At 43.9% G+C, this 144,179-nt stretch overlaps 1 protein-coding gene across 1 annotated transcript; it reads left to right on the forward strand.

Moving 5' to 3' along the window:
- Window positions 1-3,875: 3,875 nt before the first annotated feature.
- On the forward strand, window positions 3,876-74,039 carry OTOA (otoancorin). Its single transcript, XM_040257765.1, has 28 exons — window positions 3,876-3,974; window positions 4,308-4,336; window positions 4,429-4,459; window positions 4,575-4,602; window positions 6,566-6,653; window positions 10,364-10,495; window positions 14,143-14,378; window positions 17,671-17,774; window positions 22,037-22,137; window positions 24,414-24,598; window positions 27,016-27,139; window positions 29,482-29,697; window positions 31,451-31,618; window positions 32,601-32,741; window positions 34,362-34,420; window positions 34,597-34,714; window positions 37,845-37,918; window positions 40,595-40,730; window positions 41,951-42,141; window positions 44,209-44,302; window positions 51,450-51,579; window positions 55,203-55,390; window positions 57,238-57,393; window positions 66,533-66,675; window positions 66,910-67,046; window positions 67,544-67,641; window positions 70,892-71,087; window positions 73,468-74,039. Exons 1-28 carry the CDS (start codon window positions 3,884-3,886, stop codon window positions 73,536-73,538), a joined length of 3,465 nt encoding a protein of 1,154 aa, XP_040113699.1. The 5' UTR covers window positions 3,876-3,883; the 3' UTR covers window positions 73,539-74,039.
- Window positions 74,040-144,179: the final 70,140 nt, after the last annotated feature.

Here is a 144,179-nt window from a genome sequence, read left to right on the forward strand (position 1 = left end):
TGGACCATAAAGAAGTCCAAGTGTCAAAGAATTTATGGTTTTGAACTGTGGTGTTGGAGAAGACTCTTAAGAGTCCCTTGGACTGCAAGGAGCTTAAACCAGTCAATCCTAAAGGAAATTGATCCTGAATATTAATTGGAAGGACTGATGCAGAAGCTGAAGCTCCAGTATTTTGGCCACCTGATGCCAAGAGCTGACTCATTAGAGAAGACCCTGATGCTGGGCAAGATTGAAGGCAGGAGGAGAAGGGGACGATAGAGGACAGGATGGTTGCATGGCATCGCTGACTCAATGGACATGAGTTTGAGCAAGCTCCGGGAGATGGTGAAGGACAGGGAAAGTCTGGCGTGCTGCAGTCCATGGGGTCGCAAAGTTAGACATGACTGAGTGACTGAACAACAACAACCCTTCAAAATATCCCCAGCCACTTCTTGCCACCCTCACTGCCATCTGTGACTAAGTCATCACTGTTCATCTCTTACTGGTCTCCTTGCTTTACCTGTTGCCCTTGTTCAGAGCATTCTCAACAAGCAATTGGGGTTATGGAGCTAGTGTTTTAAAAGTCAGAGCGTGGCTTTCACACTCAGGCTGTGCTGTGCTCAGCCACTTCAGTCGTGTCTGACCCTTTATGACCCCATGGACTATAACCCACCAGGCTCGTCTGCCCATGGGATTTTCCTGGCAAGTATACTGGAGTGGGTTGCCATTTCTTTCTCCAGGGGATCTTCCCAACCCAGGGATCGAACCCAGGTCTCTTGCGTCTCCTGCATTGTAGGCGGATTCTTTACTGCTGAGCCACTGGCGAAGCCCGCTCTCATTCTAATATCCCTCAATGGCTCCTGTCTCCCTGCAAGTAGGAGTCAAGGTGCTTACGATGACCTAATCTCACCTACTGCTGTCATCTTTGTGTGATTTATTGAACATATCAGTTGCATTCCTAACGTCACAGCCTTTGCACTTCTGATTCCCTTTTTCTGGAACACTCTTTCTCCACACTTTCTCATTATTTGAATTTTGAAAACATCAGTTTGGCTTGTTTATTTCCTAAACCCATATGTGGGGCTTTCTTCATGCCAAGCATTGTTCCAAGTGATTTACTTCATTAACTAATTTTATCCTCATATGATGCTATGAGGTAGGTACCAGGGAAGCCCTTATCTTCTCTTTTTCAGATTTTTTTCCTGTATACATCATTACAGAGTATTGAGTAGAGTTCCCTGTGCTATATAGTAGGTCCTTATTAGTATCTACCTTATACACAGTAGTGTGTACATGTCAATCCCATTCTTCCAGTTTACCCCCCCATCCCATAACCATAAGTTTATTTTCTGTACCTGTAACTCTGCTTCTGTTTTCTAGATAAGTTCTTTTGTAGTCTTTTTTTAAGATTCCACATGTAAATGAAATCATGTGATATTTGTCTGTCTTACTTCACTATGACAGTCTCTAGGTCAGTCCATGTTGTTGCAAATGGCATTATTTCATTCTTTTTGTTTATGGCTGAGTAGTTTTCCGTTGTACGTATGTACCGCGTCCTCTTTATCCATTCATTTGTTGACGGAGACTTAGGCTGCTTCCATGTCCTGGAGAGAATGTAAGTAGTGCTACAGTGAACAGAGGGAGGCACGTTATCTTTTCCTGTTCTGGTTTTCCGTGGCTACGTGCCCACGAGTAGGACTGCTGCTCCCTGTGCTATACGGTAGGTCCTGACAGTCATCTATGGTAGCTCTGTTTGTTTTTAAGGACCCTCCACACTGTTCTCCAGAGTGGCTGCACCGCACCTAGTTCTACCACTTAAGCATTTGCGAGGACTTAGGAGCCCTGTATCAGGGATGGATCAAAACCCAAGTATTAGAACAAGAGATGTTCCGTGTGCTCTTATCATTTAGGAAATTACAAGGCATTTAGTGGCCCTGTTCCATGAACTGGGGGCAGAAACCAATGCATATTTTCTATTTTCTCACAGTTTCCCTTCTCTCAGGGGTCTCAGTCTTGTTGTACCTGTTGTCCGATGTCTGAAAACCTTTGTTTCATTTGTTTTCTAATTGTTTAAGGCAAGGAAATTTATCTACTGCCATTTACTCCATCATAGCTGGAAGCAGAAGTCCAACTCATTCCTTATTTATTGATGAGTGGTGTTCCATTGAGTGGATATACCATATTTGTTTAACCTTTCATCTATTGTTGAACATTTGAGTTGTTTCTAATTTTTGGAATGGAACTCTACAAATCTTTGTATGGATGTATGTTTCAATTTCTCTTGGGTAAATACCTAGGGGTATAATTCTTAGATTGTAGAGTACTGTATATTTAACTTTATAAGACACTGCCAAACAGTTCTCCAAAGTGGCTGTATCAGCAAGGTATGAATTCACACTGCTCCACATTATTGTCAGCACTTAGTATTGTTAATTTTTTCAACTTTTAGCCATTCTAGTGCATATGGAATGAAATTGTTACCACACCAAATTTGGGTCCACTTGCCTGCATATGGTAAAGCCAATCTACAGACACCAGGTTGGGGTGAAGGAAAGTGTTGTGTTTATTGCAGGGGGCAAACCAAAGAGTTCAGGGCAACTGGTGCTTAAAAGGCTCCCCCAGCTCCTCAAAGTTTTTCAGGGAAAGGTTTTTAAAGACAGGGTGAAGGAAGGGGAGGGACTTGGGGTGATCAGCTCATGGACATTCTTCTGATTGGTTGCTGGTGAGGTGATCAGGAGGGACCATCTGGTTCCAATTGGTCTGGGGTTTATGTGCTTGTGGGCAGCATACTGGCTTCCCCAGGGGTCTCAGCGGTAAACAAACTGCCTGTGATGAAGAAGACGCAGGAGACCTGGGTTCGATCCCTGGGTCGGGAAGATTCCCTGAAGGAAGGCATGGCAATCTGCTCCAATATTCTTGCCTGGGAAATCCCATGGACAAAGGAGCCTGGCCGACTACAATCCATGGGGTCACAAAGAGTCGGACATGACTGGTGACTGAGGATGCACACACGCAGCAACAGAATACAGTTAACTTCTTCCGCCTGTTGGGGGCTTTAGTATCTACAAAACAGCTCAAACGACGTGGCTCAGAATATTACCTTCAGTCCTTGAGGAGAAACTAGAAAGAAACTAAAGGTCCTTGACACTGTTTAATGGCTAAAGTATTATTATTTTGTCTTGCTTGACTGTTTCCCTTCCTTTCTGCATTTTCTCACTTCTCCGAATTTACTCTTTGGCACTTGGGGACGGCCTAGGAAGCTAAAGTCTTTCTTTACACAAGAGGCAGGCAGAGGACACGGTGTCGGCGGGGGGCGGGGGCGGGGTCCATTCTGGGAAGGCTCCACAGGGTCTGGCTCACTTACAGTGTCTCATTAGTTATCAACAGCATGTTCTTGAAAACTAATATTTGCCTGGTGTACTGCAGTCCATGGGGTTGCAAAGAGCTGGACACGACTGAGCGACTGAACTGAACTGAGCGACACTGATAGTCCTTTAGGTGCTTACTGGCCATTTGTATTTTTTTAAAATGAAGTTTAGGTTCATGTTTTTTCCCTGTTGGCTCGTTCATCATCTACCTACTGAATTGTAAGAGTTCTTTTTATTTTCTAGATGTAAGTCCCTTATCAGCTATAACAGAGTCCATGCTTTTAACCACTCCTCTTTGTTCAATTGAGGGGAATGAGAGGTGGTTTTAAGAATATAAACAGGCCATTATAACTGAGGAGAGAGACGATTGTGTTTTACACCAGCAAAGAAGTTTAGATGGAGCAAGGGGGATGGAATTAAAAACAAAATCTTGAAGGGATTCTGGGTCTGTTTTTCCCTTGTCTTCTGATTATTCTTAAATATGTCTAAAATATACAACCTTTTATCATGTCTGTGCTTGAATTAACTGCAGGAGAATGTCTCAGGAACCTTGGAGATGCTCTCTTTGGCTGTTCCTTTTCCTGAGCCTTGGAGTGGCAAGTTATAGCGTTCCAGGCTCCCGGCAGGGTAAGTCCCGAGGGAGGAGTCATCTGGCACGGTGTCCACACATCTCAGGGGATGGAGTGGGGTTAGGTCAGTTCAGGTATATGGTGCTACAGAGTGTTCTGGGATGTGTGTGTGCCTGTGTGCCCTGTATGCGCCTGTAGGTGTAGAATTTTCAGGGTTATTCTAAAAGGGTTTCTCAAACCAAGATTTCCTCACACTGGCACAAGTATAAAAAAATTCACTAAAAATTTCCGTCATGAGTAACCTTTTCTGGGGGCTCTTTTCTTAACACATCTGTATTTTTGAAGGTCATCCCATTCAATTCTGTTTATACATTCAATGGCTTCGTTGCAGATTTGCACCCATTGTTGCAAAAGATGGCGGTGAGTATTCCATTTTCTTCTAAACAGCATCCCCTCTGCTAAAACCGCCAACTCGTGGATGTTATGCTTGATGTTATCTGTTTGCCTTTTAGGAAGAAATAATTGATGGAAGCTACCTGAATGGTAACATTCCCACTGTCCCCGCTTGTTGCGTCTAAGAATTTCAAACAGGAGGTGCCTGTGATCTCTCTGGAATGATTCCTTTTTAAGTTGTCTTTTCATTTTATTTCCATTGTAGCATTGCTGGATCTCATAAAGTTTCAAAGGTAACTCATCCTAAAGGGGAGGGGGAGGGATGGAATAGATTTTCTTAATGGAAGTCCCTTAACTATAAAAAGTACTATATACTCGTTTATCCAGTTTATCCAAAATTTAGCCAATTCACAAGTGTTTTAGAATAGATACATTTGTTCCATACAGTTTTGGCCCCCTCTGCTGTAACACAAGAGCTAACATTTATTGAGTGCTTACTATGTAGCAGGTACTATTCTAAGTGCTTTATGCATAGAATACACATATAATCCTCACAAACCTCAGCCTCCTCCCACCCAGGTATGTCCTTTTGTTATCTCATTGGATAGAATAATGAAACTGAGGCCCAAGGAGGTGATTTAAGGTTGATTCCCTCAACTGGGAAGTGATGAAGCTCGTGTGTGTATCTAGTAGCCTGGCCCCAGGGCGCACTGTCACTTTATTTTTTTAGAATGCTCTATCATTTTATTTTATTTGGCCACACCATGTGGCATGTGGGATCTTAGTTCCCTGACCAGGAGTTGAACTGGTGCCACTTGTGATGGGAGTCTTAACCATTGGACCACCAGGAAAGTCCCTCACTGTCCCTTTATGTGCTGTTAGATGGCACCCTGTGGAGCAGGGCACTACATAGTAAATATTAACAGATAATTCTAATATAACAAGTACTATGAAGGACAGATGGGAGACTTGGGGCCCCATGACAGGAGCGCTCAATCATATTAGAGTGAAAGATCCCCATAAACATTCTTCTCCCTAAGGTAACTCCAGTTGACAGTATTGAATATATTCTTGCAGGCTAAAATTTTTTATCTGTCTCTAACTATCCATCTATCTAGCAGCACCTATCTATCTATCTATAACGAGAATGTGATTATAAAAGGCCTTCTAATTGTTTAAGGCAGGAGAATTTATCCATTGCCAGCTACTCCATAACAGCTGGAAGCAAAAGTCCCACTCATTCCCCTTTTCTGAGTGAGTGGCATTCCACTGAATGGGTATTACCACCTGTTGAACATTTTACCTGTTGTTGGACATCTGAGTTGTTTTCAATTTTTGGCTGTTATGAATGAAGGTGTGCGTTTTCTGTGTGTTTGGCAATGTTTTAGCACTTTACATGTGTGGACAGATTTAATTCTCACAGTTAGCTATATTACATCGGAGAAGGCAACGGCACCCCACTTCTGGTAGACTACAGTCCATGGGGTCGCTAAGAGTCGGACATGGCTGAGCGAGTTCACTTTCACTTTTCACTTTCATGCATTGGAGAAGGAAATGGCAACCCACTCCAGTGTTCTTGCCTGGAGAATCCCAGGGACGGGAGAGGCTGGTTGGCTTCCATCTATGGGATCGCACAGAGTTGAACACGACTGAACCGACTTAGCAGCAGCTATGTTACATAGAAGGGAAACTGGGGCACAGGAAAACTCAGTAAATGGCCTGAGTCCACACAGTTGAGTGGTAGAGCCAGGATTCAAACCCAGGTTTTGAGCCAACAGGCTTAACTATGCTATTCCAGCCTCTCATGGTATACACAGCATTTGTTTTGTAAATTTGATATAGTCAGGGGGCTTCCCTGGTGGCTCAGCTGGTAAAGAATCCACCCGAAGTGAGGAAGACCTGGGTTTGATCCCTGGATTGGGAAGACCCCCTGGAGGAGGGGCACCTGTCCAAGTCTGTCTGTTTGGATTGTTAATCTGAGTGGATTGTTACAGGATTTAGAATATAGCACACAGCTCTGAAACTGATTATTGTCTTTGAGAGACTGGTGTTTGGGTGGGTTCCTAATACTGGAAACTCCCCTACACTGTGCCAAGGCAACACATCGCCTTCCTCCAAGCACAGAGTTCTTAGCATCCTGGCCCACTCCCACTGTCCTCTCTGAACTTTGGTCCCCTGAACTCTCAGCTAGCAGGGGGACTACCCATCCTAGCAGAACCTGTCATCATGACCTTCTCTGTCTGTCTTTGACTGAAGCTCCCACGTGTGGACGGCAGACCTGTCCCACAGAGTCCTGGCCTATCTGAACTCACGGCACGTTGCCTTCACCATCCCCAGCCTGAAGGTGTGTATCTGAGACCCACCCCTGTGTTCCCCTCTCAGTGCACAGGGATTGCAAACTCAGGAGCCAGGTGAGTTGGAGAACTGGCGGAGAGCTAGTCTTCACTTCTGCAAAGAAACGTGTTCTGTCCAGTTTTTTTGGAAACGTGCTATAAGCTCTTTTGTCTTTCGTTTTTCTACTTGTGATGGAGATATGGTGTCTGTATAGGGTATAGGCTGAGCTGCTATCTCTCAGCAAAGCACCCTCAAATTACAGCAGCTCAGCCATGAAATTAAAAGACGCTTACTCCTTGGAAGGAAAGTTATGGCCAACCTAGATAGCATATTAAAAAGCAGAGACATTACTTTGCCAACAAAGGTCTGTCTAGTCAAGGCTATGGTTTTTCCAGTAGTCATATATGGATGTGAGAGTTGGACTGTGAAGAAAGCTGAGCGCCGAAGAATTGATGCTTTTGAACTGTGGTGTTGGAGAAGACTCTTGAGAGTCCCTTGGACTGCAAGGAGGTCCAACCAGTCCATCCTAAAGGAAATCAGTCCTGGGTGTTCATTGGAAGCAGTCATACTGAAGCTGAAACTCCAATACTTTGGCCACCTCATGCGAAGAGTTGACTCATTGGAAAAGACCCTGATGCTGGGAGGGATTGGGGGCCGGAGGAGAAGGGGACGACAGAGGATGAGATGGCTGGATGGCATCACCGACTCAATGGACATGAGTTTGAGTGAATTTCGGGAGTTGTTGATGGACAGGGAGGCCTGGCGTGCTGTGATTCATGGGGTCGCAAAGAGTTGGACACGACTGAGTGACTAAACTAAACTGAACTGAAACAATTTAGCTTATTTATATTATGTGTAATAGTCCACACCACCCTTATGGCAGAAAGTGAAGAGGAACTAAAAAGCCTCTTGATGAAAGTGAAAGAGGAGAGTGAAAAAGTTGGCTTCAAGCTCAACATTCAGAAAACAAAGATCATGGCATCCGGTCCCATCACTTCATGGGAAATAGATGGGGAAACAGTGGAAACAGTATCAGACTATTTTGGGGGGCTCCAAAATCACTGCAGATGGTGACTGCAGCCATGAAATTAAAAGACGCTTACTCCTTGGAAGAAAAGTTATGACCAACCTAGACAGCATATTCAAAAGCAGAGACATTACTTTGCCGACTAAGGTCCGTCTAGTCAAGGCTATGGTTTTTCCAGTGGTCATGTATGGATGTGAGAGTTGGACTGTGAAGAAGGCTGAGCACCAAAGAATTGATGCTTTTGAACTGTGGTGGTGGAGTTGGTGATGGACAGGGAGGCCTGGCGTGCTGCAATTCATGGGGTCGCAAAGAGTCGGACACGACTGAGCGACTGAACTGAACTGAACTGAGGTGGGAAGTCCAGAGAGGAGAGGCAACTCTACCGCAAAAGGCCACTGGGGAGGCCAGGTTCCTTCTGTCTTGTTGCTTCATCATCATCTAGGCAGTTGCTGCTTGTGTGGTTGAAATAACGTATCCATTCTCCAACCCAGAGAGGGCGCTGTGGGAAAGAGGAAGTGAAGGGTCAACAGCCTCTCTTTAAGGATGTGACCCACAAGTTGCATACTTCCCTCCTGCTCACATTTCATTGGCTTACAGTCCACAGTCACATCTTACTGCAGAGGAATAAGATGAGAGGCCATGTACCCAGATAAAACTTGTGGGCTTCTGTTGCTAAAAGGAATTACAAGAGAGAGGATCTTTGGGTATAATTATCAGTCTCTCAATCGCAGGTCCAGGAAATATTTTTCTTCCCTTTAAATTCGACCATAAGAAAAACAGTAGCGCAAGTGTGTAAATAGATGGCAATGGATATTTACATTAGGGAACAATAGGGCATGGTAGGAACTGCAGTGAGCTGGCCAGTGTCTACCTCATTAGGGTAATTAGTAGACGGGGTGCAATGTTGTGCTCTGTAAAGAGCACAGAAAACTGAAAGAACATTCTTTCAGAATTCAAAGACTGTTACCTGATTCAGCGAAGAGGTCATATCACTTATGAATGAAGTTCCGACATACGTCTCTGTTGTTTCAACTTTTACTGACTTTATGGTGAAGATGAGCATTCGTGTGAGAGCTACGCTGAGATTGCTGGTTGTTAACCACTTACAGCCACTAGACGGAGGTGGCTGGTGGCCTCACGGCATCTGCTTTCTTCATCTTGTTCATCAGTCTGTGTAATCTATAAAGAAGTTGTGCTTGCCCTTTTCTCTTTAGCAGTGGGGCTCTTCATGAAATGTGTATATTTTAACCTGATTTGAGCTATACTCCCTCTCTTCCTGTTTGTATATTCATTTATTCGTTCAGTACCTACTCATCTAGCCTCTAGTCTCTGCCAGGCACAGTTGTAGACACTGGAGACTCAGAACAGGTAGTCACCTTACCACCCATGTGGGCCTTTCAGTCTAGAGGGAGAGAGATTGAGTAAACAATTCTTCAACTCATTCAAGACATAGGATAATGGCTGGCACTGATTGAGAACACTTTACGTACTCATTTACTCCTTGTGATATAGGATTAATCCTTACTTACATAGTAAGTTTGACTCTTGTCCCTACTTTTCAGCTGAGAAAACTGAGACCTGGAGATACTGTTGCCCATTTGTCAAAACCCAGGAATCTCAGTTAAATTTGACTTGCAGATTAATAACAAATACATTTTTTAGTATAAGTGCGTCTCATGCAATATTTGGGATATACTTATGCTAAAAATTATTAGTTGTTTATATTTAATTCAAATGTAGGCAGGCATCCTGTATTTTATCTAGCAATCCTAGTTAAGGAACTTGCGTGAGGCTGCACAACTAGTAAGTGCCAAGGTGGGGATTTGCACATGGGTTGTCTGGTTCTGCCATAAGGGTGGTGTCATCTGCATATCTGAGGTTATTGGTATTTCTCCTGGCAATCTTGATTCCAGCTTGTGCTTCTTCCAGCTCAGCATTTCTCATGATGTACTCTGCATATAAGTTAAATAAGCAGGGTAACGATATACAGCCTTGACGTACTCCTTTTCCTATTTGGAACCAGTCTGTTGTTCCATGTCCTGAACTGTCTGGTTCTAGAGCTTATCTTTTGTCCATGATGCTTTGCTGCCTTTCTAGAGCATTTTTATTTAAGGAAGATTTAGAAAATAGCTCCCCAGATAGCAGAGGAAATCTCCTTTAGGAGAAACTGCTGGCCTGTGCTCCTTACCCTGGAGGGGATGCCATAGCCAGTTCATGCTGCCTGAATGTTGCTTCTGTGCAGAGGGTTTGGAGCATGGCAGAGGGTTTGGAGCATGGCAGAGGGTTTGGAGCATGGCAGAGGGTTTGAGCAGTGACCATCTGGGCATAGTAAAATATCTGAGTAGAGGTCAGCTGCTCTGGACTTGAAACCTCAATTGCCTGCAGGGACCAGGCAGCTATGGCTGGAGGGTGGTGATCAGGAAGAGTAATTACAGTGAGCGACTGCCCCTTGGCCTGTTGATTATTATACAGAAGGGGATATGTGTCCAGCACTGCCACATCTTTGTGGATTTTTGTGAGGAATTTCCTGAATTTTAAATGTTGGCAGCTCATTAAAAATTTTGGAGTCAACTCAGCCAAATGCGTGCAGGCTGCCAGCTTGCAGTCCCTGCAGGGAATTAGGTGGCTTGGCTGGGTGCTGGCTGTGTGCTCCTGTCCTGTCCTCACTGACTCGCCCAACATTCCATGTCCAGGCAGCCATGGAAAACCTCCTGGAGCAGCGTTTGTACCAGCCCCAGAAGCTGCTGGAGGACCTGAGGGGGACAGATACTCAGCAGTTCCACACCGCCATGAAATGCCTCTTAGAAGACAAGAAGGACCGCCTGGTGAGGCTTTGTTGGCATCCTGGGAGTGGGGGAAGTCCAGGGCATTCAACTTGGTGCTTGTCAAGTTGAATGGAATTGAGCCTCATTCTGCCTTTCTTCATTTCCTCCCTGAGAACTCCTTGGGACCTAGATTTTCTGTCTTACTTCCTCCAGAGTTCAAAGGAAGTGCCTTATAATTCATATTCTTATGGTAACTCAGATAGTAAAGAATCCACCTGCTATGCAGGAGACCTGGGTTTGATCCCTGGGTTGGGCAGATCCCTTGGAGAAGGGAAAGGTAACCCAATCCAGTATTCTTGTCTGGAGAAGCCTGTGGACAGAGGAGCCTGGTGGGCTACAGTCCATGGGGTCATAAAGAGTTGGACCTGACTGAGAAACTAACACTTTATAAGTACTAAGAAATGAAGGATGCCCAGACCAGCCAGTGTAGAAACTGGCAAGACAGTTCATTGGGCTGTGCAGCTGGAGCTCTCCCAGCTCAATGCAGCTCTGAACCCTCAGGAATGCCACCTGCACACACTCGCACTCTGTCCAGGGTCCTGGCCTAAGCCTTACCAAGATACCGGTCCTGGTTTGAGGGGATTCTGAAACCTCAAACGAACAGAAATTTCTTCTTTTCTAGTAGGTATAATCCTTCCTCAATTTCAACTCTGTAAAAAAATGCTTTGTAGTTAAAAGCAGTCTGAGGAAGGCTGGTATAAAAATATTTTGATCAAAAAAAAAAAAAGGTATTGTAAAGGCACAGTTGTGGCAGTCAGCTTTTTGAAAGTTACTTGTGAAGCATTTATCATACCCTAAATTTGCGCTCTTTGCAGACTTGTGCACATATGCTCTGCTTTCAGAATAAATCTGCAAATTATACACAAAAGGAGGAAGCTTTTAATATAGATATTGCATTTATAAATGATCTGTATTAGAATATAAAAATCTCCAGTTATATTCAATTACTACCCATGTTGTACAACAGGTACCTTTTATTTTAGTTGCTAACAAAAGGCTACACAACACACACACACACACAAAGAAATGAGGGGTACTGAGGAGTCCCAATAGTCTGGCTTCATAAACACCCATGAATGATTACTGTGTACCAGGAGACACTGGGTTCTAGATGAAAGACTGTCTCTGCCCTCAAGGAGCTTATGGTCCAGAGGAGACAGAAACAGGTAATTTCCACAAAATAAGGTTGGCTATGTAAGAGCAAAGCAAGGCCTCTGAGACACAGAGAATCACTGGGAATCAGAAAGGTGAGGTTTAGAGTTTCTCAGAGACAGTTGAAAGTGGAGCAGCATTTTCCTAAAGGAATTGAAGCATTTAAACATTTTAATAATCATAAATTAATTTCAATGTCTGTTATTAAAATACACATCAAAACTGTGAGTTTGATGGAGATGTAATTTTTCCTTTTGAAATGAATTTAAGTTTTAAGAAGGGTCAGTTTAAAGTAAAATATAAACTAAATAATTGTAAAGGTGATGAAAGATATGGCAAAAATGAGGATGGTGGCCTATGAAAATGATCTGGATTAAGGTTTATTGAGGGTTTACCATGTGTCAGGTATTATCTTGAAGGAATGATTAGTGAGCTGTTTCTGTAGAGGGCCTGATAAGAAATATATCAGGCTTTGTAGGCCATACAGTCTCTGTCACAGCTACTAAACTCTGTGGTTGTAGTGTTAAAGTAGATGACAGGTAAATGAATGGAATCTGGATGTGTGCCTATAAAACTTTATTTACAGGAACAGGCGGTAGGCTGAATTGGGCCCGTGGGCTGTATTTGCCAACACTCTTCTAAAGGTTTAACAAGCCAGGACCTTCTGAAATAAGGATAACTAGAATCTTACCATTTCAGTATTCAGATGAGGAAACAGGCTTGGGGAGGTTGAGCAAGTAACTTCAGGTTACAAGCTTGAAAGTGGCAAATCTGAGGTAAGAACCTGGGTTCCTGACTCTCAGCTGTGAGCCCGTGGCAAGGCCCGCAGGCTCCTTCTCAGAATAAAGTGTTAACATCTATACAATGAAATGCAAAGGATGATAACGGAAGTTGATTCTATTGAAAGACAGTTATCAAAATACGTAAGACAAAGTTGGGGGTCAGTAATTCTTGAATACTTTCAATAGTAAGGTTTAGTGGTTGGTCTAACAGCTTCTGTAATTTTGGGGAAATGTTGAGTGTAAGCGAGATTTCAAGTCATTTACAATAACAGTAGTGAGTTATGAAAGTGTTTGTGATTTTTAGTGATGACACATCAAAGCTTCTTGCTGGGTCAAAGCCACCTTGCTGGCTCGCTGCCTGTGTTCATCCTTGAAGGAGATTCTGGGGGTCAGTTCCACAGCTGTGAAACAGAGGATGCAATTCCCTCCACTCCCCACCCCTAATACTATCCACAGACCCCTGCCTCAGAACCCCCAAGTTACACTCTTAACCATTGCACTGCTTGGCCCCAACTGGCAATGACGGAAGTTAGGAAACTTGTAGACGTGGTTAGATGAGCGGGCTTGGATTCAGTACCCTTGTTTCAGATCCCAGCTTTGTGCGCCTTTGGGCAGGTTGTCTAATCTCGCTTTTGCTTCTTATCACCTGTGATAGTGAGTTAATTATAGCATGTAATGTTTGCTGAGCGTTCACTAGGTACCAAGCACTCTCCATTCATTAAATCTCATTCGGTTTTTATAAATCTAGGAGGTAGGCACTGATTTTTATCTTCATGCAAGAGGAAGACACTGAGACTTCAAAAGGATAAGTGACTTTACGCAGGGACACACACATATAAGTCAAGGGCCTGGGCTTTGAACCTAGGAATATCTGACCCTCAGACCTGTGGGTCTCAACCTATAGGACTGTTGTGAGAATAACAGGAGAGTATGCATGGTTGCTCCATGCTTGGCACAGTGCCTGGCGTGTAGTGCATACTCAGTAAATTGTGGTGGTTATTTTTGGAAGGCATGTTGGTGAAGGACAGAGTTGTGAACAGTCAAATTTTGCCTAAACTCTGCAGCATTCCTGGGGTCTGTGGTCCAAAGGATGTATTCAGTCATCCTAACAGGCTATTTCTCAACATCTTCTGTGTACCAGGAATCCCACTGGGCACATGGCATGGGCCTCAGCACTTTCCTGGCTCAGCCTCATCTATACACTGAAATCAGATGCCAGGGCTCCACCAGAGGCCGGTGAAAGCAGGTTCTATGGTGGTGCTGGGGATCATCTCCCTAGTCATCCTTATGTACAGCCAGGGTTGAGGTCCACTGGCTTGGAGGAAAGACAGGTTTGTAAGCATTTCTAATCACAGAGTTTGGTTCAGGATGTTCTTGGAAGCCCAGAGTGGAGGGAGGTTTGATTTGACCAGAGTAGGACATCAGAGAAGACTTTTCTGTTTCAATGATGACTGACCTTGACCTGAAAGAATCAGCTGGAATTTGCTGAGACAAGGAGGTGGGGATTCCAGCTAGAACAAAGGCCTGAGGTGTGACAGTCATGATGTATCTGGAGAAGGACAAGGCATTCTGTAGGTGACAGAAAAGTCTAGAATATTTGACATAGCAGCATAGCGTTTAATAGTGGTCCTGAATTTCACCTCTGCTGCTAAGCGTGGTCCCGCCCAGTGTTTCCAGATTGTGAGGCAGCCCTGACTCCTGCCTCTCCTTTAGGAGCTGGATGACATCGTTATTGACTTGGGAGAGATTCGGAAACAAGCCTTGCAGAGCCCGGGTGTGAACCGCAGCCTGTTTCTCGTTGCGCTGGAGAGGTGTTTCCAGGTGCTGAACCCCCTGGAGTGTGTGGAGATCCTGGGCATGGTGCTGAGGGGATCTTCAGGCCACTTGCTCCAGCCGGACATCGCGGAGAGGCTCCCGCATGACCTGCGCGAAGACGCCTTCAAGAACCTGTGAGTGTCCTCCCCTCAACCGGCTGACTCCACTCGCTGCCCCTCAGAGTCTGTCCTGAGGTCAAGGAGATAACACATGAGGGAGGGGAGAAGGCAGGTGAGGAAGGGTTAATATTCGAGGTCAGTTTAGAGATGGCTTGATTAAAACAGTCTCCCGCATTTTAGTCATTCTGGAATCATCCTCATAATTTTTGCCATATTTGTATACTGCCTGTATTATTTATTTTGTGTATTTAAAAAATAGTGATTCATTCTATTTGCTTAAAATATCTATATTAAAAATAAAAAATGATACATGCTACTGTATATAAAAGAGATAACCAACAAGGACCTACTGTATAGCACAGAGAACTAGATTCAAATTTGGTAACAATCCATAAGGGGAATGAATCTGAAAAAAATAGATATATGTATGTATAACTGAATCACTTTGCTGTACACTTGAAACTAAGGTAACATTTTAAATCAACTATACTTGAATAAAATTAAGTAAATAAATTTAAAAAAAGTAAATATGGTATAGTTACTATAAATGGGAAACCAGTATCATTTGTCTTTGTTGTTGTTTAATTGCTGTCATGTAAGGAATCATAAAAATAAATACAACAGCAATTTAAAAGTGTCATTAAATCCTAGCCAGATATATTGCTCTGAGCTTGGGACCTGTTCTCGGGTAAAAAGGAGCTGAGTGTGTGTTGAAGACTCCCTAGCGCTAAATTGAGACTTTCTCCTTGAGAGGAAGCAGGACTGACAGACCACTGTTGGATCCAGGAGCTCAAATGACACCATCAGCAACATCTGTTTCTTTATCTCTCAGCTCTGCCCTCCTCTGCATTGGCCTTGCTCCCAGGCAAGCTCTCTCCACAACGGAACATGGGCAGTTCCAGGCCCCTCCTCAGAGTGCCTGGTCCAGAGGACTTTCCCAGCGGTTCCAAGCAGAGTCCTAGACCTGATTCTCATTGGTCCAGACTAGGTCATGTGCCCAATCTTGAGCTGATGACTGTGGCCAGTGGGATCTGGTGAGATGAATGGCTTGCATGTGGGTCACAGATCCACCCAAACCACATGGATGTGGGAGAAATGTCATTTTCCCAAGAAAAACTGAGGTGCTGTTAATGCAAGAGAGGGGGTGGATGCTTGACAGTCAAAACTCAGATGTCCAGCACAAAAGCTTTATCGCTGAATAAGAGCCCAGGAAGAGATTTTGGGCCCTACAGAGAGAAAGACAGCAGAACAATACAGGTTTAACCCTGCATGACTCCAGGTTCTCCTCATCACTGGGGAGTCCAGAATATGCCCCCACTTCCTGGTTCCCGATGAGCCTCATTTAATCCAACCTCTTCTTTCACAGATGAAGAAACTGAGGCCCAACAAGGGGACGATATACCTGAAGAGACCCCATAGGGCTTGACTTAATCTGAACTCAAGCCAGTTCTCCTGAACCTCAGTTTTGCCTACTTCTTACTCTACCTTTCTGCTTGTGAGGATGTTGTCATTAACCCCATTCCCATTTTTTCAAATGGGAAAGTTGAGGCAGTGAGATTGAATAACTTGACCTAGGTCATGATAGAAAGTGAAAGTGAAGTCTCTCAGTCGTGTCTGACTCTTTGCGACCCCATGGACTGTAGCCCACCAGGCTCCTCCGTCCATGGGATTCTCCAGGCAAGAATACTGGAGTGGGGTGCCATTTCCTTCTCCAGGGGATCTTCAGGGCCCAGGGATTGAACTCAGGTCTCCCACATTGCAGGCAGACCCTTTAACCTCTGAGCCTTAAGTCCAAATCCCTAGGTCATGATAGAGCATTGTTACAAATGGGCAAGCTTTCCCTTAAATGATGTTTACCGTCTTTTCAGAATTACTGAATATAGCTATCTCCTGTCCCTTTCACCCCCTCTGCTGTTATGAAAAACAAAACAACAACTGAAAGAGAGAGAGAGAAAGAAGAGGAAGAGGAAGAAGAAGAACCAGAATAAGAGGAGAAAGAGGAAAAAAAACAAGAAGGAGGAGGATGAGGAAGGGTGAGGAAGAAAAAGAAAAGAAAGATACAGAGAGAAGACCCTACAATGGATTGAAAGTTTGTCTCTTCACATATAAAATGACTGGCGAATGGCTATTTGGTGAATTGATTTTCAGTGGTAGGTGGAATTGAGCGAAGTCTTCCGAGATGAAGAGACTCAACTGTTTTGCCAGGATGAGCCAGAGGGGTGATCAGTGCCAAATGCTGAAAGGTCAACTCATATTGGACCAAATGGAACTGCTGGGTGTGGTGACAAGGAGGTCATTTGGGATTTGGGCCACAGGGAGTAGCGTGGCAGTGGGGAAACCAGATGACCCTGACTTAAAAAGTGACCAAGACACTTTATACCCACAGGCTGTCTGAAATTGAAATGTCAGATACTAACAAGTGTTGACAAGGAGGTGGAGAAATCAGAACCTTCAGACACTGTTGGTGAGAAAGTAAAATGGTGTAGCTACTTTGGAAAGTAGTCTGGCAGTTCCTCAAAAGACTAAGTATAGAATTGTCATTTAACCCAGAAATTCCACTTCTGGGTCTACATCCAAGGAAAATGAAGCATGTTACACAAACACTTGTACGTGAATAATTATAGCAGCATTATTCGTAATAGGCGAAAGGTGGAAATAGCCCAACTGATGAGCAGATGAAGAAAATTTGGTATATTTGTACAACAGAATAGAATTTGACCATAAAACAAAGTACTGATGCATGTCCCAACATGCATGAACCTTGAAAACATCATGCCATGTGAAAGAGGCCAGATACAAATGTGACATATTATAGGATTGCATTTATCTGGAATATTCAGAAGAGGAAAATCTGCAGAGACAGAAACTACATTAGTGATTTCTAAGAGATGGGGTGACTAGAGGTTCAGGGGTGATAGATAAGAGTACAGGGCTCCTTTCTGAGGCACGAAATGGGTTCTAAAATGGCTTGTAGTGATGGTTGGAAAAGTCCATGAATATACTGAAAATCATTGAGTTGTGTACTTTAAATGGACAAATTATATGGTACACAAGTTACAGCTTAATGAAACTGTTATTAAAAAAAAAAATGACCAGGTGGTTGGGAAATGAAGATCAGTCCTTGGCAGATATTTAAATGTGATGCAAAGAGGAAAAATGGGGAAATAGCTACATATAGCAAGGGGAGTGGGAAAGGCTTAATGACAGCTTAACCAATGACGGCTTTGTGTGCGTTTGCTCTTTGGACCCTGCCTGCAGGCCTGTGTCTGTTTGTTTCTTAACTGATACCTACGTTTGCGTCGTTTAGGTCTGCGTTGTTCAAAGATCTCTATGACCAGACCTCGGCCCACGCCCAGAGGGCTGTCTACTGCTGGATGACTGGGGTTCTGAAGACATCCTCCAATGTGACTGGTGAGCCCAGGCCTTGAGGTGGGAACACTTTTTAGGCAGAGTCCATCCTTAAACATGGTGATGCTTCATCTCTATAAATAGGGATTTGATTTCATTGTCACTTAAGACTTCTACCTCTCTCAGCTTCCAAAAAGGACGTGATGTGGCTTGTGGGAAAACACACACACCCCATTTCATCAGTGCATTTCTCACATGTTGAAGTCTCTGCAGTAACAATCCTCTGCATCATAGGATCAAAGGTGTGTCCTCGTTTCTTAGGAAATAATAACAAGTTTACAAGTTCAGAATCTGTGTTAAAAATCTATATCAAAATGGGACAATATAGTTCTATTAAAGAAAATCTAGACAGTAAAGCCCAGAAATTCAGCACTAAGCTTCCTGGCAACCAAAGCAGAAATAGGCCAGGATTTATTTGACCGATGTTTATTTTTTTGTAAATTAATTAATTAATTTTAATTGGAGGCTAATTACTTTACAATATTGTAGTGGTTTTTGCTATACATTGACATGAATCAGCCATGGGGCTACTGATAGATGTTTATTAAAAACCTACTATTTCCTAGAATAGTCAAATTCATAGAGATGGAAAGTAGAGTGGTGGTTGCCAGGGGTAGGGAGAGGAAGGAAAGGAGAGTATGGAGAGTTACTATTTATTTATTTCATTTTGTTTATTGGCTGTGTTGAGTGGCTTGTGGGATCTTCGTTCCCTGACCAGGGATTGAACCCCAGGCCCATGGCTGTCAAAGTGCTGAGCCGTAGCCACTGGACCACCAGGGAATTCCCAGAGTTGCTGTTTAATGGGTACAGAGTTTCAGTTTTGCAAGATGAAAAAGTTCTGGAAAGGGATGGTGGTGCTGGTTGCCCAGCAAAGTGAATGTATTTAATGCCACTGAACTGTGTACTTAAAAGTGATTAAGATGGAAAATTTCATGTTATGTTTATTTTACTACAATTGAAAAAAAAAAGAAGAAAAGAATAGCAATGCAGATTAGTAATGCAAACAATTTCACAGGTAATGTCAACTTGTTGAATCTTTAATGTTAGTAATGTAAACAGAATAAACTCAACACCTAAAAAGAACCCACTGGACTTACCTGGTGGTCCGGTGGTTGGGACTCCAACATCCAGTGCAGGAGGCACAGGTTCATTTCTTGTCGGGGAACTAAGATTGCACATGCCCTAGGGTGTGACCAAAACTTTTTTTAAAAATCACATTTATTAAAAAGAAGCCTACTATGTGTCAGCCACTGGAGATACAGAGGAACAGAGGACAAGTCTTTGCTTTACAGAGCTATAGTTTTATTGTGGGTGAGAAGGTGGAGAAAACTTTTAGGCAAGTAAATAAAAAGAAGAGAGAGAGAGAGGATATAGATATGAGTAGGGCTCTGCAGAAAATCAAATTGGTTGATGCCGTGGAGAGGGTTACTGCTTTAGACTAGAGCAGGGCTTGGCCATGGTTTTCTGTAAAGGGCTAGAGTAAATGTTTTAGGCTTTGTGAATGTAACAGAAAAGCAGCCGTAGACAGCAAATAAGTAGGTGTAGCTGCAGCCCAAGAAAGCCTTATTTACAGACACTGATGTGTGAATTTCATGTAATTTTCAAGTGTCACAAAATATTCTTCTTTTGATTTTCCCTCAACCATTAAAAAATGTAAAAACCAAGCTGAAGTCTGTGCAAAAAGAGATGCTGGGTGGGTTTGGCCCACAGGCTGTAGTTTCTGACCCCCAGATTAAGGAGTCAGAGAAGAGCTCTCTGGGCAGGCGACATTTGGTTTGAAACCAAAATGAGAAATGGAATAAGACGCGTGAGGCTCTGGAGGAAAAGTATTCCAGGCAGGGGAAGCAGCAGATAAAAGGCCTTGAGGTGGAAGTGAGCCTATGTGTGTGGGGGAGACAGAGAAAGCCAGTGGGTGGAAGTGGAGGGAGTGCCAGCCAGTCCTTTTCCTGGAATTCAGCTCTGAGATTTTTGTATAAAGAAACATTAAAGAGTGGAATAATAAATGTCTTCCATGCGCAGCAGAATTCCCTCTGCCTGGTGCATAATTGTGACCTCTGGGAAACTGAATCTCACACTATGTAACCTGGGAAATTCACTCAACTCACTCACTAGATTCTTGTTGTTTGGTGGCTAGGTCGTGTTCAACTCTTTGCGACCCCATGGTCTGCAGCATGCCAGGCTTCCCTGTCCTTCACTATCTCCTGGAGTTTGCTCAAATTCATGTCCATCGAGTTGGTGATGCCATCCAATGACATTATCCTTTGTCATCCCCTTCTCCTCCTGCCCTCAATCTTTCCCAGCATCAGGGTCTTTTCCAGTGAGTTGGCTCTTCACACCAGGTGGCCGTAGTATTGGAGTTTCAGCTTCAGTATCAGTCCTTTCAGTGAATATTCAGGGTTGATTTCCTTTAGGATTGACTGGTTTGATCTCCTTGTTGTCCAGTGAGACTCTCAAGAGTCTTCTCCAGCACCACAGTTCTAGACTGTAGACTTCCCTTAAGTCCTTGTTGCCAGAATGTGATTAGAGACAGACTCTCCTAAAATCCCTATGTGGTATATTTCATTATTAAACTAAAGTGAATTAAAATGAATTCTATTTGGACTTTAAACTTTTTTTTTCATGAAGTTCCTTGAGGTAACTCGAAATACTTTGGGTGTCAAAAATATCCTGAATTTGGGGATCATTGATCTTCAGAAATATAGTTCATGCTTAATAATTAATTAAAAATGGACATCTCAACTTAGTTCTTGGTGAATTTAATGGCTCCCCCCCAGAATTATCTAGCCTTCGGGGCCACCCTTTCTTCTAATAACCAAGTCAGGTGTTCAGAGTTCCCATCTAGAGGCTGTTTACCTGTGCTTACAGCAACAGCTGTGATTCCTGGGTTGGGGAGGCACCCTCTTGTTCTTGTGATGTGGTCCACAGATCAGCTGACCCCACCATCTCCTTTGGGCATCAGCCGTTGTCCAAGGCTTCTTGCAATAGCTTTTGGTGACTGATTCATGGCACCCTAAAAATGCTCCCTGCTTTTTTCATTTCCGTCAAATGCTGCCAACGCAATGTTGTACTTTGTAAATCTTTTACTGGAGGTGGAGGATTAGGGGTAATGGCAGCCAATTCTAGTTCACTGAAACTTAAAAAAAATTTTTTTATTTTGGCCTCACCCCACAGTTGGGAAGATCTCTTGGAGAAGGGAATGGCTACCTACTCCAGTATTCTTGCCTGGAGAATTCCGGGGACAGAGGAGCCTGGTGGGCTATAGTCCGTGGGGTCACAAAGAGTCAGACAAGACTAAATGACTTAACACTTTCACTTTTACTTTTTCACAGCCTGTGGGGGCCTTAGTTCCCCAACCAGCGATTGAACCCTTGCCCTTTGCATTAAAAAGTGAATTCTTAACCACTGGACCACCAGAGAAGTTCCAGTTTACTGAAATTTGAATTTGGATCCTGGCCATGATTGTTCCTAAAATCCCACTGACATTCGCTGATGGGGAATTTCAAATGTCTGAACAGATGATCAAGTTCTCTGGGAATTCAGAGAAGAGAGAAATTATATTGCTGGCTGAGGAGATGAGAGAGGGCTTCAAGGAAGAGAAAATATTTGAGCTCAGTTTTTAAGGTTGGGTTTGGAGAAGGCAATGGCACCCCACTCCAGTACTCTTGCCTGGAAAATCCCAAGGATGAGGGAGCCTGGTAGGCTGCCATCTATGGGGGTCGCACAGAGTCGGACACGAATGAAGTGACTTAGCAGTTGGAAGCAGAAGGGTTAGGAGAAAGGCAGTCTAGCTGTTGGGAAAGTCCCAAGAGAGGAAAGATTTGGAGACCATTAAGGGTGCATACAAGAAAGGGCAAATGGTTTGGGTTGGCTCATGTATGCAGTGATAATCAATAAGGAAGATAAGGATTGTTACTGGCCGTAATAAAAGAATCAAATATATTTCAAGTTAGTAACTAAACCAAAAATGAAACTATATTTTGTGGTCTTAGTATTAAGAAATAATCTGCATTTCTGACTAGTTCCCAAGTGGTGCTGAGGCTGCTGGTCCAAGGAGCCGCACGATGAGTAACGAAGTGGTGGACATCCGCCATTGCCTATGTAGAGTGTAGCATCTCGTAAGCAGAGGGCTCTCAAAAAATGGCTGTTGAATGAATTCATGGATGCAAAAAGAGGTCCTGATAGCAAAGATATTTTTGACAGTCATTTACCAGTGCATAGGCTTTTATTTATTTACTTTTTAACCTCTGTTTTGTCTTTTTTTGCAGATGACTCTGTTTCATGGGTCAGTGCAGAAAACTTATGGATTTTGGGCAGATACATGGTTCACTTATCCTTTGAAGAAATTATGAGAATTAGTCCCATAGAAGTAAGTTTGAAAAATACATTTACATGTCTCCATCACCAATACATCTGAAGTAAGGTGTGTTCTGGACTTCCCAGGTGGCGCTAGTGGTAAAGAACCTGCCTACCAATGCAGGAGAACTAAGAGACGCGGGTTTAATCCCTGGGTTGGGAAGATTCCCTGGAGGGGAGGGCACCGCAACCCACTCCAGTATTCTTGCCTGGAGAATCCCATGGACAGAGGAGCCTGGCGGGCTACAGTCCATTAAATCACAAAGAGTCAGACACGACTGAGTCGACTTAGCATGTACACAAGGTGTGTTCTAAACCTCTCATGTTCAGCCAGCCAGTTGAGGTGCCCTGGAAATTGAACACTCACCTTAGCTCAATATAACTTGAGCATCTAAAGAAAACTCCTGAATAAGGCCTCAAGCAGTCAGTTGCTGGATTGTGTTCTAGTGTAGAAGAGCTAAGAAAACAAAAAGAATTGTGGACAACTAAGGCAGTTCTGATGTCAACAACATGATCTAAAGGGAAGGTTGGCTATGAACCAAAGGTCATTTAAGGGTATTTTTGAACTCAAGAAATGCCAAGGATCGTAGCTATAGAGTTTACGGTCACTAGAAGCACAAACCCAAGTCAAAAGCAACATGGATCGATTGCTACTTCTAATTTATGGCTACTTCTATTGATAGCTACTTCAGCATGAGCGATGATTGGACTTTAAAGTTTACAGTGGAGAAGTGTACATATTCATGGTGCTTAACTCACTGCTCAGGAATTACTCTCCTTTTCCTAATGTTGTTCTGATGATACTAAAATCCCTTGGGAGGCATGATTCTAGAACTCAGACTCCAAGGAATGCTGCCAACAGGGAGGCTTTCATAAAGAGTTTGGGGCTTGCCACCAGTTTGTACCCTGTGTGCCCTAACTTTCTCCTGGCCAGTGAAAGAAGTGTCTGCATCAAATGACTGGCCCGTTCAGGGACTGACTGACCCAACCACGTCTGGTTATTATGAAATCAGAGGCAGAAGTAGGTTCCTCTTTCTTTAAAACAAATATTTCCTTACTTGGCTCTGCCAGGTCTTGGTTGCAGTATGCAGGATCCTTAGTTGTGGCACGTGGGTCTAGTTCCCTGACCAGGTTTAGAACCTGAGCCCCCTGCACTGGGATCATGGAGTCTTAGCCACTGGACCACGAGGGGAGTCCCTAGGTTCCTCTTTTTACCTGACAAGCTGGGAATATTTCAGATGTCTCTCAGTTTCATAACCCTCAGTTATAAAATGGATTAGACCTCCATTTTACTTTTTCAAAGTTAAGTGAATTTCAGAAAGTCGAAAGAGGTTAAATTCTCAGCAAACTGGGCCCCTAGCAGGGACTTCTTGAGATCCAGGGGCTGTTCACAACATTTCTTCATCTTCTAAACATGTACAGAAGGGGGGTGAAGCCACAGGGTACCAACACTCAGAGGGAATTTCTTATGGAAGAAGAGCACAATCCATGAGGGAGAGACAGCTTTATGAAATCTTTAAGTGAAGAATAACAGTGCCTCAAAATATAGGAGACCTCAGTGTGACCCTCTTGGACACACAGGCAAAAAGTGAACAATAATAGAAAGAACCTGAAGAGTATAGTTAATAAAGTGGAATGTATTATGTATATATTTACATAATGTGTGTTAAATATTATGTAAACATGTATTTACATACATATTGTATACATATATCCAACTTTATATCTTACAGAGAGAACACATATTCTTTTTTTAATCACCTGTGGGTCATTTACAAACTGATTTATCTATTAAAAAATTCTGATTCCCCAAAGCAAACAATTTGTGGACCACATTCTCTGACCTCAATAAAACAAATCTAGAAATAAATATGCAAATATTAGCTTGAAAAAAGTTCAACAGCGCATATATTAAAAAAGAAAAACTTTCCTAAATAACAGGTGGATTGTAGAAGAAACAAGCAACGGTTACAGACCATTAGGAAATCAACGTCACTTACAGTAACCAAAGAGGAAATGGGATGAGGATCGATCGATTAGGAGTTTGGGATTAGCAGATCCATGCCTCTATATATAAAAAAGATAAACCACAAGATCCTATTGTATAGCATAGGGAATTATATTCAATATCTTGTAATAAACTATTACAGAAAAAAAAAAAAGAAATCAATGAAAACGAGGAATGGGCATCTCCAGGTGTCTGGGGGTGGGGCGCAGCACAGGCCACCGGGGCGGGGCTTCACAGGGCTCCTGTAGCCCCTCACTGATCTTCCCGGCCTCCTCCACCAGATTGGGCTGTTTATCAGCTATGACAACGCCACCAAGCAGCTGGACACGGTTTATGACATCACACCTGAACTGGCCCAGGCGTTTCTGGAGAGGATCAGCTCCTCCAACTTTGACATGAGGAATACCTCTACCATCCACAGGCAAGGGGTGTGGGCACTGGGCCCCCGCAGCTGTTTCCCACCTAGGCATCAGCTTCCTCTGAGCAGCAAAAGAGCTGGGGAGGAGAGGGAGGTGGCTGATCCATCTCTTTGAATTGTCCCACGTCTCTGTGCATGTGAGGGAGGTGTTTCCCCAAAGAGATCCCTTTAAAGAGGTTATGAAGTGGAGAAGAAAACAAAATGCTTTTAAAGCATCTCCTATGTGCTAACATTTTATACAGCCTTATCTATCAAGTGCTAAGATTTCAGCTCTAAGCACAGAAATGGAACTTTTGACATTCTTGGTATTCCCTCCATTCCAAGTTGTAAATGTGTCATTTACAATTGGTTAGGTTGAGTATTGGAAATAGCTCACGGGCCTCATATTTGTGAACCTGTTGAATCCTGGACCCTCAGGCAGGGAGCCCTGGCGTGAGGTCAGCTCTAGAATTTAATGATTGTAACCTGATCCCCAGGAACTGGTACCATTTCCAGCAGGGAAGGGCCAGGAGCTGTGTACCTGGTGACCCCAGAAAGGGTTTGAATGTTGGGGTTAACTGTGCAGTGTGGAGGGGTGGTGGGCACCGTTCACACATCCTCTCTCCATCTCCCAGGGTCTTACTGTCACAGATCTTCCTCTGACAGCATCACATGACATTTTCCAAAGTCAACTGCAGAGAATATTCTCATATAGAACTCTTACACGCTCTTCCCCTGTCCTTAGTAATTTTCACTCAATAGCATGGGCCCTATTTTTTCTAGTCAGTTCAGTTCAGTTGCTCAGTCATGTCTGACTCTTTGCAACCCCATGGACTGCAGCAGGCCAGGCCTCCCGGAGTTTACTCAAACTTACGTCCATCGAGTCGGTGATGCCATCCAACCTTCTCATCCTCTGTTGTCCCCTTCTCTTTCCACCTTCAATCTTAGTACACAAAAAATAGTTTAGTGATTAAGAACATGGGGCCTGGAGCCAGAAGTCCTGGGTTTGATCCTGGCTCTGCCACTTAAAAGTTGTATGATCTGGACCTCCCTGTGAATCTATTTCCCCATCTGTGAAATGGGAGCTAATAAGCTGCCTGTTTCATTAAGACCCTTGTAAGGATTAAGCACATTTGCACATAGAAAGTGCTCAATAAATATTACTTATTCTTAACATGGTTATTAATGTTCGGTCTTCACTTCCTCTGAGTAATTTTTTCTCCTTAAACATACTTTAAAATTCTTTCCCTGAGCTGGTTGCTTTGCTGGGGACATGTCTGAGAGTGTCAGTGATTGATCATGGCCAACTAGGTGGTCCAACCATGCTAAGTCAAGTAGATTCCGTACTAATGCTAAGAGCATCCATTTCAGAATAAGTGCTTAGCATCTATCAGGAAGTATGCTAATCACTTGGTATGCATCTTCTCATTTAGCTCCCACAGTACTCCTTATTCCTTCATTCACCATATTTGTTATGACGTACTATGATGGGTGGAGAAGGCAATGGCACCCTACTCCAGTACTCTTGCCTGGAAAATCCCATGGATGGAGGAGCCTGAAAAGCTGCAGTCCATGGGGTCGCTGAGGGTCAGACACGACTGAGCGACTTCACTTTGACTTTTCACTTTCATGCATTGGAGAAGGAAATGGCAACCCACTCCAGTGTTCTTGCCTGGAGAATCCCAGGGACGGGGGAGCCTGGTGGGCTGCCGTCTAAGGGGTCGCACAGAGTCGGACATGACTGAAGCGACTTAGCACCAGCAGCAGCAGCTATGATGGGCAAAGGAAACCTCCCCAATAAAAGTCTAGAGAGGCAGGGTTATGGTAGAGTGTGCCCTGCACAACTGTGTGTAGCTTGCAGAGAAGTAACTTGCTGGAGGTCAGCTGTCTCACAGTTGAGCTTCAAATTCCAGTTGGGGGTGAAGTTATGTTCTTAACCAATAGATGCAGTGCTTCCAGCTAGACCAGGGTTCAGATCTCATCTCTGCTCCTACATTGTTCTGACTCCTGTCTTTTTATTTTCTTTTGAGGCATCATCATCTAGGGGTGTTGGTTGTAAAGCACCCTGGAAATAAACTTCTGCTTCAGAGAATCCCTCTGGGTGGGCAAATCCCTTATCTCTGCGTGGATAAGAAATGCTTTCCTTGTATCCCTTAATGCCCCAGGAGGAGAGACAGCATAGTTGGATGGATCTAGATTTAAGGCCCGGCACCCCTTGCCTTAATCTGTCTGAGTCTCAGTTTACCTTTCTGTGAAATGGGGCTAATGAGAGCACTCACCCTGCAGGGTTGTGATGAGATAATCCAAGTTAAAGGGCTCAACACGGTTCCTGGTGCTCAGCAGCTGCTATGATTGTGACCTCTTGGTTCTAACTGGGGTGGAGTCTTGGTTGTGACTGTGACCTCTTGGTTCTAACTGGAGTGGAGTCTTGGTTGTGGCCCCTTCCTCTCTGCCCTCCACCAGCATCCCTTTATCTTCTCACGCAGGCTGGGGCTGCTGGTTTGCTTCTACGATGACCTGGAGCTGCTGGATGCTGCTGTGGCCCAAGTCCTCCTTCACCAGATGATCAAATGCAGCCACTTGAGGGGCTTCCAGGCTGGTGTTCAGAAGGTGCAGCAGTGCTGTGAGGCCCCACACCCTTGGCCTCAGTTTCACTAGCCAGAGAAAAGGGAAGAACAGTCTTGTCTGCCCTTCACAAGAAAGGGTGAATCGAGATCTAGGTCCAGACACAGCAGAAACACTGGGATGAGCTTAAAGTAGGGAGAAACAACAAAAAACTGTAGGACAAGCTTGAATAGATCAGTTTAATCAGAGTGGCCACCTCAGACTTCAATGCGCGTGAGGTTATTTGGGGATCTTAAATGCAGATTTAAGGTCTAGGTGGGGCCCGAGACTGCATTTCTAACGAGCTTCCAGGCGACGTTGAAGCTGCTTGGCTGGTGACTGTGCTTGGAATAGAGAGGAAGTAAAAGAACTCAAATCTGGTTCTAGTAGTGTCATATCCCTTCCCCAGGCTCTATCCTGAGATTCTCAAGTTATTGGCCTGGGGTTTGGCCTGGGTATGGTAGGTCTTCAAAGCTACTCAGATGATTCTGATGTAGCCAGGGAGGTTACTGAATTCCTAGACCAAGGTTTTGGGCAAATTGGCACATGGGGACTATCTCATTTCCCTCCCGACCCCATCTCTTTCTCTCCTTTCTTCCCTTAAAGTCTTAATTCTTCTGGCTTCTCTCACTTCTTCTTCTTTTTTTTTAAAGATTTTGTTTATTTGTTTATGGCCATGCTGGGTCTTTATTGCTGAATGGGCTTTCTCTCTAGTTGTGATGTGCAGGCTTCCCATATCTGTGGGTCTCCTCTTGTGGAGGATGGGCTCTAGGCCTGTGGGCTTCAGTAGCTGCGCCATGTGGGCTCAGAAGTCGCAGCCCCCAGGCTCTAGAGCACAGGCTCAGTAGTTGTAGTACATGGGCTTTGTTGCTCTGCAGCATGTGGGATCTTCCTGGACCAGGGATTGAACCCCGGTCTCCTGCATTGATAGGAGGATTCTTTACCACTGAGCCACCAGGGAAGCGCCTCTCTCACTTCTTTTTGTTTTTCTCATTTTTCAAATGGGAAGATAACATGAGAGCAATATTCAAGAAAATTTTGGTCATCTCATCAGTTATTCCACAGCAGTGTTTCACACATCACCAAATCCTCAGGAAAAGAATCCTTCCCAAGCAAGCTCAAGCAAAAATAAAATAAATGTAGTTTAGGGCCACAGGGACAGTTGTGACCAAGAAGAAAGCTGGGTGTGATTAGATATGAGAGAACGCTTTGGCTCATTTGGGTCAATAGTTCTTACTGGGAGGGTGCATCAGAATCAGCGGGAGGGCTTGTTGGAAACAGCTTAATAAATACTCTCATCTGACTCAGGAGGGCTAGGGTGGAACCTGAGATGTTGTATTTCTAACAGCTCTCCAGGTGATGCTGAAACTACTGGTTAAGCCCCGCACTTTGGGAGCCACTGCTGTAGGCCTTTTGCAGATGTGGAAGCTGATCTCTAGGGAAGGGGAGCTGCTGAATTTGGAGAAAACCAGCTGTGATAGCTGTCTCTTTCACTTTACTCTGCTGCCCCCCAGTGGCCATCTGGAATACTTGCGCACACGCCTCTGACATGACTATATGGTTCATGCAAATTCAGGTGTTAAAACAAAAACTGTTCTGTTTTTTTTTTTTTTTTCTTGTATAGAGGTCACGTTACAACAGATAAATTGATCGCCTTCTTTACTGAAAGCAGTTGGGAAACACACTTGACTATAACTGGACAGGCATGTTATAAAAAACAAGGGAATCACAAAAATGTGAAAACTTGTAAGACATAATTTTAAATGAAAAATTTTAAATAGAGCAGAAAATTGCATTTCTGTTCATGTTACACCTATGTAAAGACTAGATACCATAGTTTATTTATATAGGCATAAGAAATTTTGGAAACATAAACGCTCAGTTACTAACCATAGTAATTTTTTTTGAGGTAGAATTTTCAGGAGACTTTTACTTTCTTGTTACTGTTGAGAATTATTTTTACACATTTATATATTATAAAGCTTCCCTGGATATTTCATAAAAGAAAAGCAGCCATATAGACAGGATGTAGAGTTCAAGGTCACAAAAAAAATAGATGCTACACGAATGTGGTGGAGTTATGAGTGAACAAAATTTCCTTCTGCCATGCTTTAAGGTTGATTTAATAATAATTAATATTTAAATGAAGCATAGAGTGAATTTGCAGCATAGGAAGGTCGAGGCCAGAAGAGGTGGCATTTTCAGCGCGGTGACTCGTGGTCTGGTCTCAGCAGGAGCCCCCTTCTTTTTGATGAGCAGGGAGGGGGAAGGTGCACGCTGGGGTATAGTCCGGAGGAGCCGCCGTCCTGCTTGCTATCAACTCTCACCCTGGCTTGCTCCCTTTCTAGCTCAAAGCTGAGCTCCTGGAAATTGCCACTGAGAACCAGACCCTCAATGAGACTCTGGGCTCTTTGTCGGATGCAGTCGTGGGCTTGACCCACAGTCAGCTGGAATCCCTCTCCCCCGAGGCTGTGCAGGGCGCCATCTCAACCCTCAACCAGGTCTCTGGCTGGGCCAGGAGCCAGGTCATCATCTTGTCTGCCAAATACCTGGCCCACCAGAAGGTCAGTTGGAGCATTGGACTCTGTTTTAATGGCCCAAGACCGAAGGGCTGGTTATAGACCTTCAGCAGGGGCAGCCAATCGGTAAGAAGATGGTGCCAAGGAAGGCTACCTGGGTGCAAATCCTTGGTCTTCCATGTGTGAAAGTGTCTGCTGCGTGACAGTGGGGAACTGACAACTTCTCCTTGCCTCAGTTTCCCTCTTTGTAAGATGGGGATAACAGTAGCTCCTATTCCATAGGTTTATGTGAGTCGGTACACAGGAAGAGGTTGGATAACACGTGACCTAGAGTCCAAGCTCAGTGAGTGTTAGCGATCACTGAGTTAATCATTTAACCTTCCCAACAGCCCTATAAGGTCAGTAATGTTATAACCTCCATTTTCCAGGTCATTCATACGAGGCACAGAGCGTATAAGGGACTTGCCAAGGCCACATGAAAGGGACACGGCTGGGATTGAACCCAGGGCCATCTGGCTTCAGAGCCCACTTGCTTCATTCCCATGCTGACTGCCTCTACCATGGCACCATGACCACTGCCCACTCATTCTTCTTTCTGACTCAAAGCTAAGGGTAGCCCATCCATCTTGTCCCTTCAAGACTTGTGGTGACTTTAGTTTGAAGGCTTTGCAGACCTTCTGTTTTGACTGGGGCCACCTAAGTCCACTCTGTGAATGTGATTTTAGAGCGCTGAGGGAGACAGTCTTGTTCCTCCCAGCCCTGGGCCGAGTGGCTTTTCCCTTTCCTGGCACCCAACTCTTCTTACAGAGGAATGAGGCGACTTTTGCTAAGAAGCCAAGTGCTCAAAAGTCTTTGCCCTCCTTAAGGACAGTAAGAGGCTGTTCATTCTACAGGGAATAGCTCAAGGAAACCACTCAACTGTTTTTTTTAAAAAAAAAAAACCAATAAATTTTTCTGATTATATTACATTTAGCCTCTTTACCCCAAAGGAGGGGTTGGGAAACAGTCATGATTTCTGTTAGGGTGTCCAGCTACATTCATATATATATATATAATATCAGACTCACATCCTAAAATGCTTCTTTATTTCACCTCAAAGCTTCCACGTGAAGATAGATGAGTGCGAGGCTTTGCTGTGTCAGTTGCTTGACAGGTGACATACGGAAGACAGCGGCTTCTCCTGGTCCCATGAGAGGGGTGTGCAGGGCAAACAGAGGTGCCATGACTCACCCCAAGGTTCTTGCTCATTGTTGCCACTGTGGGTACTGCCTGATGTTCGGGTTTTTTTTTTTTTAATAAAGCAGAAACTCTAATTTGGATTTTTATAGGATCCCCCCAATTTTTAAATCTCGTCTGCTAGGTCAGATTACACACAGAAGAGCCCGTTGCCTGGTCAGCGGTGGCATATGGGTCACTGTGCTGTGCTTAGTCACTCAGTCGTGTCCAACTCTTTGTGACCCCATGGGCTGCAGCCCACCAGGCTCCTCTGTCCATGGGGTTTCTCCAGGCAAGAATACTGCCATGGGTTGCCTTGCCCTCCTCCACTGCTTTTTATTAATTCTGCTGTGGCCTCGGACGGCATAGTGATTACCCCAGCGGCATGGTTACCTCTGTGTTGTGTTTTGATACTTAAGTCTCTTTCCTGATGGAAGGAGGAGGGTCTGGGAGGGCAGCTTGTGTCTTGCTCACAGTGGTGCCCCAGCGCCCCTCAGATGCCCAGCCTGCAGTGGGGCCTGGTACACGCCCTTGAGGTGCAGCCCCGAGGCTGGTCCTCACCCTCCCTTGCCGGCACCCCCAGGTGCTGTCCTTCTACGACGTCAGTCAGATGGGCGTGCTGCTGACTGGGGTCGGCACACAGGCCTTCCATGCCATGGACCGCAGGGACCTCATGCAGCTCCTAAGAAGCGCCACCTCCCTGCACGTGTCTGACTTGTCACCTGCCCAGCAGCACAGTGTCCTGAGCAAGGTGAGAGGAAGATGTCTGGTCTGCAGCCCCCGGGGCGCTCAGGCGTGTGGTTTCGGGACTTTGTGAGGGGGCTCTGTCTTTGGGTGGGGTTGTTCTAAGCCTGGAGAATGCCTTCTTCTGATGCCCACCTCCCCTCCTTTCCAGAAAGTGCCTCTGGGGTCGAACCTGATTCTCCCCAGACCCTGGTGCTGTCCCCAGCCAGCTGAATCCGGAACACTTTTCTTCAGCTGGATTTCTTGCTGTCATAATGTTTTAAGAGTTTGGTTTTCAAATGTGGAAATGAATCCTGAATTCCCCTGCTGCTAAGTCGCTTCAGTCGTGTCCGACTCTGTGCGACCCCATAGACGGCAGCCCACCAGGCTCCCCCGTCCCTGGGATTCTCCAGGCAAGAACACTGGAGTGGGTTGCCATTTCCTTCTCCAATGCATGAAAGTGAAAAGTCAAAGTGAAGTCGCTCAGTTGTGTCCGACTCTTAGCGACCCCATGGACTGCAGCCTACCAGGCTCCTCCGTCCATGGGATTTTCCAGGCAAGAGTATTCCCCTAGTGCTTCAGAAATGCCCCCTTTTCCTGTTCCAAAGCCATGTCCACATCTCTCGCCCTCACTTGCAGTGGGTCTTCTGGGCATCAATATCCCGTTGGACCTGCCATGTCTAATTGCAGTCTGCTAAGAAAGCAACTCAAAGTGTTGGGCCTAAAATACCAATACCTTGCAGATTGCTGTAGCTCTTATGGTTAAAGGGTGTGGGTTTTGGAATAAGACAGAGTTGGGCTTGAATCTCACGTTATCAAATTTCAGCCAATTACTCGTTAAGCTTTGGTTTTCTTACCTGTAAAATGGGGATAAGGACTGTCCCCACCTCATTGGGTTGCTGAGCAGATCTGGTGGGACTTATTGCCTGTGAAGCACCCGCCTGGCCCTCACCCAACACTCAGTCCATCCTCTTCAAAGTTGTTATTATGTTTCTTCTCACTTTTGACAGGTGATGGAAACGGGAGATACTGTCTCTGGCATTGTTGAAATACAGGGCGCTTTCTTTAAGGAAGTGTCTCTCTTTGATTTATGGAGGGAACCTGGATTCAACTCCACAGTCCTGAAGGAAAAGGAGATCCGGAGGAGTCAGGTATGACTGCAGTGCCCAGAGATGGTGCCTGGACTTCTGATTGTCTTGTGGGAAAGGTCTGTTCTAAGGTTAACTTCGTACTTGGTAAAACAAACTTATTTCTGTGTGATTAAACTCACGAACTTGGGCATACTCTGGGAGATGGTGGTAAAGGACAGGGAACCCTGGTGTGCTGTAGTCCATGGGCTTGGGAAGAGTCAGGCATGACTTGGTGTCTGAACAACAGCAACAAACTCAGGAGGCAGAATAGTGTTAAGTTAGATGAAACCCAAGTGTGAATTCCAGGGCTAGTGTTGATTAACTTTGGGGTCACTGCTTCTCCTCCCATGGCCTCAGTTTTCTCATCTGCAAAATGGGGCTCATCTCTCATGAGACTCTGCTGGGCATGCACTGTACATGAGAGCAGTTACTACTGGGGCTGCCTGGGAAGAGCTGTGCTGTGGAGGCCCTTGAACTTCCTCTGACTTGCATTCATTTGTTCATTCATGGTGTTTATGGAGCCCCTGGCCACTTCTCTCCCCTCTCAGGTGCCAGGTGCTGTTCGTGGTCCTGGGGACACAGAAGTGAAGAGAGCTTCTTTCCTAATAAGGGAGATATACAAAAGATCAGTAGTTAAATGTATGCCCTGCTACCTTTTTTTTTTTTTTGATCTCTCTGCAGGGCTTGTGGGATGTAAGTTCCCCAACCAGGGATTGAACCTGGGTCTTTGGCAATGAGAGCATGGCATCCTAACCGCTGGTACTCCAGGGAATAAATGTGTGCCCTGTTAGATGATAGATGCTGATGAGTGCTAAGGAGACAGTAAGCCAGGGGAGGAGGCAGAGGTTCCAGGGGGTGGGGAGTGAGCTGCTTAGACAGGCGACTTGCTGAGCTCAGAGAGGTTGAAGGGGCCACGAACTCTTAGCTGCAGCATGTGGGATCTAGTTCCCTGATCAGGGATTGAACCCAGGCACCCTGCACTGGGAGCGTGGAGTCTTGACCCCTGGACCACCAGGGAAGACCCAGGAGATTCTTTATCTATGGAACTTTCTAGCCCATCCTGGTCTAGTCATCATCAGTTTTACTTCCTGGAATGCTGTGTTCAGGAACCAGCAGGTGGGCATGAAATAGGGGCGGCAGGGGCTCCTCAACTGGGTAGCAGCTTCTCTGAGCACAGCAAGTAAACCTCCCGCCTCACTGTCTTGACTTTGCTTGTCATTCACCTCCTGGACCACCTGGGGTGTGAGAGCGTGGGCTCTGCAATCACTGGACACCAGCTCAAATCCCAGCCTGGCTGCTTAATGACTGTGTAAAAGTGAAAGTGAAGTCGCTCAGTCGTGTCTGACTCTTTGGAACGCTGTGGACTGTAGCCCTCCAGGCTCCTCCATTCATGCGATTTTCCAGGCGAGACTACTGGAGTGGGTTGCCATTTCCTTCTCCAGGGGGTCTTCCTGAACCAGGGATGGAACTCAGGCCTCCCGCATTGCAGGCAGACTCTGAGCCATCGGGGGATTCCTGCAATTGTGTGGTTCTAGGTAAATAACAAAGCTTCCATTTTCCCATCTGTGAAATGGGAGCATAGGACTCATGATGATGGCCCATGAGTGCTCCATCAACGTGGCAATCATTCTCTCCCCTCAGGCCTTGTTCCTGTTTGAGCTTCTGTCAAAAACGACCAGGAGACCTGAGGAGCTCCTGAGGTGAGCCTGGGACTGATGAATCCACTGCAGTCTCCCTCTCCAGGAGCCTAATTCCCCAGGAGGGAGAGTCAGAAGTCCTGCCTGCAGTGGGTGTCGGATCAGATCTGCCTGCTCTTGCTCCTTCTTTCCTCTTCCCTGCCGCCCCTTTCTCCTGGGCCCCTTGTCTCATTTTGTAGTGCAGGGCAGCTGCTCAAAGGTGTGACGTGCCCCTACATTGACGCCATGAGTGCCGACCCCTTTCTGGCTCACTTCCAGTATTTCGAGAACAACTTCTCTCTGCTTTCACCGTATCAGGTACCATCAAAGCCCTTCCCTGCTTCTCATTCTCTCTCCCTACCCTGGTCACCGGGTGGATTAACTGTGGTGTCTTAAGATACTCGTACCAGGATTACTGATGCAGGTGATGATATGGGGCCAGGCATTGAGCCAACTTTTCTCTAATTTCTGTTTTAAAAGCTCCACATACCCATGCCTCTGCAGCCAGAGTCTCAGCAGACAGGCTATTCTATACCCAGATGTGAACCTAAGATTTCAGCTGGCAAGTAGATCATTTTTGCACGTTCACAGTTATGCTCCTGGGAGTGCTCCTCACACCCTCATCTGCCTTCCTACCCTTTCCAGGGGTAGCCTCTTTAACTCTTTGGGGAGACCAGAAGCAGTGCCTGATTTTCACTGTATCTAAGTAAGTGAAAGCAGGCCTGGGAAACAGTGTTTGGACTTGGAGTATAAGAGCGAGCTTTATAGTGTCTGAGAGGGGGAGCACGTGGCCTGTGCATTTCAGATCTGAATGAAATGTTTCCAAGCAATAACATTTTCTTTTTTTTCCCCTTCCATATATTTTTATTTTTTATTATTTTTTAAAATCTTATTTGTTTTCTTTTTCTTTTTTAAATTATGGAAGTATGATAACACATTTCCAAGGAGACTTGGAAAATACAGAACAAAGTCACACACAGTTCCACTATATATTACAATTATTTTTTTAAGTAGATAATTTCAGATTGGAGTTTCTATATCAAACTCTCAAAAATTAATAGAATGAGTAGGCAGTAAGTTTATAGTAGACCTGAAAAGCATTATGAATCAATTCAACATAATTAAGATTTATACAATTTTCATACAACAGCAGGATATAGATTCTATTCAAGTTCTCGTAGACTATAAACCAGGAGACACTGGAACATATCCAGGGACATAAAACAAAGTTCAAACATTTCCTGGTCTAAAGGCATTGAAGCCATACAGGATCTGTTCTCTTATTACTGTGGAATTGTGTTAGAGATCAACATTAGAAGATATTTGAAAATAACCCACATATTTTCACATGCAATGTAACATTTACTGAGAGAGCTCTTTGACTTAGCCATTGAAAACCTCAATAAAATTAAAAGACTGAAAAAACAAAGAGGGTGACTGCAGAGAAGAAAGCATTTAAATGAGAAAATTAATATCAAAGATACTTAAAAACACCCATGAATTTGGAAGTTAAATGTCCCACTTTTAAATGATGGGTGTATCTAAGTACCCGTAACAAGGAAAATTAGAAAATATTTGCAACAGAACAAAAATGAAAAGAGAATTTTCTCCCCAAGAACCAGGAAGGGTAAAGCCAACTATATAATCCTTTGAAATCATTAGAATAATGTTCAGATTTTAAATGAAGCCTGTCATTCCCTTAGATTGTTTGTTCTGTCAGTGGTTCTCAAAGCCAAGTTTGCATCAGCACTGCCTAGAAGGCTTGTTTGCTGTGCAGCACGTTTCAGTTCTGCTGGATGAGCGAGTTGTGATGCGCTGTACCACACAGCGGAGAAGGCGATGGCACCCCACTTCAGTGCTCTTGCCTGGAGAATCCCATGGGCGGAGGAGCCTGGTGGGCTGCAGTCCATGGGGTCGCTAAGAGTCGGACATGACTGAGCAACTTCACTTTGACTTTTCACTTTCATGCATTGGAGAAGGAAATGGCAACCCACTCCAGTGTTCTTGCCTGGAGAATCCCAGGGACGGGGGAGCCTGGTGGGCTGCCGTCTATGGGGTTGCACAGAGCCAGACATGACTGGAGCTACTTAGCAGCAGCTGTTAGCAGTACCACACAGCATCTGCAGTTCACAATATGGTATCTGTACTTCACAATTTGCTAAGAGGGTTGCTCTCAAGTTATGTGCTCTTTCTAAAGAACCAAAGCAAAGGGACAGAAGGACACTTTGGGAGATGCTGGGCACGCCTATTACCCTGACTGTGTGCCTGCCATCACAGGTGTTTGCCTGTGCTCATCTCATCAAAGAGTATGCATTAAATATGTGTAATTCTCTGCATATCAATTAGACCTCAGCAAAACTTGAAGAATACTCCCCACTTGTGGAGTTTCCCTGGGGCTCCTGGTATGAAGCCTGATACTTTTCATTTTAACAGTTCCCTGGTGAGAACCACTGAAATCTACAAAAAGCCTTGCCCAGGTAGGGCGGGAAGCAGGTAATTTCTGTAACCTGGACCTTGGCGTGGCTGTCTCCTTCCACTCATCCAACTGATGCAATGGATGGAGTTCAGGCCCACTTTGAGGAAGACCTGCACCTTCAAATAGGAAGAGATGTCTCCATAAACCTCCTTTCCTGACTCTGCACAGTTCTAAGAACCTTCAGATACCAGTAATTAGAAAATTTGCCTTTATTGTTTATCTTTTTGCTGAAAAAACATAATTATTATAAAACAAAACAATAGAGAGAAAGTAAAATTTCTCCTAGAGCATAGTTCTCAACAGGGAACCATTTGGACATATCTGGAAACACTTTTTTTCATGACACCTGGGGGAGATGCTACTGGCATCTAGTAGCTAGAGGCCAGGGATGCTATGTAACCATCCCATGATCCTGAGGACAGCTCCTGCAATGTGGATTTATCCTGCCTCAAATGTCAGTCATGCGGCTTCAGAGGTATAACTACAGAGGAAGTTTGCTATTGACTTGGAGAATTTTTGGTATATCTAAAGCATATCTACATGTAATTTAAAAAACACAAATAAGCTCATACCATACACAACGTTCTGTTAAGTTTATATGATATACACACACATAAATCTACCATATGGAAGCAAAATAGTTGTGTAATATTCCACCATATGACTAAACCATAATTTACTTAGTCCCCTAGTGATGTATCTTAAGGTCACATCTTGTTTGTAGTTATAAAAGAAACTGTGGTGAGCATTCTCAGACTTAAATTTTTGTGGGCATCTTGTTCTTGCCCCAGTTTCCTCATCCATAAACTTGGTGTAATAGTGTTACGTACATCTTAGGGTGTTAAAGTGAACGTATAAGTTAATAAGTGAATGTATTCAAAGCACTTAGAACAGTGTCTGACCCACAGAAAGCACAATCTGTGTTTGGTCTTATTGGACTCAATTCCTAGAACTGCTTTAATCTTTAAACAGGTTAACTGTTTGGCGTGGAAATACTGGGAGGTTTCCAGGTCCTCTATGCCACCCTTCCTCTTGGCTGCACTTCCGTAAGTGAACACCAAGTCCCCCTTTTTGGCAGTACGATTGGTGGGTGTCCCCAAAGCCAAAGTGATTCTCTTTCCCTGGGTGTTGGTGATGAACTGGAGGCAAGTAGGGAGTGCCTTCGACTATTAAATCCTTGAGATCCAGCATATAAATTCTGAGCCCCACGTTGATATTTCAGGCAGACTCTCTTGCTTTTTCTTGTTATTTAAAAACCAAAGCCAAGGCAACCTGAGCTTGAATGAGTGAATGCCAGTGAAGCAGGTCACATCTGAGCTGACCTCACAGCTGGGTGTGGGCAGGGGAATCAGGACTAATGTGAACAGTGGGATTTCTCCTAAGATGAGTGGGTGTTCAGGCCTGGGGGGCAGCCTTGCTTTCTAAATATGGTCTGGACACAGTTTCTCTCTTTTTCTCTTTATTTCCCTCTTCCTTCACTTGCTGCCATTGTCTTCACTGAATTAAAAATATTTGTTGAGTACTTACTACATACTAAGTTCTAAGAGGTAAGTTAATTTCCCCCTTATAAAAGCCGACATTCTCATGGAGGAAAAACAGACAAGTGTTAAGCCAACTATAATATCAAGTTGATATTTGATTGAAAGTAACAGAACCTTAACTCAAACTGGCTTAGACAATAAAAGGTAATTTTGTGTTCAGGAAAATCCAGGGGTGGACTTCAGGCATAGCTGGATCCAGGGGCTCAAATGAGAAGGCCAGAGAGGTCAGGGAGGGCTTGTGTGACACTCTGGGATGTTTTGTATTCTGGGCACAGTTTTATGTTTCAGAGAGATCATCAGCACGGTCCATAGAGAGGATGGAGTGCAGGGAGCCTGGCTGGAAGGAGAGAGACAGTGGAGGCTTATTTCTATAAACTTGACTTTGGCATGGTTGTCTTATTCCACATATCCATGTCTCAGCTCAAACAGTACTCCCTTCAGAGGGGTTTCCCTGGCTGTCCCCACATCATCCTCCATGATAGAGCCATTTAATTTTCTTCCTTCCATTCATTACTAGCTGAAATAATCTGTTTTATTAATTGGTTTCTGTGTTTCTTCCCCCTAGAGAATCCTGACAGTAGGGACCTGCCACTTATGTCTTATTCATGCTGGTAGCTGGTGCCCAGCACAGTGTTTGACAGCATGCATGCAAGCTAAGTCACTTCAGTTGTGTCCAACTCTTTGCTACGCTATGGACTGTAGCCCACTAGGCTTCTCTGTCCATGAGATTCTCCAGGCAAGACTGGAGTGAGTTGCAATGCCCTCCTCCAGGGGATCTTCCTGATCCAGGGATTGAACCCATGTCTCTTTACATCTTCTGTGCTGGCAAGCGGGTTCTTTACCACTAGTGCCACCTGGGAAGCCCTGGCATGCCACAGATGCTCTTTATATGTTTGCTGAATGAATGAAAGTAAAGTGTGAAAGTGAAAGTGTTAGTCGCACAGTCATGACTGGCCCTCTGTGACCCTATGAACTGTAGCTGGCCAGGCTCCTCTGTCCATGGAATTATCCAGGCGAGAATACTGGAGTGGGTTGCCATTCCCTTCTCCAGGGTATCTTCCCAACCCAGGGATCGAATTCAGGTATCTCGCATTGCAAGCAGATTCTTTACTGTCTGAGCTACCAGGGAAGCCCTCTGATTGAATGAATGAAAAAATAAATAAGGCAGTGACATTAGGAATGGAGAGACAAGACCAGATTTGAGTATTATTGAGGAGCCAGCAAAGGAAGATTTAAGGATAAAGAGATGAAGGAGTCTTGGATGGCAGAGAGAAGGCACAACATGTTTGAAAGGAGAAGGTTGAATTTGGTTTTGGAATAGTGAAGTGGCAATGATGCCACATGGATCTTTCTCAACCTTTATTTCATTATTGCCTCCCAAAGGAGAAAAATTTAATTTCTCCATAATGAGAGAAATTATAAGGAGTAAGATTGTGTTGAGTAGGATTGAGCTTTGGCAGGTCACAAATCACTGTAATAACGAATATTCCCCACCCCCATTCCCTCCTTCTCCCTGAACCAGTTTCTCCCCATTGGGGGAAATATTGCTCATCTTGAGAATATAAGGTCAAGAGCTTGGAGGAGAGTTCTCAGCTCAAACAGTACTCCCTTCAGAGGGGCTTCCCTGGCTGGTCCCCACATCATCCTTCATGATAGAGCCATTTAATTTTCTTCCTTCCATCCATTACTAGATGAAATAATGTGTTTTATTAACTGGTCTCTATGTTTCTTTGCCCTAGAGAATCCTGGAGTTGACAGAATTGGGAGTCATTTCTCTCCCCATCTCTCCTCATCTTCTTCCCTCCACTTTCTATTTCATTTTTTTCTCCTCTTTGTCTCTTTCTTCTTCTGGTTTTTCATTTCCTTTCTCTTCATCTCCCCTCAACCAGTCCAGCAGGCAGCTTCTGTCTATGGAGAGCCTGTTCTCATATCTTGCTGTTGGGTCATGGAAGAGGAGCATGATGGGAAACTTATTTCCACCTGTGAGAGATGAGCATTGTGGGAAGTTTGTTTCCTGCCAGTAAAAAAGAAAAATGATGGGTGGGAGGCTTGCTCCCTGCTCAAAGGAGCCAGGACATCACTGGGGAGAACCAGCACTTAAGGATCAGCTCTGTGATAAGCTCTTGGGCAAATACAGAGCAGCCCCTGTTTTCCTGCCCTCATTCTCCCCTCTCTCTCCAGGGCTCGCTACCTGGCTTCTCTCCCAGCTTCTCAGTGTGTGCCCTTCCTGATCAGCCTGGGGAAGAGTCAGTTGGACTCCTTGGTTTTGGATTCCCACAAAAAAAATTCCATCCTCAAGAAAGTGCAGCAGTGCCTGGTAAGAAAACTCTTCCTGGGTGACACTTTGACTCGTGACCCTTCCCCTCTGGGGCCTGTGGGCATCCTGGGGAGCCCTCAGGGGAGCTGGCTGGGTCCTCAGGTCTGATGTGAGGGCTGGAAGTTTGATTTGTGGGTCTCAAAGCTGGCTCTGAAACCACTAGGTGGGACACTCTTGGCCACTGGTTCTGGGGACTTCCATTCTGGGGCCTGAATGAGGGGAGGCCGCCCTGGAGGACTGGAAAGAGCACAGTACATAGAGTCTGGGCTCTGGAAAAGTCTCTGCCAGTGGTTGGTTTTGTGGCTTTGGGCAGGTCACTTCCCGTCCTTGAACCTCAGTCTCTTTATCTGTAAAATGGGTACAGTAGCACTTTGTTCATAGAGCTCTTGAGGACATGAAATAGGTAATATATTGTTTAATGCAAAGGCTCAAAGGGCCAAGCTGGCAGTTTCTTTATCTTGAAAAAGTGGATGATATTAGTACCTGTACAGTTACTTTGAAGATGAAGATAGTAAGACCTGGAAACATTTACAACATGCTGAGCACACAGTAAGCACTGAATGAATGTTAGCTATTTTTGGCATTTTGAGAAAGAGCTTTGGAGGCTTTCAAGGGCGTATAAACTTGAAAGTACTGTTATTGCTGTACTCTCATTATAATGGGCGGAGAAGGCAACGGCACCCCACTCCAGTACTCTTGCCTGGAAAATCCCATGGATGGAGGAGCCTGCAGTCCATGGGGTCGCTAAGAGTCGGGCAGGACTGAGCGACTTCACTTTCGCTTTTCACTTTCATGCATTGGAGAAGGAAATGGCAACCGACTCCAGTGTTCTTGCCTGGAGAATCCTGGAGACAGTGGGCCCCTGTCTATGGGGTCGCACAGAGTCGGACACGACTGAAGCAACTTAGCAGCAGTATAATGGGTACTGAACAATGGGGTGTCCCCAGAGCAGTAACAGCGACAATTACCACAGCCTCAGTGAGTGAGTGAGTGCTCACGATGGACGAGTCTTCTGCCCACACCTGTCCCCACTCCGTGTGGTCACCCAGACTTCTGAGGCCTACTCCCTTGGGGTGAAATTAGGCCTTGTGTGAGGCCACGGTAGGGTAGGTGGTTCGGATCCTGGAACCTTGGTGAGGTTTGGGGTCAGGAAGTGTTTTATGGGATCACGATCTGGAACCCCACTGGGCCTTTCCACCAGCTCCACTTGTCAATTTCAGGGCCACACCATTGCTGACGAGTACACCGTGGACATCCTGGGGAACTTGCTCTGTCACCTGCCAGCAGCCGTCATCCACCGCGGGTTGTCCCCCAGAGCCTGGGCCACCGCCCTGCGTGGCCTCAGAGACTGCCTGGATCTCAGCCCCCAGCAGAAGGCGGCGGTGAGGCTGAGGCTCCTGGAACAGCATGGGTGAGGAGAGCCCCAGGCTCGGCTCCGGGACTGGGGTGGGGCTGCTGGCCAAGGGCCTCCGGCCCTGGCTCTTCCGCCTCAAAGCAGAGTCTCTAACTTGTGATGAGGTTAGACCCTGGGATTTATTCTGGAAACCTGACCTTTCTTCTTTTGGACTCAGGTGAAGGTGAAGGTAAAGTCCCTCAGTCATGTCTGACTCTTTGCGACCCCGTGGACTGTAGCCTACCAGGCTCCTCCATCCATGGGATTCTCAGATTCTCTGTAAAGTGAGAATGATAGCTTCTCTGCAGGCCTCACGTGGTTGTTACCAATACATCTTGGCTTATGGAAAGGGAAGGAGTCTCAAAAAAGATGGTACTTTATGGGATTTCTCTGGTGGTCTAGTACCATGCTCTGAAGGCAAGGGGAGTGGGTTCAATCCCTGATTGGGAAACTAAGATCCCACATGCTATGAGATGCAGCCAAAAAATAAACTTTGAAAAAAAAAGATGGCACTTTACAAATGCAAGGAGGTGTTATTATTGTTGTTAAAACAACAACAACAACAATAATACAAATAACTGAGGCACTGTCAGCTCTGGGTGAGTGGGAACTCCTTGGGGAAAACAGAGCTATCCTTTCCCATGCAAAATTTTTTGAAGTTAGGTCAGATTTGATTAGGGCCTAGACGGAGGAGCCTGGTAGGCTGCAGTCCATGGGGTCGCTAAGAGTCGGACACGACTAAGCGACTTCACTTTCACTTTTCACTTTCATGCATTGGAGAAGGAAATGGCACCCACTCCAGTGTTCTTGCCTGGAGAATCCCAGGGACGGGGGAGCCTGGTGGGCTGCCGTCTCTGGGGTCCCACAGAGTCAGACATGACTGAAGCGACTTAGCAGCAGCAGCAGCAGACATCAGTTAATGGTTAGACAACAAATGTCTTTGGAGTAGTTACTGTGGTCCAGGCACTTAATATTATATAGAGTTTAAGAGCTGGGACTTGGGAGCCTGAGTCCCTGAGTTGAATTTTTCTATCATCTACCGCCTGTGTGATCTGGGAAAAGCTACTTAGTCTTTTCACATTTTATTTTTGCATCTGCAGGATGGGGGCAGCAAGAGTCCCCACAGGGCTGTTACAATTAGCTGAGTTAATGCATGCAAAGGACTTACAACAGTGCTCGGCCCATAGACCTGAGTATCTGACAACTGTTTTATCAGAAGGAATGAAGATTCAGTTGTTATTATTACATGTGTTATTACCTGTTGTCATGGAACTTACAGTCTAATGGGATGTTATTGTTAATGAAAGAGATAAAGGGAGGTGTTTTGGCCAGGGATGGTTTGCCTTGGTCCTAGCAGAAGGATAATCACTGCTAATTAGGCAGATCTCCTTTAGAGATATCACCAGACATCCTTTAGAGATAGTGTGGGGTACGTCCCTGTAGACATTTGTGTCTCCATAAGAACAACAGTGGATTCTGGGTCAGTGCCAGGATTCTGGCAAGTTATTATTCTGCCAAGTTTGAGAGGAAATTTTATCTTGCTATAGGACGAGACTTATAATGGTAATTATAAAAGGAACAAATATAGCATTACTTTTCTGTGGAGGAAAGAGAGGAAGGAAACACTCTGAGGCAAATGAAAGAAATTCAGGAGCTCAATTCACACTAAAAAATGGGAGTTGATCGAGCTTAGAAGTGAATGTGACTTCAGGCATGGCTGGATCCAGGGGCTCAAATGATGTCATCAGGAAAATGTTCCTCCCACCTCTCAGCTCTGTGTTCTTGGGTGTGGCCTTTATTTTCTCCATTTGGTAATAGTATTCGCCTGCAGTATCCTTTTTATTGCTAGAGATACCAGAAGAAAGAGAACTCCTTTTGAACTTCTCTCATACTTCCATCAAAAATCCCCAGGATGATTCTCATTGGTCAGCCTACATCACAGGTCTGTTTTCTTGGTTAGGGATGTGGACCACATGATTGACAGCTTCTCCAGGTATATAGATAACCTTGTCCTAAAAGAAAAAGATGCTGCAGGACAAGGGCAACAGCACGACCTTTCCATTTACTGCTTATTCTCTCTCCTAGACTCCCCCAGAACTGGACAGCCGAGACAGTGAAGGATTTGGGACCCTTTCTAGTGCTTTTCTCAGGAGATGAATTAAGCTCTGTTGCCACAAAGGTACCTCAATGTTCTATCTTAGAGAAGGCTGAAGGAGTTTGAAGAAGAGAAAAATGTGGTTAGTTATATTCCCTTGGGTTTCCTGTCAGTTTGTCTTTCTGGAAACCTCCTCCCTGCCTCAGAGAGCTCAGATGTTTCCAGTTATACTTCAGGATGCCCAAGGTTCGGGGAAAGGCAGTGAGGCAGCAGCTAAAGGAACTCTAGGCCTTTCATGTGGCTTCTAGGCAGATGTGTGTGACCTGGGAGCTGTCATTTGGCTGCCACTCTGCTATCCGTGTGCTTCCCACATGCATGGCTGTTGGAGGGCTTACACGCATCAGCACAATATGTACACAACATGTGTGCCCAGTGTGTGCAGTCACATGGGCAAACATATTTGATCCAAAACCAAATCTTAATTGAGCATTGCCTTGGGGTGTAACACTCTCCTTGGAGCAACTCCCCAAGAGTTCGACAAGGCCAAGAGGTGTGCCAAATGGTCATGTACTAGTCATCTCTTGCTGTGTAACAAAGCTGCACACTCTCAATGGCATGCAACAGAAAACATTTATATTTTGCTGACTGCTCTGTGGGTCTGGGACTATAAGTCTGCCTCTGGGGCTAGGCTACCTGGAACCTGTTTTTCTTGCTGTGGAAATTTGAAACTCTATAAGAGGGAGGGCAAAGTGCAGTTCTCTTTAAAGCCTGGGCTGGGAAACTACTAACCATTACATTTCACTAGCCAAAGTAAGTTATATGATTAAGCCCACCTTAGTGGGGCAGGAAATTTCCTCCATGCAGGTGGAGGGTGGGTAGGAGGCGATGTGCTGAACAAGAGGCAGATAGACTGCAAAGCACCCACACACTTTCATTCTCTGTACGCACACACGTAAGATGTACGTTGTCATACTCGCTCAGGGTACCTGAATACCTGGCATGTCACCCAGATTCACATAAGAATAGCAACATCCTGGTGTCCGGTCATGGTAACATCTTCTCTTGGGGTGTCCAAACCTAGAGTCATAAGCAGCAGATGCATGTGTCTTGTAGGTTTATCTAACTTTTTTAAAAATCAATTTTTAAAATTGAAAAAGTTTTGTATCGACATAGTTAAAATCTCAGAAACACAATGTGTGATTAAAAAAACAAGAGTTGCAAAAAATACATACAGTAGGATACTAAGTAAATAAATACTAGTTAGATTAATTTTAAGCACATTCAAAACAATTCCATATGTAAGAGAAGTTTAAAAGTGCATGAGAATGGTTAAGTATCAAATACTGAATTTGCAGTGAGAATTACTTCCGGGGAAGGAGGGTGGCCTAGGATGAGCTATCGGTTATATTTGTGATGTTTTACTTTTTAATCTGGGTTGTGGGCATGTGGATGTTTTGTTGTATTATTCTTTTTTGTTTTTGTTCTGTCACTCAGTCATGTCTGACTCTTTGTGACTCCGTGAACTGCAGCATGCCAGGCTTCCCTGTCCTTTACTGTCTCCTGGAGTTTGCTCAAACTCAGGCCCATTGAGTCGATGATGCCATCCAACCATCTCATCCTCTGTTGCCCCCTTCTCCTCCTGCCTTCAATCTTTCCCAGCATCAGGGTCTTTTCCAGTGAGCTGGCTCTTCACATCAGATGATCAAGGTATTGGAGCTTCAGCTTCAGCATCAGTCCTTCCGGTGAATATTCAAGGTTGGATTCCTTTAGGATTGACTGGTTTGATCTCCTTGCTGTCCAAAGGACTTGTGAGTCTTTTCCAACACCATAGTTCAAAAGCATCAATTTTTTGGTGCTTGGCCTTCTTAATGGTCCAACTCTCACATCCATACATGACTACTGAAAAAACCATAGCTTTGAGTATATGGACCTTTGTCGGCAAAGTAATGTCTCTGCTTTTTAATATGCTGTCTAGGTTTGTCATAGCTTTTCTTCCAATCAGCAAGTGCCTTTTAATTTCATGGCTGCAGTCACTGTCTGCAGTGATTTTGAAGCCCAAGAAAATAAAGTCTGTCACTGTTTCCATTTTTTCCCCCATGTATTTGCCATGAAGTGATGGGACTGGATGTCATGATCTTCGGTTTTTGAGTGTTGAGTTTTAAGCCAGCTTTTTCACTCTCTTTCACCTTCATCAAGAGGCTCTTTAGTTCCTCTTTGCTTTCTGCTGTTAGTGTGGTATAATCTGCATATCTGAGGTTGTTGATATTTCTTCCAGCAGTCTTATTCTACTTTTAGTTTTAATGACTGAACTGTTAATAGAACAAGAAATACATACTTGGGTTAGAAAAATCCCAAATACATCAAAGGCTACAGGATGTGAAGTTTCTAGCTCTGTATTTCTGGGTCCCCAGCCTCTCCCATCAATGGTAGTTGCTCTTCCTAGATTCTTCTGCATCCTTTATGAAAAATCCTCCTCCTCCCTTTAAAAATACAAAATGGAAAATACTCTGCTGTGTAATCTCCTCTTAAAAGTTAACTGTTTATCTTAGAGCAGCTGCTCGTGACCTTAGCTGCATATGGGGACTAAAATGGACAGATACATGGCCCCACCCCAGACCAGTGGTCTCAGAATCTCTAGGGTAGGGCCCGAGTGTCTGTGAATTTCCCAGGTGCTTCTAACCTACAGCCTGGACTGGGAACTCCTAGCTTAGACTGTGACTCTGATTCTGAAAATTAGAATAGAAGGAGGAAATACATATAACCTGGGTGACTTTTGGGACACATGCAACTTCAGGGGAGAGTTTAATGAATTCTCTGGACTCTTGGACAGATTTACCAATAATATTCTGAGTCTTGAAAAAGTGTATCAGCTCTGGATAAGAAGTGGCACCTTTCTTAGGGCAACTAGAAGCCCCCTCATTGCTAGTCTTTACCTCAAACTCAGAAATAACTCCTTTCTCCTCATTTTATACATATATATTTCAATGAAAATTGAAAAACAGTACAACCCCCAAAGAGACAAGCATACATACATTTTTATAGATATTATCAGGTGGTAATGATGCACCATCTAATAGTCCCATAGAGAAATAAGTATACATAATTCCTACATCTTGGCTAGCATTAGGTATTGTCACTTTATTTTATTTCTTACAATCTGATGGGTGAAAGCAATATATACTTGAACATGTATTGGATTAGCACTAAGGTTGGATATCATTTTATATGATTCTTTGTAGAGACTAGGTTAGTTGGGCTAGGAATTAAATTTATATGAGATGCTGCTACAAGCACACCTCAGAGATATTGTGGGTTGGGTTACTGACCACCACAATATGGTGAGTATTGCAATAAATCGAGTCACATGAATTTTTCTTTTTTTTTTGGTTTCCAAGTGCATACGAAAGTTATGTTTACACCATACTATAGTCTATTAGTGTGCAATAGTATTATGCCTAAAAAACAATGTAAATACATTAAATAAAAAATACTTTATTGCTAAAAATGCTAACTATCATCTAAGTGTTCGGTGAGTTGTTAATGTTTTGTAGATAGAGACTCTTGTCTCAGTGTTGATGGCTGCTGACTGATCAGGGTGGTGGTTGCTGAAGACTGGGGTGACTGTTTTAATTTCCTAAGATAAGACAGCAACAAAGTTTGATGTGTTAATTGACTCTTCATTTCACCAATGGTTTCTCTGTAGCATTCAATGCTATTTGATAGGATTTTACCCACAGTAAAACTGCTTTCAAAATTGAAATTAATCCTATCAAACCTTGCTGTTGCTTTATCAACTAAGCTGTGATTCTGTAATATTCTTAATCCTTTGTTGTCATTTCAGTAATCTTCATTGGGAGTAGATTCCATCTCAAGAAACCACTTTTTTGCTCATCCATAAGAAGCAACTCCTTATCCATTAATGTTTCATCATGAGATTACAGCAATTCAGCCACATCTTTAGGCTTCACTTCTATTTCTGGTTCTCTTGCTATTTTCACCACATCTGCAGTTACTTCCTCCACTGATGTCTTGAATGCCTCAAAGTCATCCACAAGGGTTGGAATCAACTTCTTCCAAATCCCTGTTCAGTTCAATTCAGTTCAGTTGCTCAGTCGTGTCCAACTCTTTGTGACCCCATTAATCGCAGCACACCAGGCCTCCCTGTCCATCACCAACTCCCAGAGTTCACTCAAACTCACGTCCATTGAGTCAATGATGCCATCCAGCCATCTCACCCTCTGTTGTCCCCTTCTCCTCCTGCCCCCAATCCCTCCAGCATCAGAGTCTTTTCCAATGAGTCAACTCTTCGCATGAGGTGGCCAAAGTACTGGAGTTTCAGCTTTAGCATCATTCCTTCCAAAGAAATCCCAGGGCTGATCTCCTTCAGAATGGACTGGTTGGATCTCCTTGCAGTCCAAGGGACTCTCAAGAGTCTTCTCCAACACCGCAGTTCAAATGCATCAATTCTTTGGTTAGTATTGATGTTTTGACCACTTTGCTTGAATCACAAGTGTTCTTAATGGCATCAAGAATAACCATCCTTTCCAGGAGGTGTTCAATTTATTTTCCCCAGATCCATCAGAGGAGTTATTATCTGTGGCAATCACAGTCTTAGGAAATGTATTTTTAAATGATAAGGCTTTTAAAATAATAATAATTTAATTGAATAATAAACATTTAAATAATAAGCCAAAAGTATTCCTTGATCTATGGGCTACAGAGTGGATGTTTTGTTAAGTATGAAAACAACATCAATCTCATTGCACATCTCCATCAGAACTCTTGAGTGCATTGTCAATGAACAGTAATATTTTGAAAGGAATCTCTTTTTCTGGGTAGTGGGTCTCAACAGTGGGCTTGAAATACTTAATAAACCATAAGGCACTCAGATGTGCTATCATCTAGGCTTTATTGTTCCATTTATAGAGCGCAGAGGGAGTATATTTAGCATAATACTTAAGGACCCTAGGATTTTTGAAATGGTAAATGAGAACTGGCTTCAACTTAAAGTCACCAGCTGAATTAGCTGCTAAAAAGGGAATCAGCTGGTCCTTTCAAGCTTTGAAGTCAGGCATTGACTTCTCTTCTCTAGCTATGTGCATCCTAGATGGTATCTTTTTCCAATATAAGGCTGTTCAGTGTAGCCATCTTTGTTAATTAGCTTAACTAGATCTTCTGGATAACTTATTGTAGCTTCTACATCAGCACTTGCTACTTCTCTTGAAATTTTATGTTATAGATGAGAGAGTCATTTCCTAGGCAGGTTGATAAGAAGTCTAGGGGACCCCAAGGAGAGAGGGGTCTAGAATTCTCAAGGAGGAAGAAAGGACAAACTTTTTTTTCCCCTTCTACATTCCTTAGGATTATATAACAATAATGTATCCTGCTTGAGGACAGTCTCTGGAAAAAACCTTCTGGCTAACCGTGTTATCTTAAAATGTAAATTATAGGAGTAGGTCTAGTGAGGTCTTGACAACCTCCAGATATTCTTTTGATTCACTGTAATAACTAATTATGAGTTTGAGTGAACTCTGGGAGTTGGTGATGGACAGGGAGGCCTGGTGTGCTGCGATTCATGGGGTTGCAAAGAGTTGGACACGATTGAGCGACTGAACTGAACGGAACTGAATATTAGAGAGTATATAACTACTGAATATTAGAGAGCATATAACTCCATTGCTAACACCAGCAAGGGGGTACTCTTCTGCCCTCTTCTGATGCCTATGTCAGAAGCTTTCTCTATCTCCTTTATACTTTAATAAAACTTTATTACACAAAAGCTCTGAGCGATCACGCCTCGCCTCTGGCCCCAGATTGAATTCTTCTCCTCTGGAGGCCAAGAATCCTGGCGTTTTTGCATGGTTCAGCAACACCTTTCATAGAGAAGACTTCTTTTCTTAAATCTCATGGACCAACTTCTGCTAGCTTCAATCTTTTCCCCTGCAGCTTCTTCACCTCTCTCAGCCTCTCAGTTCTTCATATTTCAGTATTGTTGTGTCTCAGAGAATAGGGAGGTGTAAGGAGAGGGAGAGAGATGGGAACAGCTCATTGGTAGAGCAGTCAGAACACACACTACATTTATCAATCAAGGTCACTGTCTGATAAGGGTGTGGTTTGTGGTGCCCCAGTTATAATCAAGGGTCATGGATCACAGATCACCAATTCTTCATAGAATTGAAGGTTGGACTTTGCTCTGGATTAGGCTTTGGCTTAAAAGAATGTTGTGGTTGGTTTGATCTTCTATCCCGATCACTAAAGGGCTTTCCAGGTGGCACTAGTGGTAAAGAACCCACCTTCCACTGCAGGAGACGTAAGAGAAGCAGGTTTGATCCTTGGGTCAGGAAGATTCTCTGAAGGATGGCACGGTGACCCACTCCAGCATTCTTGCCTGGAGAATCCCCATGGACAGAGGAGTCTGGTGGACTATAGTCCATAGGGTTGCAAAGAGTCGGACACGACTGAATTGACTTCATGTACACACCAGACCACTAAAACTGTTGTGGTTTCTTATCATCTGTGTGTTCACTAAGTAAGATTTTTTATTTGCTTCAAGAACTTTTCATGTGCATGCACGATTTCATTTAACTGGTGCAAGAGGCCTAGCTTTCAGCTTGTCTCAGCTTTTGACATGCTTTCCTCACTAAGCTTAATCATTTCTAGGTTTTAAAGTGAGACTTATGACTCTTCTGTTCACTCTGACACTTAAAGGCCATCGTCAGGTTACTAACTGACCTGATTTCAGTATTGTTGTGTCTCAGAGAATAGGGAGGTGTGAGGAGAGGGAGAGAGATGGGAACAGCTCATTGGTAGAGCAGTCAGAACACACACTACATTTATCAATCAAGGTCACTGTCTGATAAGGGTGTGGTTTGTGGTGCCCTAGTTATAATCAAGGGTCATGGATCACAGATCACCATAACAAATATAGTAATGATGAAAAAGAGAAATATTGTGAAAATTACCAAAATGTGACACAGAGACTTGAAATGAACAAATGCTGTTGGCAAAATGGTGCTGATTGATTTGCTCATCACCACAAACCTTCAACATGTAAAAGTGCAGTACTGCAGTGCAATAAAATGCAATGAAACGATGCATGCCTGAATAAAGAAAAAAGAAAACAATGGAGGCCATGCAGCAGTGTTCCACTTTAAACTCTGATTTAAGTCTCTGTTTAATGTGCTTTAATTATTATTCGTTCCTCGTCAGTCATCTTTTCTGCCCCATATAGTTTCCTGACATCCTGCAACAAACAGCTTCCAAGATGGCCGGGACTTTGCCCCCCAAAGAATTCCTCCAGATTATCTTTGAATCTGTTCGGAACATCAGTGCGGAGAACCCCAGCTCTGACCCCAGTCCTGGTGAGTGTTTCTGGAGTATCTGAGTCTGTGTCTGGCAGCGGTGTTTTGACTGAGTTCCTGGCATCAAGCGGACTTCTTGTCCCAGGGACTGGATGCCATGTCTGCAAAACAATGAGTAGCAAAAATCCACAGGGCAAATATTACATCTTTGTAAAGTGATTTGAAATCATATATTGTTCTCCTCGGTTAGGCCAGTAGGTTTAATGGGTGAACATGTGAAACAAACATTTCAGAACAATTGATTTAAGGGCCAAAATGTCTGTGTGACTGTGAATTGCTGTGCTGGGACCAGGCTGACTGAATTTGAATCCTGGGGCTGCTACTTGTGGACTGTGTGACTTTGGGTAAACTCCCTAATCTCTCTGTGCCTCAGGTTTCATCCTCTGTAAAATGAGGATAATGAAAGTCCCTCCCTCACTAGATTATTGTGAAGACTGGTGGGTTTAAACCTAGGAAAGTGAAAGTTGCTCAGTCGGGTCCGACTGTTTGCGAACCCATGGACTATACAGTCCATGGAATTCTCCAGGCCAGAATACTGAAGTGGCTATCCGTTCCCTTCTCCAGGGGATCTTCCCAGATCCCAGGGATCAAACCCAGATCTCCCACATTGCAGGTGGATTCTTTACCAGCTGAGCTACCAGGGAAGCCCCTTAAACATCCTATAAACCTATAAACATGTCCACAACAGTGCCTGGCACGTAGGAAATGCTCAGTAAGTATTAGATATTAGTAAGTGTTATTGTACACCTATTAAGTGTAGACTTGTGCCCAGCAGGAGGAGACAAAGTTAACCAGACCCAAGAATAATTGTAATAATGATAGTTGACAATCCATGCTTACTTTGTTTCCTGCAACAGATAATTTTTGAGCACCAACTATGTGAACAAAATAGAAGTCCCTGCCCTCATAGAGCTTATTTTCAAATGGTGGCAGGGGCAGGGTGGGGGTGGGGTCGCCAGATGATAAATTGAAGACATAGGTGAAATACGAAGTGTGTTGTGTGATAACTATCAAGAAGGAAAATTTGTTTGTTCTCTATGTCTATGTCTCTATTCCCGCTTGCAAATAGGTTCTTCTGTACCATTTTTCTAGATCCCACACATGTGTGTTAACACATGATATTTGTTTTTCTCTTTTTCTCTCTACATGACAGTCTCTGGGTCCATCTGTGTCTTTGCAAATGGCTCAATGTCATTCCTTTTTTATGGCTAATATTCCATTGTATATATGTGCCACATCTTCTTATCCATTCCTCTGCTGATGGACATTTAGGTTGCTTTCAAGAGGAAAAAGGGGCTAGGAAGAATTGAGCGATTGGGCTTGACATATATACACTACTATGTGTAAAATAGATAACTAATAAGAACCTACTGTGTAGCTCAGGGAACTCTGCTTGGTGCTCTGGGGTGACCTGAATGGGAAGGAAATCAAAAAAAGAGGGGAGATAAATATATATAGCAGATATACATCTCAGATTCATTTTGCTGTATAGCAGAAACTAACACAACATTGTAAAGCAACTATCTCCAATAAAATGTTTTTAAGAAGAAGGAAATTAAAGCAAGGGCAGGAGTCAGAGAGTGTGGGGTACAGGGTTGTAATTTGAAAGGAGATTGGTTAAGGAAGGTTTCACTATGGTGACATTTGAGGAAAGACTCAAGGGAGTTGGGAGCCAGTGGACAGGTGAAGCTAGCGTCTGCAGACAGAGGAGTGGGCAGGAGTGGGGGAGGAAGGAGAAATGAAGGGCGGTGTGGCTGCGGTGGGGCCTTGTCTCCCTGTAAAGGAAATCTTAAGGCGAGGGTTTCATGCGGCAGCAAGCCCGGCAGCGTCACAGTCGGACTGATGCTCATCTTAGGTCCCCACCTCTGTCCTGTGGGGTGGGTGGTATGTTCCTCCCACTTTCTTGACAAAGGAAATGGAGTTTCAAGAGACTCAGAGATTTGGCCAAAGTCTCAGAGCTAGTAAATGGCAGCTCTTGGAACTGAACCCAAAGCAGGTGACGATCACCACTAGCCCCCACGGCCCTCACGGCCCAACAGTCCAGTTGTCATAAGCTCCTCCTGTGCCTGTGGCGATGAGAAAGTAAGACTTTTCTCACCCGGGGAGGAGGCCCTTACCTCCAGTGCTGAGTTGGCATTCTCTTTGGTTGGTTCTGGGTATTAATTGCTGCTGTGATTGTAGTAACTAATGGATTAGCAGAACTACTACTTGGTTTCACTTTGGTAAATTTTGTGTGTGTGTGTTGATTCATTCAACAAATATTTGCTGGATACCTACTATGTGTCAGGCCCTATTCTAAGCCCTGGAAACACAGCAGTGATAAGCCCAAATCCCTGCTCTACTTTAAAACCATTCTTTTCTCCTCAATTCTATACTTTTACTGGATCCTGCTTTCATTGGAAAGTGGGGCCAAGGGGGTCTGGGAGAGACGGGTCTTTTATCTTCTACAAGTGGGCTGTGATAAAGATGTTTGAGCACCAGACATGTACCTTTGACCTGGTCCAGTTTTGCCTCTTGATTGATGTCCAGTGAATTTCCATCAAAGATGCAGTGAGGGGGGTGTGGCCACAGGGCTCGGGGAAATGCCCAGCCCTGGGTGGTGCTGGTGAGCCTGTCAGCATCAGGGGTTGTCAGCTACTAAGACGGGAAATCCAGGACTCCTCTTAAGACCTTAAGGGGCCTGGTTTCCTCTCAGACTGTGCACATCTGGGCCAGCTGAGACAGCATCTCATTTGTGTATTGGTGAGTAAATGGTTTGACTAGGTAAGGTTAAGTTTATTCAAAGACTGACGCAGATGGGTTTCTCCTGTTGCCAAGGAAAATGTAACAGACCCATTTCTCTTCTCTCCTGGGATGGGAGGGCCACAGCCTCCACCAAGACTTTTATGGCAGGCAGGTCATCTTCCCTTTCCACACTTAGATGGGAGCACATCTTCCTCATAATTCTGGAAGCCCTAACTCTAACTCTGGATTGCAAACTCAAATGCCTGGGGTGGCTATGACAGATAGTGTAAGTAATAAAAATGGCTAACATATACTGAGTGCTTACTGTATACTTGGCTTTATATGTAATGATATGTTTAGTCCTCACAAAAATTCTGTGAGGTATTCAGAATTTTAATCCTCATTTTATAGACTGGGAGTATGAGGCACAGAGGGGTTAAATAGCTTTGGATTTGAATCTAAAGCCAGAGTGAACAGCTCCTACTGCCCCGTCAGAGTGATGCAAAGCTACTGTGTGCATGCGGCTTTGTACAGAGTTAGTAAAACATAGCAGAAGTTTAATTCAAACTGGTCCCTGGGTGCCTGAGCTCAGCTTCTATCCTACACTGCTTTTCTTGGGTAAATCTGCTTGGAGAAGAACATTACTCACTTCAATAAAGAAGCAGACTCAGGGAATTCCCTGGCAGTCCAGTGGTTGGGACTGTGCACTTTCATTGCAGGGGGCCTGGGTTCGATCCCTAGTTGGGGAATGAAGATCCCACAGGCCTCACAGCCAAAAATAAACAAATAAAAACAATGTTACTGCAACCAGTGATCACTGGGGGCGGGGGAGGAGGAAAGACTCACGTTTCCTGAAATTCCCTTTCGTCTGTTCCTTCCCCACGTCACCTATTCCTCAGGTTGCCATGGCATCGTGGCTCCCTCTTCTGATGACATCATCAAGCTGGCCGAAGCCAATGCCTGCTGGGCCCCCGAGGACCTGCTCTGCCTGGAGGAGGACACGTTCCTCAGGAGCGTGGAGCTGCTGGGGGCCGTCAGGAGCTTCAGCCTGGCTCAGCTGAGGAAGCTGAAGGAGAAGGCAGTACAGGTGAAGCCCGCATCAGGGAGGAAGCCCTCACAGAGGGAGACCCAGCCCAGGGTCCCAGCCCTGCTGGGCATAGACCCATCTCATGGAGTTTGCACTCGGGTCATCTTGTTGGAATCTCACTGCGTCTGCTCCAAGCCAGAGCTGTGATCTGTGTGAGCCTGAGAGAGTTCCAGCTCCTCCCTCTCAAGGCTCTGTCGAGGATGGGATGAGATGTCTTGGCATCTGAAGGATGCTTTGTAAATCAGATTTTGGGGATACCCTGGCGCCTCTGACGGAGGTGGTTTCCAGGAAGCATGCCTTTTCTTTCTCCACTTGGAGAACCCCACTGCTGCTTGCAGGAGGTTTTCTCAGAATCTGTTGCAAAGTCACCTGAGAACAGAGCAGAAAGGAATAAAAAGAGAACTGGAAGTAATTTGCCATCTTTATGAAGGTTCCCTTGAGTGGCTTGTTTCAGCTGTTAAGATTGTCATGCACTATGTAGTTATGGTTGTGGGGTTAAGACATTAAATTCCTTAAAATGATAAGTCTGTCTTGCATATAAGTAATCCAAGTTTATTGTAGACAAGTCAGAAAATAATAAAGAAGAAAATCAGTCAACCTTTTACCTGGAGATAACCGGGTGGCTCAGCTGGTAAAGAATCCACCTGCAAAGAGAGAGTTCGATCCCAGGTTTGATCCCTGGGTTGGGAAGATCCCATGGAGAAGGGCATGGCAACCCACTCCAGTATTCTTGCCTGGAGAATTCCATGGACAGAGGAGCCTGGCAGGTTCCAGTCCATGGGGTTGTAAAGAGTCAGACACGACTGAGAGACTATTGCTTTCACTTTCAAACACTCTTAATATTTTGGTATGTTCACCCGAAGCTTCCCAGACTTCTGTGGCATGTAAAATATATTTATATATTTCATACATGTATTTCATATATTTCACATATATATGTTACAAAAAATAGTATACTCACTAACTCTTCAATAGCTTCCTCTCCACACTAACACTGTAGAGCACATATTATTATATATCAGAAATACAAATCTATATCAGCATTTTAAAGATCTACATAATATCCTACTTTATGGTTGATCTTTATTTATTTAACTAGTTGGTATACTTTAAGACTGTTTATTTTTTTTAATGCCTCAATGTACATATTTATACATATTTCTTTGGGCACTTGTCTTATTATTTACTTAGGCTAAATTCTCAGAGATGGAATTTCTGAATCAAAGAGTATAAATGTTTTAAAAGCTTTTGATGCATGTAGCCAAATTTCCCTCTAAAAAGCCTGTACCAATTTACATTCTTAACATCAACAAATGAGGGCATCCTCTATCCCATATCTTTCCAAAACCATAAGTGATCATTCTTTTTACTCTTTGTCAATTCGATCAGCCTACTTACTATTCTTTGATTGTTGTTAATGTACATTTCTTTAATATGACTGAGACAACTTTTCTCATATGTTTGTTTCTTCTTTTGTGAATTTCCTATTCATGTTTTTTGTCTGTTTAAAAAAACATATTCATCATTTTCTTATTGATTTGTTTGAGAACTTTATATATTAAAGAAATTTACCCCATGTCAGTTTCAAATACATTCAGTAAAAGTGAATGTGAAAGTTGCTCAGTCGTGTCTGACTCTTTGTGACCCCAGGGACTATACAGTCCACAGAATTCTCCAGGCCAGAATACTAGAGTGGGTAGCCTTTCCCTTCTCCAGGGGATCTTCCCCACCCAGGAATTGAACCAGGGTCTCTTGCATTGCAGGTGGATTCTTTACCAACTGAGCTATCAGGGAAACCACTGTCAGTAGAGTTCAGTCTAATCTGGCTTTTTTTTTTCCACCTGAAGGTTTGGGACATGCCTTCTTACTGGAGAGAATACCATATTGTGTCCCTGGGGCGCATTGCTCTGGCTCTTAATGAGAGTGAGCTGGAGCAGCTGGATCTCAGCTCCATCGATACCGTGGCTTCCCTCAGCCAGCAGACAGAGTGGACCCCAGGGCAGGTAAGTAGACATGCTGGATTTCTTAAATATTCGATTTTTGTCTTAATGGTGTGTATATTTTCCTTTACGTCCTAGAGCATACTTACCGAAGTCATTATAGCACCTTTAAAAGTCTTTGCTGCTGGGGACTTCCCTGGTGGTCCAGTGGTTAAGACTTCACTTTCAATGCATGAAATGTGGGTTCAATCCCTGGTCAGGGAGCTAAGATCCTGTATGCCTAACAGCAAAAAACAAAACATGAAACAGAAACAATATTATAACAAATTCAATTAAGACTTAAAAAATAACTGTAAAAAAATGAAAATCTTTGCTTCTAATTTCATCATCGTCATTCCTATTTATTTATTTTAGCTGCACTGGATCTTCACTGCTGCTCATGGGCTTTCTCTAGTTGTGGTGAGTGGGGCTACTCTTTCCAGTGGCTTCTCTTGTTGTGGAACATGGGCTCTTAGCTCTTGGACTTAAGTAGTTGGGGTGCATGGGCTTAGTTGCTTCTAGGCATATGGGGATCTTGCCAAAGCAGGGCTCAAACCCATGTCCCCTGCATTGGCAGGTAGATTCTTAACCATTGGACCACCAGGGAAGTTCATCATTGTCTTTTTTGTTAGCTAATTTTCCCCCTAATTATGGTCATATTTTCTTATTTGTAAGTCTAAACATTTTAATGGGCTAATGGGCATTGTGAATTTTACATCTTTGAGCACTCAGTTTAGTTGTTCTCCTTTGAAGAGTACTAGGCTTTGTTCTGGCACACACTTCAATTACTTTTAGAGCAGTTTGATGATTTTGAGGCTTCCCTTTGAGCATTATAAGGGTGAATCTAGAGTGAGCGTCCAGCGCAGCGTTTCTCATGATGTACTCTGCATGTAAGTTAAATAAGCAGGGTGACAATATACAGCCTTGATGTACTCCTTTTCCTATTTGGAACCAGTCTGTTGTTCCATGTCCAGTTCTAACTGTTGCTTCCTGACCTGCATACAGGTTTCTCAAGAGGCAGGTCAAGTGGTCTGGTATTCCCATCTCTTTCAGAATTTTCCACAGTTTATTGTGATCCACACAGTCAAAGGCTTTGGCATAGTCAATAAAGCAGAAAGAGATGTTTTTCTGGAACTCTCTTGCTTTTTTGATGATCCAGCAGATGTTGGCAATTTGATCTCTGGTTCCTCTGCCTTTTCTAAAACCGGCTTGAACATCTGGAAGTTCACAGTTCACATATTGCTGAAGCCTGGCTTGGAGAATTTTGAGCATTACTTTACTAGCATGTGAGATGAGTGCAATTGTGCGGTAGTCTGAGCATTCTTTGGCATTGCCGTTCTTTGGGATTGGAATGAAAACTGACCTTTTCCAGTCCTGTGACCACTGCTGAGTTTTCCAAATTTGCTGGCATATTGAGTGCAGCACTTTTGGCCACAGCAATCAGAGCAGAAAAAGAAATAAAAGGAATCCAAATTGGAAAAGAAGAAGTAAAACTCACTGTTTGCAGATGACATGATCCTCTACATAGAAAACCCTAAAGACTCCACCAGAAAATTACTAGAGCTAATCAGTGAATATAGTAAAGTTGCAGGATATAAAATCAACACACAGAAATCCCTTGCATTCTTATACACTAATAATGAGAAAATAGAAAGAGAAATTACGGAAACAATTCCATTCACCATTGCAACAAAAAGAATAAAATACTTAGGAATATATCTACCTAAAGAAACTAAAGACCTATATATAGAAAACTATAAAACACTGGTGAAAGAAATAAAGAAAAAAAGGATTTGAAATAGCTCAACTGGAATTCCATCACCTCCACTAGCTTTGTTCATAGTGATGCTTTCTAAGGCCTACTTGATTTCATAGAAACACAAGCTGGAATCAAGATTGCCGGGAGAAATATCACTAACCTCAGATATGCAGACGACACCACCCTTGTGGCAGAAAGTGAAGAGGAACTAAAAAGCCTCTTGATGAAAGTGAAGAAAGAGAGTGAAAAAGTTGGCTTAAAGCTCAACATTCAGAAAACTAAGATCATGGCAATTGGTCCCATCACTTCATGGGAAGTAGATGGGGAAACAGTGGAAACACTGTCAGACTTTATTTTGGGGGGCTCCCAAATCACTGCAGATGGTGATTGCAGCCATGAAATTAAAAGACGCTTACTCCTTAGAAGGAAAGTTATGACCAACCTAGACAGTATATTTAAAAGCAGAGACATTACTTTGCCAACAAAGGTCGGTCTAGTCAAGGCTATGGTTTTTCCAGTGGTCATGTATGGATATGAGAGTTGGATGGTGAAGAAAGCTGAGTGCCAAAGAATTGATGCTTTTGAACTGTGGTGTTGGAGAAGACCACAGGAGATCCAACCAGTCCGTCCTAAAGGAGATCAGTCCTGGGTGTTCATTGGAAGGATTGATGTTGAAGCTGAAACTCCAATACTTTGGCCACCTCATGAGAAGAGTTGACTCATTAGAAAAGACCCTGATGCTGGGAGGGATTGAGGGCAGGAGGAGAAGGGGACAACAGAGGATGAGATGGCTTGATGGCATCACTGACTTGTTGGACATGGGTTTGAGTAAACTCCAGGAGTTGGTGATGGACAGGGAGGCTTGGCGTGCTACAGTTCATGGGGTCGCAAAGAGTCGGACATGACTGAGCGACTGAACTGAACTGAGAGTGAGCTTTATTCAGTGGTTAATTTATCCCCATCACTGAGACGTGATTCTTCTGAGGACTCCATCCGATGCTCCGTGTAGTTCAAGATCTCCTCTCTAGGGCTGGTGGGAATATGAACTCTTCCCAGCTCTGTGTGAGCTCAGAGAATTGCTTGGCCTCCTGCTTTCTGATGCCTTTTTGATATTTATGTGGACTTCCATTCCTTGCATGTGATCAGTGCTCAGCCTGACTTGATAAAACCTCTCTGTAGATGTCTGGACCCCTTCCCCTTTCTGTGCAATTTCTTCCTCTCCAGTACTTCGCCTGACATATTATAGGATCTCTGGCCTCTCTGGACTTGAATCTCTGTATCCTCAATGCAGCCTGACCACTGGGCTTTTTTGGGTTCCCTTTCCTGCTCCATAGCCTAGAACCTGCCTCTGGGCAGACAGTAAGGGCAATTGTGGGGTTCACCTGATTTGTTTTCCTTCTTTCAGCATTATAGGCTTGTGCTTTCTGTTGTCCAGTGTCTAAATAGAGTCATTTCATTGACTTTTTTCAGTTTATGGTGAGAGGGCGATTCCTGTGTCAGTGAATCCTTCATGGGCGAAAGAAGAACTTCTGCCCAGAAAATGTTTCTGTTGGGTAGGAAGTTAATCCACTGTATTGCTGAACAGGGGTGTCTTAGCTGCTCTGTGTTCACTTGGTTCTCAGGCGGCCCTCCCCTCAGCTGTCATTTTCAGCACTAGGCTTGCGTATCATGTAATTAGCAACCCCAGAAAAAAGTGCTTCTTTCTCATTAATTTTTGAAACAGCCTCACCATTGACTCCAATCATGTAATTGCCCAGTCCTAAACAATCTGGTCAGAAGTAGAATATGTGGGTTGGCCTGACACACATCAGAGAGTAGAATCCATCTCATCAAGACCATCTGAACTGAGAATGGGGAACGTGTGTGTGATAGGCTATGTAATGACCCCCAAAGATGTCTACTTCCTCATCGCTGGAACCCATGAATAGGTTCCTTCATGTGGCAAAAGGAACTTTGCTGATGTGATTAGGTTAAGAATCTTGTAGTGGGAGATTATCCTGGTGGGCCCAACATAATCACAAGGGTCCCTAGTGATGGAGGTGGGGGCAGGAGGGCCCCAGATACAGAGGGCAATGTGACAGTGGAGGCAGGGGGACACACAGAGATTTGAAGGTGCGGTGCTTTTGGGTTTGAAGATTGAAGACGGGGCTCTGAGTCAAGGACTTCAGGCAGCCTCCAGAAGCTAAAACAGACAAGGAAATGAATGCAATCTAGAGTCTCAAAAGGAACACATCCTGATGACCCATTTTAGGACTTCAGATTCCCAGAACTATAATAGAATATATCCGTGTCATTTCAGGCCACGGAGTTTGTGGTAATCTGTTACAGCAGCAAAAGGAAACGAATACAGGTGGTTCACAAAGGGAAAAGCATGGTGTTATCAAGGGGAGCGTGGATACTAGGCAGGCAAAACCAAGGCATGTCCCCTACTCTCATGAGCTTCTTGCAATCAGGATTGCCGTGTCACATGACTGAGTGGCAACATTCAAGTAGAACATGGGGTGAATTGTGCCCCGCTGGAGCTGGGCAACATGGAGGTCCTGGCCCTAAGGGTGAAGTAAGTTAATACATGTTAAATATGTGAACAATGGGCTTGCCTGCTGGCTCAGACATTAAGAATCCACCTGCAATGTGGGAGACCTGGGTTTGATCCTTGGGTTGGGAAGATCCGCTGGAGAAGGGAACAGCTATCCACTCCAGTATTCTGGCCTGGAGAATTCCATGGACAGAGGAGCCTGGTGGGCTACAGTCCCTGGGGTCGCAAAGAGTCGGACACGACTGAGCACCTTTCACTTTCGCTGTGAACAATGCCTGGCACCTAGTAGTCAAAAAAATTAGCTGTTTTCATTGTTGTCATCAGTATATTGTCATCATCACACCCCCTCTTTCTGGCAGTTTAACACTTGCCTCGTTTGCAAGAGGAGAGGGTTGGCCCTCCCCCTGGCCCACCAGTCTGCACTTCTTCCACTCCGACATTCTATAATCCTGGGGTTCTGTGACTCTAAAACTGGTTTTGACTGGCTTAAGAAGTGCCGCATCACACTTCCAATATTAAAATCATTCTATTTGCAGTGGGAGAAAACAGGAAAATATCTCCAACTTAGAAACTACAGTATCTCTTTCCCTTTGTACCAATTTTCAATTCCCATGGATGGCAGTGAGATTTATCAATATGTTTGAAGGGGATATGAAAACCTAACATTTGCATATATCATTTGCAGTCAGTTCCTCAACTTTAGCTCCCAATCAAACTCTTAAATGCATGTTTCTAGATTAATAGTCAGACCTGGCGGAACTGCATTAACAGAGAGTTCAGCTTAAAAACCAATATAAAGGAAAAAAACTATTATAGAAGCCAGAGGGATGAACAGAGAGATTGAAATCTTACAGCTATTCACTTTCAGTGGTTAATATTGCCTAAAAGTGTTGGTATTAATTGTCTTGGAATCATTACAGATACACTGGCCCAGTCATTCAAGGAAATATATTTTGGCTTATCATCTTGCAGGCTGAGCTTGCATTTTCCAGGTTCCAGTGGCAAAACAATTTAATATCGCATCTTCAAAGTAATTTTATTTGAATTGTATTTTTGCACTTTCATTTTAAAATGGGCATGCCTGATAGTTGGGGAGCACAGATTGCTATGAGTCAACAAGTGAAACCTGATTATGAAGACTTAATAAGAAAAGTTCAAAAGCCAACTTGAATCTCTACCTCTCCTTCATCCCCAAACATCTTCACTGGCTTAGAGTAGAGGCTTTGGATTCAGACTGCCTGGGTTGTAATCCTAGAACCAGTCATTCAAGTCATCTTGGCATACTTGGCATTACCTTGGCATCTTGGCATAACCTTGGCATAGTTACTTAACCTCTCTGTGCCTCAGTTTCTGCATCTGTGAAACAGAGATAATATTAATATTTACTTCCTAGGGTTGTGGGGATTAGGAAAGATAGTATGTGTAAATGGTCAAAAGAGTGTTGGCATACAGTAAGCATTCAATAAATATTACCTGTTATTATTTGGGATGCACATTTCCATTCAGTCAAGGACATTTAAATCTAAGCACAGTATTAACTGAAATTCCCTTATAGCACCTGTGAGCTTTGTAATCATTGAGGGAAACTTCATGAAGACATTGATCAATCTGATTTGCAGAAATGTAGGAAATCTCTCTGAAGCCAATCCATCATGTGATTGGATTAGAGAAGCAGTAATTCGATGTCATTTCAAAGGAATATATATTGCCTATGCTGCTAAGTCGCTTCAGTCGTGTCAGACTCTGTGCGACCCCATGGACTGCAGCCTACCAGGTTCCTCCGTCCATGGGATTTTCCAGGCAAGAGTACTGGAGTGGGGTGCCATTGCCTTCTCCTATATATTGCCTATGGCTTCTGTAAATCACTTACTTAGATGTTCATCCATCCATTCATTCAAAAAGTACTTATTATTCAGAATGTACCTTACTGTGGGCTACGCATTGTGCCAGGTACTGGGAATATGGTAGTGAACTAGCTGGGTAGGGTCTTCATCTTTGGAGATTCTGCTTTGGTGATACAGACAAAAAGTTGAGCAATCAAGAGGAAACATTTAACAAATTTTGATAAGGGATAAGCAGAAGATGGACAAGGTTCTCATGGAAACAGTAGGGAGGGAAGCTCCTTGGGATGGGAGAATCCAGAAAGTCTTCCCTGAGCAGGTAGCATTTAAACAGACCCGAGGGATAGAAAGGCAACAGCTGCGTTAAAAAGTGGAATCCCATTGCAATGTTTCCCCATGTTTGCCAACGCTTTCTCTTAACACTAGAGTGATCCATATTGTGTGACAGAATGGACTGACATTAAAGGGAGATGGGAAGATTCACTGTGACTCTTCCACTTCCACTCAGGAGATGTTCATCCTTGGATGTCCCCTCCCTACCTTTGCCTTGTGAGCTCTGGTCCTTCTGTAATCTTTATAATCTGTCTCCATGATCCCTGACAATCCACATTATTATGCAGCTCAGCTTGAGGGGATTGACTTGGGTCCTGCCTCAAGTCCAACGTAGGCAGATGAAATTAACCAGGATACATCCAGTTACAAGTGACAGAAAACCCAACTCAAAGAGACTTGAGCAAGAATGGAGTTTGTTCGCCCAATAAAAAATGAATGGAAGATCTAAATAGACGGTGCTTCAAAGAAGACATACACAAGGCCAAAAAGCACATGAAAAGATGCTCAACATCACTAATTATTAGAGCAATGCAAATCAAAGCTACAATGAGATATCACCCGACATTGGTCAAAAAGTCTACAAACAATAAATGCTGGAGAGGGTGTGGAGAAAAGGGGGCTCTCCTGCCCTGGTGGTGGAAGTGTAAATTGGTGCATTATAGAGAACAGTATGGAGAGTCCTTAAAAAACGAAATATGAATTTCCATATGATCCAGCAATCCCACTCCTGGGCATATGTCCAGAGAAAACCATAATTCAAAAAGATACACGCACCCCAGTGTTTGTTGCAGCACTGTTTACAGTAGCTAAGACAAGGAAGCAACCTAAATGTCCATGGACAGAGGAATGGATAAAGACGATGTGGTACACATATAATGGAATACTCAGCCAGAAAAGAGTGAAGTAATGCCATCTGCAGCACCATGGATGGACCTAGAGATTGTTATACTGAGTGCAATAAGTCAGACAGAGGAGGAAAAAATATCATATATAGCTTATATGTGGAATCTAAAAAAATGGTGTAAATGAAAGCACATTTACAAAATAGAGTCACAGATGTAGAAAACAACAATGGTTACCAGGCGGAAAGAGGAGGAGGGATCAATTGCGAGACTGGGCTTGACATATACACACTACCATATATAAAATTGATAACTGGAAGGAATTACTATAGGGCTTCCCTCAGGGCTCAGATGGTAGAGAATCTGTCTGCAATGCAGGAGACCTGTGTTCAATCCTTGAGTGGGGAAGATCTGCTTAAGAAGGGAATGGCCCATCCCAGTATCTTGCTTGGAGATTCCCATGGACAGAGGAGCCTGGTGGGCTATAGTCCATGGGGTCACAAAGAATCTGACATGGCAGAGCGACTAATATTCACTTTTCACTAAGGACTTACTGTGTAGAACAGGGAACTCTGCTCAGTGCTCTGTAAAGACCTATATGGAAAAAGAATCTAAAAAAGAGTGGCAATATGTGTATATGTGTGTATATATGTCTATGTGTGTGTGTGTGTGTGTGTGTGTGTATAACTGATTCACTTTGCTGTGCACCTGAAACTAACACAGTGTTGTAAATCCACTATACTCCAATACAAATTTTTTAAAAAGAATGGAGTTTATTGACTCCTATCACAGAGGATGTCAAGAGTGGAATCAAAGTATTGCTGGATCCAGGGGCTTCAACACTGTTGTCAGGACTGTCTCTCACCATTTTTGACCCTGCTTTCTTCTGCATTGGCTTTGTTCAGAGGCAGTTTCTTTCCATGTGGTGAGTTCTAGCAGATTCAATTGTTTGTCTTCCAAGGTCCAGTCCAGAGTAAAGAAAGCTCAGCTCTTCTAATTGCTCCAGCCAAAGTCCTGGTTGGTTTTGACTGGATCACGTGCCCAATCTAGAACCAATCACTACAGTCAGGCTAAGAGGCATTCTGACCGGCCAGGAACACTCCTGGAACTCAATGCAGTTAGCTCCAATTGGACCACATGAAGTAAGAGTGTGAGAAGGCTGGCTTACCAGGGAAAGTCATGAACAACGAGTAGTCACTATGTTAAATTAAGGGGACCCCACACTACACATCAGCCCCCCAAAGCAAAGCTAATTGGAAAGATCCCCGTGTGGTTTTAAATGCCAGAGCATTTAATGTTCTACCCTCTGGAGCTGAAGAGTGACAGGCAAACATATTTCAGGGTAGATTTCACGAAGGTAACATCTGACTTGAACTCCCAAATAAAAGGATGGATTTTAACAGTTGGGAATGTAGGAAGGGCATTTCAGATTGAGGCGCTGACTTGAGTAAAGGTGTAAAGGCAGAAAATTACAAGGTTTTATTGGAAAATTGTGAAAACATACACTGAAAAAGTTTGGATCCTAATGCAGAAGAACTTAAATGACCAAACTATCTGAAAGTCATGAATGATGAGGGGAATAAGCCAGCAGACCAGACCCAAGGTAGCGGTATCTTTAATGTTGAAGGATACAAGAACGTCATGGCCTTTATAGATCAGGGGACACACTCAGTAGAGGAGGCACCATCGGGAGGTTAAACTGGACGAGCGGCTAGGATGGTTTGGAATGGGTAATGTGTCCAGAGGAGAAGTGTGAGCAGTCAGTCAGGAGGCTGGCTCCATTATCTCCTTGGATCTTGGGGTCTTGATCATCCCTGGATGGTTCATTTGTTGTCCTTCCACATTTTTATAGGCTAAATCCATTCTGCAAGGGTTTCTGGAGGATTCAGGCTATAGGGTCCAGGATCTGAAGAGCTTCCACTTGGTAGGACTTGGTGCAGCCCTGTGTGCCATGAACATCACCGAAATCTCACTTATAAAGATCTTGGAATTCAGGTAACCCAAATACTAGTGCACAGAGTGGCAAATGATTGATTTGTTGGTTCTTTCATTCATTAATTTAGTCATCAAGGTTCTCTCTGCTTCCTGCTGCTTTGCAACCTTTCTGGGATGAAATAGGGAGTGAGATTAGCTGGATCCTTTCTTGGTGCTGAGCCTACCTACCTTCTGCATATCTATTTTGGCTGGAGAGTCTCCTAGGCTCACACTATATCCCTCCCTTGTAACCAGGGTGGTGGTGGCCAGAATTGGGACCCTGCTCTGCAGTACCCAGGTCTTGGCAGAGTTTAAGAGGAAGGCGGAAGTTGTGTTTGGGGAGCCCACCAAGTGGTCCAGCTTTGTCTTGCAGGAGCTTGGGACCATTGCAGGTAAGAGGCACCTTGAGCATGCCTTTCTCCCCCTTTCCAACCTTAAATCTGGGGACACAAACAAACAAAATCCTTGGCCACGTATAGTGAACATCCAGAGTTAACCTAGATTTCATGACTTTAAGTTGCAGAAGGTGAGGATCTGCAAGTCTGCTTTTTAAACAAGCTCTCTTGGTAATTCTGTGTAGCTAAAGTGGTTTAGAATGTTATTTAATTGGCTCCAAAATAGATTTATACACAATTTAAAATTTGTGTAAAGTGAAGCTCCTTCTGGGCATAAATTTCCTTGTAGGAGACCAATCAGGGCTAATGTGACCCACATATTTTTTTCCTGAGTTGATTAAGGAACCTAATTCCCCAGTGTGACTTTCAGGGCCTTTTGTAAGGAATGATGTTTGCCTGGAACATGCAGATCTGTACATTACGCAGTGCCATTAATAAAACAAACGGAGTTCTGATGGCTTGAATTAAACCCTCTGATTCCTTTTTCTCCCCAGCTGGATTAACTAAGGAAGAGCTCCAAATGCTTGATAAGGATTTGATGCCATATTTCCAGCCATCAGCAATCAAATGCCTTCCTGATGAGATATTCAAAGTAAGTACTCAGTTCCTCAAGGAGAATGGGAGCTGACCCCATTTCAAATCACACAGGGAAGCAGATGGTGGGTGTTGGATTCTAGGGACCTGCAACCTGTTTCTGCTAATAGGTCCAGAGGAGAGCTATGTGCCAACAATGGATGGATCACAACATAATTTTAGCTGCTTTTGTTTTTAAAGTTTTTCTTCTGTTTTTCATTTATCTTTTAATTGTGTCTATTTTTATGGTTTTCTTCTCTTCACAGCCATTGGCACTAATTTTCTATTTATGATGGTATGACAGGTATATATTCCCTTATCCCAAACCCTTGGGATATTTCAGAATTTGGAATTTTCCAGAGTTTAGAAAGATCACTCTGCGAATCTACAGTATTGTAACAGAACACCTTTAGCAGTGTCTGGGGGAAGCACCTTGTAAGCAAGTACCTTAATATTTGTGTGAAGAAATCTGTGACAAATCACACTAATTGGAATAAATAGAGGCTATTAATGGTTTCACATCAATTCAGGTCAGATTTTGCTGGCAAATGAGTTTGTCTTAAACTTTGCAAAAAGCTTACAGGTTTCAGACATTTTTTGGACTTCAGAATTGTAGATGAGGGATGACATTTCCGTTAACATTTCCTTTTAAAATAAATTTAAGTGAAACATTTAAATTGATTTAAAGAAAAGTATTAAGAAAGCCACAGTGGGATAGGTGGTAAACAGCTATGGAAAAAATTGAGAGGGTTTGAAGGGGATCTGCTGAGGATAGGGAAGCAGATGGATAAGATTAGGAGAGAGTTTGGTGGGTGAGTCTGCTCTGATGAAGAGTGACTCTGGTGTTCTTGTTTGCTGGGTAACTTGGAAACATATTCTGTCCACCAAAACTGGATAAGGCATACCAGGCTAGACAAGCTCCCATGGTGCCACGTCATTGGTTCTTTTTAAGACGAGAGAACAGATCTTGAACCACTTCAGGACCAAGAACAGTTCCCAGCACAGACCAGGTGTGAGCGCTGTTTGAGAAGTGAAAGTCGCTCAGTCCTCTCTCGCTCTTTGCGACCCCATGGACTAAACAGTCCATGGAATTCTCCAGGCCAGAACACTGGAGTGGGTAGCCGTTCCTTTCTCCAGGGGATCTTCCCAACCCAGGGATTGAACCCAGGTCTCACACTGCAGGTGGACTCTTTACCATCTGAGCCTCCAGGGAAGCCCAAGAATACTGGAGTGGGTAGCCTATATCCCATCTCCAGAAGATCTTCCTGACCCAGTAATCAAACTGGGGTCTCCTGCACTGCAGGTGGATTCTTTACCAGCTGAGCTACCAGGAAAGCTGTTTAGGGGAGATAAACAAGTAGCTGTCCTTAAAGCCCATTCAGCTTCTCTTTTGGGGGCTCTGCCTGGGGTAGGCAGCTTGGTCCTTGAAGTTGGCATGTTGCTGAGCATGCTCTCCTGGTCTTGTTTGGAATGTACTTTGCAGCTTACCTTTTCTGGAAATTCCTAGCGGCCACTTACATTGTGGTAGGCTTCAGCCTAGCTGCTAGGGTGTAGGTACCAGACTAGGTTTACATGGCATGTACCAGTAAAGGCATATAATGCAGTGCCTTCAGGGGCCTGAAAAAGTAACAAAAGAATGTAGTGGCCTGGGTAGGGACTAAGGTGAACTGGAGAGCCAGTCTAAAGCTGGGAAAGCTACTTCTCATCTCTAGCACAGGATGTGATGTGGTGTGACAATGTGGGCCTAGCATTGCTGCCAGATCTTCCTTTTTTTTTTTTGTTAAGAATCCTGAAGTCTCATTTTCATGTAACATCTCCTGATAATTAAATGTTGGAACTGCTTTAAATTCATTCATGTCAATGTATGCCAAAACCAATACAGAATTGTAAAGTAAAAAAAATAAATTATATAATAATAAAAAAAAGAAAAAACAGTTTAATAGACCCAATGTTGCAAGAAGCAACATTGAAAGAATAGATAATTTTTCTAATGCAGACTCTGTGTTAATGGTAGATATAAGGTATAAGACAGAACTGCATGTCTGCTGTGTGTGTGTATTTGGTGAGAGGGAGGAGGTGATGCTGAATTTTGCAGGATGGGTTAGCTAGGTGAAAGGGAGGAACAGTGTTCCAGGTAGAAGGATGTATTGCCTCCCGGGGGCTGTACATATGACTGTCCATTCTCCAGGAGTGAAGTGTGCCAACAAGGAGTGAGGGATGGGGTGCTGGAGAGGTGGGGAGGACTCAGAGCTTGAAGGCCTTATTACCATGTAAAGAGCTTGAACTGCATCCTGGAGAGGGGGCAGAAACGGTTCTAAGCAGGGGAATGACCTGATTCCAGAGAAGCACCAATCTGGACAAGAAAGAGTAATGTGAAGGAGCAAAGACAGCGTGAGAGAGCAGAACCCCGTTTCTCAGACTCTTTGGGGCCCTTAGAAAATGAGCAGGATGACTTTAGAGGCACCGGACATCCCATCTCATTTCACACCCACTGGAACTGATCACCGAGTCCTCTAAGCCAGAAGTGATTGCAGAAAACATCTTGTTCAGGGCCCTTGAGCAGAATTCCCACTGCTGTGTGTCTATGGCACACATCACTAATAGATTACTGCACTTACCCTTTGTAGAACCCTTACCGGACTCACCTGCGATGAGTTGAGAATCCACGTGGGAGATAAGTTCTCTGTCCGATCCCACATCTAGTCCAAAAGCACAGAGAGGCTGTGAAACTTGCCCAAGGTCACACAGCTAGTGTGTGGCAGAGCTGGGACACAGATTAAAAGCTCTGCCCTTTAGGTGTGTGTTTTCTCTACCACATCAGAGTTTCTCTGGTGGGGGACTTGAAGCATTGTGGGCAGGGTAACTTGCACTGCATTAAACAACATTAAATCACTTTATCAACTGTCTTTTACTACTGATTACTTCAAGGAGGAAATCTCAATTTGGAGAGGCCCCAGGATCAGACATTGTTGGCCAACAGATCTAGCTAGAGTTGTTTTGCTTCTTCTGGCATATTTTACACGAGTACTTATTGCAAGTCATCCTAAGTTTCCATTTTTGGAAATTGCCGTTAATTTTTTTTTTTCATTTTTTAATACATCTATATTAGTCGTGAAAGAGTGGTCTGATTTTAAGGAAAAATCCTAAAGAGGAGCACAGATGAGAGATACATGGTACCGCAAAGTTGTGCGGGCCCAGGGCGGATGCCCGAGCTTTGGGAAAGTCTCGGAGGGGCGCCTCTGAGGGCGCTGTCCCCTTGCCCCCTGCAGGAGCTGTCGGCCGAGCAGATCGCCTCCCTGGGCCCTGAAAACGCGGCGGCGGTGACCCCAGCCCAGCGCCGGCAGCTCAGCATGTTGCAGCTGCAGAGCCTCCAGCGGGCGGTAGATGGCGCCAAGGCTCGCTCCTGGCTGGACGCGCCTCCGAGCGCCAGCCCCGCCCGGACCCCCTCCTCTCTTTCTCCTCCAGGTAAATCGGCCGGACCCAGCCGCACCTCCCACTCCCAACCCCCCTTCCTCGTCTCTCGGTCCGCCCCGCCTGACATGGGACGGCGAGAAGGCTCCTAAAATTCAGGGTGGGGTCTCTGACGGTCCTTGAAGATTCTGCATTCAGAGAAAAACCCACAGTCCGTACCAAGCCTATGTAAAGAATGGTCAACTCCGGAGCCCTTGCAAGCCTTGGGATGGGGGGAGCTCTTAAAAATTGCCAGCCCCACGGACCCCACCCAGAACCCACTGAATCAGAATTTCTCAGGACTTAAGCCCTTTCAGTGGTTCCTTTGCTCCTCCGTCCTTCTCACCGTCCAGGATTAATAAATTCAGTCGATATATTTTGGGTACCTACTGTGTGCTAAGCCAGCTGTAGGAGCTGGTGAGTAAGGCAGGTGAGGCTCTCTCGTAATAAACAAGGAGATTTCAAATCTGATTAAGACCAGGGAAGGAAAGCAGCAGAAGGAAGTGGTGGTGACGAAGAAATGAGCTGAGCTGAGGAGTCGGGGGTGGCGGTGGCTTTCTTTCCCGTTTTTTTTTTTTTCCCCCTGTCTGTCTGTCTCCCCTCCCCTCCCTTCACCCTCACACTTCTTATGACTCCTGTCTTTAGTGAGCACGGTCTTTGGACCAAATATGGTGCTCGGCTCTGGGGAGGCAGCTGTGAACAAGCCAGGTGTGTCCTCTGTCCTTGTGGAGCACTCAGTCCAGGGTGGGGGTGACGGAAGCCCCAGCACCCAGGCGACCATGAGGCAGTACGAGCGGTGCTGTTAGCGGAGGACACAGGGAACGCTGGGGAGAGGCAGCTTCCTGGGCTTTGGGGAGGGGAAGCGGCTGTGGAAACCTCCTGAAGACTGATTAAGCTGCAAACCCAGCTGGAGAGATACCCCGGCCACGTGGGGAGTAGCCCAGGTAGAGGCAAGAGCGGATGCAAATACCTAGAGTTCAAAGAGAGCTGGGGCCTCACCATCTCCAGGTACCCCTCCCCCCTCCCCCCTTGGGGATGGGAGGATGCCCAATTTTTGCAGATGGGAGCCATGCCCTTTGATTTATTACTATCTTTAAACTTTTTCATTGAAATATAATCTGCATACATGTAAAAGTTATTTGAAAATGTTGCAGTGTTTTGGATCTTATATAATGCACACAGTAGACCATGCACATGGTTTAAAATACAAAAAGTCTGAAAAGCTGTGAAGTGAAACATCCACCCTCCACCCCCTGTTCCGTAGTCCCCCAGTTCCCCTCCTCAGAGCAGCCAGTGTTACCAGCTTGTGTATCTGTCCAGAGATATGCTATGCATTTATTTAAGTCACTTCAGTCATGTCTGACTCTGTGCGACCCCACAGACGGCAGCCCACTGGGCTCCCCCATCCCTGGGATTCTCCAGGCAAGAACGCTGGAGTGGGTTGCCATTTCCTTCTCCAATGCATGAAAGTGAAAAGTGAAAGTAAAGTCGCTCAGTCGTGTCCAACTCTTAGCGACCCCATGGACTGCACCCTACCAGGCTCCTCCATCCATGGGATTTTCCAGGCAAGAGTACTGGAGTGGGGTGCCATTGCCTTCTCCATATCCATAGATTATTCCTGCACTTTTACAAAAGCTTATTATATACTTTGTTCTGTGACTTGCATTTTTCACCTGAAAATTTACCTTAGAGACAGTTCCATGTCCATATCTAGGAGCCGTGCAGTTCTTGGTTTTCTGGCTATGCTGTAACTGTCTCTAATTAGATCTCTATAGATGATAATTCAGTTGTTTCTATTTTTATACTGTTACAATCAATGCTGCAGCAAGTGACGTTATATACTTTGCATCTGTTCAAGTTTATCTGCAGGGTAAACTCTTCCAAGTGAGACTTGAGTGGGGGGCGGGTCAGAGGGTCGGTGCATCTGGAAATTCTGATGCAGGAGAAGCCTAGATCCTCTTTCCTTCCATTCACCCCACCGGGCTGAGCTGGTCCTGGCAGCCGGGTGAACCGTTCCTGGGGGCCAGGCATTTAATCTTGTTTCCTAAACTTGCTTTGTTATCTGAACTATCTGGGTGTGATACTTAAAATCCAGACCCCCTGTCCTGGTACCTGACTTGCTGAATCAGAATTTGCAGGGGAAGATCCCCGAATTTGCATTTTTAGCCATCTCCCTAGGTGACTCCTGTGATTAAAGGCAGTTCTGGTACTTGATAATTCAGGCAGTCTCATGCACTTTGCCCTCCCACCCTTTGCTATTTGGGGTCATTATTCTTGTTTAGGGTTGAGCAAGCCAAGACCTAGTGGGGCGTGCGGTGCAGGGAGCTGGTGCGATGTGCCCGCCCTCTGTGGGCTGCTGAGACCTCCTGTGAACTCTTGTTTTGTTTCCTTGTAGGAGCCTGGGTCTCCGGGGGTCTTGGGCTGGGCTACCCTCTCCTGGTCCTGATGCCCAAGCTTGTGTGGTGAGTGGTGTTTGCACATCGCCCTGGGGCCCAGGCAGCTGGCCAAGGCGCTTGCAGACCCCGAGGACGCTGCAGAAGTTGGGAGTCCCCCACCCCGACTCAGAGCCTCAATGAGGGCAAGGAGACCCTGGGACTTTGGAACTGAAGAGGCACTAAAGGAAGAATAATTATTAAAATATGGTCTTGCACCTTCTTAAACTGGCTTGTATCCTCAGCAGGGAGACCTCATCTCGGCCTCCCTAGTTTTCCAGCTTGGAGACAGAGAAGCTGGGGAGGGGAGACCATTTCCTGTCAACAGCATGAAGACATTAATACAAGTTAACACCCTCCCTCTCGAGGGAGATGCCAGCCAGCGATGGGTGCAGGCCAAGGCCCCCGGTCTCACCAAGGCCTGCTCTGGCTTCTTTTCTGGTTTTAATTTCCCTTCCTCAGAGATATAGGCCATATTGGATTTCTCCTTCTTAGATATTTAGCAGAGCTGAAATAAATGAATTCCGTAACAGACGCCGATATTCCTGCCTGATTGTTGGGACTAATTGATGTTTTGGTGGGCATTGCATTGCTTGGAAATTAAAACATTTAACATGGCTCAACATTAAATCAATTTAAAACTACATTTTCCAGATACCTTCCACTTCCTTGGGAGTCAGCTGAATGAATGGCTGTTAAACTTTCAAAAATATACCTTTCTTGGTGGAAGTGGTGGCTCTTCCAGGTTTTAAGTGCTCTGGGCTTTGGGGATGGGTTGAAATAAAAGAAAATACACTGTGTAAGTCAGTCACTCTTGCGATTATGGTGCAGCAGAGCAAATGCACCCAGTGGCCCAGTCCTTTTGGAGGCTGGGATGGAGTTACCTCTGGAAATTTGCAAGATGCTCGTGACCTTTGGCTCAGGAAGGCAGAGCTTAGGAAGGGGTGCTTTGCTACCTCCCAGATGTTATGCCTTCTCAAATTCAGCCATCAAAGTTGTTTCTCACGACATAGCTTAAGGTGGCAAGTTTTGTTTTTTTTTTTTTGGCGGGGGTTGGATTTCCCAGCTTCCACCTTCTGCAACTCCCCCAGCTGTTTACAGAGATCATGGTTACTGGCGTGTGGGTGAGTGTGCTGGCTATGGCTCTGATCGGTCAGGATCTGTGCTGTACTGGCTATTAATTCAGGTAGATATTGTGGCGGCTGGCGGGTCTTCAGAAGTCATGTGTGGTTATTACAGAAAATTAAAAGACTGGGGTGTGGAGGGTGTGGCCCTGTGGGTAATACTTGGGGTCTGATCTGATTTTCTTTCATCCTGGTGGGGAAGTGGTCGCTAGTGCTGCTTCCGGAGCCCAGATCATTTATCTCATTACAAACTCCAGCCCCAGTTTAGCTGGGCGGGACTGGCTGCTTCGAGCGGGATGCTGAGTGAGAATGTGTCTGCCCAGATTCCCATCAGAGAGGCCTTAGACCTTGCTCAGTAGTCCCACTTTCTTCCAGCCTTGAATTATCCTGGGCAACCACAACTTCCTATGAGTCAGACTTCATGCTGCCAACGCCAAGTAGCTTTGCGTCTCACTTTCGCTTCTGATCATTTGTTTTGGGGTTAGTTTCTGGGTTGCTCCTCCCATCGTGGATGACAGTAATGGCTCCTGTTCTGCAGGTCCAGTCTGCATCAGGCGCTGCTCTGAGGTCTTCACCTGTGTCATTAGCTCACGTCATCATCATCATGACCCCGCCAGGTGGATGCTGTTGGTTCCCATTTTCCAGATGAGGCGACGGAACCTGAGAAAGATGAAGGAACTCTTGTCTAAGGCCTCTCAGATAGCGAGGATTTGGATTCTGACTTTTTGTCTCACCCTCTGCTGCCTCCTGGATGGATATTCTTGAACTTCTCTAATGAGTTAGATCAGAGAGAGGTTCTGTAGATCCCTTCCTCTCATCCTCTGGCGGGAGGCCAGCTTGCCTCACAGCTCATATAATTGGTGATTGCCTCAGGCAGGAAGACAAATCCAGCTTATGCCCTGCAGGACCCCCGGGGTCTTGGGTTGAAGCGTGCAGCCTTCTGCACGCAGAAAAGCAGCAGTCACACCGCAGGTACAGCTCCCACTCACCTTTTCAATGTCAGCGGTGCTGTTGGGTTCCCACCCTCCACCTTATGCAACTCCCCCCAGCTGTTTGCAGAGATCACACTCCCTGGCGTGCGGGTCATGGTGTGCTGGTTATGGCTCTGATCGGTCTGGGCCTGTGCCATACGGTTATTCAAATTTTTGAACATTGCTCGGCTAGATCCTTTTACAGATCCCCTACCATCAAGCTTGATGGGGGCTGGGAGTCTTCCTGCACCTTCAGTCTGTCATCCAGTGGGACTTAGACTTAAGCTATTCCCTCTAGTCCTGGTACCCAGGGGTTCAGCCACAGTGGCTGGGATGGGCTCCACTGCCAATGAAAGGGGGCTGTGAGTTGGTGTGTGTGTGAACATGTGTGAGTGTGTGTTTACCTGGCTTTACTGAAGAAATGCTCTCATGGAAGAGGCAGTAAACAACTTAATATTAAATATTAGGTATTTTCTTTGTTCTTAAAAGTTATTTGTCCATCCTTGCCTCCTTTAAACACATCCATATTGCCTCCCTATAAAGCATATATGTAATAAACAGGGAGGCCTGGCAGAACTCCAGCCCACACGGTGTCTAAGTGGCACGTCTTCAAAGTGCAAATCTTGAAACCTTCTTAAAGTGAGTGTCCTTGCTACAAATCCATCCAGGACATCCAGTGATTCCTGGGATTCTCAACCACTGCAGGAGGGTCGTTGTCCACTTCTCTGCCTTTCCTGCCCCAGAAACTGATTACTTCAGAAAGGGACATAGCTTGTCTGATCCTTGAAATGTTGGCAACTCACTGGCGGGTGAAGACCTTATTTGCTTTCACCTTCATCCTGACCTTTTACGAGCCTAACAAAATGCCTGCTTATGAAATGTGGGGGAAGGAGCTGTCCTTTCCCAGGAGAACTCTGGCCCTGAGAAGTTCCTTCTAGTTTCCGAGACCCTCTGGAACACCCCTGTGTTGGGGGCAACTAGACAGTGGTTCCCAACTCTTCTGCTCACTCCCTTTATTAGGATGGAACAGCCAAGCTCTTGCCATGTGGCTTCATTGTGCATCTCACTGGGTAGAGTCTGCTTCCCCACCTTCTAACTTTGGCTTTGGCCGCTGAGCAGACAGGACACCATCCCTCCAGCAGAAGTCTTACACATACTCGTGTGATTTGACCGCTTGGTAATCGCTTCCGCGTGTGAGGAGCCCTGTGCATGAGGAGACATGGAGCAGACATGAGCCCAATGCACAGCTCGGAGCTAAGATGAGATCAGCAGGGCCCAGCTGAGCTCAGCCAAGCCCAGGAGAGCCCCAGCCAACCTGAATACTCATACGTGAGAAGTATGTATTTGTTAAGGGAAGCCATTGAGATTTAGGGTTATTTGTTGCTGTAGCCAAAGCTGACTTGTACTCCATGACTTCCACATGCCTCCCTGGCACGGGCTGGTCACATGCCGGGGACAGGAAGGTGGTGCACTCTGTCCCTTTCATCACATTCCCACATTTGCCCTGTAGATTGTGCCCATTAGGGAAGCTCCTTGTCTAATGCTGTGCTTCTTGATACAACACCTTGGCCCCTAACTGCCGCTTACTTCCCATTTCCAAGACCAGGGGCTGTAGAAATCCGGTAACTGCTCCTCTGGGGTCAGAGCTTCTGCCCGTAACATGGTTGTTCCATCTGCTCTGCCATGGCAGCCTTCATATCTAATGGCTCATCAAACTATTTCACCTGGAGCACTCACCCATCCAACATCACTGCCTCCATCTCTGCAGCTTAGCTCTACCCCCTGGTACCATCAAGGCTCTGTTAGCTGAAGTTTCCCAGAGGGATTTTCAGGTCAGGTAATAGCACGTAGAATAGGTGCACTGGCCCATCCTCAGGCGAGAGCATCCCAGCTGGAGAAGCCATCTGGCTATCCTCCAGGTGTGTGTCATCCCCACTCACACTGGAAGCTGGAAGCCCCACTGAAGTGGCTGAGGTCCACAAGTCTGACCTTGAGCTACTCTCCCTTGGGGGTCTGCTGCATCCGTCTTCTTCTGTTCCTTGCCATGTCAGGCCCACTGAGACCCCACTCTCTGCCATGATATCTTGGGTCAGGGATCCTGAGACTGATGGGCAGGCTGGTGGTTTTCCACTGGTGTCCAGTCAGCTTCAGGACCTCTCACACCAGGAAGGATTTGGGAGAAGTGGACATGACCGGCATGTGGCCCCACTGGAATGTAAGTTCCCGTGGGCAGAAACCCTGACCGTCCTGTTCAATGCTGTGTTCTTCCTGCTCAGCAGTCCCCAGTGGGCTGGGTCGTGGTTGGTGTTCACTGCATATTTGTTGAATATGTAAATGAAACTACTTTCCCCTCTCACATCAGACTGAGCTCAGCAGGACCTCTGGTCAGGCAAGTGTTGGTAAACTTCAGCTGCAAGGGAGCTGGGGAGATGTGATAAGAATCTACTCCTTTAACAAAAAAGCATATTGAGAACTCACTTTTTGCCAGCCCCTGTGCTGGTCACAATGGAGGCAGAACACACCCAGCCCTGTCCTCATGCAGGCCACGTTGTGCTGGGAGCTAGGGGAGGCACATGAGAGACACACGCAGACGGTGATCCGATGGTGATCGATACGATGGAGAGAAGTCACTCCGGTGGGGGTGGGGGTGAGCGCAGAGAACAAGCTTTAGGTGAAAATCAAGCGGGCTTGGAAAAGATAGTGATTGAGCAGAGACTGGAAGGCGATATGGGGCGGCATGCGTATACCTGAACTTATACCTATATTTCCATCTACATTCACATCGGCATCCATATCTACATTGACGTCATCACCTCTGTCTGTATCCGGTCCGGGTAGCAAGGAGGAGCAAGTGTGAAGTCCCAGAGGCAGGACTGAAGCGCCGGCTCTCTGAGGACCAGCAGGTGGCATGGTGGGTGGGGAGAGGCAGCCGATGAGGCTGGAGAGATGACGGGCCAGATCAGGCAAGGCCTCTGGGGCATCACCGGGCTTAGTCTCCTGGTTCTGAATGAATGGAAAGTGGAAGGAGGTGGAACCCCATGGGATCTTTGCTCTCTTGCCATGACACAAGGGGAGCTCAGAAAAGGCGGCTGTGGCTCCAGAGCCCCTCTGGGTTCTGTCTTGCCTCTCCTACTTATTGTCAGGCTCCCTGTAGTTCTTATCCTGTCGCTTCCTTGTAAAGGAGTCTTTGCATCAGTTCAGTTTGGTGAGCGTTACCTTAATCTTAGAAGATTTAACTCAGGACTTTGTTTCTAGGCCCCTTGCTGTGTCCTCGGTGTGGGGAGAGACCTGACCCTTCCCTCCCACCCCATGCTGATGACCCCTGAGAGCACATCTTCTCCCCACACAGCCAGGCGATCGCTCAGCCGCAGGAGTCTCTCCGCATCACTGTAGGTGAGGTATCAGGACCCCCTTGTCTTATATCCCTTCTGAGAGCTGGGAAAGGTTCTGGATTCAGGCCTGGCTGGATCCAGGAGCTGTGACAACATCCGCGGGAGTGGGCTTCCCTTTTGCTATCTTCTGAGTCTGCCTTTAAGCCTGGCTTCTTTCCTAGGCAGGCTCTCCTTTCACAGTGGCCACCATCAGCATTAGACTCATAGCCTAACATGTTAGCATTATTGAGAGAGACCTTAGTCTTTCCTGGTCACGCCAGTGGAAGTCCCTGGATTCACTTTGATCGAGCTTGCCTGAGGCAGGCGGCATGGCTGAGCTGACCCCTATGGCTGAGATGGTGAAGTACACCAATTGGCCAAGGCTAGGTCAGGAGGTGACCCCAAATCCTACCCCAGATCACAGTGACCAAACAGCAAAGGGCAGATTCCAAGACAGTTCAGTTACCAAACCGTGGTAGGCAGAATTCTAAGGTGGCCCCAAACTCCCTGGAGTGCACACCCCATGCAACCTCCTCCCTCTAAGTGCAGGCGTGCGTGTGGGTGGATGTCACTTCCATGAATGGGATGCTGATCAGCTGACTTTGAGTTCCTCAAAAGGGAGGTCATCTGGGTGGAACCGACTTGATCAGGTGTGCCCTTGAAAGGAACCAGGCCCTTCCTGATGACAGAGCTGTTCAGAATGTGAGAACCTGTGGGGAGACCACAAGGCAAGAGCCCAGGGTGCACTTAGGAAGGTGAGAGAGGCCCTGGCTGATGCTCAGCAGGAAAGCAGAGACCTCGATCGCACGATCAGAAGGAACAAAGTCTGCGAAAACCAGCTATTCTGGAGGAGGACCTCAGCCCCAGACAAGACCCCAGCCCCAGCCGCACCATGATTTCAGCCCAGTGAGATTCTGAGCAAAGAATTCAGCTGTGCCTTCTGACCTATAGAACTGCAAGATAATAAATGTGTGTCATTTAAGCCACTCCATTTCTGTCAATTTGTTCTGTAGCAATGGAACACCAAGACACAGAATAAGGGGAAATGAACGCAGGGGAGGCAAAGTGACTGAGGTGTCTGAGGAGCTGAAAGCCGAGTTGTCAGCTCTGGTTGAAATAGACCAGCTCTGGAATTTAAGCTTAGCCTGGAAACATCCTTGAGCATGAACACCCTCTACCACCCTCCCCCCGCCATTCTACCTCTTTTGCTTCTTGGCAGGAGGGAGGCCTGGTGTGTTTATTTATTTTCTGCATTTGTCATTGATAGTGACTGAGCATCGTTTGGGCTTCCTCGGTGGCTCAGCTGATAAAGAATCCTGCTGCAGTGTGGGAGACCTGGGTTTGATTCCTGGGCTGGGAAGATCCCCTGGAGAAGGGAAAGACTACCCACTCCAGTATTCTGGCCTGGAGAATTCCATGGCCTGTATAGTCCATGAGGTTGCAAAGAGTCAGACACGACTGAGCGACTTTCACTTAGCATCACTTCCTCCTTTTCCGCAATACTATGAATTTCCTTTGAGAACATTCCTTTAGGACTTTCACTCACGTGGATTAGGTGGGATCAATAACGCCTTCACTTCCAGTGCTGGGCTCTGATGCACTGAAACCAATAAGCATATCCCATTCCCCAGGTCATAGTAATTGATTCAGGGATGGGCCAGTGAGAGCCAGGTCTGGGATTTTTATTCAGCTCTTAGAAGAGAGAGGGAGAAGGAGAGGGAGAAAGCAAGGGGGATGTTCTTTTGTTCTGGACTCAAGCTGTTCAGCCATCTTGAAACTGTGAGAAGAGAGGTTGTATGAAGGAATGGAATTGGGAAGTGGAATAAGGATGGAGTTAAGAGAGAATGTGAGAAACAACAGACAAAAACTTTTTTAAAAAAGAGAGTGATAATGTAACCTTCTACGAGGTTCTGGTAGAAGTTTCTGGAGCCTGGATCAAACCATACCTGCACATCTGTCTTTGGACCATTCAGTTGCAAGAACAAAATTGGGTTAGATTTTTTGATGCTTCCAATTGGTTTGAATAGCTTCTCTGTTCTTTCTTTTTCTTGATTTCCAAATGTCTGAAAATTGTTTTTTATTATGGGTGTAGCAGATCACAAGGTGTCATTTCCTCTATAACAAATTGTTCATGGGTATCCTGGCTTCACAGGGCCCCTAACAGCTTTGTTTTACTCTGAATTTGGCTCAGATGCACCTGAGTGTCTGTTGGGTTTATAGGGGCCCTGTTTTTGAAAACTATTCTTTGCATAGATGACAAAGTAATGATTTAATGTTCAAGGCTTTTGTCTTGAGCCCTGTTCTTGTTCTGGAGGTGACACTCATCTGAGGTGGGATGAGTCTCACCCTCCAGGGACCTTCCTTGTTGGGAATTTGGCCTCAGGTGGCTGAGTCATATCCGGCTGACTCCAAATACCAGTCTGAATCGTCTTGTCCAATGGGGCAGTGCCTCCAGTCCCCCGAGGGCAGCCAGTACCACCTCCTGATTTTCTTCCTCCTGATTTAGCATCATGCATGGCACAAATTCTGGGTACAGCAGAGGGGTTTTTAGTTCTCCCATGCAGCCTGGGTTTGCTGGCACAGTCTGCTCTTAGCAAGTCTGATTTTCTCACTGGCATCCAGCTGCATCTTGTAGGATTTCCTGTAAAGGCCTCTCTGGTCTTTACACAGGGGGCTTTTCTCTTTGTTTGTATAGTCCATGACTGTCTCCATAGTCAAACTCCCACGCCAGTCTTGTCAAGTACTGGGCTATAGCAAGGAAAGAACGGAGCTTAAGATGCAAGGCTGCTCGTTGGATCCCTGGGAACATGATACTTTGGTTCTTCACTCCCCACTTCTCCCCAAGGACTGACACTCTTACAGCATCCAGAAGCAGGCTCAAAGCCCTGCTCTTGGTGCCTGTACTACACTTACCAATAAGGCCTCCAGTTCAGCTGTGGCTTTATTTTAAAAGCTACTTTGTGTTTCTCCATGTTGGTTGGAATACTGGCTGCGGAGAGCCTTCTGATGTCTGCTCCTTCCCAGGAGAATTGCTTTGACTTCTGTACTTTTTAGAAGCTAAGAACAAGCTGCCTGGTGTTTTGTTTGGATATTTTTCTCTCATACCTCCAGATCCACCTTCCACTCTTATCAGTTCCCCTCTGTCCCAGATCCTGGGTAGGCTCCACTGTCTCTGGTTTCCAGCTGGGTTGGGCAGTGGGGCGTGGCAGACGATTGGAGGGTCCTGACTCTCATTCTGTCAGCCTGAGGGTCCCGTCCTCCTTGAAGGCCATGGTTCCTTTGGGGGACTCTTTCTTACAGCTGCAGCTCTCTCTGGATTCCAGAAGCCTCTCTCTCCATTTCCCATTTAGCCCGGTGGTAAGGGCTTGCCACTGTTGACAATTCCAGGGTAATTTACATCCCGTATTTTCTCTTAACCCTGCCTGCAACTCTGCAACCTTCCCTTCATTGAACGCTCTTCAAATACCCAATTTGAGTGTGCCATGCCTTTCCTTCCAGGACCAGAGTGATCCGTGTAGAATATCCAGTGTCAAAAAATGCACTCTCCAAAGGCTGCAAAGGGAGTCCCAAAGAAGTTTCTCCAATGTCCCTCTGATTGGGGTGGCTGTCCACCTCCAGTAGGGATGAATCAGGTCAGTTAATGCTGCCCTACTTTATCTGATCAAATTTGTTACTGATGTCATGAAGATGCATTCTTCTTACATTTGACTCAGGAATTGCTAGCTGGGCACTGCACCTGTTGTCAATGACCCTGAATAGAAGTCTCAAATTAATCTGGGGTCCGCCGAATCTATCCAGTCTGTGAGAAGCACTCCCAATTTCACGACCAGGGAAAAAACCAAAGCCCTATCTGGGTTTCTGTGAATTCCTGGTGAAGCAATGCCTCTGGGGTCCTCCTAAAAAGACTAAAATGTGCTCAGTGGTGTCCGATTCTTTGAGACCCCAAGGACTGTAGCCCACCAGGCTCCTCTGTCCATGGGATTTCCTAGCAAGAATACCAGAGTGGGTTGCCATTTCCTCCTCCAAGGATCTTTCTGACCCAGGGATTGAACCTGTGTCTCTTGTGTCTCCTGCATTGGCAAGCAGATTCTTTACGACTGCACCACCTGGGAAGCCCAGGATCCTCCTACATGTATACTATTGAGGCGTTCATTGCCTCGGTCATTGCCTCGGGTGTGAAACATCTCAAATAACCCATTCACATAAGGCGCTAGTGGGTAATTGTGGTGGGCGGCTTCTAAGATAGCCCCCAATGACCCCTGCCTCTTGGTATTCACATCTCTGCATCATCCCCTTCCCTGAGTGTGGGTTGGGTCCATTGACATGTTTTAATCAGTAGAATGTAGCGATATATTGCCCTTGAGATAAAGTTACAAAAAACTGGGACTTCCTTCTTTCTGACATGCTCCCTCTTGCTCACTCTGATAAATCGAGCCACCATGTTGTAAGCTGCCCTAGGGAGAGGACCGCATGGCAGGGATCTGAGGCAGCCTCTGCCAACAGCTCACGAGGAATTGAATTCTGCCAACAACCGTGTGAGTGAGTTCCCTAGTCTAGCCTTAGGATAAAACCTGGCTGAGACCTTTATTGCAACATGTGAGAGGCCCTGAAGTAGAGGGCCCCATTAATCCAGGTTCAAATTCCTGACCCACATAAACCGTGAGATAGTAAATATGTGTTGTCTTAAGCTGCTAAGTTTTGGGGTGATTTGTTACACAGTGATATACATCTAACACAGTTGCTGTTCAATTACTCGGTTGTATCTGACTCTTTGAGACACCATGAACTGTAGCACGCCAGGCTTTCCTGTCCTTTGCTATCTCCTGGAGTTTGCAGAAACCGTGTTTACTGAGTCAGTGATACTATCTAATCATCTCGTCCTCTGCCACCCTCTTCTCCTTTTGCCTTTAATCTCTGCCAGTATCAGGGTCTTTTCTAATGGGTCAACTCTTCGCATCAGGTGGCTGAAGTATTGAAGCCTCAGCTTCAGCATCAGTCCTTGCAATGAATATTCAGGGTTGATTTCCTTTAGGATTGACTGGTTTGATCTCTTTGCAGTCCAAGGGCCTCTCAAAAGTCTTCTCCAGCCTCTAACACGGTAATCTAATCTAAACATCTGATGATTTCAGTGTGGAGAACAAAGTGGGACTTGCATAGCACAACAAATAATGGAGCAGTCCAGCAGGCATTTTTCTGCATCCTCAGCCCCCTCAGTGCTGAGGGATCCTCTGTCTTGCTCTCCCTTGATATCACTCCTCAGCTTGGCCGTGCCAGCTTGGCAGTGCCTAGCTTCATGGACTTCAGGTTTTCAATTCTTTCTCTCTTTTGCAGAGAATTTTAATGCTTACTAACTTCTACTCCCTAACTTGTTGACAAACTCCCCCAAGTTTCCAGCAGAACAATGTCCTCTCTGTCAACACAGCCCACCTTTCTTGGGGAGCAGTGCGGGTTATAGATCTAAAAGATATCTGTTACATAAGTCTCTTAGCTTTTTTTTTTTTGCATATATTGCTGTTCAAGAGCTTAAAGCTATTGAAAAATGCACAAACAATATTTCCATTTAACAGAGAAAATGCCCATATGACATTCTTTGAGTCAAGTTCTCATGTGGCATGTGAAGGAGAAGTACATGCTGCTGGAGAAAAGCCTTTTAAATCCTATGCTTTTTAACATTTCACCTTGTATGTTAGACAAGAATATTGCAAGAGAAAAATAGTTAGTAACATTGTTGGAAAAATATGAGCTAGAAAAGAATTCCAGAACACACACTCTTTGAACTTGAGATGGTTTTAGAGATTGTGTGCTACGTGGCTTCAGTTGTGTCTGACTTTGTGATCCCATAGACTGTAGCCCGCCAGGCTCCTCTGTCCATGGGATTCTCCAGGCAAGAATATTGGAGTGGATTGCTGTGCCCTCCTCCAGGGGATCTTCCCGACCCAGGGATCGAAACTGTGTCTCTTACGTCCTGCATTGGCAGGAGGGTTCTTTACTGCGAAGGCTGTGAAATTGTTACAGTGAAACTGTAGACTTCCTGTTTTGCACTGTTTGTTTTGGTTGGTTCATGTAGGCAAATCCTGGTGAGCTAAGACCTTGCTAAATACCTAACATATACTCAAGCAAGAAACATAAATGTAGGTGTTTGCATCAATGTTTTAAACATGTGATCCAATATGTTGGCAAAAATTCAGTGAAGGAATAGTAGTAATGATTAAAAAAAGAAAAAGGTACAGGGAAAACTTCAGGAGCAAACTATAAAAAAATACATCAGCACATGGCCATTTCTGACTTTTAAAAGTGTGTGAGGCACCGACAGCTCTCACCTGGATCCCTGTGAGAACTTCCTGGCTTTTCTTCTTGTCTCAGACTTGCCCCTTTGGGGTTTATTTTCAACACAAAAATCAGAATGATCCTTTGGAAAAGTAAGTCAGAGCATTGTTCATACTGGAGAAACAACCAAATGTCCATCAACTGATAAGTGGATAAACGAAGCATCATATACCCATCCAGAGGAATGGAGCACGGGTACATTCGACAGTGTGGATAAACCTTGAAAGCATTAGGTGAAGTGAAAGCCATCAGTCACAAATGGCCACCTGTTGTATAAGCCCACTTACAGCCAGCAACACATCCTAGTGTTTCCAAAGGCAGAGAGCCTGATGGGGCCAAAGAAGGATGTTGTTTCAGGGATGTAGGGGGAAAAAAAGTAAGTCAGATCATGACGTTTCTCTGCTCACAACCTTCCAATGTCTTTCCACATCAGTAAAAACCAAGTTTCTTAACTTTGTCTACAAGGCACATGCTCTCTCCACCCCTGATTTCTTAACTTTGTCTACAAGGCACACGCTGTCTCCCACCCCCGACTTGTCTGAGCTCCCCATCCTTTCTCCTGCCACTTCAGTTTCCTCCTGGTCCCTCCAGTCCCCAGACATGCGCTGGCTGTTCTGCCTGGAAGGGGCTTACACTGCTGCCTCCATGCTTGTTCACTCGCTTCTTTTAGGTCTTTGCTCAAATGTTACCACTTGGCCACCTCCCTGACCAGCTCATATAAAAGCATACTGTTGGACTTCCCTGGTGGTATAGTGGATAAGAATCTGCCTGCCAATGCATGGGACATGGGTTCGATCCCTGGTCAGGGAAGATTCCACCTGCTTTGGGGCAACTAAGCTTGTGCACCACAACTACTGAAGCCTGCATGTCCTAGAGCCCACGCTCCACAACAAGAGTGTGTGTGTGTGTGCACTCTCAGTCGTGTCCGACTCTTTGCAACTATATGGACTGTAGCCCACCAGGCTCCTCTGTGAATTTTCCAGGCAAGAATACTGGAGTGAGTTGCCATTTCCTTTTCCAGGGGATCTTCCCACCCAGGGATTGAACCTGTGTCCCTTGCGCCTTCTGCATTGGCAGGGAGATTCTTTACCAGTTGAGCCGAAGGGGAAACCCAACAAGAGAAGCCACCACAATGAGAAGTTTACTCACTGCAGCTACTGAAGCTTGTGTGCTTAGAGACTGTGCTCTACAACAAGAGAAGCTACCACAATGAGAAGGTCGAGCGCCGCAACTAGAGAGTAGCCCCACTCACTGCAACTAGAGAAAGCCTGTGCACAGCAGCAAAGACCCAGAGCAGCCAAAATAAAATAAAAAGCACACTGCTGTACACATTTCATTTCATTCATCAGGGTCTTTTCCAGTGAGTCAGTTCTTTGCATCAGGTGGCCAAAGTATTGGAGCTTCAGCTTCAGCATCAGTCCTTCCAATGAATATTCAGGATTGATTTCCTTTAGGATTGACTGATCTCCTTGGAGTCCAAGAGAGTCTCAAGAGTCTTCTCCAACACCACAGTTCAAAAGCATCAGTTCCTTGGTGCTCAACCTTCTTTATGGTCCGACTCTCACATCTATACATGACTTTTGGAAAAACCATAGCTTTGACTATACAGACCTTTGCCTGCAAAGTAATATCTCTGCTTTTTAATATGCTGTCTAGATTGATCATAGTTTTTCTTCCAAGAAGAAAGTGTCTTTTAATTTCATGATGCAGTCACCATCTGCAGTGATTTTGGAGCCCAAGAAAATAGTCTGTCACTGTTTCCACTGTTTCCCCATCTATTTGCCATGAAGTGATGGGAATGGATGCCATGATCTTCATTTTTTGAATGTTGAATTTTAAGCCAGCTTTTTCACGCTCTTCTTTCAGCTTCATCAAGAGGCTCTTTAGTTCCCCTTTGCTTTCTGCCATAAGGGTCGTGTCATCTGCTTATCTGAGGTTATTGATATTTCTCCTGGCAATCTTAATTCCAACTTGTGCTTCATCCAGCCTGGCATTTCTCATCATGTACTCTGCATATAAGTTAAATAAGCAGGATGACAATATACAGTCTTGACGCACTCTCTTCCCAATATGGAACCAGTCTATTGTTCCATATCTGGTTCTAACTGTTGCTTCTTGACTTGCATACAAGTTTCTCAGGAGACAGGTAAGGTGGTCTGGTATTTCCATCTTTTTAAGAATTTTCCATAGTTTTTTTGTGATCCACACAGTCAAAAGCTTTAGCGTAGTCAATGAAGCAGAAGTAGATGTTTTTCTGGAATTCTCTTGCTTTTTCTATGATCCAGTGGATGCTGGCAATTTGATCTCTGGTTCTTCTGCCTTTTCTAAATCCAGCTTGAACATCTGGGAGTTCTCAGTTCAGGTACTGCTGAAGCCTGGCTTGGAGAATTTTGCTTACCTTAAAGACATATGACTTTTTTATTTGTCACTTATTTGTATACCCTAATAAAGTTGGAAAAAATATTTTACAAAAAAGGAACAGAAAAAGAGTGGCTGACCAGTTGACATCCCAGGAGTTCTATTTGAACACCTGCTGGTTTTCTGTATTGACAGCATCTTAAACTTTTATTTCATATTGGAGTCTAGCTGCTTAATAATGTTGGGGTGGTTTCAGCAAAGGGACTCAGCCATACATACACATATATCCATTCTCCCCAAACTCCCTTCCCATCCAGGCTGGCACATAACATTGAGCAGAATCCCCTGTGCTGTGTAGTAGGTCCTTATTAGTTATCCATTTTAAGTATAGCAGTGTGTATTGACAGCGTCTTGATGTATATGGGCCATGTCTCCTGATCTGAAAGGCTCTTACAAAACTCTAGAACATAATGATCTATTTATCTGAGATCCTCCAGCAGCCCCTGAGGTGTATTCCCAATGTGCCCTGTTTCCTACATTTTAAACGAAAGCTATCACAAACATTCCCCCTAACTTTGTTGGCAATGTGTCCAGCCATTTTCACATGATCCTATAAGACAGAAGCTCAATCTTAAATTTCCATATACCGAGGTTCTTTGGTTTATCCATCTGGGCACCAGACTACTTTGGGCGCTCATCTGTAATGTGACATTTTCTTCATCTCTGAACTTGTATCGTGCACTTTACTCTATATGTCTGTGCATGACAAAGGCCGAGCATTCCAGGAAACACCTGTACTTGAACTTCTAGGTTAAATAAGAATCAGAAAGAATGGGTCTTGGAATATATGGAACTGTAAGCTAAAAGTTTAAAATAAAGTTGAAGGGGGACTTCCCTGGGGGGTCCAGTGGTTAGGATTTTGTGCTTCACTGCAGGGGGCGTGAGTTTGAGCCCTGGTTGGGGAACTAAAATCCTACACGCTGCACAGCCTAAATAAATAAGTAAATTGTTAAAAAGAAAAATGAAGGTGAAGTCTGAGAGAAAATAGCAGGGAAAGGTTGGATCTGGGGGGGGGGGGCTGTGGACAAAAGCCTGGTTCTCCCCACACGTGTGCATGCATAATCTGGGGCAGTGGGTGGAGTCCAGGGCCATGGCTGGCATCTGCATTTCCTTTAGATGAGTTACAAGGAGGTGCCACTTCTATACAGGTAGATTAAAAGAAGTTCCTCCGCTGGGTAGAGTGGACCAGTTACCGAAAGGCATCCCTTCCTTTGGCTGAAGCCCTTTGGACCCGGCCAGATGGCTTACCTAGTAATCCGAGGGAGGGCTTGATTTCTGACCTCTTCATTACCTCGGTCAGATGCTTTGTGAAGTGCAGCACAGTCCAACTGTGCTTGAAGGCCCTGAGGGTGCCTGCTATTCTTCCTTATTACAAAACTCAGCCACTCGGCCAGCTCAGAGAAGCATTTTAAAATCTAAATGAAGTTAAGGTAAATTTGTGTGTAAGTTATAAAGAATGCCATACAGGTGGACAAGGTTAGATGGAACCCTGTACAATCTACCTGAATCAGGGTCTAGAAGCTTTACTTGAATTTTCTTTTCTTAGAGAAAGAATTAAATTGTTTATCTGATTGAACCAGGGCTTGTGTGATATTTCAGCAGAATTTGAATGTATATGTGCATATTCTAAGGCCGATTTGGAAATTAACACTTGAATACTGTGTATGTAAGAGGGGCCCACTTGGTTTGAAATAGTCTTTTTCATTCTCTTTGGTTTATTGGTAACGATGAGTTGATTTATCCCTAAATACTTCAAAGCTTTTTCTGTTTTAGCTCTGGGAATAATGTTTTTCTTCTTTTCAAAGATGTAATATTTCTGCTAACAGTACAGAAAGATAGCAAAGATAAGAACCTTCAGGGTTCTTTGAAGACAAAAATGTTATTCTGAATTGGACATTCATTAGAGTGAAGGGATAAGTCTCTAAATCTTTATGATTTGGGGTTTGTTTGTTTAATGCATTTCTTTGCTTAAACTTCAGGTGCATGCATGATAATTTTAGAGAGCAGAGAGAGGAGCAAATGCTATTTGATTTATGAATCTTTTCAAAAGCAATCAAAATTTATCTCGAGTTTGGTTAAGCTTATTTTTCATAATCTTGGTTGAAAGCAAGAGTGATTGCTCCCCTCACTCCACATCTCAAAAGATGGGGTGTTTTTTACTTATAAGTTCTTTAACATTAGAGGAGGGGCCAGAAGTGTTAGAAATGAAGGTGGAGGTGGGGAGACACATCCTAACTACCATGGGAGCAGGAAACTGCAGGGAAAAGACACTGGTTTAGGATAAGGATTGCTGGTTTCAATTCAGTTCACTCACTCAGTCGTGTCCGACTCTGCTCACCAGGCTTCCCCGTCCATCACCAACTTCCAGAGCTTGCTCAAACTCATGTCCATCGAGTCAGTGATGCCATCCAACCATCTCATCCTCTGACTTCCCCTTCTCCTACTGCCTTCAATCTTTCCCAGCATCAGGATCTTTTCCAGTGACTCAGTTCTTCACATCAAGTGACCAAAGTATTGCAGCTTCAGCTTCAGCATCAGTCCTTCCAATGAATATTCAAGACTGATCTCCTTTAGGATGGACTGGTTTGATCTCCTTGCAGTCCAAGGGACTCTCAAGAGTCTTCTCCAACACCACAGTTCAAAAGCATCAATTCTTTGGTGCTCAGCTTTGTTTATGGTCCAACTCTCACATCCATACACGACTACTGGAAAAACCATAGCTTCGACTAGACGGACATTTGTCAGCAAAGTAATGTCTCTGCTTTTTAATATGCTGTTTAGATTGATCATAGCTTTTCTTCTAAGGAGCAAGCGTCTTTTAACTTCATGGCTTCAGTCACCATCTTCAGTGATTTTGGAGCCCAAAGAAATAAAATCTGTCACTATTTCCGTTGTTTCCCCATCTATTTGCCACAAAGTGGAGGGACCAGATGCCATGATCTTCGGTTTTTGAATGTTGAGTTTTAAGCCAGCTTTTTCACTCTTCTCTTTCACTTTCATCAAGAGGCTCTTTAGTTCCTCTTTGCTTTCTGCCATTAGGGTGGTGTCATCTGCATATCTGAGGTTACTGATATTTCTCCCAGAAATCTTGATTACAGCTTGTGCTTCATCCAGCCTGGCATTTCACAAGATGTACTCTGCATATAAGTTAAATAAGCAGGGTAACAATATACAGCCTTGATGTATTCCTTTCCCAATTTGGAACCAGTCTGTTGTTCCATGTCCATTTCTAACTGTTGCTTCTTGACCTACATACAGATTTCTGAGGAGGCAGGTAAGATGGTGTGGTATTCCCTTTTCTAAATCCAGCTTGAACATCTGGATTCTCAGTTCACACACTGCTGAAGCCTAACTTGGAGAATTTTAAGCATTACTTTGCTAGTGTGTGAGATGAGTGCAACTGTGCAGGAGTTTGAAGATTCTTTGGCATTGCCTTTCTCTGGGATTGGAATGAAAACTGGCCTTTTCCAGTCCTGTGGCCACTGCCGAGTTTTCCAAATTTGCTGGTGTATTGAGTGCAGCACTTTCACAGCATCATATTTTCGGATTTGAAATAGCTCAGCTGGAATTCCATGACCTCCACTAGCTTTGTTTGTAGTGATGCTTCCTAAGACCCACTTGACTTCACACTCCAGGATGTCTGGCTCTAGGTGAGTGATCACACCATCATGGTTATCTGGGTCATTAAGATCTTTTCAGTACTGTTCTGTTGTGTATTCTTGGCACCTCTTCTTAATATCTTGTCCTTCTATTAGGTCCATACCATTTCTGTCCTTTATTGTGCCCATTAACTGTGGGCTATTTGACTTCCCTCTTGATTGTGTTATGGGAATTAGGATACTGAATGTGCCCAGGGTGAGCTACTGTTATTCTCAGCACCTCAGGTGAGCTTACTAGACACACTTGAGGGCATTTGTACCAAGGGTTATGGGAGAACAAACTCGTGGTTGATCTTTCTACTTAGTGAGCTTTTCAGGATTTAGGCTGAAGTAGGTGGGGAGGGCCCTGGGGCTGGCTGTCTTGTGGAGGGCTCTTGTGTTGGGGTCCTGAAAGCCCCAGGATACAAGATAACCTTTGCCAGCAGACCTAGGGACAACTGCTACCACTCAGGATTTAGGATAAACTTGAGACTCAGACTCTGCCAATGAGGTATTTTTGTTGCCTTGTGTCTGTCTGACTTTTCACGTGACTTCCATCTGCTTTTGCAGCTCTGATGGTCTGTGAAGCATTTTATTCCTCCTCAGAGTGTGTGGAAGTACAATGGCAGAGTGTTTCAAAACTGGATTGCTGTATAATTTTTTAAGCTGCATTTGATCTTTAAAATTATAATCTCCTATTTTAAAACAAGGTAAGATGTACACGGGCTTCCCTGCTGGCTCAGGGGTAAAGAACTGGCCTGCCAATGCAGGCGACACAGATTCAATCCCTGGGGAAGCAAATGGCACTCCACTCCAGTATTCTTGCCTGGGAAATCCCACAGACAGAGGAGCCTGGCAGGCTAGAGTCCCTGGAGTCACGTAGAGTTGGATGTGACTGAGTGACTAAAAGAACAAAGATGTACCAGAGTTATAGATGTCCTGAATATTCATCACCCAGCTTCTCCCAGGGATATTTATATAATGCTATTACATTGTTAAAAACAAGAAATTGATGGTGGCTTAATACTATTCCAATTGATTTTTAAGCTTTATTGATTAATTACTTAATTGGGGTATTGTCCAGAAGCAGCTACCACAAACTTTGTAATTCCTGGCCCGAGAAGTTGCAACTATGCTGTAAAGAACAGCAAACAGATTATATGTTAGAAATTTCCATATGACATCCCCTTGTTGTGAGGGGCCTGATGTGATTTTCCTCATCAAAAGGAAGAGAGGACTCTTCCTTGAGTACTCTGTGTGGGCCAGGAGCATATCCAGAATACCTTGTTGGAGGATATTTTATTCTTCATTTGGTTGAGTCAATGCCCTAGCAATCATGATGGGACAAGTCTAGCTAACCTACTTGCCATCAAAAATAATAAAAGGTGCATGCATGCATGCTCAGTCATGTCCAACTCTGTAGGACTGTAGCCAGCCAGGCTCCTCCATCCATGGAATTTCTGAGGCAAGAATACTGGAATGGGTTGCCATTTCCTCCTCCAGGGATCTTCCTGACCCAGGAATCAAACTAGTGTCTCCTGTCTTCTGCATTGGCAGGTGGATTCTTTACAACTTGAGCCACTTGGGAAGCCCCTGTTAAATAGATCATAGAATCTCAAGGATGTGCTGATAATAAAGGAGAGCCCAAGTCTTTGCTCAGCATCCCAGAAAAAAATCACCTTGGACACGAATGCTGATAATGGGGGCACTTATGGATTGACATGAGTCTGAGCAAACTCTGGGAGGCAATGAAGGACAGGGAAGCCTGGTGTGCTGCAGTTCATGGGGTTGCAAAGAGTTGGACATGACTTAGTGACTGATCAACAACAATGGATTGAGAAGGGGTAACCTCAGTATTGCACAAAAGGAATAGAGAGAGGAATTTTTCTGGTTGTGCCAAGTGGGATCTTAGTTCCCCAACCAGGGATCGAACCTGTGCTTGCTGCAGTAGAAGCACAAAGTCCTAACCACTGGACTGCCAGGGAATTCCGAGAGGAAATTTGGGTGGAGGTGAGGGGATGGGCAAAGAGAAGACTAAATCAAGCCCACCTGAAGAATAGCAATATTATAGAGGGCAAAGTTGAAGTTATAGGGTAAAAAGGGGATAATCATAAGAAAGCCATTTTTTGAGCATGGTGCTCTCCATGCATTATCCCCTTCAATCAGCACAACCACGTGAAGAGGTAAATAGTGGTGTCCTCTATTCATAGAGGAGGAAATTGAGACTTGGATATGATGTTGGAGACAGTCAGGAAGACCAGTTTCTAAAAAGGGGATGTGTCAGCTGCTCTGCTGACGTTCTCAACACTCTGCCTTTCATCCTCCTCCGCCTTGGAACAGTCACTGTCTTTCCAAGTATTGTCTATTCCACTTTCAAAACATACCTTTAGTTCCCCTACTTCTTTCCACTTCCTCCAACAGCCTGTACAGTACCTGATCCCCTCACTTCCTCTTTTGCCTCCCCCATAAGACTATGTTTTCTTTCAACAAAAGCCAGAGACACCTCAAACAAATACATATCTGCTCATGGGAGTCCCTTCATTTTAACCTTCAGAGGCTCCCTTAAAGTTACTGTAAAAATCCTAGACTCTTATTGTGGCCTGCAAAGCCCAGGCAGGTCCCTCCATCATCACCTCCATCGTTGTACCCCAGCCATGCTGACCTTCCTTCATCCTCTCTTTCTTTCCCCATGGTCTTCACTTGTGTTGTTCCTTTTGCTTAAGCAATTTTCCTTCCACTTTGTACCAGTGAAATGACTTATCTTTCAGGTCTGTTATGGACTAAATGTCTGTGTCCAGGACTCATTCCTCCAGATTCATATGTATTAGGAGGTAGGGCCTTTGGGAGGTAACTAGAAATAGATGAAGGCAGGAGGGTGGAGCCCTCATGAATGGCATTAGTGCCCTTATGAGGGTCACAAAAAGCTTGCCCTCTATCCCTGCTCTCTGCCATGTGAAGATACAAGGGAAGTCAGCCATCTACAACATGGAAGAGGACCCTTATCAGAACTCACCCATGCTGGCACCCTGATCTTGGATTTCCAGCCTCCAGAACTATGAGAAACAAATTTCTATTGTTTAAAAGTCGTTGTCTGGTATTTTATTAACCCAAACAGATTAAGACATAGTCTCACCTAAAATATCACTTTTCTAACATTCCAAATTAAAACAAGCCTCCTATACTCATTTAAGAGTGGTTTATTTTTCTCTGGACACTTTCCACAATATGTAATTATTCGTTTGTGTGATGATTTATTTAACATTTGTGTCTTCCTATAAGATCATAAGCTCCAGGATCAGGGCCTTGTTCTTATTGCTCACCATTGATTGTATTTCCAGGGTCCCATACAGTGCCTGGAATGTAAAGAGGTACTTGATAAATACTTATTGAATAAATGAATGAAGAAAGATATGTAGGATTGCTGACTATTCTAGCTTTTGGTTTTCAGTATCATTTTCCACTTACTTTCTTAAACAGCAAAATGTTTAAAGCTATACTTTCACCTAGAAGGTATAAGAATTTGAAGCAATAACTCAAAATCAATGACTTGTGTTATGGATTGATGGATGTCCCTGCAACCAAAGTCTCTGATCTGGGATATGACATTGCCTCTGAGTTTGCCAGTGAACTTGACCACAAAGACGCTGAGTGCACTGCCAACCACAACCAGCAATCGAGTAACGAGTGGTGGTGTCAATCTTAAAAGCATAAGATATTCTTAGATGCTTATTTTTATAATTGGTTTTATTATGGAAATGCTAAAATGGGCCCAAACCATATGTCTCCATCGAGAAAAGTCTGAGCACTGATTGCATGAAACAAAGGGCTTACAGAGACATTGGAAAACCACTTGTGTGACTTGGGAGCCAAAGCGCTTGTGTTTTTTGCAACTCAAAAGAAGTCTTGGCTTGGAGCAGTACAATCAAACAAACAGATAAAACTTGCTTGTCTCTTCATTCAAGGTCAGTTTAGAATCACTGTAAAGGGTACATGTAATAATAGAAAACGTGGTCGAGCCTGGAGCTGTAGAAATGGTTGAAATTATTTTGGGTCAAAAAGAGGCAGCCAGGTTGAAAAAGGTGCCCTTATTGAGTGATGCCATCAAATGGGTTCAAAAGACGCACCTGGGCAATTGGTGGAGAGACCCAGGGGCTGCCAGCTCTTAATGGGCGATGAAAAGGGAAATGTCAGTGGCTTGGCCATTTTACCATTTTACGTTTTAAAATGATGAAGGCCATGCCGGTGGGCTAATTTGCTCAGTGCTGAATGGGATAGCAGCTGGTGAACAATTTTCAGCAAGATATAATTTTTCTCCTTTTCTAGCAGTATTGATATTTGCCATGCGGTTCAGAAATGTACTGTGTCTCTGTTCCTGGAGTTCTCTGACCCTGAGAGAAAGGACAACCCTGAAGCTGTGATGTTCCTGCACCTGGACAGAGGCTGCATTTTCTGAAATGGAAAGATCCATATGACGGGGTCTTGCTAATCATAATCTCATGGGGAATTATTCGTTGGTGTTTCCTGATGGCAAGTCATTTATTCATTCATGAGAACAATTAAACACCCTCTTTAATGCTGTTCTTTTTAGAAGGGGTGTAATTACATGCACATGGTAAAAATTTAAGCGGTACCAAGGGTATTCAGTGAAAATTAAGTCTCCTCAGCACCAGTATTTTGCACCTCCTTCCGGAGATTGTCCATGCCTATCTGTGCACATAAATGCATTCCCTTTATTATTAGCACAATAGTCGCACCCTGCCTTCTCTCTCTTTCTAAAAAAAAACATTGAGGTGAAATTTACATAACAAAATTCAGTGGCATTTAGTACATTCATGTTGATGTGCAACCAAGACCTCTGTCTAGTTCCAAAACATTGTGTTTTCTTTCACTCTTTATTGCTATTATTTCTCACTCAATGATATATCCTGGAGCTTGTTCCATACTAGAAGCGCAAGTTCCTCTCTTTCTTCTTTATTTTATGGGCGACTCTTGTGCCAGACCTGGAGATGAGCAGCTCAGATCAGCTTTTGAGAAAGGGCTGGCTGCTAAGTTATGAGGAGGAGGAGAGCTGACAGCCTTAAGCTGGGGCTTTTTCAGGGTCCTCCTTAGTGTCGAGTTGGGGTCACACTCTTCTTGGGGCAGCCTCCAACCTAGAACTGAGTAAGGTGGTGGTACAAGGGCCTGGGTATTTTTCTATCAGTCAGTCTTGGCTTTCCTCTGGGCTGGTGGGGAACTTCTTAGCTCTAAATTGGGCTCTAATGGCACCTCACCCTCTCAATCCTATTTCCTTTCCTTTATAACTGTTACTCCCTCATGAACCCTTCATATTCCATCTGGTATCTGCTTCTCAGAGAACCCATCTGGAACCCACTGCCACACACCCACCCACACACCACATCTCATGTATCCAGTCTTCTATTGATTGACATGGAGGCTGCTTGCGGTCATTTGCTATTACAGGTAGTGCTGAATGAAATGCTTGCACATGTCTTTGTACACATATGCAGGAATATCTGGAGAATGAGTTCCCAGGGGTTGAATTTAAATTTTGCATTTAAATTTTCGATAAATAATGTCTAACACCCCCTCCTCCCATGCAGCTGTGCCAGCCTACAGCCCCACCAGGCAGGGAGGAGAGAATTGTTTTCTCACACTCTTGTCAACAGAGTGTACAATCACATTTAATAATGTACCCAGTTTTATAGGTGAAAAATACTGTCATTGTAATGTTAATTTGTTTTTCTTCTTGTGAGTGAGGTCGAATGTATTTTCAACAGCTTTGAAATGATGGCAAGCAAAAGAAAACATTATTTCATATTAAAACAAGCAGACTATGTAAGTAATTTGCATTGCAATTTTTAAAGATAAAATATAACATTTCAAAGAAATCCCCTGTTTGTGGAGGGCTACTTTGTGCTAAATCCCTAAACATTTTTGGGTTCAAATTCTCTTCCTGGTGCAGTTTGAGGAGACTGGGATAGAAAAGTGTGCAAAATCCTGACACTGGTGTGATGAGATTTTATGAAAGTTCAGGAGACCAGTCCTCCACCTGGGTAAGGAATTTCCTGGGTACAGAATCTGTTTAGGTTAAGACTTAAGGATATTTTCATTTTAAATGTATAATGAATTAAATATTTTTTGGGGGGTGTGAGTCATCATAAGTTGATGATTAGAATGCTCTAATTCCTACCCCTGTTAAACTCCGTCAGCCTCGGCAAGATAAAGTGTTGTTTGTACCAGAAACGTTTATGTTCCCTACTTTTCTGAGTGAGTCTTAGGAGGACCCAGGCAGTGGAGGCTAAGCTCTTATTCTAAAGTAAAATCTGTGATGGAAAAAGACAGTGGGAATTTGTCCTGTCTGATGACGGGAACTAGGTGGGGAGGTGTGGAAAAGGAATACTGTGAGATGCTGAGCTCTGGTCACCCACTAGAGGCTGGTGGCATTGATGTTTTCTATCTATTTCCCTTTCCTGAGTCCCCCAGGAACAGGAGACTTGGTGAGGTGTATTGGTTAGACCACCAGTGAAGCTGCTGTAACAAAGAAGCCCTAAAATACAACAATGCCTCAAAAATATGATTAAAGCCTACAATTCTTTTCCATATTCTGGTCCAGTTTGGTCCAGGGTTGGGTAGGCAGGCTGATTCCATGAACTGAAGCTTCTTCTGTCTTATTGCTCTGTCACCCCCTGGGGTGTCACTTTTATTCATGTGATTAAAGTTGATGCACCAGCCCCACATCGTTGGTCCAGCTCAGAGGAAGCGTGAGAGGAAATTGAGGACCAGTAATTTTCTTTTGAGTAAGATGGTAAAGCTGCTGATACATCACTTATACTCACCTGTCCTTGGTGAGAATTTACTCATGTGGTCATACCTACTTGCTGAGAAGTGAGATTCCATTACAGCCCTAATACGTTGAAGGGGAGTCTGAAAACCCTTCCTCCCGTGGGCTTCTGTTCTTAGTAAGGACACAAAGAAGAATTAAGGTCATGCCTGTTGCAAGAAAGCTTATTACTAAGGAAAGAAAGAACAAGTAGAAAAGAGTTGGACAGTACTGAGAACACACAAGGAAAGAACAGGAGAGAGGTGGGTCTCACCAAGGGAGGCAAATTGCCCTGAAGGGCTGGGTTACAGAGCTGTTAAGGCAGGTCATTTGCACATTGCGGGAGGTGTCACTGATGGATAGCCTTTATTGACTGCTGCAGGTTATATACCAAGATGTTCTACTGTGCATGTCTTTCCCATAATTCAGTCTGTTATACTTAGATGTATACATTCACGAATCTTTATGAGCAGTTCATGAGTCCAGTGGCTGCCAAAGCTTACTTCAATACAGAATAGTGGGAAGTGTGCACACGTGCTAAAGTAGGCAAAGGCCCAGGTTTTTCTGGGCCCGCTGACTATTTTTGGAATACTGGTGGGCATATTAGGGGCAGGACTGGTAAGTTGCTTGTTGGATTTAGGCAGCTATTCCATGGCTAACTGAAGGGCCTGTGTCTCCTTGTTCTCAGCTAACTCCCCACCTATCAATTAAATAGGGTGGACATGCACCCTGTTAAAACCCCACAGGGGAGTATAAAAGGAAGGAGGGACAGCTGGGTTTGTGGACAGTTGGGTTCAGAGTCTGGCAGAATCATGGTCCAGTAATGGCAATAATTCTGCACCTGTGGTCCGTCACATCCATTCCAAGCAGCCTGACTTGGTGACACGAATGGGAAAAACAGTGAGGAAGAAGAGATGCCACTTTCTGTTTTAATCCTTCAAATAGGCTTCTTTTCTTTCCTTAAGAATGTGGTATGAAGGATTCTCAGTTGTTTAACTTGGAAGACATCAATGATTCATTATTGAATGAATGGAGCACCTCCTATGTGTGCCAGGCGTTGCGTAGGTGCTGGGTACAGAGAGGTCCTCATGAAGCTTCCAGGAGACTGGAGGATGTAGACATTAAACAAAGAATCCCACAGGTAGGTGTATAATTACAAATCATGATGCATCCCCTGCAGAAAAAGTAGAATATTCTGTGCAAGAGTATAAGACATGGATCTAATTTATATTAGAGGTTGAGGGAGGTCTTGGAGGGAGGAATATTTAAACTGAGATCTAAATGTGTTGGTGTTGGGTGGTGGATGAGGGAGAGGAAAGGGTGGTCTAGGTAGAGGGATTAGAATAGTGAATGAGGGGGAGAGAAATGAAATATGTGGCTGGAGAGAGTGGCAGGAAGGGTTCTTCTACCGCCTTGTAGGCCATGTTTAGCAGTTAGCTATTGCTGCCTTTAAAACTACTCCAAAATGTAGCGAGTTGACATGGCAGTCATTTACTGGTTCATGATTCAGCAGGTTGGCAGTTTAGGTTGGACTCAGCTGGTGGTTTCTGAGATCTAGGCTGAGGCCCCTTTTGCATCTGCAGTCAGCTAAGGACCTGCAGGTGCTGGGGCCTCTGGGGGTCGGTGGGCTGTTGGCTGGGACACCTGGCCTTTCCTCCATCTGGTCTCTCATCTTTCTCCTAGGCTAGCTCAGGCAGGCTTGCTCACCTGGTGGCGGGGTTCTAAGAGGAAAGTGGAAGCTTGCAAGACCTCTGTTCAGAACTGGCATTCTATCCTTTCTGCCACATTCTATTGGCCAAAGCAAGTCACACAGCCAGCCCAAACAAGGGCTGAGGAAATATGTTCCGGTTCCTGATGGGAGGAGCTGCACAGTCACATGATCGAGGGTGGGATGTAGGGAGGGGTGCACAATTAAGGGCGGTTTTGCAACCGAGTGAGGAGACTTTAAAGCGGGAACTGGCAATAAATGGGCACATGCCAAGGTGAGCTGTGCTGCACTATGGTGGAAACTTCTGAGAATTTGTCTTGTCTCACCACATGGGTGGTGGGTCAGGGCTGGACACAGCATCCATCTGCCAGCTCAACCCCTGTGGCTGGAAACAGGAACAGAAACTTCACGTTTTCAGCACCTCCGGGCTTTCCAATGAGGTGCTGCTAAGGGGCTTTCATACAGACAGCTTAGCTTGTTTGGAGTTGCGAAGCTAATATCCTCACTGCAAGCTGAGCTGCGAAGAATCCCAGACTTGTCTAAATTATAATTTGTTTGTTGGGCCTCGAGGGGGTCTGGAAAGCCTGTTCCAACTTGTCTCTCTCTCACAACACACAAGCATGTTTGCCCAAACAGGCATTTCTCTTCTGAGCACTATTTTTTTTTTTTTTTTGTATGGAAGTATTTTGCCAAGTGTGGCGTGCTGGTTGTTCAGCTATTGTCTCTCAATTAACCCATCCTTCGAGACTCCACTCTGCGATGCTGGGGTGGGGAGCTGGGAACCACATTTCTCCTTTGCCCTCCGGATGCTCTGTGAACAGGGAGACTGGAAGGAAGGAGAAGGAGAAAGGGTGCCTTCCTTCTTATTTGCTTTCTTTTCTGGCCAGTATCACTCCAGTAATGATTCTACACCTTGGCAGTGGCAGTTGATTACACTGGCAGGTGTTCCAGTTTCTGATTTCATCACCCACATTCCCAGAACCAGAATCGGGAGCCCTTTCACGGACACCAACACTGTCTGGGCATTAGCTCCTTCTCAGAGGTCTGAGTTCCAGCTTTCAGGGGCTCTGCTTCAAGCCTCTAGGTGCTAATAACCCCATATGCTCCCCTCTGTTCCTTCAGGATGGTAGCTGCTTCCAGCATTTATTATTTCTGTGTTAACTCAAGTGTTCCCTTTTTGCATTGTTAGTTCTCTGTTTCAATAATTCTGATAAAATAAACGTGTGCAGTTTCTGTCGTCCTGCCTGAATCTTGACTGTGACATATGGTAAATGAGTATGTGTTTAGTCACTAAGTCATGTCAGACTCTTTTGCGACCCCATGGATTATAACCTGCCAGGCTCCTCTGTCCATGGGATTTCCCAGGCAAGAATACTGGAGTGGGCTGTCATTTCCTTCCGCAGGGGATCTTTCCAACCCAAGGATTGAACCCACATATCCTGCATTGGCAGGTGGGTTATTTGCCACTGAGCCACCTGGGAAGCCCTACCTATAGTATATAAGATTATCTTAAATAGTACTATGTTGAACATTAAAAAAAAAATTTGAATGGGTATACAATACTTTGGCCACCTCGTGCAAAGAGTTGACTCATTGGAAAAGACCCTGATGCTGGGAGGAATTTGGGGCAGGAGGGGAAGGGGACGACAGAGGATGAGATGGCTGGATGGCATCACCTACTCAATGGACATGAGTTTGAGTGAACTCTGGGTGTTGGGAGGCCTAGCGTGCTGCAATTCATGGGGTCGCAAAGAGTCGGACACGACTGAGTGACTGAACTGAACTGAACTGAACTGTGTATTAGGAAAAGAAATATATAACACATCAAATTCATTATCCCTTAGATATTATTGCTTAAGATTAAAAAATAAGTTACAAGTGACTTAAGGAACAAGGCTAAGCAAATAATGGGACAAATGGTTGTTGTTCAGTTGCTCAGTCATGTTGCTCAGACCCTTTGTGACCCAGTGGACTGCAGGACACCAGGCTTCCCTGTCTTTCACCGTCTCCCAGAGTTTGTTCAGACTCATGTCCATTGAGTTAATGATGTCATCCAACCATCTCATCCTCTGTCATCCCCTTCTCCTGCCTTCAATCTTTATCAGCATCAGATACTTTTTCAATGAGTCAGTTCTGTGCATCAGGTGGCCAAAGTATTGGAGCTTCAGCTTCAGCATCAGTCCTTCCAATGAATATTCAGGGTTGATTTCCTTTAGGACTGACTGGTTGGATCTCCTTGTAGTCCAAGGGATGCTTAAGAGTCTTCTCCAACACCACAGTTCAAAAGCAGCAATTCTTCAGCTCTCAGCCTTCCTTATGGTCCAACTCTCATATCTGTACCTGACTACTGGAAAAACCATAACTTTGACAATACAGACCTTTGTCAACAAAGTGATGTCTCGGCTTTTTAATACACTGTCTAGGTTTGTCATAGCTTTTCTTCCAAGGAGCAAGCTTCTTTTAATTTCATCACTGCAGTTACCGCCTACAGTGATTTTGGAGCCCAAGACAGTAAAGTTTGTCACTGTTTCCATTTTTTCTCCCATCTATTTACACAGTCACAATAGTGAAGGTGGTATGTAATGGAAGTTTGAAAACACTGAGTTAAGCATGTGCACCTTGCCCATTGCCCTAAGAAAACAGCTCTTTAAGCAGGAAAATTACCTTGGTTCCAACGAAGAACCAAGACAGAGAGAAGATTAGAAAAGCCTTTAAGTCAGATTTCTTGCATCTCTTAGTCCCATGTGTGCTGGGTTCCAAAGGTAGCTGCCAAACCTGACCTTGCCCTTGAAGGACAGTCCATAGCTGACTGTTGGATCTGGAGATGAGGTTTACATATGCAGATCGACCAATGACTGAGAAAGGTGGCCACCATTAAAAACATTGTTCATATGTTATTGCGGCTGGTCTCAGTCGCATCATGTGGACCTTTTGTTGCAGCGCACAGACACTCTTGTTGCAGAGCATAGGCTGTGGAGCGTGTGGGCTCAGCAGTCGGGGCCTGTGGGCTTAGTTGCTCTGTGGCATGTGGGATCTTAGTTCCCCGACCAGGGATTGAACCCTTATCCCCCTGCATTGCAAGGTGGATTTGTAACCTCTGGACCAACAGGCAAGTCCCTTTGGCTGCCATTTTGCAAGGCCCTCTTTCGGTTATGTGGAAGCAGAGCTGCACAAAAGAAGCCAATGGAATCACTTAAGCTGGGGCCTCAGATTCCTGTGTTCTAGCCTCATGAAGTTGCTGGACTCAAAGGTGGCATTCTGGAGGTCAAATGCCAGATGTGGGCAAAGTGTGTGGCAAGGTCAGTAGAGGGAGGGCCACTCCAATGTTCTGCCTTAGCTCAGAAGGGAACGATATCCTGTTCGGAGAAGCCGGATGCCATTTCCTCTCACTTTAGTGCCGAGGTGTTGAGGTAGTTATTTTCGTTCCAAGCAACCCAGATGGGGGAAAACTCAACCTACACAGGCTGGAGAGGGGGAAACAAACCTTTAAATAAGAGACTGCTCAAAGAATTACAGAGGTGGCCAGGCCTAATGAGGTCACCCCAGTGGAAACGGTGAGTCTGAAACGTGACTTTTGAATTATGTGAAAATGAGTAGCAAAGAAGTGCAGTGGAGTCTTGCTGTGAGACAGGTGTCTCTGGAAACGCTTCAGCAAAGGTAGACTTGGGCACATGTTCCCTCATGACTGACACTCAGTGTCATGGGCTTTAATTTTATTTCACTTCTGTGAGGAAAGTTGTCATAGGTGAACTACAGACAGAAAAGGAAGGGGATATGAAGAACTATTTCACTTCTACCTGAATGTGACAGGAAAAACTTTTCAATTTAGACATTCAGTCTTTCACAGAGAATTCTTCATCTTTAGAGAGACTCTGATGTGCTGAAATTTTCTGGTTGAATGTTTTCCTTTAGGAAACAATCCTTCAGGAACAGAGGTTCAGAGGAAGAGGCAAAAGCAATTCAGAACCACAATTTTTCTAAGATAACTAACAGTTCCACTTGGAATGATCAATATGATATAGAAAAAATGGTTCCTTGGTTTCTGCACTGATTTTCATCTTTTTGGAATTATTTCTACACAGTGTCTTAAAAAGGACCAGGCTTGCTATTTATTGATAGGTTTTTCTGAATGTCTCACCACCCAAACATTGTTTTTTTTTGAAAACCATTGTTCTCTTAATCACTAAAGTGTGCCAAGTGCAGGGATGAGCACCTCAGGGCAGTTTTCTCATTCTTGATTTCTGAAATATGTTGACTTGTTCCTGTTCTCTGCCTTGTATCTAATCAGTTCTCAAATCCCACTCACTGGGCTCATCTATTCATTCAACAAATGTTTACTGAACACCCAAATGTGCAGCTTTCCCCTTCAATCTGGAGATGTTTATCCTTTAAGTTTTCATTCAGTGCATTGCATTTTGGGTTCTCAGCATCCCAGGGCATGAAGCGTCTGCCATTGGCACAGACGGTCTCTGACATCTTTGGCATCAAGGGTAACACTTAGATTCATACACTGACTCTCTTGTATCTAAGCATAAATATGGTAATGATCAGGTTTCCATATATCCATCCACTTAAATGGGGAAATGAAAATAACACTAATTTCCAATTTTGTTGTTGCTGTTGTTCAGTCACGTCTGACTCTGCGACCCCAAGGACTGGAGCACGCCAGGCTCCTCTGTCCTCCACTATCTCTTGGAGTTTGCTCAGATTCATGTCCATTGAGTCAGTGATGCTATCTAACCATCTCATCCTCTGCTGTCCCCTTCTCCTTTGGCTTTTAATCTTTCCTGTCCTCAGGGTCTTTTCCAGTGAGTCAGCTCTTTGTATCAAGTGGCCAAAGTATCGGAGCTTCAGCTTTGGCATCAGTCCTTCCAACGAATATTCAAATTTCCAATTACTAAACGTGTAATGTGGTAGGTATTATTGTGGCCATCCCGCCAAGAAAACAGGGACTCCCATTCCCCAATTTAATTCAGATATCAAGAGTGATGCAAAAGGTTTATTGCTCACACATAATGAAACTTTCTAGGGTGAGCAGGGCAGGTTCCCACGCAGGTTCAAAAATGGCTTGAGGACAGGGAGAGGTGACTGCCAGTGTTTACAATGGTTTGGGGTGGCACTGGAGTGAGGGATCTTGTGTGAGGGTTAAGGCTGTGAATTACCTACTGGCTCCAAAAAGACAGCATCAAGTCTTTCTTATCAGCCTGCTCAGATGTGGGGCAGAAGTGGAAGAGGGAGGGGTGGTTTGGAATATGTCAGAAATCGAACCTCAAAAACAGAGACAGATACTTTATTACAGTTCATCCTTGATGTTTGACTAATGACTGAAATGTGTTATATTTCATTTAATTGAGTTTGAACTTGTTTAATTAAACCATTGTGGTTGTCTGTGAGCCTGTATCTTGAGATCAGTAAGGGAGATGAAATTTCCACTGAATGACTCATTAAGGAGCCCAGCACTGTGTGTGCTAAGAAGTGAAATGAGAGTTTGGTCGAAACTCCGAAGGAGATAAGAAGTGTCTTGTGGAGGCCTTGTACTCTGGCTTTAGTTTATAAGGAGATGTGGGACATGGGCCTCCCAGGTGGCACTAGTGGTAAAGAACCCACCTACCAATGCAAGAGATGTAAGAGACCTGGATTTGATCCCTGGGTTGGGAAGATCTCCTGGAGGAGGGCATGGCAACCCACTCCAACATTCTTGCCTGGAGAATCCCATGGACAGAGGAGCCTGGTGGGCTACAATTCAGAGGGTCAGAAAGAGTCAGACATGCCTGAAATGACTTAGCCCACATGCATGTAAGACTTACATTTATATATTTTGGGGATCTGTGAGGCAAGAGATTCAGGGCAAACATACCAAGGAATCGTTTTTGCCATCAGTAAGACCAGATGGGCAGAGTGTTGGCAGTGGCCCGTGAATGTAAAACTGTGCAGATACTGCTTGCAGTGCTGGGATAAGTTCCTAAACTTGGGTACTGATCCTTGGGTACCACCCTTCTTCAGGGATATCCTGGAGTGAAGTGGAGACCAGCAGTTTTCTAGCACATTCCATCACAACATGATTATGATCTTTCTTGCAAAGACTGTGCACAAAGGCAGGGGTTTGAGATACCCATGGGTAGCCAGGTAAAGCTGTATCACATTCGTTTGATAGTGATGACAAACTGCAACTGAGAAGCTGTTAAAATAGGCACTGAATAGAAGAGATTAAGCCAAATCTATGACTGCAAAGTGTTTATGAGCTGCTGATCAGACAAAGTCAGCAATTTAAATAATACCTGCTGTGGGGGGCCTCATTGTGTGGGATCACAGAATTAAGATTGCAGTATCTCTGGTGAGGTGCCATTCATTCCTTTCTGGGCTAAGAAAAGGCCAAATTGGCCTATTCAACAGAGCAGTAGTGGGGATAATCACCCCCTTCTCTAAATAGGTCTTGCATAATGGGTTTCAATCTCAAATGCCCTGTTTTGATTTATATTGGGTCTTATTAAATATTTTATCCAGCAGCAGAGAGGTCTATGGGTTCCTATTTTTGTTAAAATGATTGTATATATTGAAGACTTAACTTTATCACAAATTGAGTCAGAACCTCCATGTCCATTATGGGATATTTTGGGGCAATGGCCCTTTGACTATTGGGAACTTAGGAAAGGCAGTATTTCTGAAGGCTAAGAAGAGGCACACTTTTTTTCTCTTCTATTTTAGGTTCAGTAACTACCCTAAGATTATAGGGAGTACCTTCTTTAAGTTAAGTGGGATCCCCAGGTACAACTATAATTTGGGTCTCAATATTGATTAATGCTGTGAAGGCTGGCCAACTAGTGCATTTCAGTAGGTGTTACAGTTAATTCAGAGCCTAGGCTATACGGCTGCAAAACCCAAACTGCACATGTTTATCTTCTTATTGTGCAAGGTTGTTTTTTTTTTTTTTAATAGTGAATTATAGGTTTCCAGTTGAGCCAGATTGTGGATCTCTGTTCCAGTTTCTTTGTCTCTTCCTCCCCAGGAGTTGTTTTTATTATTATTTGGTGGTGGTTACCAGCTCTGCTTTAGGGGAGGGGATCCTCTCTATCCTGCTCATATTTAGAAATTTCTTCCCCCAGAGAACCTCAAAATAATATCATCAGTTTTAGGGGCTTCCCCCCAAGAAAGTGGTAGCTTTATTGAGTTTTAGGGTTCACTGATTAAGTCAGGTTTGAATAAACCCTTTGGCTGTGCCATGTGGGGCCATGAGTGTTTTTTCCTATAATCATGAGGATAAAAATTTTTGTTATGATGAAGGCACAGATGGCAGCAAAGGCATTTTGAGGGTCCTAGTGGGCCATCTGCTTTTAGGAGTGTGACCATAGTCTGTTCTTCCATGTGAGTGATCACCCAAAGGGCACGCACACTACATAGGGCCTCAGTCTTTCCCCTGAGCGCTCTATTAAATGGAGACTAAAGCCTAGTGGAGACACATACAGTGGTCACAAGATGAGGGTCATTCCTTGCAACCTAGTGACAGTCATGGCTTAAGCCGGAATTGAGATGTGCAATTCAATCGGAGACATGCAGATGGGTCCAGGCCAAGATACATGTCCCAGTGTCATACTCCAGTTCCTAATGCCAGTTATTGAAATTTCTGACTTTAAATTGGTTAAATATGACCGAGGCTTGAAAGAACTCAGCAATTGCTGCACAGCTCAGTGTGAGCTAGCCAGCAGGCAGCAGCACAGCTCAGGAGCAGGCTGGCCAGGAGCGGTTCATGAAGCAACCTCTCCAGCAGGCAGTTGAGCTGGTGAGCAGGTCAGCACGGGTGAAGGCAGACCCTCAGTGGTGGTGGTTGTCTAGATATCCCGTGTCACCCTGAAGACTTGGGATGAGCTCCATCACCCCAAATTTGGCTCATACACCACATACACCCCAAGAGGGTCTGACAAGGTTTATTACCCACATGATGAGGCTTTCTGGGGAGGTGGGCAACCTTCACAAAGAGATCCTCGAGAGTAAAGAAAGGCTAGTTTGGCTTTGATGGTAGTTTGTGGGTAGGGCTGGGATGAAGGTTCCTGCCCACATGTCAGGGCTGGTGTAGTGTGAATTTCTCTTTTTATTATTATTTTTGGCTACACTGGGTCTCTGTTGCAGCACATGGCCTTCTCTAGCTGTGGGGCATGGGCTCAGTTGTCGTGCGGCAGGTGGGATCTTAGTTTCCCAGTCGGGGCTCAAACCCATGTTCCCGCGCAATGGAAGGTAGATTCTCAACCATTGGACCACCAGGGAAGTCCCAGTTTGAATCACCAAAGGAAGGAACAGTCAGGCTTTCTTAAGCGGACTGAAAGAATGGAGCTTGAAAGCTATTGACACTCAAAGTAAAAAAATGGAGTCAAACTCTTTATTACAGATACATCATCTCCTTCAATCTCATTTTACAGATGAGGTAAATAGCCTTGTTGCTGCTGCTAAGTCGCCTCAGTCGTGTCTGACTCTGTGCGACCCCAGAGACGGCAGCCCACCAGGCTCCCCCATCTCTGGGATTCTCCAGGCAAGAACACTGGAGTGGGTTGCCATTTTCTTCTCCAATGCATGAAAGTGAAAAGTGAAAGTGAAGTCGCTCAGTTGTGTCCGACTCTTAGCGACCCCATGGACTGCAGCCTACCAGGCTCCTCCCCCCATGGGATTTTCCAGGCAAGAGTACTGGAGTGGGGTGCCATCGCCTTCTCCGAAATAGCCTTAGAAGGATTAAATAGGACACATAGCTGTTAAAGAAATAAAATGAATAGTGGAAATAGGAGTCAAACTCAAGCCCATGTGACTTCCAAATCTGCTCACTTGACCACTAGGCTACAGTGACTCTTGGGAGGAAAGAATGAACTTGCAGCTGTAACAATCTGGGCTCCTCAAACATCACAAAGGGAATCTCAGTTATCAGTGGAGGGCCCTATCTATAGGGAGCTGGACAATATTAAAGCATAAACATGGTGGGAAGGTGGGAAGTATGGGCCAATTCAGGTTTGAAATATATGTCAACTATAGATCTTGGTCCCTCAGTCTGGTTGCCCAGAACAGTTCACTGCAATTCTGTTTGATTATCCCTCCTTGAAATGCATGTCCCCTTATACTGTACAAGCATCAGTGGATTAGTCAATATGAATTGCAGAGTTTCTTAACCTGGGGCAGGGGAAGGGGAGGCAGATATGAGGCCAGTGGATGAGTGTCGTGTTCACACACACACACACACACACACACACACACACACAATCACAAAGCTTCCAGCTTTGTGTCTGTTACTTTGAAGTAACAGAAGACATCTCTGAAAAAAAAATTTTTGTTGTCAATTTTAGGTGTTGTTTCATTTCAAACAATTGTGCTGTGGAATGGGATGCTTGTTCCTTAAGGCAATATACAAAGTTTGTGTTTATCACATGTCAATGCCTATATTAATTTCTCACTGATTTAAATTGAAGAAGGTATATTTTGTCATAATTTTTACAGAAATCTTAAGCTTAGCTAATTTGGGAAGTTTCAAGAAATAAAAGCATGGAGAAATTTATGTAAAATTTATGTATCCCTTGCTTTCACTTTCATTACTGAACATAATGGGTCACCAAGGCAGCAAAAGGACTTGGAATATGGATGACTTGTCAAAGGGCCCATGAAACAAGCATGCTGAAGGACATCATCCAGCCCAGCATGCCTGTGTAGCATCCGGCAGTGCAAGTGTATTTCCTGAGAAGGTGAGATTTTGAAAGGATGAAACTTCACCTGGACTTACTTGCCTTTGCCTCTTCCCAAAATCACATCTTGGAAGACCCCACAACTTCGTCTCTCATATTACCAAACAGCAGAGACTCTGCACAATAGGGGATGTCTTGGAGAAGACCCATGCCCTAGCAATAACCAGGCTGTATTATGACCTGGAGAAGAGATGTCAATCCAATGCCTTTATCAAATAACCTCACCTACTCTAAGAGATGAACATTACTTCCTGATGTTTTATAGCAAGAGGTACAATTATTCCTCTTCCCTTAGGCCTGCAATTGCTTTAAAACTGCCTATAATTTTCAGCGAGGAGCTATGACTCTTCGTTATGTGTATTCTGGTGTCATCAGAAGAAAGGCTTTCTTTTAATGGATTCTTTTGGAAACATTAATAACTGCAAGTTTTTTTGTTTTTTTTTTTAAGGCACGACTTTAACTGGCACAACCATCTGGGCATGGAAGGGAGCATCTGGCATGCTTGACAACCCATGGCTTCCTTGCTTGGGTGGAGATGCTGCACGCTTCATTGCTGTCTACGTTGGCATCAAAGATTCTGCCAAAATCTTGAAAGAAGTCTTGTCTAGTGCCATAAAAGCTAGTCGTTGGAGGAGTTTCTGTCACAAAATGGATGCATAATATTATGTTCTTATTTCAACACAAACATGTGGCCTTTCCAGAAAACAAATCCACAAGCTCTTGATTGAACACTGGACAGATTTTTTACCTCTATAAGGGAAGGAAAAGCCGCCTTGTGAAATAATTTGGCAGCAGTCTTTCACCACTGGTCTTACTTAGGGGACCTTATTAGCCATCTGAATGAATTACATGTTTCCATTTAGGGTGCTTCAGTTACCATGATGGATGTTGCAGAGAAACCCTGAACTCCTTGACCAGTTACCCTGCAGGAGGACAACTCTCCAAACTTGAGAAAGTTAAAAGAAAGAGCTTCTGAAGACTGGAGTTGAGAATGATAGAGCCTTATCGATTTCTTGGTGTGTTAAAATCTAAAGACATTGAGGAATTAGACAGACTCTGGTACCAGTTCCAATGAGGAGGGGGGTTTTCCCCACACCAGTTCTCCAGACATCTGTTGGATGTCCTACAATTAATTTAGTTCCAACACTCTCTACCTATAGACAGCGTCCGATTCCATAGGTTAAGTGTTTGGTCCTATAGGACTGCTGTCCACCCATTCAATTCAGATGCCAGTGGCAAGTCCAGGTTGTTACCTGGCTCCCGACTGACTGGCTATATATCAGAGGTTCCTATGACCCTCTCCTTGGGTTCCATTTATTTGCTAGAGTGGCTCACAGAACTCAGAGAAACATTTGGGAATGTTAATCTTTTCTTTTCCAATGCATTTTTGGGGTCCAGGATTTTTGATCATTCAGGTTCCATTTAAATTCAAATTTAAAATTGATTTTGTATTGATATCAAAGACCACTCCACAATTCCAACTTTTTATTCAAGCCAAGAAATCACAGCAATCTCATTAACATGTGATTTGAAGAAGAATTGAAAATTTTTGTTTTATGTGCAATTTTAGATCTATTCCCTCTACCACTCAAATAGACCTTGAATCTTAAAATAAGTTATAAAAAATGAGACCAAGGCTTTTTTTTTTTTAAAAAAAGATTACTTTTAACTTCTCTTCATGTGAAGGAAATACATTTCCAATGTAGAAAAATCTAAATGCAAAAGTTTTGGTATATGTATATCTGTGCATTTTTTCCTGGGAAGATGGGGCACAGCTTTCTCCAGCTTTTTGAAGAAGTCTGTGATGCTCATAGAGAAAAGGACTGTAGCACAGGCCAGGCTGGGTGAGCGGGCCTCAGCTCCACCTGCTTCCAATTATTCCTAATCATTGGTCAGGCCGTCGAGTTCTCAGCACTCCTTTGCATCCCAGCCAAGATACCCGTTAAAAACAAACCAGGAAGGTTAATCAGGCCCAGTCCCTGGTCCTTAAATCAATCAGTACATCATTGAAGTTATGCATAAATTTCCCAAAGGTAAACAGATTTCTATTTAAATGTTATTGCTCTCATTAGCATCAGCTGTTTTCATTATAAATGTGCTGAGATGTTCTTTTCTAATCTAGTTTATAAATTATGCTTATTACTTTGAGGTGTGGAAAAGAATTATTTTGGTTCCCAGGGTCCTTTTGCCTTTATGCCTTCATTTTCTCTGTCATCTGAGGAGCCTTCCCTACCTTTCTCAGTGGTCTCTTTGCCTGTGTCCCCTCTGATGCTCTTCTCTTTTAAATCCTGGTTCTGCTTCTGCCCAGAGCATTTCTACTTTGACTCATTTACTGGTGTATTCTTCTTCCTTCCACACGATGACATGGGTGCCTTACAAGATTCAGTATTGAGCCTTCTGCCTTAATCTTTCTATATTTGTTCCTGTAGAGAACTCAGCCACCAAGTTTCCACCATCCGTCACCTCCACCATGACCTATTTTTCTGCTTGCTCCACTATAACTTAGTTTCCTGAGGTGTGGTAGATACTTCTGGCTCATATGTGATTAATAGTTACTTATTCATGTGATACTGTTCATGATCGGGGAAAAAGTAGAAGCACTGACAGATTTTATTTTCTTGGTCTCTAAAATCACTGCAGATGGTGACTACAGCCATGAAATTAAAAGACGCTTGCTCCTTGGAAGGAAGGCCATGACAAACCTAGACAGTGCATTAAAAACCAGAGATGTCACTTTGCCGACATAGGTCCATATAGTCAAAGCTATGGTTTTTCCAGTAGTCATGTACAGATGTGAGAGTTGGACCATAAAGAAGGCTGAACACTGAACAACTGATGCTTTCAAACTGTGGTGTTGGAGAAGACTCTCGAGAGCCCCTTGGACTGCAAGGAAATCCAACCAGTCAATCCTAAAGGAAATCAACCCTGAATATTCATTGGAAGGACTGATGCTGAAGCTAAAGCTGCAATATTTTGGCCACCTGTGCGAAGAGCTGACTCTTTGGAAAAGAGCCTGATGTTGGGGAAGATTAAAGGCAAAAGGAGATGAGGGTGGCAGAGGATGAGATGGTTAGATAGCATCACGGACTCAAAGGACATGAATTTGAGCAAACTCTGGGAGATAGTGAAGGACAGGGAAGCCTGGCATACTGCAGTCCATGTGGTCACGAGAAGTCACGCACTACTTAGCAACTAAACATGCACACAGAATACACACACACTTCTGTGATTATGGAAATCCATCTATGGCAGGGAATACTGGTTTCCAGTTACATTAGTTATATGAGGTTTCCTATTTAAAAATGCATTTTAAGTAAAAATGACTTGATTGAAAGCAGAGGTCAACACACTTTCTCTGTAAAGGGTTAGATAGTAAATATTTTTCAGTTTTTTGGGCAAGTAACTCCATTGCAACCACTCATTTCTGCTGTTGTAGCTTGGAAGCACCACTGACAACATGTACACAATTGTGTGGCCAGATCTGGCCTGTAGGCTTTGTTTGCTGGTCCCTGATCAAAAAAAATCTTTTACGATAACTAGAATTCAGGGAGTAAGTGGATATAGTAGAAACCATAAAGCTGAAATATAAATGCCTCAAGAGTGAGACACTTTGGTTGAAGCTATCACTTTGTTCAATATGTGACTACTTTGTCCATTCAGAGTGCTGGGAACACATCCCTTTTTTTAAAGAGCTTAGTCTACACAGACAGACTGAAGGACAGAAAGTTACCATTGGCTGCTGGCCTCAGAAGCACTACCAGAGATGTGTATGTGTGTGATTGTGTGTGTATGTGTAGGAGGAGGAAGAAGAGGGGCTATGTTGGTCCTGAAAAAACTGCCCTTTCTCACTTTCCCTAGACTATTCACTTGTACATGATTATATAATTTATGTCAGCCTTTGTCCATTTTATAGGTGAGGAAACTGAGGTTCAGAGAGGTTAAAGAGTTACTGAAGGTCACAGAGCTGGTAAGTGGAGGGAGCAGGATTTGAACCAGCCAGTCCGACTTCAAGACCTGTGTGTGTAACCGCAGCGCTACCCAGGCCCCAATTACTTAGGCTAAGGAATTGGTCCCTCCCTTTAGGATGATTTTCTGCAACAGAAACCAGATCCGTCTTTGGAAAGTCGTCAACTTACACAAGGGCCCTTGGTGTCCTGCTCACATTGTCACCCTGCTAAGGTGACTCTTGCAACGTGGACAGGGAAACTGGGTCTCTTCACCTGCACTGGAGGTGGACATAGGACTTACCAACCAGAAACTCCAGGTTTCTGTGAGGACAGGAGGCACCTCGTCTGTCTATTTGTCAGCTGTTACTCAATGTGCTGGGGATTCCCCGATGGTAAAGAATTTGCTTGCCAATTCAGGGGACACAAGAGACGCAGGTTCAATCTCTGGGTTGGGAAGATCCCCTGGAGGAGGAAATGGCAACCCACACCAGTATTCTTGCCTGAAAAATTCCACGGACAGAGGAGCCTGGCTGGTTACAGTCCATGAGATCGCAGAGTCGGACACGACCGAGTGACTGAGCATGCATACGTCCACTCAATGTACTGAGGGATGCTTGCTTGCTTACAGGACAAAGCAACCACAGTGACAATAATAGTAACAATTAGCAATGAGAATGATGCTACACCTCTGTGTGACTTGCTAGACGTTAGACACTCTTATAAGTACTTTGCATGGCTTGCATGTATAATTAATTAATCCTCATAACAAGGCTTTGAGGGTGTGTGTTAGTTTCCTGGGGCTGCCATAACAAATTGCTGCAAACCGGGGGCTTGCAACGACAGAAATTTACTCTCTCATGGCTCTGGACTCTACAAGTCTGAGATCAAGGTGTCAGTGGGGCCACGTTCCCTCCAAAGGCTCCAGGGCAGGATCTATCCTTGCCTCTTTCATCTTCTTGGCTTTTAGTTTCATCACTCCAATTTCTGCCTCTGTCCTCACATGGCGCTCTTCCCTGTGAGTCTGTCTCCGTGGCTCCAAATCTCTTCCTCTCTTCATAAGGACAGAAGTCATTGAGTTTAGGGCCACCCTAATCCAGGAGGACCTCATATTTTTAAACAAATTTGTATTGGAGTATAGTTGCTTTTTGATATTGTATTAGGTTCTACTGTACAGTAAAGTGAATTAGCTAGATGTATACATATATCCCCTCTTTTTTGGATTTCCTTGGTATTTAGGTCACCACTGAGCATTGAATAGAGTTCCCTGAGCTACACAGTAGGTTCTCATTAATTATCTATTTTCTACATAGAATCAATAGTGTATAAATGTCAATCTCAGTCTCCCAATTCATCTTACCCCATCTCTCCTTGGTATTCATATGTTTTTTTCTCTATATCTGTGTCTGTATTTCTGCTTGTAAATAAGATCACCCATACTATTTTCTTCGGATTCCACATATATGCATTAATAGGCAATGCTTGTTTTTCCTTTTCTGACTTACTGCACTCTGGGTGACAGTCTCTAGGTCCATCCATATCTCTACAAAGGAGGATCTTATCTTAATCACATTTCCAAAAAATAAGGTCACATACAAAGGCCCTGTGCCAGGGGGGAGCAGATAGGACTTCAACTTCGAGGGGATAAAATTCAAACCACAACAGGGAGGTACTATTATTATTTCCATTTCACAGCATGAGGATTCAAGGTGCTGAGAGGTTAAGAATCTATCTGAGGTCACATAGCTTTATTAGCAGAGCCAGGATTTGAACTCAGATATTCCGGGAGGCTGTAACCCGAACCACTGTGTCAACAACTGCTTTGCCTGCAGAGCTGCCGTGCCTGGCACTTCAGACATGCCGCGGCCCTGCTGCAGCTTCTGGTGAGAACAAACACGTACTGAATTAGCTGAGTGCGTGGAAAGCCTTGTGGCCGTGTTGGGTGACTCCTGAAGAGCCCGAGGACAGGTGAGGGGCTGGGCTGCTGGTGGGGATTCTTGTTTATCTCAACAGGGAATCAGGCTCTCAGTGTGGCAGACTGGGCACATGACCAACTCCTGCCGTCACCTGCGTAATTGGTTTTCTGTGTTCATTTCAATAATGAACAATATTAAAGGAGGCTAGAGATGCAGTGAGATACAGCATTGTGGGAGGAACAAAGAGATTTTAACGTGTTGGGTCTCAGCTGTGGGGAAGATGAGGATATGATAATAGGGCATGAAGGCAGCAGCGATTATGCAGCAGCCTTCGTGCCATCCATCATGGCTCACGTCCGGGGTTGGTGGCAGAACAGGAGTCTTCTCAGATCCGGGCATTATCTCTGCTGTTTATTTACATCTCAAATCAGGTTGTACTGACAAGGAGTGAAAGGGCTTCCAGGGAAGAAATGTAACTACATGATATATTTCCTACAGAAAGTGCAAACACAATACAGACTATCTGGTTAAATATATCATCCCAGAAAGGATCCAACTGCTGAAAGCTTAAGTCTGCACTTGATATTTCTTGACATGAGATCATTGCAACAGTTCCCCCCTTAGCCATGGGGGATATGCTCCAGACCCCCTGTAGATGCCTGGAACTGTGGATAGTACTCAACCCTCTATACCGTGTTTTTCCCTTTACCTACATCCATAGGTATTATAAACTTTAATTTATAAATTAGGCACTGGAAGGGGTTAACAATAATAGCTAACAATAAAAAATGATAGTAATGTACCATAATAAGAGTTTCATGAATGTGGTTTCTCTGTCAAAATAGTGTACAAATTTACTGCCTTTTCCATCTTAATTAAACATGTATTCTTCATTGTGGCTGTAACTTTTGCAGTTTGAGGTGTGACAGCAAAAGCAGCATGGGTTTCTTTTTCTTTCTCACAGTCTCATGGTTAGAAAATTTGTTCTTACCACAGGCAAACTTAGCATATGGGCTTGTCTTTTTCCCTTATGAAGTCAAGAACTTTAACCTCTTCACTTAAAGGGAGCACTTTAAGGGTCCTCTTAGGCACATCCGTATTGCCAGCATCACCACTGTTGTGTGTTGGGGCCAGTGTTGGGTAAAATCAGGGTTCCTGGAACACAAGGACTAAGGTACCAAGACAGGCAACCTGATAAAATAAAGGACTACCAAATGAGTAGCAGGGCAGCAAGTGGCATGTGATGGGCAAAGGGATGTCACTCAGGATGGAGTTGGAAGGCGTGAGATTTCATCACGCTGCTCAGAACAGCGCACAGTTTAAAATGTATAAACTCTTTATTTCTGAAATTTCCCTTTTGGTATCTTTGGACTGTGGTTGACCACAGGTAACTGAACCTGCAGACAGGGCAGAGAAACTTTGGATAAGCAAGGATGACTGTATGTGCCCTCTGAGACGACCGGCCTCCCCCGTTCTCTTTCTGACTGCTCTGCATGACCTCCCTCAGCCTACTCTGTGTCCCGAGTCTGTTTTCTACACCGTTTCCTTCTTTTCTGGAAGGACAGCCTGCCTGGACTACCTCATCTTCTCTGCGGCTTTGATTCATGGCTAGCTATGTGCTGATGCTTCCAAACTGTATCTTCCCACTTGTTCTTCCCTTCTCAGCTCTTTACAAACTTTATGAACAGATCCTACATTTTCATAGTTAAAACTGAGACAGTATAAACAATCAGTATAAATTCCTCCTTCCTTCTTGGTCTTGCATCTGCCTAGTTTGTTTTTGCCTAGAAGGTTATTCCTGGTCTCTTTATGAGACTCCTTCTAGAGGTGCTCCTGTACCAGAAGATAGAAATGGTAGCTTTTCCTCCTTTTTCCTTCCAATGTGCCATATTAGACACATTCTGAATTTTTTTCACTTTTGATCTTTCCATGACAAGATTGAGGGAACTTCATTTTTTCTTTTCTTTGTTTAAACTTACAATTGCAGTGTTCCATTGTCTGGCTGTCCCATTATGATTTAACCAGCCTTCTACCAAAGGACATTTGAGTTGTCACCAGTCACTTGCTTTTATGTGCAATTGGTTTGGCCATAAAGTGCCAAATATTTAGTTAAATATTATTTCTGGGTGTATTTTTGAGGGTGTTTTTTATGAGATTAACATCTGATCCAGTGGACTGAATAAGCACCTCACCTTCCCCAATGTGGGTGGGTCTCAGCCAATCCACTGACTGTCTGAAGAGAATAAAAGGCTGAATAAGAAAAAATTCTCTCTCTGCCTGATTGTCTCTGAGCTGGGAACTGGTCTTCTCCTGCATTTGGTCTCAGACTCAGATTGGAACCATGCCATTGGCTCTCCTGGATCTGGACTTCTCAGCCTCCATAATTGTAAGGACCAATTCCTCAAAACCAATCTCTCTGTCAATAAATATGGAAAGATATAGAGATATATAGATTTAAGTTCCAAAGGGGATCTGGATCTCTTGTCATGATTTTCTCTCAATACATGCATTACTAGCACCTCTGACAGGTAAGGAGGAATCCAGTCAGAGAGAGTATGGGGGGAAGAGGGCAGAAAATTTTCTACCCAAGCAGGGCAACAGAACCTTCTTAGGGAGAGAAATGATCCTGCCAGAGAGAAGGATGAGAGAATGCTAGGGGAGGAAGGTAAAACCTCTGTCTGGGCCTCCTGATCTCAAAAACCATCAAGATTGTGACCTTTCTCCTGGATTTTAGGAAGAGGAGCCTATGCATATTATTATTAAAGGGTACATGTCTTGACTGACTGTTACAGACTGACTTGTGTTTCCTTAATATTCATATGTTGAAGGCCTAAGCCCCCAGTGTGACTGTCTGTGGAGGTAGGGCGTTTATGTAAGTAAATAAGGTTAAATGAATCACTGTTGTTCCTGTTCAATCCTTCAGTCATGTCCAACTCTTTGTGACCCCATGGACTGCAGCAAGCCAGGCTTCCTGTCCTTAACCATCTCCCTGAGCTTGCTCAAACTCATGTCCATTGAGTCAGTGATGCCTTCCAACCATCTTGTTCTCCATCATCCCTTTCTCCTCCTGCCTTCAATCTTTCCCAGCATCAGGGTCTTTTCCAATGAGTTGGCTCTGCACATCAGGTGACCAAAGTATTGGGGCTTCAGTATCAGTCCTTCCAATGAATATTCAGGACTGATTTCCTTTAGGACTGGCTGGTTTGATCTCCTTGCAGTCCAGGGGACTCTCAAGAGTCTTCTCCAATGCCACAGTTCAAAAGCATCAGTTCTTTGGCACTCAGCTGTCTTTATAGTCCAACTCTCACATCCATATGTGACTATGGGAAAAACCATAGCTTTGAGTATACGGACCTTTGACAGCAAAGTTATGTCTCTGCTTTTTAAAATGCTGTCTAGGTTTGTCGTAGCTTTTCTTCCAAGGGGCAAGTGTCTTTCAGTTTCATGGCTGCAGTCACCATCTGCAGTGATTTTGAAGCCCAAGAAAATAGAGTCTGTCACTGTTTCCATTGTTTCCCCATCTATTTGCTGTGAAGAGATGGGACTGGATGCCATGATCGTAGTTGTTTGAATGTTGAGATTTAAACCAGCTTTTTCACTCTCCTATTTCACTTTCATCAAGAGGCTCTTTAGTTTCTCTTTGCGTTCTGCCATTAGGGCGATGTCATCTGCATATCTGAGGTTATTAATATTTCTCCTGGCAATCTTGATTCCAGCTTGTGCTTCATCCAGCCCGGCATTTCTCATGATGTACTCTGCATTGAAGATAAATAAGCAAAATGACAATATGCATCCTTGACATACTCCTTTCCCAGTTTGCAACCAGTCTGTTGTTCCACATCTGGCCCTAACTGTGGCTTCTTGACTTGCATACAGGTTTCTCAGGAGGCAGGTCAGGTAGTCTGGTATTCCCATCTCTTTAAGAATTTTCCACAGTTGTGATCCACACAGTCAAAGGCTTTAGCATAGTCAATGAAGCAGAAGTGGATGCTTTTCTAAAATTCTCTTGCTTTCTCTATGATCCAACAGATGTTGGCAATTTGATCTCTGGTTCCTCTGCCTTTTCTAAATACAGCTTGAACATCTGGAAGTTCTCAGTTTTCACATATTGTTGAAGCCTAGCTTGGAGAATTTTGAGCATTACTTTGCTAGCGTGTGAGATGAGTGCAATTGCGTGGTAGCTTGAGCATTCTTTGGCATTTCCCTTCTTTGGGATTGGAATGAAAACTGACCTTTTCCAGTCCTGTGGCCACTGCTGAGTTTTGCAAGTTTGCTGGCATATTGAGTGCAGTACTTTCACAGCATCATCTTTTAGGATTTGAAATAGCTCAACCAGAATTCCATCACCTCCTCTAGCTTTGTTCGTAGTGGTGCTTCTTAAGGCCCACTTGATTTACAGTCCAGGATATCTGGCTCTAGATGAGTTATCATGCCATTGTAGTTATTTGGGTCATTAAGATCTTTTTTGTATAGTTCTGCTGTATATTCTTGCCACCTCTTCTTAATATCTTCTGTTTCTATTAGGTCCATACTGTTTCTGTCCTTTATTGTGCCCATCTTTGGATGAAATATTCCCTTGGTATTTGTAATTTTCTTGAGGATATCTCTAGACTTCCCTATTCTGTTGTTTTCCTCTATTTCTTTGCACTGATCACTGAGGAAGTCTTTCTTATCTCTCCTTGCTGTTCTTTGGAACTTTGCATTCAGATGGGTATATCTTTCCTTTCCCCCTTTTGCTTTAGCTTCTCTTCTTTTCCCAGGTATTTATAAGGCCTCGTCAGGCAATCATTTTGCCCTTTTGCATTTCTTTTTCTTGGGAATGGTTTTGATCACCACCTCCTGTACAATGTTACTAACTTCCACCCATAATTCTTCAGGCACTGTGTCTATCAGTTCTAATACCTTGAATCTGTTTGTCACTTCCACTGTATAATTGTTAGGGATTTGATTTAGGTCATACCTGAATGGTCTAGTGGTTTTCCCTACTTTCTTAAACTTAAGTCTGAATTTGGCAATAAGGAGTTCATGATCTGAGCCACAGTCAGCTCCCAGTCTTGGTTTTGCTGACTGCATAGAGCGTCTCCATCTTTGACTGCAAAAGATATAATCAATCTGATTTTGTTTTCAACATCTGGTGATGTCCATGTGTAGAGTCATCTCTTGTATTGTTGGAAGAGGGTGTTTGCTATGACCAGTGTGTTCTCTTGGCAAAATTCTGTTAGCCTTTGCCCTGCTTCATTTTGTACTCCATGACCAAATTTGCCTGTTACTCCAGGTTTTTTCTTGACTTCCTACTTTTGCATTCCAGTCCCCTATAATGAAAAGGACATCTTCTTTTGGTGTTAGTTCTAGAAAGTCTTATATATCTTCATAGGACAATTCAGCTTCAGCTTCTTTGGCATTGATGGTTGGGGCATAGACTTGGATTACTGTGATATTGAATAGTTTACCTTGGAGATGAACAGAGATCATTCTGTCATTTCAGATTACACCCACGTACTGCATTTCAAAGTCTTTCCTTGACTATGAGGGCTACTCCATTTTTTCTAAGGACTTCTTGCCCACAGTAGTAGATATAATGGTCATCTGAATTAAATTCACCCATTCTGGTCCATTTTAGTTCACTGATTCCTAAAATGTCAATGTTCACTCTTGCCGTCTCCTGTTTGACCACTTCCAATTTACCTTGATTCATGGACCTAACATTCCAGGTTCCTATGTGATATTGTTCTTTACAACACTGGACTTTACTTTCACCAACAGTCACATCCACAACTGGGCATTGTTCCTGCTTTGCCTCAGCCTCATTCCTTCTGAAGCTATTTCTCTGCTCTTCTCCAGTAGCACGTTGGGCACCTACTGATGTGGGGGGTTCATCTTTCAGTGTCATATCTTTCTGCCTTTTCATACTGTTCATGGGAGTTCTCAGGGTAAGAATGCTGAAGTGGTTTGCCGTTCCCTTCTCCAGTGGACCACATTTTGCCAGAAATCTCCACCATGACCATCTTGGGTGGCCCTGCACAGATTGGCTCATTGTTTCCTTGAGTTAGACAAGGCTGTAATCCATGTGATCAGTCTGGTTAGCTTGCTGTGATTGTGGTTTTCATTAAGCCTGCCCTCTGATGGATGAGGATAAGAGGCTTGTGGAAGCGTCCCATCTGATGGAAGGGAATATAATCATAAGGATGATCTAATAGACTGATGTCCTTACAAGGAGAGGAAGAGACACCAGTGAGCTCTCTCTCTCCATGCTCACAGAGGAAGGACCACGTGAGAACACAGAAGTTTGCAAGCCAAGAAGAGAGTTCCCACCCCAAGCCAACCCTGGCAACTTGATCTTGGACTTCTAACTTTCAGAACCATGCAAAAATAAATGTTTGTTGAGCTCCTCAGTTATGGTATTTTATTATGAAACCTCAGTAGACTAATGTCCTCATATATTGTTTTTAATCGATTTTAGTTATATGAGTAAGAGATACTTCCATTCTCCTTGTAAACAAAAGTAAACATTAAAGAGTCTTTAACCAACACCTCCCATCTTAATTCTCTAGTGCAGAGGTTGGTAAACTATGGCCCACAGGCCCAATCTGACTCTCTCTCTGTTTTTGAAATAGTTCTATTGGAGCACACCTCTTTCATTTATATACTGTCAGTGACTGCATCTAACTCCATTAGAAGAGTGAATTAGTCACAACAGAGACAGTAAGACCTGATAAGCCTAAGATATTAACTCTGTGGCCCTTTACAAAAGGATATTGCTGACCCCTGCTCTAGACCATGCCCACAAACAAACACTATTACAGTTTGTGTGAATTATTTTTGCTTATATATTTCTGTATTATACAGCACTGTATGTGTTACAGCAATGGTGTAGCTGTATCTCTTTTTCTGTATCTCTTTTTCAGACAACAATAAGCCTTGGAGAATTGTCCATGTTGGTAGACATAGGTCTGTCACTTCATTGTTTTAACTGCTGCATAATATTCCAAAGTTTTAACATACCACAGTTTATTCCATGCTTTTACTAATGGAGGCTTCTCTGGTATCTCAATTGGTAAAGAATCTGCTTGCAATGCAGGAGACCCCGGTTCTAGTCCTGGGTCAGGAAGATCCGCTGGAAAAGGGATAGGCTACCCACTCCAGTATTCTTGGGCTTCCCTGGTGGCTCAGCTGGTAAAGAATCTGTCTGCAATGTGGGAGACCTGGGTTCGATCCCTGGGTTGGGAAGATCCCCTGGAGAAGGGAACGGCAACCCACTCTAGTATTCTGGCCTGGAGAATTCCATGGACGATACAGTCCATGGGGTTGCAAGGAATCGGATACAACTGAGTGATTTTCACTTTCACTGGTTATTTCCAGTTTTTTCCAATACAAAAAACACACCAACAGCAGAACAAATACCTTGTATGACATCTCCTTATACGTATGTTTGAGTGACTCTCTGTGACTAAACCAAGACGGAGATTGCTAGGCCTTGAGGCAAACACATTTTAAAATTTAGTCCTATTTTTCAAGTAGGTGATACATTTACATGATTCCAAAAAATTTAAAAAATGATATACAAGGCATACACTGCAAAGCCTCACCTCTCCCTGTTTTCTGCCGTCTCCCATCCCTAATAAGGTATCAGTTTCTTATTCATTCTTTTAGGGTTTCCTGATGAAAACAGAGCAAAGGAGCCTATGTACTCTTAGCATACTATATATATATTTCTTTATTTCACTATCTTTTCACTTGACAGTATATTGTGGTGTTTACAGTTATCTTCCCATAACTGTAAATCTTCTTATATAAGTATATAGAATGTGTACTCATGCCTTTTAAACATAGCATTTGGTCTGTGTAGTATTCTTTCCATTGACATATCCTACTTTATTTAACTAGGTCCTTATAGGGGATCACTTTTTTTTCTCCTTTCTTTCATGATGACAACAAGAAATGCACATTTTAAATGTTAATAGATATAGCCCCATTGCCAGTTTAAGGGGCTGTGTTGTTTGCATGCCCACCTGGGTGCCTTTTTAAGAAGCCAAAACAGAGCAGACACTTGCTTGCAATTTAAGCTCCAGCAGTTCCCAGGACACAGCATGTTTTGCCGCATGTCCTTACTAGTCTCTTTGTTGGACCCTCCCTTTCTACACCTTGTCTGTCTAGCTGACTCTAAAATCTTCCTCTAAGTTTTGCCTGGAAAAATCTGTGAAGCTACCAACCCCTGTGGTAGAGTTGATTATTCCCTCTCTTGGGACTTGCCTGCATCTCTATTTTTGCACTTCTCACATGGTTCATTTTCTTTCTTTTCCAGTCTTGTCTCCTTTCCTTCATGGTGGACTTCTTGAAGGATGAGACCATTTCTTCATTCATGCTTCATTCCTAAAACCTAAGACAGGCCTGTTGTGCAATAGGTGTTCCATAAAAGTTGGCTGAGTGAATAAATTAGCGAGTAAGTGATCAGTAAAAACACAGATGAACCAACGAAATTGAATTTGGACAATGAATTCATGGGTGTGTTTATCCACTAGTCTGCCAATCATGCAAATGAGCTTATCTGCATCTGCCGATGGAATTTCGATGGAATTTTCATGCTGGAGGGGGAGGCTGCCAGTTCACAGAGGATTCTTCTAGGCATTTGTCATTCATTATAAAACATAAGCTTGCATTGGAGTTTATGCAGCACAGTGTCAGCCAATTAGAGGAGATTGTAGCTTTGGAAACAAACATCTGCTTGGTGCTGGGTAAATAATAGTTAGAGTCTGGTGTTTTACGGCTATGTGATTAATTTGAATCTCATATAATTTAGTATTTGACCATGTGGGACTCACAGAGATCATGCCCATAATCCAAGTTACAGCTGCAAAAATGATATCTGGGGTTTCCTACTATTGGCTGTAGGTACTTAGAGATGATTTCTGGTTGCTGTGACAACTGGGACTACAGGAAAGAGTATGGGTCAGTGGTAGCCACCTCACATAAAGGATCATAGAGAGGGACACCTGTCTTCATATTCTATCCTGGATGTGAATATGTGCTTAGTCGCTATAGTCGTGTCTGACTTTTGCAACCCCATGGACTGTAGCCCACCAGACTCCTCTGTCCATAGGATTTTCCAGGCAAGAATACTGGAGTGGGTTGCTATGTCTTCCAGTGGGTTGCTATATCCTCCAGGGGATCTTCCCAACTCAGGGATCAAACCCACATCTCCTGCATTGCAGGTAGATTCTTTACCACTGAGCCACCTGGGAAACCCTCTACCCTGGGTGCATGAGTCCTCAGTCACCTCCGTCATGTCCAACTCTTTGTGACCCCATGGACTGTAGCCCACCAGGTTACTCTGTCCATGGAATTCTCTGGGCAAGAATAGTGGAGTGGGTTGCCATTTCCTTCTCCAGGGGATCTTCCCAACCCAGGGATCAAACCCAGGTCTCCTGTACTGCAGGCAGATTCTTTACTGACTGAGCTACAAGGGAAGCCCTCTATAATTCCATCTTGGATAATCCTTCCATAGACAATACATGAAGTCCTGGGAAAATATGAATGCACTCTGTTGGCCTTTGATCATTGTTTCTCCTTTTCCCAGGGGGAAGAAAGTTAAAAGAAACATGGTAAGGAAAGTACCATCAATCAAGTTCCTTCTATGGTAGGTCCTTTTCCAGACGCTTTTCTCCTCTTTTCCCCATTTGTAACTCATAACAGCATGAGGCTAGGATTATTAATTACTATTTTACAAATAAACAAAATGAGCTGGGGGTACTTATTCTGTGCTCTAGCTGGCAGGTGGTCATCCTGGGAGTTAAAGTGGATCTGCTCAAGCCTGTGTTTCTCCCAGGATACCACCCTGCATTCCCAGAGGATATGGCCAATGGTGTTCGACAGAGCAGTGGCTGTACCATAGTTCTGATTCTCTGCAGATAGTGCTGGGTGGATTGGCTGTGAACTCTGCCTGCCTTGCTTCCAAATAAGATAAGCAGACGCACTGTGATCTTTGCCTCTGGGGTTCTCAAGTACATCATTCAAATGCTTTGTGTGAAAAGATGAGGGGCCTGGTGAAAAGCCGGCTGTTGGTGGACTTGAGTGTGTAACAAATGATAGCCAAGTGACCGAGAATGCAGAATATTTGCCAAGCTAATAAGATTGCCTGGCTCTATAACTACCACAGAAATGAGAAAACAACTAGACCATTGGATTTCCACAGAATCATCAATGGAGCTTTGAAAAATAAGCGTGTCTGGTCACCACCCACAGATATTCTGATTCCATGGATATTTTAAACAAGCTTCCCTTGCTATTCTGATGCTTAGCCAGATTTTAAAATCTGTGATCTAGTCAAATGGATCATTTGAGTCATCAGACCTTGAATAAGGATTGCTTTCTTTGGCTACATCTTTCCTTTATCACATTAAGTCACTCTCTCTCTCTCTCTCTCTCTCTCTCTCTGTGTGTGTCTCTCTCGTATATTTTTTTTTCCTAGCAGTTAGAAATTCTTCAAAGCTTTTTGCCACTAAACCATCTGCTGGTGAAATCTCCCACTAGGTTTCAAATGCCAAACTGTTCCCAGTAGCAATTTTCTGTATTATTTTGGGGAAAAGAATGAATTACATTTCTTCCCTCGGAACGAAAATACTTTAAAAATAAAAATACTCATTATGGACCAATAGCAGTTGCTTATATTTTTAAAAGAATAGCTTTATTAGAGACATGTTTTGTGAGTTTTCTTCAGGCTTCCCTCCCAGGCTTGATTCTTGCATTGAGAACAGGAAGCATGGATGATTCTAGTGCCAGGGTGCTCTGGCGGGTAGTGGAAATATAGAGAGAATGGAGACCAATTTGGCTCAAAGAATTATAGGATGTTTTATTGAGTTCCCAATGCCCACAAGCTTTATGGAAGTAGCCAGACGATGTTATAAGCCTCATTAGAGGATTTATGTGGATTGTACCTTTGTCACGTTGTGTAATCCCCTCCCAATTCAAAACCTTTCCCCATTACTATAGAAACCCACATCCTGTGATAAGTAACAGGAGTGTTGTTAAAAGTCTTGGGAAAGATAAACCTGAAATTGTTGTATTTGCCTCCATTTGGAGATGGTTTTCTTTAAGAGTCTTGTTGGTTAATCTTCTAAACCTTTGATATCCATTTATAATGGCAGGTGGCCAGCTATCCACCTAGACCACATGATCCCCTTTCTATAGCATAACATTCTACTGGGAAAGAGCATCCCATCCAGGGACCACGTAACCCGTTTCCCTGTGCATCAGTGTGTGGTTGTCGATGAGTCCTGACCAATGCGATATGAGTAGAAGTGATGTGTGTCACTTAAAAAAAAAAAAGAAGTGGGTGTGTTTTCCATTTCTCTTTCTCTGTCAACTGTGCACAGATAATTTCAAAGACTTAGGGGGCAGTGGAATCATCATGTTGAAAGAGGCTGGGTCCCTGAATCACTGAATCTAAGGAAGTTGCCTGCTGACCAGAAATACCATCACTGAGCTTTTATGTGAATGAGAAGTAAGTTCTCACTATGTTCAACTTCTGGAGTTTGAGGGTTGCTCATTAATTGTACTGATCAGCTGAAAACTTTCATCTGGTTTAAGGCACTTTGACCTCCTGACCCAGAAGTGCTGATAATAACAGTGACTCCTTCTCATGTCCAGCATGGACTATCTGGGATCAGTAAAGAATTTTCCTCTTGCGACAACCATTCTGGGTTTCCCGGGTGGCTAGGAGGTAAAGAATCTGCCTGCAATGCAGGAGGTGCAGGAGAGATGGGTTCGATCCCTGGGTTGGGAAGACCCCTTGAATAAGAAAATGGCGACCCACTCCAGTATTATTGCCTGGAGAACCCCATGGATAGAGGAGCTTGGTGGGCTAGAGTCCATGGGGTCGCAAAGAGTTGGACATGACTTAAGGGACTTAGCCTGCATGTACGGCAACCATTCTAAGAGAAAAGAGAATATTTGTTACCAGAGAGTGGTATGAACAGTAAGAAGATATCAAGGATGAAAGAAGACTGTGAAAGTGATGCCCATTGGGACAGGCAGGTAGTTGAATGATTTCTGCCCTGTAAGATGGGGGAATATTCTCTACTCTTGTCCTATTTAAGCCTCTGACAACAGACTTTGTATCTTTCCCTACACTAACCCTACAGAGACAGTTCTGGCAGTCACCAGGGAACAGGATCACTTTGCAAATAACACATTTCAGTACCAGTAGCAATAAATATCCTTGAAAGTCTCCACAAACTAGGCAGTCGTCTAGGTAGAGTGAGGACAAAAAAAAAAAAAAAAAACCTGCCAAGTTATGTCTTCAGAGTGCTTACAAAGCAGTCAGGCTGACAGAACATAATAATAAGAAATATTAAGGCACAAAGGCCAAGTGTAAAATTAGTGGTAAGAAGTGAGCTGACACAGGCCTTCAGGAGGAAGCAACCACACTTGGGCTTGTGACATAGCAGAGAGTCCTGGGCAAGAATCTCATTTTAGCAGCTTACATCAGGGCAAAATGCAAATAAAAATAAAGTCTCTGCAGCACCGCTGGCTTTAAAAATTTTTAAATAATTTTTAGAATTTGGGTAAGCCTATAAAATGAGTCCTTATTTATTAAATGTCATTTGACATGTAAGTAGTGATCACAATAAAAACTGCAAACCAGCATCCTAAAATTCTTCCTGCAGGATAGTCATTATGCAATTCTGTTGGAGACAAAGCCATGTTTAAAAAAAAATGGAATATAAAATTTGGGGCAAAGTAGGTATTTTAAAAATTAAGAATTTGCTCAGCTTACAAGCTGACCAATCACAATAGACATGGGCCTTAGAGGGGATCCAAAGCTCCCAACTGTAGGTAGTATTAACTCTTCACCTGCTGGATCATCATTAACAATCCTCACAGCTGCACCTGGGCCCACTGGCTAAACATCAACCCAATAGAGAATCATTATAGAAAGTGAAAACACTGCTGACAAGGAATCTCACTCTGTTCCCACCTCTCAGAGATGATTATCACTAAAAATTTAGAATATATCCTTCCAGATTTAAAAAGTTTTCTGTGCAAGCATAAATATCATATTATGCATTCTGCTCTTTTCATCCCTCTTAAAAAAAAGAGTATGTTATGGACACTATGTTATGTGCACACATAATTACCAATGTTCTTGCTTTTTCTTTTATCTCTTAATGAGAAGTTGTGGACCTAAATCAATACCATTATTGAAGTGTTTTAGGCACTCCCAAACTGCAGTCTGAAACTCATGCAGCATTTTAAGTGTACGTTGTTCTTTGGAGGTTGTTGGGGGAAAAGGCACAGCAAAGGTCCCCTCCTGCAGCTACTGTCCCCTCATTATCCTTCCTGGTTGTTTTTCTAGTCTCGTTCATTCCATACCCTGGAGGGTTCACTCTTGTCTTGACCTCTTAAGGGAACTTTAGTATTTGGAAGGATCCACTGTGTGTTGTTAATTCCTCAGTGTCGTTTTTACAAAAAGATATTTTAAAATTTTATTTATTTATGTAGGTGGCAGCACCAGGTCTTCACTATGGCAGGCAAATTCTTAGTTGCAGCCTGTGGGGTCTAGTTCCCCAACCAGGGATCAAACTTGGCCCCCTTACATTGGAAGGATGGAGTCTTAGCCACTAGACTACCAGGGAAGTCCCTCTCAGTCAGTTTCTTTTTTTAAAATTTAATCAATTTATTTATTTTGGCTGTGCTGGGTTTTTGTTGCTGCTCAGGCTTTTCTCTAGTTGTGGCCAGAGGGGGCTGCTCTTCATTGCAATGTGCGGGTTTCTCATGGCAGTGGCTTCTCTTGTTGCGGAGCATGGGCTCTAGGGCACACGGGCTTCGGCAGTTGCAGTTCCCAGGCTCTAGAGCACAGGCTCAATAGTTGTGGCAAATGGGTTTTGTGGCTCTGTGGCACCTGGGATCTTCCCAGACCAGAGATCAAATCCATGTCTCCTGCATTGGCAGGTGGACTCTTTAACTACTAAGCCACCAGGAACCCCTCAGTCAGTTTCTTGTACCTTTCTCTCCCTTCATAATTTCCTGGTCTTAGTGTTCTTTCCTTGGAGAAGGCAATGGCACCCTACTCCAATACTCTTGCCTGGAAAATCCCATGGATGGAGGAGCCTGGTAGGCTGCAGTCCATGGGGTCGCTAAGAGTCGGACACAACTGAGCGACTTCACTTTCACTTTTCACTTTCATGCATTGGAGAAGGAAATGGCAACCCACTCCAGTGTTCTTGCCTGGAGAATCCCAGGGATGGGGGAGCCTGGTGGTCTGCCCCACCAGGGGCACACAGAGTTGGACACGACTGAAGTGACTTAGCAGTGTTCTTTCCTAGGTACCCTGTCAGATGCTGGAAAGATCCTCCTGGATCTCCTGTCCCTCTTTCTTCATAAGCTAGTCTTGTAGTCGCTCATCAGGAGCCAGATGGTTGGGAGAAGTCTTGAAATTCAAGATTGGGCTGTTTGGGTTCCTAGCTGTAAGTGATGGGAGCAGATCTACCTCTTCTATGTTCCTGAAGTATTCTGTACATCTTCCCAACATCCAGTGAACTTAAAGTTTGTTGCCCTTGAGGATTTTGTTCCACAAGGAAGAAGCTGCATCTTTCTTGTTCTCCACGGCATCATCATCACCCTGCCTGGCACATGGCAGGTGCTTAGTAAACATTTGAATAAACAGCCAGGATGAAAAGGATCCCGACTGGTTGAGAACTGAGCTGAATGTCCTCGGGCTCAGGGTCCCGATTGTCCACAGGTTGCAGTGACCTGAGAGGTGAGAGTGACAAGTCTACAACAGCTGTCTATTGCAAAGGAAAGGCCAGCAGATGTTCTGACTGCTTCTGGCTGTCGCTGGCAGGCTGTGTCAGATGGGGCTGCCAGGCAGGGCTGCCAGGCAAGGCTGCCGTGTCAGGAGACCTTGGGGGAAGGAGCAGATCCCAAGCTGCAGCAGATGGTGAATGCTGTCTTTAGTCTTTAACATTTAAGGAAAAGAACTGGGAATAGACACTCGGCTCAGTGGCAGTTATGATGCATTTAAATAAGTCTTGCAAATCATTTACAGAAATGCAGATGCCTCCAAAGTTCTTAATTGCCCGTGGATTTTGTAGGAACTTCTTCTAGTTCATCTTTCTATCCTCAGCGTCTAGTAGAGAGTGTGGGTGTGGAGTGAGCCCCCTGCATGCTGGAGAGGGGAGGGAGCTGCCCACTGAAGGAATACATATCCTGAGAGGCAATGACATTAAATGACTGTGAATTATTGATCATCTTCCCAGGGGAGTCTGACCCCTTAAGAGCAAAAACTGCATCTTATGCTTTTTTATATCCTCCTTATATCCGCCCCCAATTTACTCAGTTTCTTGTTCTATCCAAGCTAATGTTGGGCAGGTACATAGATGTTAACTACCCTATCACATTTTCCAGAAAAACAAGGATTTCTGAATAAGGGAAGTAGGACTTGGGAAGGTATTTCAGTTTGCTTCCATTCCCAGTGGGAAGATGAATACCAACTTCATAAGGTTGTTGTCAACATTAAGTAAAATCACATATGTAAATGGCCCCAGTCCATGCCTGATACCTGGGTGGTAGTTATAAAATTATAGGTCTGAAGAAGTGGTACGTCATGAAGGTTTCGATCATGAATCTTGTGCTCATAGAGCCCTGGGCTTATATTGTCCCTCTGTCACTTACTAGCTTTGCTAGCTTGACAACATATTTAACTTTTCTGAACCTCAGTGTCCTCAGAGAAAATGGCACTACTAATAGTGTTTAACTCTTCGGAAGGAATGATGCTAAAGCTGAAGCTCCAGTACTTTGGCCACCTCATGCGAAGAGTTGACTCATTGGAAAAGACTTTGATACTGGGAAGGATTGTGGGCAGGAGGAGAAGGGGACAACAGAGGATGAGATGGCTGGATGGCATCACTGACTCGATGAACGCGAGTCTGAGTGAACTCCGGGAGTTGGTGATGGAAAGGGAGGCCTGGCATGCTGCGATTCATGGGGTCGTAAAGAGTCGGACATGACTGAGGGACTGAACTGAACTGAACTGAAATGCAATAATTAAATTAAATGCAATAATGCATATAGTCAGTGCTAAAAAAAAGACAATACTCATTAATGTCATCATTATTATGGGACAGAGGACGGTAAGTAGCGTATCTTGGTTGTTTGAAATTATATGGGAAAATTTGGGTTGGGTGAGTATATATAGAGAATTTTCACCCTCCCAGTTGTTCAAGCTAAAAAACTTGGAATTATTCTTAAATCTTCTGTTTTTCTCATTCCCCACAACCAGTCCATCAGACATTCCTATTGGATCTATCTTTAAAGTATAGGTAAAATCTAGTTACTTCTCACCACCTCCATTGCTACCACTCCTGTCTGAGCCACCATCACCTCACTCCTGGACACTACCCAGTAGCTGGTCTCCCTGCTTCTATCCTTACCCCCAACAGTCTTTCATCAACACAGTAGCCAGAGGGATAATGCTTAAAAACACAAGTCAGTTCCATCTCATCTCTACTCAAAACCCTCCACTAGTTCCCCAACTCCCCCAGAACAAGAACAAAACGAGGCCCTGTAGGTCTCTCCCTATGTGATCTGCTCCCTCCTTTGCTCCTCTCTGTCCTCACCTCCCACCACTCCCTCTCTCACTCCATTCACTCCAGCCACACTAGTTTATCTGCTGTTTCTTGAACACACCAGGCATACTCCTATTTTGAGCACTTTGCCTGGGTTGTTCCTCTGTTCCTGGAATGCTCTTCTCCTAGACATTTGCGTGGTTCATTCTCTCCCATTCTTCCCATCTCTGCTCAGATGTTGTCTTCTCCACAAGGCCTTTCTTGATCACCTGCCCAAATACCAAGAGGCAGCCCCACTGACAATTTCAAATTCCTCTTGTCCTGCTCTTTGCTTCTATCTTTTCTTAACACTCATCCCACCCAACATACCATACACTTACTTACATATTATATTTACTGCTTGTTGGCAGACTTCTCCTGCTAGAATACAAGCTCTATAAGGACAAGGATCTTTTTTTTTTTTGTTCATCAGTCTATCTCCAAAGCCTAGGACAGCACTGGGCACACAGTTCAGTTCAGTTCAGCCCCTCAGTCACATCTGATTCTTTGTGACCCCATGGACTGCAGCATGCCAGCCTTCCCTGCCCATCACCAACTCCCAGAGCTTGCTCAAACTCATGTCCATTGAGTCAGTGATGCCATCCAACCATCTCATCCTCTGTCTTCCCATTCTCCTCCCGCCTTCAATCTTTCCCAGAATCAGGGTCTTTTCCAAAGAGTCAGTTCTTCAGATCAGGTGGCCAGAGTACTGGAGTTTCAGCTTCAGCATCAGTCCTTCCAATAAATATTCAGGACTGATTTCCTTTAGGATTGACTGGTTTGATCTTGCAGTCCAGCACACAGTAGGCATTTGATAACTGTTTGTTAAAGGAAAGAGTACACCCAAGGGAAGCAACAACTGTAAAGATCTAGAGACAACTTATAAATGAGAAATCATAGCACTTCCCTGGTAGTTCATTGGCTAAGACTCTGAGCTCCCAGTGCAGAGGGCTGGGGTTTAATCCCTGGTCAGGGAACTAGATCTTGCATGCCACAGTTAGAAGATCTTGTATGCTGCAACTAAGAAACGTGATCCATGTGCCATAGCTAAGACTCGGCACAGCCAAATAAAGAAATGAAGACATGGAAACTTACATTGCCATATGTAAAATAGATAGCCAATGGGAATTTTCAGTATGTCTCAGGGAACTCAAACAGGGGTTCTGTATCAACCTAGAGGGGTGGGATGGTGTGGGAGATGGGAGGGAGCTTCAAGAGGGAGGGGACATATGTACACCTATGACTGATTCATGTTGATGTGTGACAGAAAAGAACAAGATTCTGTAAAGCAATTATCCTTCAATTTAAAAATAAATTAATCTATTTTGAGTTTATTTTTGTGTATGGTGTTAGAAAGTGTTCTAGTTTCATTCTTTTACAAGTGGTTGACCAGTTTTCCCAGCACCACTTGTTAAAGAGATTGTCTTTTCTCCATTGTATATTCTTGCCTCCTTTGTCAAAGATAAGGTGTCCATAGGTGCGTGGGTTTATCTCTGGGATTTCTATTTTGTTCCACTGATCTATATTTCTGTCTTTGTGCCAGTACCATACTGTCTTGATGACTGTGGCTTTGTAGTAGAGCCTGAAGTCAGGCAGGTTGATTCCTCCAGTTCCACTCTTCTTTCTCAAGATTGCTTTGGCTATTCAAGGTTTTTTTGTATTTCCACACAAATTGTGAAACTATTTGTTCTAGCTCTCTTTGGTAGCTTGATAGGGATTGCATTGAATCTATAGATTGCTTTGGGTAGTATGCTCATTTTCACTATATTGATTCTTCCAATCCATGAACATGGTATATTTCTCCATCTATTAGTGTCCTCTTTGATTTCTTTCACCAGTGTTTTATAGTTTTCTATATATAGGTCTTTAGTTTCTTTAGGTAGATATATTCCTAACACCATACACAAAAATAAACTCAAAATGGATTAAAGATCTAAACGTAAGACCAGAAACTATAAAACTCTTAGAGGAGAACAGAGGCAAAACACTCTCCAACATAAATCACAGCAGGATCCTCTATGACCCACCTCCCAGAATATTGGAAATAAAAGCAAAAATAAACAAATGGGGCCTAATTAAAATTAAAAGCTTCTGCACAACAAAAGAAACTATAAGCAAGGTGAAAAGACAGCCTTCTGAATGGGAGAAAATAATAGCAAACAAAGCAACTGACAAAGAACTAATCTTAAAAATATACAAGCAACTCCTGCAGCTCAATTCCAGAAAAATAAACGACCCAATCAAAAAATGGGCCAAAGAACTAAACAGACATTTCTCCAAAGAAGACATAGAGATGGCTAACAAACACATGAAAAGATGCTCAACATCACTCATTATCAGAGAAATGCAAATCAAAACCACAATGAGGTACCATTTCATGCCAATCAGAATGGCTGCAATCCAAAAGTCTACAAGCAATAAATGCTGGAGAGGGTGTGGAGAAAAGGGAACCCTCTTACACTGTTGGTGGGAATGCAAACTAGTACAGCCACTATGGAGAACAGTGTGGAAATTCCTTAAAAACCTGGAAATAGAACTGCCTTATGACCCAGCAATCCCACTGCTGGGCATACACACCGAGAAAACCAGAATTGAAAGAGACACATGTACCCCAATGTTCATCGTAGCACTGTTTATAATAGCCAGGACATGGAAGCAACCTAGATGTCCATCAGCAGATGAATGGATAAGAAAGCTGTGGTACATATGCACAATGGAGTATTACTCAGCCATTAAAAAGAATACATTTGAATCAGTTCTAATGAGGTGGATGAAACTGGAGCCGATTATACAGAGTGAAGTAAGCCAGAAAGAAAAACACCAATACAGTATACTAACGCATATATATGGAATTTAGAAAGATGGTAACGATAACCTGTATGTGAGACAGCTAAAGAGACACAGATGTATAGAAGTCTTTTGGACTCTGTGGGAGAGGGACAGGGTGGGATGATTTGGGAGAATGGCATTGAAACATGTATAATATCATATAAGAAAAGAATCACCAGTCCAGGTTTGATGCAGGATACAGGATGCTTGGGGCTGGTGCACTGGGATGATCCAGAGGGATGGTATGGGGAGGGAGGTGGGAGGAGGGTTCAGGATTGGGAACACGTGTACACCTGTGGCAGATTCATATTGATGTATGGCAAAACCAATACGATACTGAAAAGTAATTAGCCTCCAATTAAAATAAATAAATTTAAATTTAAAAAATTAATTAATTTTAAAAAAAGAAATGAACAACAAGGTCCTCAAGGTATTTAGACATTGAACTCTAACTTGAAAATCTGGTTTTATTTGGCAAATTATAATTCAAAGTAAAGCTTGTCAGCTGGTGCTAGTGGTAAAGCATCTGCCTGCCAATGCAGGAGACATAAGGGAGTTGGGTTTGATTCCTGGGTGGGGAAGATCCCCTGGAAGAGGAAATAGCATCCCACTCCAGTGTTCTTGTCGAGAGAATCTCATGGATAGAGGAGCATGGCAGGCCACATCCATAGGGTCGCAAATAGTTGGATACCACTGAGCGTCTGAACACACACAGCACGTTTTGCAGATTACAATCCAAATTAAAAATTTAATGAAGAATTAAGTAATCTGATAACAATAGACCCACATTCTCTGATGGACACTGCAGAGTGGAGAAATGCTTTGTCATTTGGTTTGCCATGGTACCAACGGCACCCACTTTCTTCACCTAGGTTACCTTCCTGGACCCTGGAGCTGTCTGGATTCGCTATCTTTGACTAGTTGCTCACAGCTGGAATGTCTCCGTTCCCATCTCTACGGCAGGAGTTCCATCCTGTGGGTGGGGTCTCCCCTCTGCTAGGGCTGTCTATTCCTGCTTTCAGTAATTAGATACTGGGGTGATTGACCACGGAAGATCAGTTCTCAGTCACTCCTGAACACATAAAATATTTGTGAAGACATGAAATAAAAATGTTGCTGTGCTGGGAACATTGATCAGCAGGGTGATGTTTATGGAGCATTGTTAATTGGATTTCTAGAATGAGATGTTCTGTCAGTTGGAGTCTATCTGATGAAACGTGGGCTGTGACAGCAACTCCTGGCAATGACCTGGGGATGGCTTCATGGTCAGGGAACTGGGCAGCCATCTGACCAACAGGCTGGGGAGAGGAAGGAGGGTTGAGGAGGTCGCTGGGCGCTCTAGTGGTCCAAGCTTCTTATCAGTGAGCTGTAGGGAGTACTCCATCTCTCAGATTTATCAACAACTTTAATGAATGTCATGTTTGAGATAATGACCTGTATCTGGGCTTGCACAAAGCCCTGAAAATACTTCTACGAATTGTGTTTTTATCTCAAGGACTGCAGCGTGTGACGTGCAACATTACCATTGATATCATCTATTGAGAACTCTTTCCCAGGTTCTTTATTAAGGTTTAATTAAATTTTATGTGTTATCAATTAGGATTAATCTACATTTAGTCTGAATTAGAGGAAGCCAATTATAAATAACACCACTTCTCATTTATTCCTGAATACAAAATGAAGGTTTTTAAACTTCCTTTGGAAGAAAAAATACAACCCCACTGAACCAAATATACACTTTAAAGAGTTTTATGCCCAAAAGCTAAGAGTTCTATTAAAATAAAGTGAACGGATGAAAATTCCTGTAGAAAGGTGCTATAGACAGACAATGGGAGTAGTGAAGGGAAGGAGAGATAGCCTGAATTACAAAGAAAGCTGTTGTCTGGGAGGAGTTTCAAGAAACCTGCATTTTCTATTTTCACAGACTGAAAACTCAGCAGTGGCCACAGGACTGGAAAAGGTCAGTTTTCATTCCAATCCCAAAGAAAGGCAATGCCAAAGATTGTTCAAACTACCACACAGTTGCACTCATTTCACACGCTAGCAAAGTAATGCTCAAAATTCTCCAAGCTAGGCCTCAACAGTACTTGAATGGAGAGCTTCCAGAAGTTCAAGCTGGATTTAGAAAAGGCAGAGGAACCAGAGATCAAATTGCCAACATCCATTGGATCACAGAAAAAGCAAGGGAATTCCAGAAAAAACATTTACTTCTGCTTCATTGACTACCTAAATCTTTGACTATGTGGATCACAAGAAACTGTGGAAAATTCTTAAAGAGATGGGAATCTCTTAAAGACCATCTTACCTGTCTCCTGAGAAACTGGTATGCTCAAGAAGTAACAGTTAGAACCAGAGATGGAACAATAGACTGGTTTTAAATTGGGAAAGGAGTGTCAAGACTGCATATTGTCACCCTGCTTATTTAACTTATATGCAGAGTGCATCATGTGAAATGCCAGGCTGGATGAAGCACAAGCTGGAATCAAGAATGCCAGAAGAAATATCAATAACTCCAGATATGCAGATGACACCACCCTAATGGCAGAAAACAAAGAGGAACTAAAGAATCTCTTGAAGGTGAAAGAGGAGCGTGAAAAAGCTGGTTTAAAACTCAACATTCAAAAAACTAAGGTCATGGCATCTGGTCCCATCACTTCATGCAAGTAGATGGGGAAACAATGGAAACAGTGACAGACTCTTTTCTTGGGCTCCAAAATCACTGCAGATGGTGATTGCAGCCATGAAATTAAAAGATTCTTGCTCCTTGGGAGGAAAGTTATGCCAAACCTAGACAGCATATTAAAATGTAGAGACATCAGTTTGCCAACAAAGGTGTGTATAGTCAAAGCTGTGGCTTTTCCAGTAATCATGTATGGTTGTGAAAGTTGGACAATAAAGAAAGTTGAGTGCTGAAGAATTGATGCTTTTGAACTGTGGTGTTGGAGAATACTCTTGAGAGTCCCTTGGACTGCAAGGAGATCAAACCTGTCAATCCTAAAGGAAATCAACCCTGAATATTCATTGGAAGTGATGCTGAAGCTTAAGTTCCAATACTTCAGCCACCTGATGAGAAGAGCCAACTCATTGGAAAAGACCCTGATGCTGGGAAATACTGAAGGCAGGCGGAGAAGGGGACCAAAGAAGATGAGATGGTTGGATGGCATCCCTGATTCGATGGACATGAGTTTGAGCAAGCTCCAGGAGTTGGTGATGGATGGGGAAGCCTGGAGTGCTGTGGTCCATGGGGTCACAAAGAATTGGACACGACTGAGCAACTGACCTGAACTGATCTCTGATGGACTTGGCCTTTAGCTTCTTGAGGCAGGATTTCGGTTCCTGGCCAAAGATTGAAGTCAGGCTGCGGCAATGAAAGCACTGTATCCTAGCCACCAGACCAGTGACCAGTGACAAGGCCTGGCCCTTCAGCTTTGTAGAAATGAATTCCCACAAAGACAGAAAGTGGTGAAACAGGTAAAGTGTTTATCAGGAAGAAAGAGTGTACAGTACGTGTGGGTAGGCACATGGGCAGACTTAGAAAGAGAGTCTCACCCTGGTGGTAGTTTGAATCACTCATATGGATAATTTCTGCTGGGTTTCCTTTGGCCAATCATCTTGCTTTGCCTGGTTCTGAGTCCGTATTTGGTGTATCTCAGAAACCTCCCATGTGTGTGCACACATCCCCAGCCAAGGCGGATTCTGGTGGAGAGGCCTATGGGTATGCTGACATCACTCTCTTTTTGACCTCCAAGGAGCCTCTCTGCAAGTGTATAGTTGGGAAGGTGTCCTTGATCTTGAGAGTGAAAAATATATGGTCTCTACCTTTTATCTGGGCAGGGCTCAGCTCCTGTCTCGCGCTTGCTGTTTTGGAGTATCTGTCTGTAGGGGACAGACTCCAGCTACTCAGCCTGGAGTTTGTCCCCTGGGACTCATCTCTCTCCTGCATCAAGACAGCAGGCAATCTAAGGGATAAATCCACTTTCCCATCTCTAACCACGAGTTCAATAAAACCCTTCCCCAAGGAGGTGCAAAGGACCTGAACTGGCAGAATGATTATACTTGGTGGGACTACATCAAAAGGTTTTCCTTCTGAAACTCTGGCCAGATATAGATTTATTAGATTTATCATAAATAAGTGCCATGAGCTATGAGAACAGCAAAAGCAATGGAGAAGCAGTCAGGCTGTGGGTAGTTGAGGCAAAGAGGCTTTGCAGTGTTAGCCTGGAGTGCTTGCAGAAAGAAACAGAATGCACCACAGTTATTGAAACATCTCTGCTCCCAGAAGAGACCAGAACAACTGTGTGGTTATATTTGGTGAGGCCAGTTCAGAGTGGTTCAAATATTTCAAGTTCTCTGCTTTCTGGGCACAAGGAGGATTACACCCCACCCTTCCCTCCACCTTGGATCAGGTCATGAGACTTGCCTGGTCTATGAGATGCAAGAAGTGATGGGTATCAGTTCTGTGTAAGAGGTAGCACACCATTTGCCATGGTTTCTGCCTCCTGCTGCAGAAATCATGGAAACATGGTTTAGCTAGAGCATCCACCAGCCTAAGATGGGCAGAGTCCTCCCTGCCAGCTTGCACAGGTCATGTAGCAAGAGCAAGAAGTAAACTTTTTGGTCAAACCACTGAGATGTTGAAGGTTTGGCTACTTTGGCATAACATAGTTTATTCTACCCAATAGACTGTCTCTAAGCTTTGATTTCTTCTAAGCTTTGGTACCTACCTCATTGGATTATTATATGGGGAAAAGAAATGAAGTAATTTACAAAAAGTGTTTCACTCAATGTCTGGCACACAGCAGGTATTTAATAAATGTTAATGCTTGCTGTTATTGTTGTTGAGGTTGGGGATGCCTATATATTATGTCTAAATGACTTTGTAATACTGTGTAGGTTTCCCAGGTGGTACTAGTGGTAAAGAACCTGCCTGCCAATACAGGAGACAAAAGATGTGGGTTCGATCCTTGGGTCAGGAAGATCCCTGGAGGAGAATATGGCAAGCCACTCCAGTATTCTTGCCTGGAGAATCCCATGGGCAGAGGAGCCTGGCAAGCTATAGTCCACAGGGTCGCAAATAATCAGACACGACTAAAGCAATTTAGCACAGCACATGTGATACTGTGTTCAGAGTTTATTTAAACTTTTGGAATTTTGGTATCTTGCCCTCTCACCTAATCAGAAATTCCATATGAGGCACCCTTGATTCCCTCCTATTAGAACAGTTTCCAGAGTAGACAGAGTCTTATAATGCCTGGTCCTATTGACCTCCTCTTCTCTCTGACACCACTACCTAGTAATCCCATAATATATAGTTTAATAAAGCACAAAAATCAGCCTTGTGATGACAGCCCATTTAGGGAGGCACTGTGCTTTTAGTGGGCAGCTGGAGACCTAGTCTGCACAGGCCTTCTAGTACATCTGTGATTTCAAGGACCCCTTTCCCTCAAATATCCAGCAGTTGGAAGAGTACCTTGTGATTTGTCTGACTTGGGCTTCTGTACATGTTCTGGCCTGAGTCTCATTTAAGTGTGTCCAATCTGTACACAAGGTGTAAACCAACTGACTTGAAGAGACTTGAATTCCATTGGTGACCAATAAGCAGGTGTGTGTTGTGAACTCTTCCCAGGGGCTTGATGTGCTCTTGTCCCAGAAAACTTTTTCGAGGATGCCATGTAGTAGGAAACCTGAGGGACATTTGGGAACAACGATGGCTAGTTCAAGTATTGCCTGCACCCAGAATTTAAAGCGACCAATTCTTTTGGACTGATGCAAAATCCAAATTGGCCCAGTGTGTGCAAACTCACTACAATCAGGAATGTTTTGGTTGCAAGAAACAAAAAACCAGCACAGACTAAAAAGGAAAGTTGTTGGCTGTCTTCACTGAGATATGAAATAAAGAAAAATACCAGCTTCAAGGATGGCTGTATCTGGGTATCCAAATGATGTCATTGGCTCTTTCTCAAGCCCTACTCTGACTTACTTTCTCTGTATTGATTTGCTTTTCATCGGTATTTCACGTGGTGGCAAGGATAGCATCAACACCTCTAGAATTCTGTTTCTTTTACGCCAATGATCCCAGCAAAAAAGCTGTGCCTCTATTTCAATAATTCCAGGAAAAGTACTGAGGATGACTCTGGGGTTAATTTTTCTAATCTACAAAGAATTTCTGCAAATTGAAAAGATTTTAAAAATTCAATAAAGAAATAGGCAAAGGGTAGGAGTAGGCAATTTTCAGAAGAGGAAGTGCAGATGGCTAATAAGCAAACTAAATTATGCTCATTTTTATGGGAGAAGGAAAATGTAAATAAAAATGACAATAAGATCATGTTAGAAATTCATCAGTTTGGCTAAAATGGAAATGATTCATAATCCATGATTTGTGATTGTGTGGGATAAATAAAGGCTCTCATATTTTGCTGGAATGAGTAAGATTGCTTTAACCATTCAAAAAAAAAAAAATCTGGAAGTAGCTGCTGAAATTTAAAATATATATACTCTTTGACCCAGCCATTTAACTTTGGATAAACAGAAATAAAAATACCAGATCAGTAGCAAAATGTTTATTACAATATATCTGATACTTGCAAAAATATGGAAGCAATCTGAAAGTCCAAAATAGGGAATTGAATAACTTATATTATTTGTGTTCTGGAGTTTTATGCAGCTATTAAAAATAGTATTTGGCTATACATCTATAATCTCTTTCTAAGTAAAAACAGCAAATTGATACAGTAAGACCCCATTTTTGAAAAAAAATGAAAATTTATTCCAGTGACTTTTTATGTATGAAGGTTTGCATTCTGCTGCTTCTGCTGCTGCTAAGTTGCTTCAGTTGTGTCTGACTCTGTGCGACCCCATAGACGGCAGCCCACCAGGCTCCCCCGTCCCTGGGATTCTCCAGGCAATAACACTGGAGTGGGTGAAGGTTTTCATGAGACGGGAAAAAATATGGAAAGATACATACTAAATAGTTGATATTAGTTACTTTGAAGGGACGGGGTCTTGTGGGTATATATTGCTATTGTAGTTTGAAAGAAAAAATCATTATAGTTTATATAAAAAAAGGACAAAGTGTTCTCATGTCCCTGAAACACATTATAACAAAGGGCAGGTACAGAGTGGCATCCTAACTCTTAGGGTGGGCATAGGGGGATATGTGTGCCTCGTCAAGGCTCTTTTAAAGTGCCTTCTGGCCAGTACTGGCTGTGATGTTTGCACTACCAAGCTGTGCCACAAGGGGATGTATCTGTCATCTGTTGGCCCTGATCGCACTGGGCCTTCTGTCTGAAGAATGGACACATTGGATTCATGGGGGGCCTGCATCTTATATTTCAGCAAATGTGATATATGCTGTGCCTGCAATTCATAGGTTCTCTTATGAATTGAATCTGTTGAGTCTGGTTACCAAAACTCTTTGTGTTCATGAGATCCAAGCCTTGTGATTTTATTTGGTTGTGTGAAGGCTCCGATTGTTAGTTAATGTTGTCCATAGATCATGCATGGAGGCCTGATATTCAAACTGAGTAATGGACTAAAGGGCAGAGGACTTTTGACTTGGCTTATTTTCCCTTTCACTTCATTGTTATTTATTTGTTTATTTTTGGCTGTGTCGGGTCTTAGTTGCAGCACACGCGATCTTTCTTTACATCATATGGGATCTTAGTTCTCTGATCAGGGATCCAACCTGAGACCCCTGCATTGAAAGGTGGATTCTTAACCACCAGACAACCAGGGAAGTCCCCATTGTTATTCTTATTTCAATAATAACAACAACATTGTGAGACATAACCAGGGAGTTGATATTATTCTTGGGGATTTATGTTTGTGTCCCCATTAGTCAGCACATCCATCTAACAAATGTTCCTGGTGTGTTTGGCACGGTGCTAGGCACGCCGTTGACCTTGTGGTCTGTGTTTTCCACATTAATACTGAACAGCTATTGCTGTATGGAAATGAGGAAAAAAGAACAGTCTCCTAAGTAATAACTGAGTCAAAGGAGAAATAAAATATATAATCAAAGACCATTTAGAGAATAATGAGAATGTGAATAATACATATGAAAACTTATAGGATGTAGCCAGAGCTCTTAATTTGCTTTTTACTGTTGAAAATAAAAATGAGTAAAGTTAGCTTTAAAAGAAGTAAGAAAATTAGCACAAAATTTTAAAGAAGTGAAGAAAGATAAATCCTTTCAAGAACAAAGCAGAAATTTATGGTTTTGAAAACACACATGTTCAAGCTAGGATAAATGCATCCAAGAGATGACTCTTAGAAAAAACAAGTAATATGGATAAACCTCTGGCAAATTGACTGAAGAGGGGAAAAAACAAAGTTTTAAATGATGAGGAACTCTTAAAAACCAAGATATTACAATGTACAACTCTTTGTAAAGAAATGAAAAAAAACTCAGTGCTGCAAATTCTTCAGTGAAGTATGAATTATAAAAATTGACTCATGAAAAAGTAATAAGTCTAAAGAGAAAATAACCATATTAAAAATAAAAAAGTTGAAGTGTTACTAACTGGTAGCTCTAAAATAACCTCCTTGAACAGAAATTTTTCTAATGTGTTTTTCTCATATTTTCCAGCCACAGATTATTCTTGCAGTTGACAAATGGTTCCAGATTATAAAAAAGCATGGAAAATTCTCTAATTCATTTTATGAGGATAAAGCAACCCTGAAATCCAATCTTGAAGAAGTTAGTGGGAAAAAAGGAGAGAACAGAAGACCAGGGAACTAGATGAAAAACTATAAATAAAATAATAGCAAACAGAGCTCAATAATACATTAATAGAATCATTCGCCATGACCATGTCAGATTCAGCCCCAGAATGCACAGACTTTTGTCTTTCAGATCATTTTATTTAAAAAGAAATAAAATAAAACTTTCAACTAGTTGAGGAGCCCTTTTTGTGCCTCTTCTGGACTTCACCCTCTTCCTCCTTTTCTCCCACCCTCCGTCCATCCCTCACCCCATTTTAAACAACAGTGATAACAACTGTTTTGGAGTTGGTATTTATCCTCCTAATCTGGATTTGGAATCTCTACAACTTTTATGTGTTCACAAATATTTAGCTACATATTACTCTATGTGTCCTCAATATCCCATAACTGGTTTTATTCTAAATGTGTCCCACCAGAACTTGCTTGGCATCACTTTCTTAAGATGGATCCATGCTGATACAAGCAGAACTTGCTCATTCATTTGTATAAATGCACATATTTTATTTTAACTATTATTTTTTGGATCTGCGCATTTAGGTTATTTCCTTCTTTGGGTGGCTATTGTCAACAA

The sequence above is a fragment of the Oryx dammah genome, unplaced genomic scaffold (assembly GCF_014754425.2).
Source record: "Oryx dammah isolate SB20612 unplaced genomic scaffold, SCBI_Odam_1.1 HiC_scaffold_2, whole genome shotgun sequence".
Classification (NCBI taxonomy): Eukaryota; Metazoa; Chordata; class Mammalia; order Artiodactyla; family Bovidae; genus Oryx; species Oryx dammah.

Coding starts and splice junctions, on each gene's coding strand:
- OTOA (XM_040257765.1), top strand. CDS start 3,884: ATGTCTCAGGAACCTTGGAGATGCTCTCTTTGGCTGTTCCTTTTCCTG. Junction 4,603..6,565: donor GATCTCATAAAGTTTCAAAG/GTAACTCATCCT, acceptor CTTTGACTGAAG/CTCCCACGTGTGGACGGCAG. Junction 6,654..10,363: donor TCACCATCCCCAGCCTGAAG/GTGTGTATCTGA, acceptor TTCCATGTCCAG/GCAGCCATGGAAAACCTCCT.